At 31.6% G+C, this 144179-nt stretch overlaps 6 protein-coding genes across 12 annotated transcripts in view; 3 read left to right on the top strand and 3 right to left on the bottom strand.

Annotated features, from left to right (window-relative positions):
* The window catches only part of LOC148618894 (uncharacterized), a 21323-nt gene extending 5808 nt beyond the window's left edge, over window positions 1-15515 (top strand). The window contains exons 2-4 of the mRNA XM_088576904.1: window positions 12724-12828; window positions 13947-14084; window positions 15064-15515. Of these exons, the coding sequence (XP_088433030.1) occupies window positions 12724-12828; window positions 13947-14084; window positions 15064-15374 (554 nt within the window). The 3' untranslated portion in view covers window positions 15375-15515. The remainder of the gene's footprint in view (window positions 1-12723; window positions 12829-13946; window positions 14085-15063) is intronic.
* A 3757-nt stretch (window positions 15516-19272) lies between these two features.
* LOC148618893 (A disintegrin and metalloproteinase with thrombospondin motifs 2-like) lies at window positions 19273-41580 on the bottom strand. Of its 2 annotated transcripts, none has more exons than XM_088578243.1 (23): window positions 41330-41580; window positions 40773-40800; window positions 39107-39426; window positions 37012-37114; window positions 35511-35668; window positions 35201-35284; window positions 33965-34106; window positions 32726-32831; window positions 32198-32341; window positions 31381-31513; window positions 29956-30066; window positions 29506-29651; window positions 29076-29139; window positions 26524-26632; window positions 26030-26166; window positions 25653-25779; window positions 25274-25363; window positions 24218-24381; window positions 23637-23775; window positions 22928-23063; window positions 21260-22454; window positions 20520-20658; window positions 19273-19498 (listed from the first exon to the last, which is right to left on the bottom strand). In XM_088578243.1, the coding sequence occupies exons 1-23, from the start codon at window positions 41345-41347 to the stop codon at window positions 19386-19388; spliced, it is 3906 nt and encodes a 1301-aa protein (XP_088434369.1). In that variant the 5' UTR covers window positions 41348-41580; the 3' UTR covers window positions 19273-19385. The 2 variants fall into 2 exon arrangements, with proteins under 2 accessions (XP_088434369.1, XP_088434370.1); XM_088578244.1 differs by having other exon boundaries at window positions 22928-23060.
* Window positions 41581-50633: 9053 nt separating this feature from the next.
* LOC148618892 (guanine nucleotide-binding protein subunit gamma-e-like) lies at window positions 50634-57929 on the top strand. Its single transcript, XM_088576903.1, has 2 exons — window positions 50634-51081; window positions 57719-57929. The coding sequence occupies exons 1-2, from the start codon at window positions 50993-50995 to the stop codon at window positions 57822-57824; spliced, it is 195 nt and encodes a 64-aa protein (XP_088433029.1). The 5' UTR covers window positions 50634-50992; the 3' UTR covers window positions 57825-57929.
* Window positions 57930-61652: 3723 nt separating this feature from the next.
* LOC148618891 (intraflagellar transport protein 70A-like) lies at window positions 61653-96684 on the bottom strand. 2 transcript variants are annotated; one of them, XM_088578235.1, is made up of 17 exons: window positions 96527-96684; window positions 93852-93917; window positions 92214-92423; window positions 91936-91968; window positions 89858-89914; window positions 86531-86599; window positions 86061-86232; window positions 84131-84259; window positions 83498-83700; window positions 82571-82636; window positions 80854-80973; window positions 78254-78330; window positions 73578-73788; window positions 72747-72818; window positions 70985-71088; window positions 63862-64070; window positions 61653-61885 (listed from the first exon to the last, which is right to left on the bottom strand). In XM_088578235.1, exons 1-17 carry the CDS (start codon window positions 96578-96580, stop codon window positions 61761-61763), a joined length of 1977 nt encoding a protein of 658 aa, XP_088434361.1. In that variant the 5' UTR covers window positions 96581-96684; the 3' UTR covers window positions 61653-61760. The 2 variants fall into 2 exon arrangements, with proteins under 2 accessions (XP_088434361.1, XP_088434363.1); XM_088578237.1 differs by lacking the exon at window positions 91936-91968.
* A 38-nt stretch (window positions 96685-96722) lies between these two features.
* Window positions 96723-113434, top strand: LOC148618890 (zinc finger CCHC domain-containing protein 7-like). Of its 5 annotated transcripts, XM_088578238.1 has the most exons (11): window positions 96723-96841; window positions 97656-98063; window positions 99223-99321; window positions 103642-104245; window positions 105171-105304; window positions 105693-105866; window positions 106678-106713; window positions 107165-107254; window positions 108446-108545; window positions 110865-111293; window positions 113249-113434. In XM_088578238.1, the coding sequence occupies exons 4-11, from the start codon at window positions 103645-103647 to the stop codon at window positions 113353-113355; spliced, it is 1671 nt and encodes a 556-aa protein (XP_088434364.1). In that variant the 5' UTR covers window positions 96723-96841; window positions 97656-98063; window positions 99223-99321; window positions 103642-103644; the 3' UTR covers window positions 113356-113434. The 5 variants fall into 5 exon arrangements, with proteins under 5 accessions (XP_088434364.1, XP_088434365.1, XP_088434366.1 ...); XM_088578239.1 differs by lacking the exon at window positions 99223-99321; XM_088578240.1 differs by lacking the exon at window positions 99223-99321 and having other exon boundaries at window positions 96746-96841; window positions 97656-97700.
* A 502-nt stretch (window positions 113435-113936) lies between these two features.
* LOC148618889 (inactive rhomboid protein 1-like) lies at window positions 113937-139573 on the bottom strand. The gene is made up of 15 exons (XM_088578234.1): window positions 139502-139573; window positions 136406-136525; window positions 130738-131080; window positions 130310-130420; window positions 129379-129476; window positions 128511-128750; window positions 127738-127849; window positions 127205-127279; window positions 126390-126551; window positions 124981-125072; window positions 124565-124631; window positions 120995-121183; window positions 119177-119277; window positions 118367-118520; window positions 113937-117729 (listed from the first exon to the last, which is right to left on the bottom strand). Exons 2-15 carry the CDS (start codon window positions 136498-136500, stop codon window positions 117286-117288), a joined length of 2283 nt encoding a protein of 760 aa, XP_088434360.1. The 5' UTR covers window positions 136501-136525; window positions 139502-139573; the 3' UTR covers window positions 113937-117285.
* Window positions 139574-144179: the final 4606 nt, after the last annotated feature.

Raw genomic sequence — 144179 nt, 5'->3', positions numbered from 1 at the left:
AAAAGAGATTAATGTCTCCAAATAAACGACAATAACATGATAAAAGATTTGATAGAGAAGTTCAGAGGAGAGAGCCAGTCTCAAAGCAAAAGTAAAAGAGTACAGTGACGAGAATAAAAGAACAAAATTAAGATAGTTCCACAATGGTTAAACTCAAAAAGAAAAGCGAAAGATATTAATCCTCTGAGAAGGGAGCCATTTTTGTGCTTGTAAACACTAATTACCACCTTTTCCTTGACTAATATATATATAAAAAAACTTTGATAGAGTCAAAAAATGACTTTGACCAAGAAAACTTGGTCCAAGTTTTCTTTGACCAAAATTTTGAAGGAAAACTGATTAAACAGGACTTAAATTTCAAAACGAAAATACACTTTTCGTTTCTATACGAAGTTCTCCCGCCACATTTATCTCGGCATATTAGTGAGATAAGTGTAAACCAATTTATTACATCGTCTTTGTTTCCTGTTTTCAAGTTTTGACCATTTCATTTTGACGTGTTTATATTGTCCAACTGTTCACGCTTCGGTATTATCTGTCGACACTTAAATTAAAGAGGTGCGATTTAGTAATTACATGGACATGGATATTTGCCTAAAACTGTTTCTTAGATAAATTAATAACTAAATAATATTCAAGAAAAAAACTGTTGTATTTTAACAAACAGAACAAAATGTTACGACAATAATTGACATTAGCACTTTTTTTTTGTACAACACTTCAAGTATTTAAACTATCATTCATGATTTTCTTGTGGTTTTGTAAAACTGCCAATGTATATTTTTTGCATTGAAAGACATCATTTTCAATGCTCTCTTTATCATTGACGAATCTAAACGTAAAATTTTCTATTCAGTCAAATATTAACTACAATCGAATGATTTTATTACAGTTGTCAAACAATATCGCTTAACTTTGATTTAAAGTGCATGAACTAAAATGATTGTCTGAGCATCCAAGGTTCTATTACGGAAGCAATTTCCATCAATGAATGGGGCTAGAAAAATCAGATAATGTTATATCAAGTGACAACTTGCATCTAATGCTATCAGATAAAACAGCACTTGTGTCTCCGCTAGTTGTTGAATTAGGACTCAAATATTCGTCTCAGATTCAATCACTTTCAATAAAATACAGAGAAGATGATCATGATTTTTCGATAACAAGTGCTGGTCAAACGAGTTTTTAAATTAGCTTTTGTATCTATGATTGTATAGAAGGTCTGTTTGATTGGTAAAATATAGATATAAGATTTCATCTGGACGATTTAATTGTTTTTTTTTCTATGAAACGAGATGAAATTATCATGGTTGAAGGAACAGAGAGAAGAGAGAAAATTGAAAATGACTGACTGAATACCGAGGCAATAAATTCATTTGACAGCCGAAGCTCTGCAGTGTATTGGCATGACAATTACAATTTTGTACAATATCTTAAAATCACTTATCTGTAGGAATGCTGTAAGACAACAGTATCGGGTTGTTGTTTTCATATGTTAGGTACTAATATTATATTACATATAATTTGCCCTTTTTAAATTATTTGTGTTGTCGTACCGTACTTATAGAAATTCTTACTGAAAATGTGACTTTTTCCCAAAAAATGCAAAACATAAAAAAAAATTATTATGGCTAAGTTTAACGAAAATAATCAGTAGAAATAAGATCAGCTTATTCTTGTGTAGAATTTCCCATCGGACAGCTGAAATAATTTAACTGATGCGAATGTCCTCTTTATTACATTATGGTTGTAACATTGGAACTATGGCATTTATCAAAGAAAGGTTTAATCAGACATTCAATCACTCCATTTTTGGTTAGAAGTCAAATGTCGCCAGAGTTCAAAGGAAACTTGAATATTTAAAAGCCAATCAATATGTTGATGTCATCACGCCAAATTTTTCGACCATCATTATGAATTTGTCGACCGTCATAATATGACCAAGCCCAACGGTCCGGAAAGTTTTTTTTATGTTACAATAATCGTCTATCGTTTTCTGTTTTATAATAGAATACGGAATGTATTTTGATGAATACTATTTTCTATGAGTACAATGTGTTTGATGTCAGTTTCCGAATGATATTTATTGACTTTGTCTCCATATCCTTTGCTTCGTCTTTGTTTTGGAAAATTCGAGTTTCGGAAAGATGTTCGAATAAGAGTATTTTTAACGACTTAAATGCATTTTCCGCAATATTAACCCTTGTCCCACCCTGTCAGTCGCTTGCTTCATTGTCTTTTATGTCTCTAGTTTATAAATAATGTAAGGCTTACTCCATTTTCTTGTATAAAAGATTTTAGGCATAAATAAAGGATAATATAGAACACTAAATTTTATTGGTATTTACGTTTCAATTGCAAATATGTAATGTCTAAACTTCTCTTTGTTCTCGAGCTTTGCTGTATTAATGGATTATCGGATTGATATCACCCGAGGACGAAATGATCCTTTCTCCTAATTGTTTTATTTCATATGTCAAATACCATGTACCTTCTAAGATTCTTACTAAATAAAATGGAAGAGATAAATTAGAAACAAATATTCAGTGAAGTATTTATTTACTTGCAACTTTTGAAGAGTCTTTACATAGTGAAAATAGAATGACCTCCTTACCAATAATAAGAAATATTAAGCTACTGCAACACAATGATTTTGATTAACTATTATTTCCATTTAATAACAAGCAGAAACTATACTTTATATGATTCGGATGATAGAACAACTGGGTCAGTGAGATTTCAGGAAATGTGTTTAACTGAAGAATTTCGCATCTCTTTTGTAAACAAAATGTCTTAATGACAACCTTTCAAAGTGTTGAATAAAATACAAAATAGAATAACGGATTTAGATAGATAATAACTCTGTATAGAATAATAGTTACTTTCGATTTTTGATTATTGAGGGCGTTTACCAAGGGAAATTTATTATCGGTAATCTAATTGTTTAGTTTAGTATGCATTTGTTTTTGTGACTATTTTTGTCGCGCAAGGTGACCGATCGTCACAAGCACTCCCAATGTTAATTGCAATAAGTCCCTACCGACAGACAAACTTTGTTTTGATCATGAAACTTACCATACATTTTACATTTGCCGTCAACTATACACTCCTTGGAAGAGACATTTAAGAATAAATGTTTGCTATGCATTTAAAAGAGTAATCAAGGGAACTAAGGTTGTAGCGGTAATCAATATGAAAATTAACATAGAATAATTTAAAAATGATATTTTTACATCAAATCTAAGACTTATGTTGATTTTTATACTTCTCAAAAAAGATGCCCAGAGTAATTGGTATGATCTCCCTTATATGACTGATATAAATCTTACTCCTGGGAGTTAGTATACTTTGTATCAATGGTTTTGTCTGGGTTTGTGAAACAACCACAACATTCTTCCATTCATTCCTATAAAATGATAGCTTAAAAGATTCAAAGAAATCGCTATTTTCCTGTAACCTTTTCTGTAACCCCAAAATTGGCTACATTGCAAGATATTATATATAAAGAAATGGAAACATGCTTTAAAACCTGTTTCAATCTCCTTTTCAAAATTTTAATGTTGTATTTAAAAAAATCAATAGTTTGTTTTTCATCGAATGTTGAGGCAAAAACCTTTGGTGGATCAATGATAAGGTTTTCTCGATCACATATCTGTATATTATAAGTGTTGATATATCAAAATTAGATGTGTTATCTTTGGTAATTCTCCCATCACTTCATCATTGAGCGAATTGATATATGATGGTATAATTCTCTATCCATTACCATTCCTTGTAAAACTAATGATTAGCGCCTAAAGGTAAGTAGGAAAAGTATCTATGGGTGTTTTCTCAGTCCTATTTACAGGTTGTCGATTATTCTCATCATATTTAACTTTGCAAAAGAAAATTCTAATGACTTGAAAAAAAAACAACAAAACAACAAAAAAGCAAGTTTTTTTTTCAATAAAAGGCTTTTACCTAAGTAAATAAAGAACACACATTATAGAAGTAAGAATAAAATAACGATTCTTTTATTAATTATTTTGATCCATAGTGAAAATGTTAAATGCTTCGTCATTTAAGTAAACACAAATGACATGAACAGTATCAAAAGACTACTAGTATTATATGGTACAAAAGTTGACCAAACATATTGTAATTACTACAACAGGAAACCATTGGGTAGTTCCTTCCTTTAAAGACACTATTATGGCCCTTCTTTACGAATGCAGGTATCCTACAGTATTCCAATGTCTGTCTTTTCCAAGTAATTAATGGTAAAACTGTGAAACAATACAAAGTTGTGAGCTAACATTTTGTAAAGTTGTTCATTACAATGCACAGAAGAACATATTGAATTCTAAGTTATAACTAATATAATTAACCAGACATTATCACTGAGACTTCAATATATTCTCCATAAGGAGTATACTATATACCTGAATGTTTTTCCAGTTTTGTTTTTGCGATCAATTTCCTTTTGCGCCGTTGTAAATTCGCGATATCCGTCTTTCATTCGTATTACAATGCTCTTCACAGAAATATTCCTTACAAATCTGACACCACAATTTGCAAATTACAATGATATGACTAAGAAAGTACTGCAATTGTTTTGTTTTTTAAACCTACTGCTAGAAATAATGATACATGTTTTTTTTTTACTTTTACCATTGGCTTAAACCATTTCAACAATTCATACCTTTGTACGGGTGTTTCTAGAAAAGCAGAGGACGCTTACCTTACCGGTGCACCTGGTCCATGCTCCCAGTTTTTAGTGGAGTCCGAGTTGCTCATTTACTTTTGTTACTTTGTATGTATGATTTTAGTAACTTTATGTTCTTTGTTGTGTATGTCTGTTTTCTATCTCGGTCTTTGTCCCTGGATTACATTCTTTTGATTACCGCTATAATCTTGGTTTCCTTTGTTACTTTTATATTGTAAATCCTTAATTCCATTTAAATTGAATATTTTATGGTTCTTTTTTACTTTATTTTGTTTCTAATATCACTTTAATTAAATTTCAACTAAATCTTTTTTCTTTATTTTATTTCTAAAAATTTACATACATTTTTTTCTTTGGTATTTCTTTTCTCCTCTTTCACTTTCCTGGCAAAATGTTTTCAGGCCTTATTCAAACAATCACTTTTGAATTATTTACGTCATTTCCGACAAACCAATTTATGCCATTCACATTTCACACCTGCTGTGTTTCTAAGCCCTCACTAATGGTATCAGTCTTGTTTTACATATTCCTGAGCGGGTTTACGTCAAAACATGGAGGCTAAAAGTATACCAGTAGGGCGCTTTCTTTTTGCCTTTTCCTGTTTTTGTTTTTGTTTTTGTTTGTTTGTTTGTTTGTTTTTTGTTTGTTTTTTTTTTTGGGGGGGGGGGGGGGCAAATGATTATCTTTTTTCATCAAAAGTGCAAGGTAAATATCAAGCTGTGACACAAATAGACCTATTTTTATGAAAATAATGCTGCAGAAAAATAGGTCTATTTTATGAACTCAAAATAAATGTGAAAATCTATTTTTAGTTCGACCTATCGTGCCTTTTTTCTAAAATGGACATAAAAATTATTTTTTGTCATTTCCATAAAAAACATGGTGAAAAGTTAGATTGAAACTCCTTGTCTATTTTTTTTAAAACAATCATGAAAATTTAAGGTTTACTACAGAAACCTATGGGGCAAAGAACACAAGACTGAGACGTAATAATAGAATTTCGAAATTAGTTTTGATTTTAATAACATGAATGGAGGCAAGGCTCCTTGTATTGTAGGTATCTGGTAAAGATTTACAAAATTTAAAGTTGTTTGTGAAGATACATTGAACTTTGCCGCATTATATTCTTGTTATTGGAAGTGTAAATCCGGTTCTCAATACGCAAAATAGGACTTAGGATGCCCAATTCATAAAGTGTTTTGTCTTGTAATCAGAACATTATCATAACAACATTGCTCTATTAGTCCTTTAAGGTACAAAACACAGATGTCACTGATGTTAGATGACATTGATCGAGAACGAGGCATGTGAATTATGTATAGTGTGTTATTCGTGACAAGTTCTCCTCGAGGATGATCACTTACAACTCAATGAGTTCAGAAAATTTAACACTTCACAATGTTTTTGACGTGGTTGTCGGCCTTTATTAGTGGACAAGTGGATAATACTTTATTGCAGAAGCACATTAATACTATAGCAGTTATACCACAAATCATTTATAAACAACCTGACATTTTAAGACAAATCAGAGTTCAATCACAGTATTATGCCAATTATCTGATGTAATAAAATCTCTAAGTTTCCAAGCATCTTTAAAAAAACATTAACAATATTATAAACAATGGACTTTCGTGTATATTTTAACAATGACATGAATTTATTCATATTTGGTCATGAACAATAGTACCTTGGTAAATATTTCAGTCTAAGTTGTCTGTAAGCTGGACAAAAATGACATTCATTCTCTAAACACAACATATTACAACAAGTCGTTCATCACGAGGCAAGTTAATCAAACGACCCTACTCAACGTTCAGTTTTAAAACACCGAATCGAAGGCATGATATGAATTTTTCATTAAAATTGTTCAACAAATATGATTCTAACTCAAAGTCTGTATATATACTCTTGTATAATACTAGCTTCTCACATTTGTCTACAGACGTATGCCAATTTTGATAAAGAAGACGTTTATTTACAACATCAAAGTTTATAACTGCAGCATCTTGTTCATACCAAAACTTATTGAAACCGAGGTCAAAAAGTAAATTACGAACATGTGTAGCCTAGTTTACTTTACCATTATAACAATCAGAAAGAAGAATCTTATAAATATCATACACAATGCCTGGTCTATCAGCAACAATATTTACCCAGTATTTCAAAATTTGTTGCTTTCTTACAATATACATAGGTAAATGACCTAGGTCACCAATCAAACAACATATTGGTGTTTGTTTCGGAACTTTAAGAACAAATCAGCAGAATGTATTAGGAATGAATTCTATATCGCATGCGCGGTGGAAGCCCCACACTTCCGCAGAATAATTCAAAATGGAGGATACAAACTGTCAAACATAGCACATTGTTCCTTTGGTGAAATGTAAGTAGATTTTAGAATATTCAATAGCGAAGCCAGTGCTCTACCACCTTGTTCAGAAAGGCGTTTTTGAGTTTGTAGAAATTTGCCGTTGTGATGCAGAAGAACTCCAAGATAGACGTATGATTTGACGACATTTAGCTCAGTATTGTCATAGTACCACGTGAAATTTATGTTCTGCCACCCTTTACGAAGAACAACTATCTAAGTTTTATTTTTTTTCACTTTTATTTTCCACTTAGAGCAGTATACGTAAAGTTTATCCGATAACAACTGTAAAGCTTCGGGTGTTTTTCCAAAAAGCCGTATCATCCGCAAATAGTAAGAGATATATAAGAAATCCATTCAAGTTTATATAATCGTTCATTTCGTCGTTTGTCATACGCAGTCTTCAGCAATGTTATTGGTAAAGAACGTCAAAAGTAGAGGAGATAGTGGTTATCCTTGCTTTACATCAATATTATTTGAAAAGGCTTCTGATAGACATCCGTCACATTTAACTCTCAAGATTACAGTTTCATACACAGATTGTACAACCGATGCAAATTTAATACTTATTCCGCTTTTGAACAGTTTATACCATCAAATCTTTCTGTCTACTCGATCGAACGCCTTGGTAAAGTCTACGAAAGCCGTGTACAGTTTTTCATTTCTATTAAGAGTTGATTATAATATACCATGTAGAATAAACACCGTGTCTACGGTTGACATGTTTGCTCGAAAACCAAATTGATTCATAAGGAGAATTTCACTATCTTCTGCCCAATCTAGAAGACGACGGTTTAAGATTGATGTATAAATCTTCGAGAATACACTTACTAAAGTAATTGATCTGTAGTAATTCGGATTTGTTAGATCGCCTTTTTTTCGGTACCGGTGCTACTATTCCTTCTGTCCAATTTTCTGGATTAATGCACAAATCGAATAGTTTATTAAATAAAACTGCTAATACTGAGCTAAAAATTAGTTAATGTCCGCAAGAAACATTTCACCACTTAATCCATCCGTGCCTGTGCTTTTTCTCTTTTCAGTTTTCGAATAGCATTTTTCACCTCTTTTCCAGTGAATTCCCGATCTAATTCCTTGATATGTAAGCCATTTAAATCAATGGAGTCTATCAAAGTTTTAACCTCATCTGACAAATCCGTAGGTTCTGTACCAAGAACGTTCTTATTTATTCGCTTGATCCATCTTTCGAATATAAGAAGTGTAATTGCTTTTAAATTGTACTTTCAATCTTGTTTTCTTTTGCTCTCACATGTCACTAGTTCTTCCTAAAACTTTTCTCCCTAAAATGTATAGGTTGTTAACTGGATTTATACAATATTATTGAATCACTTGATTTGTTTTTATATATTTCATTATTGGGTGGTATATCATTTTTATTCGAAGACCAACTTCCTGTTTCCACAACTTACCAACAATTATCAACAAACTACAAACTGTTGTACAAATATTCTGAAACTCTGACGGCCATATAAATAAGACGCTATATAAGAGATGCTTATTGATAAATTGCAAATAAAAATACAAAGAATGATGTAAAAGTAAACAGAAAACTTTGAGTATGGGAATGAAACTATCACAAGATTTATGTTCATTGCATAAATTCCTAGACAACCTACTGAAGACATTTGTGTTATGAAACCAGGCAAGAATACTTCTTTTGTTCCTGGAGGTGCAAAAAACAGTTTTGTGACAGCGATCGTATTTACTTTGTTGCTATAGTCTCAAGTTAAAATAAGGTTTTTCGTTAAAATTCCTTGTATTTAATGTAAATATCGACAAAAGATACCGAAGCGCCAGCATTGGGATGATTATGATAAGTCAAAATCCCAAAACATGCCTAAACGTGAACACATAAAGCACAGACAATCTACACACAATGTAGCGATCCGAAGGAAATGGATTATATAAATTAAAAAAAAAAACACTAGCCAATATGAACTCCCACAACATCATGAATTGACATCTAAATGTTTTTTGTCATTTTTAACAATAAAAGAAAATGTAGACTGACATTTATATTTAATGTTCAGGAGATCCAGAGACATGCAGTTCTGTCCAAAAAATGTCATTATCAGAAAAAAAAAACAGAGAAGCTCATGTATAATCATCTATTTTGGTAGAATACATGGATGTAATACCAAACGATCCTGCACCAGACTCGCCATGACGTGAGCAGAGTTTGATTTATTCATTTTAATACCATAGGGAGAAAGTGATGCAAGCTTCCTGCAATTATATTTTATAAATGTACCATCTTTAGTATATTACATTGATCACTTGTAAATCGGACATGTAAACATCCAAATAGGAGTAGTAAAAGTTTTAATAAGGATTCGCTGACTTCAGTATGACCTTGAAATGGAGAAACGACACTGTTGTTTTATTTTGGGGGGAATACTCTGACATTATTATCATTATTTAATATCGAAGGACAAAAAAACTGAAGCGTAAACAATGAAACAATTTAAATGCGTCAAAATTTTCATATGACACGAAAAGGTGTATACGTACTGATTCCCCAGTGTCATAATGTACTATCGATGGGATGTTTGATAAAATTTGCATTCGATATTCTGTAAGTATTTAAATATTGATAACTATGTTTTACTGGAGGTTCTACAGAAAAGAGACAAGCCCATCCCGTAACTTTCTGCTATATTTATGATGCATTTCTTTGAATACTCCTAATTTCAGAGATCTACCCAAATGATCTAGAAATTGAAGAGACAACGTATACAGTTTCTGCTTTATACCTATACCATCTCTTGTATATAAATGACACATGCAATCTTATATGAAATCTGATGAAAAACAAGGTGATTTTGAATTTCCAACTATAAGCTTACATACAAACAACTACCTTGAAATAATAGTAAATTTATCTGATGATCTGTTATTTTCGTACAAATGATTTGTGAGACGACTTTCTTAGTCAAACAAGGATACTGTCAGATAACCTCCTAAGCATGGATTTGTTCAGCATTTGTTGATTTCACCACAACAGAATTTGTTTAACGTTTTCACAGTTTAATTGACAGATATGAAGTTTTTATCTTGCAGTAGATATGGTCAGTTAGATTTCACGTTAAACCAGATTGACAATTGACGAAACTTGATCTGTCAGTCCCTTAGAATAAGACGAGTGTGGTTGACGAAGCAGGACATGCTTACCCTTCTATACTTGTGCACATGATGTCCCTTTCCAGTTTTATGTGTGAGCTATGTTGCTAGAGCTTTTGGGTTTTTTGTCTATGTCTAGTTTTTTTTTCAAACTTTCAGTTTTGATATGTAATTTAATCAACTCTCGGTAATCAACCATGTGATTATTTTTTATGATTACGTATAGACGAATTTGCGTTTTGATATCAAATACATTATCAATGTGTTTAGAACCCGATCTTCATTGAACTTCTACGTTTCCTCGTACGTTATGCCAGACCTTGCCGAATCTACGCAGACTTTTTGTATCGCGCTAGACTTCTAAGAAATGGGCTTCTAGAACAGGGTTATGTTGCTACAAGATTAAAGTCATCACTACTGAAGTTTTATGGTCGTCATCCTGAACTCGTGGATCGGTACGGTGTATCCATCTGTTGTGCCATGAAAACTGATTTGTTTAACGTGTCATAGTTTTCCTTTCCTCTTTCGTCTACCACGGACTTGACATTTTATGAACAACTCGGCGGGTGTTTCTAGAAAAGCATAGGACGCTTACCCTACCGGTGCACCAGGTCCATGCTCCCAGTTCATAGTGGAGTCCGAGTTGCTAATTTGCTTTTGTTACTTTGTATGTATGATTTTAGTTACTTTATGTTCTTTGTTGTGTATGTCTGTTTTCCATGTCTGGTCTTTGTCCGTGGATTATATTCTTTTGATACTGCTATAACCTTGGTTCCCTTGATATTTCTTCCTAATTTATGAAAGATTACTAACTTTCACAGTGTGTGGAAAATTGCTTTTTTGGGGGGTTCATTAGCTAATGAGGCTCTCGTGCCATATGTTTACTCTTAACACTAGGGAGATAACAAATTACAACTTCTTTTGGAATGTCTGCTGTAACATGTTGCTGTCACGCCGTTAATGATGATTTAAAGACGCATCCTAGTACGCTCTTCTTATGGCAATATACACGACGTACGAGTTTACTGTATCTTAAAGACTAATTGTATAGGAATGGTGAATTAGGGTTAGCTCAGATATATTCTTCCAGTCCACTAATTTAAAGCGCTCCTCGTGACTTGACAGGGTACGATTTAATTAAAATTATGAGGGAACTCATCGAAGCACTACGTGGTCACTCGCTAAATTAAAGCATTTGAGGATGACTTTTTTGGAGCATATACATTTTACTTCCTTGACGCGCCGTTAAAGTAAGAACACCAACTGCAGCTGCATGACTTGTTGTTAAAATCTAGATTAAAATTTCATGAATTAAATATTTTGAAACTCTAAATTAAATGCTGAAAAAATACTTTAAGTAATTAATTGATACAAGCAAATCGATGACGGAATAGAATCCATGATCAGGACAACATTAAACCGTCACTTAAAATTCAAGGAAAATAAATTAAAAAACGGAAATATGATAAACAACAAAAAAAAAAAAAAACAACTGAAAGTAAAACAATCTGAGAAAAAAATCAAAGAAAACAAAGATAACATGAGGAATTCAGATTGAACAATATTTTTTCATGCTAAAGCATAGACATTCATTGGTACAGTTACATGTATAGGAAACACACAGTAGAGCAAATTGTACAATATTCATTAAACAATTCTAATCTCTAAGAAAAATATGGTCATAATAAAAGAACGAGGAATGCTTTTAATTCATAGTTTGCTGTAAATGAAGAATTGCAATATGCCGGTTATGTCATGTGACCCCAAAATAGTATTTGTCCTATCTAATATCATTTTTTTTTATTTTATATTGTACTCTGTTGTTGAGTTATGCAACTTATCCCACGCGTGGCTTTTAAACGATTACTGAGTTTATTTCACAAGGCATACGCATTTATCTAACTCTTCTTCAATGCAAAGATTGTAAAAAGTTTCTATAGGATTAGAAACCATAAATTTCAAGTGTTTAATGTTTTATTTTGAAAATTCCTAATAGTTACTTTGCACAAAACGGTTAAGCAACTGTAAATTAATCGAAGTTGACATATTACGCCTGTGCTGTCTCTGTAGTAATCAAGAAGAGATAATTAGTGCGGTGGCTCTTATCAATAATTCAAACATGGCAGTAGTTTATATGTGTAATATAGTATGTTTTTTAATGATATAACGGTTAATATAACGGTTCTGTCTCACTGAGGGAGAAAACTAATATGCAATTATTATCAAAATATTTCAAAGGAAAAGTTTATGTATAAATATCAAAGTTAGAATTGATATGAAAAAATACAGTCATGCTACTGAAATATTCGCCATTAGTTTATATTTTTTTTTCGTTTTTTCCCTTTCTTTTTTTAGGGGGGGGGTAGTACCACAACGATAAATATCTATACAAAGGTGTGACAGACTGTCTAAGTACCATTTTCGACATGACACATTATCAAGGTTATGATATCTATACTATTTTTTGTAGTGCAGACCATGACAGTTATAATATTTTTTTTTCATTCAGAGGGAGTGCGCCTTCGTCTTTCAATTGCAACCATGAGAACCAGTCAGTGTGAATACTTCAGCGGAAAAGACGAGTCTTTTACCAAACATTCCAAAAACGTCGATCGTAAGTAATAAAACATACTAGAACCCATCCACGAGGTGCTTTATTCACTTTCAAAAACATACATAATTTCCTTAATGAGAATACCCGAATAAAAGATGGACGAAGCCAGGTAACAAAGACGTATAATTCGATATGAAATACCGTTTATCATCTTCATTTCGAGGCTCACTTTTTGATCTAACTTTAGTCACGAAAAAAGAACAGAATTTTTTATTTAACTCTCTGAAATTATTAACTGTTTTGTATTTAGGTTATACGTTAGTACATTCGTTACTTTTCAACACATCCGTTCTTTTTTTACCGTCATTTTCACTTAAAGAATTAAGTTTTTTTATTTGAAAGGGAGACTACCTTTATCTATCTCATTCTACACTTAGAGATCGATGGTAAAGAAAAACTATTGACCAAATTTTACGACAAACGTGATGACTTTTCCTTCAGAATTGTCAACTTTCCTTTCACCTGTGACAATATCCATGTCAGCACCTGCGTATGGAGTTTTCATATCACAACATTATGCCAGAGCTTGCCGTAACTACGCAGACTTTTGTATCGCGCTAGACGTCTTACAATTAGGCTACTGGAACAAGGTTATATTGCTACAAGATTGAAATCATCACTAAGAAGTTTTATGGTCGTCATCATCAATTCTTGGATCGTTACGTTGTATCCATCTGAAAATTGCTTTGTTCAATGTGTTATTGTTTTCTTTTCCTCTTTCGCCTACCACGGACTTTACTTTTTATGAAGAACTCGGCGATTGTGTCTAAAAAAGCAGATGACGCTCACCCTTACGGTGCACTTGATCCGTGCTCCCAGTTTTTAGTGGAGTCCGAGTCGCTCATTTACTTTTGTTACTTTGTATGTATTATTTTAGTTACTTTATGTTATTTATTTATTTTGTCTGTTTTCCATGTCTGGTCTTTGTCCTTGGATTACATTCATTTGATTTCCGTAAGAATCTTTGGTCCCTTGATTATTCTTTAGTCTGCCTTATACAATCGAACGGACTTCTTTATCTTTTTTATTTCGAAAGTGCAAGTAAATAAATATTCGCATCGTTACTTTTTTTTCAATTACTTCAAAGTTGATGGTTTAATTGTTCACTTATGTTTCAGATCTTGAGCGTGCAGCATGTGCCTTTGCCCTTTTATGTATGATATCAATGGTTCTCGGATTGATACTTGGAGCTTACGGTCTTTTAGGAAAGAACCTTAAAATGTTTGTGTGGGCTTCTATTTGTTCATTATCTGCAGGTAACATCTCAAAACTTTTTCTCAAAAGTACACAATAATTGTAAAGTATGAATAATATACTTAAAACAATATTTACTTATACCATATTTTAAAATATATTGTTTGCTAATGTACCTACATCTTTCACAAAAAATCAGGGATGAAGTCAAGATTGGCTGAAAAAATAAGTGTCTAATCGAAGACAAAAAATTACAATCGACCATGAATTCGGAGTAGGACGCACTAAACAACAAATTGTAATTGAATCCGATGCAGAAGATTTTATTCCAACTCTGGTCCAATTCATCCTGTTCCGTCCAACAACACGCTTCCCTGTTCGAAAATCCACTTAATCTCCCTCCAAAAAAAATCCAAGCATATTATACTTGAGAAAATATTGCTTCAAAGGAGCGATCTTTATTTAAAGAAATTCGTACTCTGGAGAACTTACACTGGAACTTGCAAAGTTTCACAAAATATTTTTTTCAGTTAAGAAATAGATTAACGCCTATAAGGGTAAAAATGTATAATGGTGTGGATATTTTCAAACCTTTTTATTGCTTTCTAGGTTTGCCAGACAACAACAGACAAAAATCTAATAATTGACACAATTTTCGTACTTTATGTTCTCATTACGAAACAACCAGACCTCATTTAGACCTTTCTGACAAATTTGCTGTGTCATTTTGACAATTAAATGTATCCGTGTATGGAATGAATGATGCAGTGTAGCCTTTGTCTAGGGAGATATATATATATATGGACTTCTTTCTGTATGCTGATTTTGAACAAGACGAAATCAAAATCCACTTTCTTGTTATAACATGAAACTGTACACTTAAGGTTTTTGGTAATGACTGTTGATCAATGATTAGCTCACTTGTACATAAAATGATATTAATGAGTCTCAAGAATGGCACAAACCTAGAGTTAGTAATTATAATGGGTAAAGGCATATATGTTGCTTTTATACTTATTTTCTTTCCTAATATCTTTTCAGGTATGCTTTTAACACTCTCAATTGCCTTATTTCATGGAAAATGTCACATACTACGCAAATCGGAACTTCTTGGAGGTTATCTCATTCCATACAAGAAAGTCATCAATGAGTCCAGGACGTACAGTTTTGGATGGTCATTTGTTCTTGCATGGATATGTGTATTTTTGTGTTTTACATCATCGTTTGTGTGGCTGTACAAAGCTCAGGATCCACAAAATTCACGGAAACCTGGAACTCAGTATTACGTGAAACATCGAACTCATCGAGGCATCGAATATATGTCATATCTACAAAACGATGATGACACATAACATGCATCTTTTTAACTATTTTTTTCTTTCGCACTCTTTATTGTTATACATCACATATCTTTTCAAATTACTATTGCAATAAAATTTATTTATTTAAAAATTCTTTTGGTCTTATCTGATTTAGATTATTCCACAGCGTTATGTCTGGAACATTTACGCTACCAATAAGAAAAATAGGAAAAAATGCGCAAATTTATTTGTTTGTTTGTTTGTTTTTTTTTTGTGTGTTTTTTTTTATTTTGGTTTTTTGGGTTTATTTTTATTTATTTTTAAGTTTTTATTTTATCATAATGTTAAGGTGAAAACCTGTTTTAACTACCAGTGTCAATTTGTATTTTACATTTTGGTCATAACTTGAATGCTGTGAAGAGTATGAAGAAAATTAGATGACGGAACAAGACAATGAATAGACATTAAACAAACAAACAACTACAAAACCTGCTGAATATTGACTGTACGTCATGATGACGTATGCTCAAAATACTTATTGGATTACGGTTGTTGTCTTGGTTATATTTAGTCATTTGAAAAGTTTTAGAAGGCCTTGAACTTTTGATATATAAAAGTGACAGGATCAAAGAAACATATCATTTGTTAGCTTCCAACAATGTCCGTTTTTGACATATTTAAAAGTGAAATAATCTAACACGATAAAACTGCCAAGATGTTTCCTACTAAATTTATATTTAATGTCTTACCCAGCTCTCTATTCGCAATTTAAAATACTTTTATCTAGTTTGTCTCACGTTTTACATTTTGTTTAGCCTAAATTATTTTGAATGATTGACAGTCAACGATTTAATGAAAAACGGATATTGGCAAATCTTCTTTCTAATGCAAAACATGTACATGTCTATTATTTGTATGCCTTTTGGGTGAACTGATATGCAAGTATAATCTTTAAAAAAGTGTTATAAACGAATTAAGAAGTTTCAAATGTATTGAAAACTATGTTTTTTTTATATTTGAGAAATGATGGTTTACTTTCACTTATACCAATCGGTGGCATTCTACGATGTGAATGAATTCAAATAATTTTAGGAATAGATAAAATGTATTGAAACAACACGCTTAGGTATTTCCCTGCTTAAATTTGTTGGAAATTTAATCATACTTCCTGTCGATCCATCAGGAATAACAATCGTATTCAATTATCATTGATACTGACAATTCTGTAACATTCATAAATCAACCTTTATTTAATAATTCTTGATTTTCTATATCATACACATGTAACAATAAGAGTTGTAGGGGCATTAGTCTATGGCTATTACATTAAAATATCAACTTCGTTGCAATTTCATAAAAATATGTTTACAACACAGTAAAATACATGAAAATAAGAAAAAATATTTTATGGCATTATATTATTGTAATGACGTCATAATGATGCCAAAACAAAAACTGCTGAGAATTGTAAATCTATTGATTTTTTTTCAGATATATTAACATCCACAAAACTTTGTCAACCCCAAGTAACAACTTAATATTTTCACATATATGTAATTATAGATGTATTTACTTATCATAAAGTTTTGTTTTTTAGAATGACCAGAGAGTAACCAAAAAGTACAAAATTGACAATACATGTTGTATATGAATTTTGTTAAATCTCAGCCAATTATTTTTGTGTTTTTAATGCAAGAATTATTAAAAGTCTATGTGTTTTCTCATTTTTGAGGGATTCAAGCATAGAAAATCACAATTTTATCTTTCAACAATTTTATGATTATTTTCAGTCGTATTTTTGGCCAAAGAGAGCCTTTATAGCCGCCTCTCCTTTATAAATCCCATGCACCATTTGTTTCGGTTGTTGAGCAAAGGCATTTTAAAATTTAATCTAGCGTGCCTCGTCTCGTGTATACAGGGTCTGTTGAATATAACAAATCTCCTTGTCTTAAAATACATGAAAAAACTGCAAATGAATGTTTAACAACAATCAATCAATCCATTCACTGTGTAATCAATCCAACTAGTTTCTACATTACTATACGATGAGGAATCTAGTCGTTAGATAATAAGGACCGGTATTGATTGCTAAATGCTGAATATCGATCGTTCCTTAGTGGGAAGTATAAAACTTTTTCTTGAAGGTCATTAATTTTCGTTCATTTTTCTCAAAACCTCCTCTTTATAGAAAGTTTATAATGTGTATACGGTATCAATCAAATTGTTTTTCAATGCTTTTTGAATGAACTTAATCATAATATATTTACCGTCTATACTTCTAAATATATTTTTCTCATTCAAACGAGAATATAAACGAAACATAAATCCATGATGATGAAGACGACTAATGGTAACCCATATAATGTGATTAGAAAGAGATAGACGATGTATAAACCATTAAGCAGTCTCTATTTTATATTTACCAGAAAAGTCAATTAAAATCAAAGGTGATAGTACTTGTATGGGGTAAACGTCATATTCCATGGCATGTGGGTAAGGGAAATATGGAAATGATGATGAAAAACAAGGGTTTTATGTGGTGGAATGGGGGTTTTGGATGGAGAGAATATGGAAATGTGGTTTAAAGTAAAGATCTATTCTTAAATAATATTTTTTTTTAGACTTTTCGTATCGTGCTAGGACTATTACAGTTAGGCTTCTGGAACAGGGTTACGCTGCTACAACATTGAAGTCATCAGAAGTTTTATGATCGCCCTCATGAACTCTAGGATCGTTGTGGTGTATCCATCTGCACCATGAAAACTGATTTGTTCATCGTGTCATAGTTTTCCATTCCTCTTTCTTCTACCCCGGATTTGACTTTCTATGAGCAAGTCGGCGGGTGTTTCTAGAAAAGCAGAGGACGCTTACCCTACCGGTGCACCTGGTGAATGCTCCCAGTTTTTAGTGGAGTTCGAGTTGCTTACTTGCTTTTGTCACATTGCATGTATTATTTTAGTTACTTAATGGTCTTTGTTGTGTATGTCTGTTTTCCATGTTTGGTCTTTGTCCCTGATTTACTTTCTTTTGATTTCCGATAGAACCTTGATTCCCTTGATTACTCTTTCAATTGATTTCTAAGGAGAATAGGGAATTTTCTATGGGGAATTTAACCGGGGAAATATAGAAATGAGAATGGGAATGGTATATGATGTGAATAAGAAGTTTTTTTTCCATTAAAAAGCTGTAAATGACTTCTAATTTAAAAAAAAAAAAGACAATGCGCAGCATAAAGGAAGATACTATGCAATTTTGTCCACTTCAAATAAGACTTGTTAAAATGTCCATTTTGCAATGAAGCAACCGTAATGTTATAAAAGCATTGCTTATATATGGAAAAAAGAATACCTATTGGAGGCAAATACAAGGTAAACTAATATGACAATTGCTTTATACGATTTTAGACAGCATTAACTACCACTTTATTTCTTCATAATTTTTTGTTGTTTTTCTTTGTATTAAAAACAAAATGAAATGTGTTAAAGCATGGTGGGAACTACGTTATTGTTATGACTGTCGTTCTTGTCGCTTGATGGATAAAGTGTCCTTAAATATATCCAGAAACATTGCTTCCCCCGATTTCCAGTGTTAATTCAATCTGTTAAAACCAAACATATAGTTATGTTCGATAAGTCATTGAAAATAGATTATTTGGAATAATCTACAATGAAAAAAAGCGAGACGGAAAGGCAAAATCAATACATATAACTCAACATTGTCTATGTAGACCATTGTTTTAGTTAAATACATCCTAATTGTGTTGAGAAAAATCATCTTAAGAGACCTGCAAAAACATCTCTTCTCGAAAAATATCAAAAAGAGACTTTATTTTACTGGTTGTATGAGTGAAAAAACTAATATCTACACAATACAGAGAAAGTTACTGACAAAACTCATTAAAAAAGCCATAAATAATTCAAAACTGTGTTGCTAAAAATGACTGAATAAATTCGTACAAAATGATTTTAATTATAAAAATATATCTGAAACATCGTACAATAAATAATAATGATTTTCAATCTAATTAGTACAATAGTATGTATAGAAGTTTAAACGAGTAATTCAGTATTTAGAGCAGGAATTGCAGCATCTGTTCCTGAAACTGCGGTATCTACATCTCCTTTTAGATGCCAACCTTCTACAATAGGTACGTTTGTCAATACAGGCAGCATCCTCTGAAAGAACAACGAGAAGGAAAAATACAAAAAAAGTGCTATATTTAAAAAAGCTAGCCGACGCAGTAAATTATTCTTCTTCTTAGTTCTAAGTTTCTACATTTCTTTTAAGAAAATAATTCATGGCACGCAATTACAAATTTGCGACACATTTATTTTCGAACGCCAATACGTTATCAGTATTGGCCAATCGGGAAACAGAATTGCGATCAGGTGACTTGCGTTTCCGTAGAAGTGCGTCCTTAAGGTCAAATGGTGGAAAGCGAAATTTTACCGACTGTGTCGAAAAAACATTTTAAATATCGATAGGAAAAGTCAAGAAAAAGGCAAAGAAATTATAAACATCCGAAAAGATAGGATGCCAACATAAACTATATGTCAAATATTTAAATAGAAATTGCAAGTTTCTCCAAGATACTTGATAGCTCAACCTTTATTATAATAGTCTTGTAGTAATATCTTTTCTCTGTCAAAGTTATGTGATTTAATGCAATTCTTAATAATAATGGTTTTATAATTGAATATTTTTAATGGTTTTATATATATATGTGTGTGTGTGTGTGTGTGTGTGTGTGTGTGTGTGTGTGTGTTACAATTTATATGACGATATTTCAAAGGGGTAACATAAAGAAAATATTTAAAGTTTGAATGTTAGAATGATGTTTTGTGCAAAGTAAACCAGGACAAATGAATAAGATAAAAAGGAACAGCGAGAAAATACAAACACTGAAAGCTTAGAATGAACCCTACTGCATACGAGAAATTGGGAATTAGTGGATAACTATCAAACTGTTCAGGTTACGTCAAGTGTTACGCTGACTGGCTGCAGAATAATGGCTTGACGTTACGTATACAGACATACCTATTTACCATCTTCTAATTTGAATATTTTTATATTAGGTGATACCGATTTACCTACATTCTGTCTACTTGTTTAAATAGTTGATATTACGTGATACTGATTTGTCTATTAGCCAGTGTAATATTTTACAAGGGAAAACAAACCGTAAAAATGACTTACCTACTAGACAGTCCTCTAGTTTACATGGTTGTACATTTTTCGGTTTATAGCCAAAACATAAATAATCATCACCAATGGTAGTAGGGTCAGCACATGTAACATCACGTTTCTGTTTACCAGTCCCACACGTGACAGAACACTGCAAAACGAAGACAAAATATTTCCTTTTTGCTTCATATATATATATATATATATATATATATATATACACACACACACACAAACGTCTCAGAATGTGACGACTCTATTCTTCGCTACACTGCTCCATCGGATCAAATTGATTCAGGGAAGATTATGTAAACTTATAGAAGGGTCTAAAAATTCTGTAAAAACTGTCAAATTTGCTATGCCGTACCGCTGTGACATCTATGGCAACATCGCCTGCACAAAGTCCAGCCTTCTAGACCGCTCGGCCAATACGAGGAGGAATGAACCGACCGGCGAAAGCTATATTTGTATATAACCTAAATATATATATATGTATGTATATGTATGTATGTATGTATGTATTTTTCTATCAAAATCGTTCTGAACTGTCATTAGGTTGTCTGGTCTTAAAACATCAATTGTATATCTTAAATTGAGAAAAACCGAGATTTAGTTTTAGAAATATATGTTTGATTGTTTAAGTTTCAACTTGCTTTTTAATATAGTTTTTTTTTAAACACACCATGATGTGTTAATTTACAAATACATATTAATATAAGACACTTGGTATTCTGTATTTTAACAAAAAATACCTCTGACCATCCACCAGCTATCCATTCCTGTATGCATGGTTGTCTGTTGCACTCTTTGATGACAAACGGCATTGGTATTTCTGAACAAAATTCATATCTAACAAACTCAGTTGACCCATCTCCTGAAACTTTATCGCAATAATGCATCTGATACATAATTCCACTATCTCCGCACTTTGCAGTGCAGTTAGTCCAAAATGGCGCCGCCGTCCATTTATACGACACGCATGGCACTCTATTACATGGTCGTGTCTCACCAACTGCGACAAGATCGTCACACATATGAATATTAACGTCTTCTATTGTTCCATTTGGCATTACCTCTTGACAAATTGACTTTTGTGCCTGTATACCTATTTTTCCACATGTCGCAGTGCACTCTTCCCATTCAGTGGTATAGCTTAGACGAAATATGCTATATTCACAGGGAGGTCCACTACAATCTCTTCTACTAACAGGCGGTTGCAAGTCATCACACATCAATAATTTATCTTCTCGTACAGTTCCATTTGAGTATATCCTAGCACAATAATGCTCTCTAGTCTGGAAACCAAAATCCCCACAAATAACGCTACAGTCCCCCCAGTCTTTATACATCCATTCGAACGATTCAGTAACACAGCTTTCCTGATTACACGGTTTCGGTATATTTTCTGGACGCAGCTCCATATCACATTTACTTACGTCAACTATATCCGAAAACCCATGGGAATCTTTTTGTTCGCAGAAAAATGCAGGAAACTGCACACCATCGTTTCCGCATGTTTTTGTGCAAGGCGTCCATTCGTTATTAAATGCCCATTGATACCACTTTTGGTAACAGGGTTCAAGTCGACATGGTCTTGTGATATTAGGTTTCTTGTTTCTATCACAGAACGACTCAGCAGCAGACTCACCGTGCTCTCCATCCGTTATGTAGGTACAGTTAAAAAGTTCAAACTGATAACCTTCAATACCACAGGTAATGGGACATTCCGTCCATTCATCTGTAGATTCCCATTTGTAAATCCCGCATTTACGTTCATTACAGGGCCTTGTATAGTTTGGTTCTGCAGTTTTATCACATAATAAAGACTCAACAACTTCATATTCGGTCTCCGATATTTCTTTTTGACATGTATACTCCTGTTTTTGTATTCCTTGTCCACATGTAACTGAACATTCCGTCCAGGTTAATTCCATAGCCCATACGAATCTGAAAATAAAAAAAAAAAAAATTGTTGAAGAGAGTACCTATTAACAAAAAGAAATATAAACCATCTTTTTCTTCTCGGTTTGAACACTGAATGATGCATATCTAAATTCAAATGAATGTTGATTCATTTATCCAAACCCTTTTTTTTGCCCATTGATTTCTTTTCCCTTATATCACCATCTTTTGTTTTGGCATTACAGTATTTTCGCTTTTCTTTTTTTTTTGTTTTGAAACATGTAAATCGTCATCGTAAAATGGAGTTTTCTGAACATGCTATCATATTATTTGTGATATTGATTCAATGGCAAGCTCTTTTACTTCCCAACATCGCCTCGGTATAAGTGTATGGTGCTGATTTTGACCACCTATTGTATAGTTACATTCAAAGAAGCATGATATCATTTTTTTTTATGGAAACTCCATTTTGGGGGTCATGTGAAGTTATTTCAACTTCGAATTAGCTATTTCCTCACCCTTCTGTAGCACAAGGCTTCCTCTTACATTCAACTGGGTTACCAGTTCCATTACCGACAAAGCGACAATTTCTATCTTCGACGACTTCGTCTAGATCTTTATCTTTACATTTGTTAACGATGTGTTGTGTTCCTACTCAATAATAGAAAACAGTGTCGGTAAAGTATCGTGATAAGTCTTAATTATGAAAAATGCACGATCTGAAATCAAGACCTCACATTAAACGCTTCATATGTTTAGTAGTAAAATCACCAACACGGTTGAAAATTCGAAGACACTGTATGAAGGAACAATTACAATTGTCTTAAATATCGTTGAATAAGTCTTTAAATGATAGAAACCATTCAAGAAAACGAATTAGGCATATGGTAATTAGGAGGATTGCATAAGAATTTGATAAAAACTAACGATGGTTCTATGAACTGAGAAATCGATTTGGCACTAGCTAAAGAAGGTTTCATTATTTTTAAAGACCAAACCATTGAAACGCTTGTGTGATTTTTTTTTCACTACAAAAGATGTAGCTGCGATAAACTGATTTTAAAAAAATCCGTCTGGAAAAATCATGTTCATTTTTCATTTAGATTTCTGACACATATTGTTACATCATTGTCAGATTTATTAGGAATAGTAAAAGTCTTTATCAGAATAGGAATAAACCCATCAGGAAAAACACCCAACCAAACAGTGAAAAACCTTTGTAGTTACCTTTCCCACAGGTAACTGAACAGTCTGTCCAGTGATCGAAGACCCATTCATATTTGTTCTTCTCAAAAGTAAAGTCGTCATTCTTCACGTTATACTCATAGTTAATTATGAGTTCTTGGTATTTATTCTGGGGCATTATCTGAAAATGAAAGAAACAATTCTTTTTTTTTTTTGGACGAAATACAAACGCATGTATTATACATCCTCGTAATTGCTAATAATAACTGATGTATTAATTTTAGTTCTGATATGTTGTGCTCAAAGCTCTTTAGACACACGACCAACATTTCGTGGAACATATAGGCTGCATTTATTCAAATATGTGGATAATAATCCGGCTAGAATCGAAATAAATCATGGAAACCCCATTTTATCGTTGTTTTTCCATCGCTATCGCTCGAGTGAAATAATGTAACATAAATGGCCAGCCCATGGTAAAACAATGATAAAATGAAGCTTCTGTAATTTATTTCTTAATTCAAGAAAACAACTTTGGTGTTAACGACTTAATTTAGTTGACTCTTTTATAACACTAAACTGACGATGTTATAACTTGTAAATTCAACATATGTAACAGTTACCATGATTTCAATTGGTCTCCTTAACGGACCTTTTGACTTGAGTGTTTCACGATTCCAGTTGCCATCGTATTCAAACCATGCACCATTGATAACCATTTTCTTAGAACGACCTTTACGTCTGCCTCCATTTAAATAATATGTTCCATAGGATGGATCTCTTATTGCTGTAATACAAAATATTTCACTTTTTCTGTTTATTTGGTATAATTTTTTTAGAACTGGAGAGGCATCACAAATTCAACTCTAGTTTATCGACAAATACTTTTGTAACACTAATGTTGCGATACATATTAAGGCATTCTAAATTATTACACTTGTTTGATACCATTATATTCCCATCTCTCTTTCTCCGCATTGAGACTTTAATAAGATTAACGTTTTGAATAAATATTCTATCTTTATCGTTTATTTCTAAATACTACTCATAAAGTAAGCAATACTCTTTCGTAAATAAATTGTTATGTACGTCATTACCTTTCGATAAATATGGCCTCAACTTCAAATCAATTTCCTTCTGACTACATACAAACCTGTGTATCTAGAAAAATTTCAAGACATATATATATAGTCTTTATATGAAAAAGTTACATCAAGTTTATGTAAAATTATATCAAAAACTGACCTGACTTTTGCAGGTTTATTTTTTTTCAATTCTGTAGAGTGTAAAAATAAAAAAAAAACATCTGAGATTCACTTGATATGGTACACTCATTTACCCAGTTTAAATCACCTATTGATCAGCATGTTAATGTGAATAGAGTGTGCCTTTAATAAAAAGGGAACATCTCGAAACATTATCCAAACTTAGTTCATTTCCGCCCTCCTTGCAAAATCAATATAATTAAAACAATTGCCAGGCCAGTTTTTTTATATAATTTTACAGTTATGCATATCTAGAGGATGCTATGCCTCCAGATATACAGGTTTGTCTGTAGTCAGAGAAAAATTAGTTGTTAAATTGACGCCATATTTGTGGAAAGGTAATGATGAACCTTAAACCAAACATTGCTTTAAATATTTTCTAAACTTTCGTTTGAAATAGTAGCACATACTTACCTAGGTAATGTGTTGTCGACTGACTCTCAATAATTTCAATTCCTCTGGATTCAGCAGGAAGGACTAAAATTCGTTCATATGGCGGTGGCCCTAAAATTGTACAAATGTCCGTTTTAATTTTCAACTATTGTTACCCGTGCCTCGCATTGGCATCTTAAAAATGAATTAATTCATTGGTGCTTTAAGTGTAACTACCTATGGTAAAATGATCTACGGTCCTAATGATAGTATAAAATAAATACAAGTTATACTCTTAAAAACTATCTATTTTGTGTGAGTAGGAAAGGAATGTCAATATATGATGTACAGATGTATTTTACCAGTAAAGTTGTGCGAAATAATAAATTTAAAGACAAAGGACAAAGTATTTATCACGTACACTTTTTGTAATTGAATTTACGCTTGTAGTTTCCGTTCACAAGTTTACAATCCGATCCATTACCACCACAAACACCACATTTATCAAGCTCAATTGATGAGTCTCTAATGCCGTCACATCCTACTTTCTGAAACAAAAGCAACATATTTCAGCTTTCCTCGTCTGAAAATTTGCGACAAATATTTTTATGCAAAATAACAGTATGAACTTATCTTTTATCAATTAAAATAACTTTTGTTGGTGAGTGTATACCTTTGTATAACCCTATACCTTTGTCGTTTAGTAAAAGAAAAATAATAAGTTTGGTGATAAGAATGTTTGGTTAAAGGCAGAAGTTTTCAAACTGCAAGCTCTAAATTTCAGTTTTAAACCCTCACCCAACATTGGCCTTTAACACATATATTGTTTGGTTCATCATAGGTACATGAAGTTCCATCTTCAAGTGGCATGTCATCAAATGTCATAACTTTACCTGTGTCATTTGACACGCAATTCAGTTTGCATTGGTCTGATTCTTGTAGAAAAAAGATTTACATGCAACATGTTAATACATTTTATAAATAAAATTGCATGAGCATTTAATTGTTGTTTAAAATATAATCGTTTAACATATATTTGAAAATTTAAGTTAAAATCAAATGTTTGCTGTCGTATTACAATCAAAGTACCCATCTTCATTTATTACTGTACCAATTTTGTTTAAAATGAAGTATTTTACTTTGTCGTAAATCTTATAAAATATATAGTAAATTTAGAAATCCTATGTTTTTTTTAATCAGTTACAAGCTCATCAGTAAATTCAATTGTTTGTCAGTGTGTTTCTAATACATATATTTTTTTGTGTAAAAAATAATTTTTAATTTTGGTCTACCCTCTTCTTTCTGATATGGAAGCCATGTGTGAGATCTTCCTCTGATAGGAATACCATTTAAGACAGCACATTGAAGAAATCGTAAATCAGTATATTCTGTGCAATTCTTCTGTAAGGAAAAAAAACAAACACTGGTTTTAGGGGAAAAAAGAACAAAGTAACCATACAAAGCCTAGCGAAACGAGCATACCTTTAGACCAAAATTAACTGCTGTGAAAGTACTATTGTTCATGTTGTACCAATTTTCATTGTTTTCGTTGGTAGGCCAAACGAAATTTGGTTCTCAACGAAAAGGAGAATCTTATTGATGTGTATTCTGAAAACCTAAAAAATTCAAGAATCCACAAACTTCCATTTCTACCCTAATCCATGAATATTGGTATCTACAAATTAAAGTACTTTCTCAGTAACAATTTCCCATGTCCTACACTATACATTTTAAATGCCAATGCTTTACATGGTTGCTTTTACTCTTCCTTTTACTGCTTTCAGTCCTTAACCTAAGGCACGCCTGCTTCTGCATGACACTAGTGTAAGATGCTTCTGATTCATCGTTATAGCTAGTGTTAGATAATACCGACGCATCGTTATCACCAGTGTAAGATGATTCTTATACATTCTATGTCATTCCTAGTGAAAGATGATTCTGGCACGTGGTTATTATCAGTGTAAGATGATTCTCATACATACTTTAACATCACTGGCGATATATTATTATAATTCGTCGACATCAACAGTGTAAGATTATACCGGTACAATATCATCACTAATATAAGAGGATTTTCATACGTCGGTATCACTCTTGTTAGAGAATTCTAGGCCATCTTTATCACTTATTTAAGGTGATTTTGATACATCGCTATCAAGCATAATAAAGGGAACCAAGATTCCAGCGGAAATAAAAAAAAATGTAATCCAGGGACAGAGACCAGACATCGAAAACAAACACGACAAAATACATAAAGAGTATTTCTAGGGAACAGTAACAAAGTAAAAGAGCAACTCGGGCTCCACTTATAACTAGGAGCATGGACTCGGTGCACCGGATGGTAAGCGTCTTCTGTTTTTTCTAGAAACACCCGCCGTGTTGCTCACAAAAAGTCAAGTCCGGGGTAGACGAAAGAGGAAAGGAAAACCATGACGCGTTGAACAAATCAGTTTTCATGGTGCAGATGGATACACCATGACGATCCACGAGTTCATAGTGACGACCATAAAACTTCTGTAGTGATGACTTCAATCTTGTAGCAACCTAACCCTGTTCCAGAAGCCCAATTGTAAGAAGTCTAGCGCGATACAAAAAGTCTGCGTAGTTCGGCAGGCTCTGGCATAACGTATGAGTTGTGATATGAAAACGCTATACGCAGGTGCTGAAGGGATGTTGCCACAGATGAAAGGAAAGTTGACAATTCACAATGAAAATTCATCATGTTTGTCGTAAAGTTTGGTCAGTAGTTTTCCTTTCATCGATCTCGAAGTGTAGATCAAGATATGAAGCTGACTTCGTACTGTCTGGAGCATCCTTTATCTCAACTTCTTTGGGGGTAGATGCGACATTTCAAATCCCTGGAACTAGGATTGCTTAATGATAGTACGTCATCTATATAGCGGAAACTGAGATTAAAATATTTAGCTAAATGATGTTCCTTCTTTCGGATCAGATCAGCGATAAAGTCAGCCTCATAAGACCGAAGGAATAGGTCAGCAAGTAGAGGAGCAAAATTTGTTCCCATTGGAATGCCGACCGTTTGTTGAAAATCGCGTTCACCACACTGGACAAATATGTTGTCGATTAAAATTTCCAGCATTTTGAGAATATCTTCTGTATATTTGGAAGATGATTTGGAATTATTTTTTACAAAGTATGAGGAATCTCCACTAAGAACTATATATTTGTATCTAGGTGTACCATCTTTTTGGAGAAACAACGATGCATAATGCTTTTGAATCGGGATTGTAACTGGGTATGGGGAATAGAAGTATACAGTGTTGACAAATCATAGGTTTTAATGCTATTATATACTGATAATAATCATGAATTGAGGGTCTTCAAAAGATCTTTCGAATTTTTCAGGATCCAATTTAAATTAATACCACTACGGGTGTAACAAGTGTTATGGTAAGACTGTTAGTAAATTCGGATACATTGTTATTGATAATATACAATTCTGATAGTTCATCGCTATCATTAGTGTGAGAGGATTCGGGTACGTCGTTATCACTAGTGTAAGAGTATTCAGACACATCATTATCACTAGTGTAGAGGATTATGATACATTGTTATCACTAGTGCAGAGGATTATGGTACATTGTTATCACTAGTGCAGAGAATTATGGTACATTGTTGTCATTAGTGCAGAGGATTCGGGTACGTCACTATCACTAGTGTACGATGATTCTGACACTTCGTAGTCTTTTGTGTAGATGATAATGGTATATTATTAGCACTAGTGTATGATTTTTCTGATTCATTCATGGTTATACAATGCTGCTTGAATATGACCAAAAAAAATAACAGTTACTGTTTTAATAGTAATTATAAACAAACGTACCCCAGTCGTACATGTATAAATATCACTGTCTTCTCCAACACAAGTTTTACCACCATAAGCAGGTCTGAAAACAGTTTCAATAATAATCTATAAAAACATAAGATTTTACATTAGAAGTTTATAGTATATTCAAAAATAGCTCACAATTCAAATGTTAAATGACCTCAGATATAAATGTATTCTTTTAAAGTTGCCATCATAAAAAAAATATGTTCTTTGGCTGGTTCCAATTCTTTTATGATTATATGCTAAACATATATGAAGAAGAAAACAATAACTTATTATTCATAGTTGGATATAAAAATTATTGAAAAAATACCTTTACATTTTCATTTTAGACTTTCTTTTGTGAACTTTATTCCAATTTGAGTAATGATCTGTTCTTTTATTTTATAATGTTTCATTGTGATAATTATTCAAAGCGTAATACTTTGGATTTTCACATTTCCTGATCCTCGTCTTAATTCCAACATTACATTCTGTAGAACACGACGACCAAGGACCCCATTCACCCCAACTTCCATCTACGGCTTTATGGTGACCATGATATACACACCTCCCGTCAAAACACCAATACTAGGATAAGGAATGATTACTTTTATTTACATATGTAAGCAAACAAAAACATATATATTTTTTTTCTAAGATATTGATGTAGTTTTTAACAATAAAAAATTTTCTGTAATTCAAAAATACTATGAATATGATTTTACTTTTGTAAAATGAAGTATTATAAAACAGTTTTATCCTTATCTTTCTTTATATTGATGATAGAAATGTACAACATTGATAAACTCTATGTTTCACTTATGTTGAATTCTTCCACAATTTATGTAGTAGAGTAGTCTTTCTTCGACTATACAAAAAAAACTGAACTTACGCGCCCTGATCTACATGGTGTACCATTCAATGGTCTTCCTCGTTTAGTTTTGCATAGTCTTTGATTGTATCTCTCAGCACACCATAATGATGAGCATAAATCTCCAGTATACTGCAATGTCAATAATTCATTTTGTTTAACTGACTTGAAATGTATTTTTTTTGTCGTTTTGGAGTAGAATATATTACCAATGAACTGGCACTATTGACCAAAGCGTATATACAGTAACTAAAATCATACATACCAAGTACAAAAGCAAATAAGCAACTCGGACTCCACTAAAAACTGGGAGCATGGATCAGGTGCACCGGTAGAATAAGCGTCCTCTGCTTTTCTAGAAACACCCGCCGAGTTGCCCATAAAAATTCAAGTCCGCGGTAGACAAAAGAGGAAAATAAAACCATGATCCGTTGAATAAATCAGTTTTCATGCTGCAGATGGATACACCATAACGATCCACGAGTTCATGGTGACGACCATAGAACTTCTGTAGTGATGACTTCAATCTTGTAGCAACATAACCCTGTTCCAGAAGCCTATTTGTTATAGAGTTCTAGTGCAATACAAAAAGTCTGCGTAGTTTCGGCAAGCTCTGGCATAACGTATGAGTTGTGACATGAACACTCCATACGGAGGTGCTGAAGGGATGTTGCCACAGATGAAAGGAAAGTTGACAATTATGAATGAAAAGTCATCACGTTTGTCGTAAAGTTTGGTCAATAGTTATCCTTTACCATCGATTTCTAAGTGTAGGTCAAGATATGAGGCTGACTTCACAGTGTCTGTAGTATCCTTTATCTCAAGTTCTTTGGGGTAGATGCGATGTATCAAATCCCCGAAATTAGGATTGTTTAAAGATAGTACGTCATCTATATAGCGGAAACTGAGATTGAAAGATCTAGCCAAACGATATTCTTTATTTCTGATCAGATCAGCTATAAAGTCAGCCTCATAAGAGTGAAGGAATAGGTCAGCAAGTAAAGGAGCACAATTTGTTCCCATTGGAATGCCGACCGTTTGTTGAAAAACACGTCCACCACACTGTACAAATATGTTGTCGATTAAAATTCCAGCATTTTGTAAACATCTTCCTCTGTATATTTGGAAGATGATTTTGAATTATTTCTTATGAAGGAATCTCTACCAAGAACTATAATAAATCAGAAATTGAAATATCGACGACTTTGCTAACTAGGGTAGTCCTTTGTTTCAAGAAATCAATTGACCAAACATAATCAAACACTTTAAAAAAATATTTAAATAGTTTATAGCTACTGATTGTTTAAAATAATAAAAAAAAATAATGACACCAAACCAACAATGAACTTGATAGTATGTCCAAAGCACATATCATCTTATGAACGATATTTAATTTAAATTGGAATGTATAACAACTCATAAAAACTACTATCCTAATTAACTTACAGATCTGCAAGAAATGTGATTTTCTCCGAACTCATATCGGCATTGCTCATCCATTGTAAACGGCTTACCTAAGGGATCCGAAACCCCTTTCGTTGGATCTTTCAAAGGATTGTTATTTAGACAGGTTAAATACCTAAAAAATAAGTGTAGTACATCATATGTATAAACCTGAGTATAGACTGTCGAAATCATGGTTAATGCCCTTGAATCCATGTGATATGTATTTTTGTAGTATTTTATGAACAGTCTATAATGAGATAAACAACAGTCTTAAAAATAACGTGACTTCATGTCAACATTGTGTTTGATAAGTCTGAATTCGAATTTGGTCGTTTGTTTTAATATTTGTTTTTCTTTGTTATTGTTTTGTTTTTGTTTTCGTGTTTTTTTGTTTTTTGTTTTGTTTTTTGTTTTTGTTTCTTTTGTTTTTTGTTTGTTTGTTTGTTTGTTTACTTTGTTTTTGTTTTATTTGTTTTAATTGTTTTTCTTTATTTGGGATTTTTTGGTATACACAGTTTTGATATATGTAAACAAAAATCCTTGTTACCTGATTCAGATGTATCAATAACACATTGTAAATGTTTAATATTCTTAAATGTTGTTTAAAATCTTACAAGAGACCAACTATAGCTTTAAAGGAAGTTCATTTACTTACAGGTAATTGACGTCCAAACATTTCTTCATTATATTAGGTAAATAAGTTTTCACAGAAATTCGAAAGCTTGTAAAATCGAATAGAAATGAAAACTACAAAGAAGATCAAAGAATAATTTAAATGTTCTTTTCAACTTAAGAAAAACAATCATTCGATACTTACGGTAGAACCTTCTTGATTCTAGTATTAGTACAATGAGACCACCAATGATTTTGAAGTGTAGATTGGACCATTGAAGCCATCATACTATACTGGTATTCTCTTCCATAACACTCGTTCCCGTGACCGTCATGGTATACACCTAGTCTAAATATACATTAAATAGTAGTATATAGCTTTTAATAGCCAATTTTCATGTAATGAAATTAGGCATTAAAATTAGAAACTAGCATCCTATTATACTGACTGTTCACATTAACAATCAATTCATTTGTATTCATGTTGGCCAATATTCTTTCGATTGTTGGATCTCCAATGTCTCAATTTGATCAAGTTATATACGTTAATCACTTATTGTATGTTATTTGTTATTTCTGATTGTTTTCATGATCATGATTTCGTTTCCACTACAATAGGATAACCAGTATTGTTTTAGTGGATGACATAACAGCAAAATAATGGCAATTTTAATGTTCTTCTTTAAAGATATTACATTATGTATCTAGGCTAAAAAGAAATGTTAAAACATACACATGTGCTATTTCATGAGCAATGATAAACGCTGAAGTAAATCCTTCATCCTTTATGACGGCACAACTTCTTGCTGGATTGCACATTCCTGTTATTGGAGCATAACCTGTAAACATAGTCTTTTTGAAATTAGACAACTAATTAGAAGCCTTAATCATAGGAATATTTACTACTCCCGTATAAACTTCACAAATTTTTATGTCAAGAGCAACTCATTGAACTTCCTTCGCATAGTATAATATTGTGCGTGTTAGGACCTTTTTCAAAGCATAATAAATAACCTTGCATTTGAAGAAACTTTGTGAGGTTTTACCTGACATATACATGAACATCTCGTCAAGTAATTAGATTTATTGTGACCAAGCAGAATTATATTGGCGCTTACAAAAATATATAAACTAACAATTATTATTTACGAGACAATTATCTTGTTTAGACATATTATAGATTATATTAAGGCACTTAACTCTAGATATGTACATCTACAGGGTATTGGGATATTGTTAAGCTTACGTTACATGCGAGTATATTTTCCAGACATAAAAGAATGAGTTCCCTACTGGTGTTTCAGTTATTTTAAGGCCTTTATGGTTTGTGATATAAAGTTACTTTTACTCTATTCACTTTTTCTTGTGAGTGCAATAAATCCTGTTCCTGGAATAGTGTCATAAATACACATAAAATAACATAGGCCTTATTTGGCAAAGGTATATTTATATTGATGAACTATTTCATCAGTTATCACCGTTAACTACTCAAGGAACTCATTCATGTCCATTGACTAAGGGCTACATTTTGGTCGTATAGTTACCTCGAATTGACCTTCTCCGAATTACTGTTGTGGGAAAGAATACATATTTTTCTTCTTTATATTAGTAATATTTGATAGTTATCGAAGTGAAACCCAAAACAATGTGGCAACAATACCATTATTATTACTTCTTCGAGAAATTTAGTTCGATTTAATATTTCAAATTTCTCCACTTTTATTACGTGAAAAGGAACAAAACAGGCACTCGAACAATTTGATCACTGAAAAAATCAGGCAGAAAAAAAGGCATCCATTTGTATTAAATATATTAAATATATTAAGTCTTTCGTGAAGGTGAAAAGTTTTCTAAAACTATAAGCCATAAACATAAATAATTTGCAAAAATCTCTACAAACGAAAGCAATTCTATACATTACACTCGGGTATACTATTCATTTAGTTATATAATATTTTGTAGTTAATCATACCTGCTGGACCAATGAGGTTCCTTGTCAACATAACAGCAACATCATGTTTGGACCCTCTAGCATACTGGGGATTTCTGAGTACCCACTGACAGAACCTGTCTACGGTAGATCTGGCTTCGTTTTTAACTATAATAGATTTCTCCTAGCAAATAGAAAAAGGATAAAAAAAAACGTTTATTCTTTAAGTGTGATATATCAACTGTTTGAATAACTATAGTATATAACGCTTTAGTTTTAACATATTTACTTTGTCAAGCTACCTGCACGTCTGATCTATGTTCTATCTAAAAGAGAGGTAGTGCGCGTACACATCTTCTTTTTGCATTTAAAGATACTTAAGGTTACACCAATTTACAGGATTAAAAAGAAGGAAAATACGATTTGCACTTTTATTTTGTTTGTCGGTGGGTTTGTGGTGTATAACCTTTTTTGCACGCATCGTAGTTATATATAATACATCATAGCAAATTATATAATCAACATTTGTCTATATTTTTTTCTTTAAAAAATAAGTGCTTTCGTGGTTTAATCAAAGAGAGAATTCGGTTGAAACATAAATTAAGTGCTTTACAAGGCACTGACTTGTTTCATTAAAATGTAATTGAGTATACAGTGTGTTGTCGTCATAATTTCTGTGTACAAATTCAGTATTGCCTTTTAACTCATACGTTAATTTAAAAATCCTACTCTGCGATAATGGCATAATACCCGGATGAACAATTTCTTTCCCCATTTCCATTGTGACTTACTTGAAAGATTTTTACAAAAAGCAAATATTAAACTCGGAGTCAATATTACGGTTAGAACTTTTATAGAATTATATCCATTTACAATGCAGCAAATTCATTTTCCTCATTAGAACTCAGACAAAATATTCAAAACATAAAATGCCTTACTATTGAAGTCGAGCAATATTTCGAAAGCAGTGTGTTGCATCACCTATAAGTATGTAGAGTACCCGAGCGTACGAAAAATATCATCAATAGCCGATGCTAATCTGATTTAAACAATAATAAAACTTTGACATCCTTCTTTTTTATACCTTAATGTAGGTCAAGTTAAGAGTCGACTTTCCTAGGTCTGGGTTCTGATACATACCTTCCAAGCTTATATAAAAACTGTAAATTCGATATTACTCTGTAAATAATTAAATTGGTGGCTAATGATATCAACCATAAAATAAAGTATATGATTTATAATTAAGCACGATCTACGTAAAAACAATTGGGAACTTACGTCAGAACTGTCCATCATAATAATATTACTGGTCAGCACTTCTATATCAGAATCTAAAGTGTCATGTTTATATATCTTGTTAACCTATAAATTCAAAATAAAAATTATTCCAAGGGTCTAAAAAAGTTGGGCAATTCCTCCGTTATAGCATAAACGTTTTCGTGAATGTACTTTCTTTTTTTTATTTATGTCATTGTTTATTCTGGAGTTTTGTTTTTGACTTTGAACATTGTACAATTTAGACAATTTTAACATTCATTTCACCCTTGTTTGAGTTACAATATATTAAGTTCGCTGGAATTCTACTTACTATATTCATAACTGTCATCACGTATGTTTCTATTTTTGATTTTCCAATGAAATTAGCAGCCGATTTATCAATAGCAATTAGGACCTCAATGTACTTCGTCTGGCCGGATATGTCTCTTTTACGTCTCGTTCTGTTTTTAGTCGAATGCTTGTATTCCCCTGAAAATTTATAAACTACTACTTAATTTGAATCCATACATAATCATGTTTTTATTCTGCTTGTGATTATTACGGCAGATAAAAGAAATAAACTATTAGGTATTTATTTGCATAAAAGTATTATATACTGTATATTTTCTATAATTTGTGAAACAAAAACACATATAGCTGAAGTACAGAAATGAATTTTACCATTGATTTTAGAGAAGGCGGTTCTTGGCAAAAACAATCCTTTTGTACGGACACCTACCTTTGTAGAGGACAACGTTTTTATCTTATTTTTCGAAATAAATGCCAATTATTTTGTTACTCATCTCATAACGATTCTTCTCTATATAAGATACTTTCTTACAGGGAAATCATTTTTTTCATAATGATGATAATTTATATTTGCTTTCAGTTAAAATGTATTGGTCGTTGTTTTCTTAGCTTGTGTTTTTTTATCGTTGAGTTCCAGAAGACGAAAAGTGGTTATCATCCTTTCTTACATTTTCGATGGCTGTGTTCTGTTATATTTCTGCGTTTTATTGACGAATTTCAGTGTTCATTTGAATATTTAAATCGTGGTTTTCATAGATTCGTGTTAAAAAGATTAGGTAATGTATCAATAAGATTTCATAAATATGGCATATGTATGGAATATATTTTTATGAGTATTTGAAACTCGAAAATTAGTTTTCAAATTATTCGTTGTTTGACCATGTTAAGCAGGTAGATTCGATTATAATGAAAAAAGGTTGTGTAGAAACACATGTTGGGTAAATTTGTCATATCAATTACAACGTTGCAAATTTCAGATAAATCACAAAAAGAGACACTTCTATGTCATGAAAAATTCATGTGTTCAAGATATAAATTATTTCTGAATACTTCTGACCTCGTACATCATTGTGTTTACCCTTTGTTAATATGTGGTTCTGTGGGATTTGTTATTATCAGTATTATGAGTAACAAAAGCACATATAATGATGATTTATTTTTCATTTAGATTCGAGGACAACGACCTGATCTCAACCGTCTGCAACTCACAGTTTAGGATGTTATTCTCTTCCTACCACGGTAAAATTGTTTAAAAGGTTTACGTACGAGCATGAAAGTAATGCTTAATCAATGAAATTGTCGATGTATTAGTCACTTTTTATTTGGGAACTAATTGCGTTGACAAATTAGAATGTGCTCATTAACTCATTGTTTTCAAGTTTTCTTTCTTCGTTCTCTATAGCGTCACAAAACAATTCTCTCATTAACTCGTTATATTACCCTTCACATTTATACTATACAAAAATACATTACAATGGGCTTATTAACTCTTTTTGTATCGTTTCATGCCACGTTGTGCATACCTGTTTTTCTACAAGATGTCAATCTATGTAAACCTGTTCTGGAATATTCATCGTTTAGACTCTCAACTACGAATTCGTAATTACTTGTAGAAACATATCCATTCTGAAGAAAGAGCAGAAAGAGCGAGATTTATTATGTAACAAGTTGTCAAACACCTAAAAAATGTATACCCTGTGAAACCAATAAATTTCCCATTGAGAATTGTTTCGCTAACGTTATTAAGTGCTTCATCATTCTATTTCTATTACTAAAAATAACAAATTTTAATCAAGTCTATGGGTCTTTATGTATTATATATTTTGGGGTTTTTTTTTTTGCATTTCCTTCTATATAATATCAATGCTTCATATCACAACTCATACGTTATGCCAGAGCTTGCCGAAACTACGCAGACTTTTTGTATCACGCTAGAATTCTAACAAATAGGCTTCTGGAACAAGATTGAAGTCATCACTACAAAAGTTTTATGGCCGTTATCATGAACTCGTGGATAGTTACGGTGTATCCATCTGCGCCATGAAAACTGATTTGTTCAACGTGTCTTAGTTTTCCTTTCCTCTTTCGTCTACCTCGGACTTGACACTTTTTATGAGCAACTTGGCGGGTCCATGCTCCCAGTTGTTAATGGAGTCCGAGTTGCTCATGTTCTTTGTTGTGTGTGTCTGTTTCCCATGTCTGGTCTTTGTCCCTGGATCACATTCTTTTGATTACCGCTATAACCTTGGTTCCCCTTATTACTCTTTCGATATCATACAGTTTCAGTTTCAGAAAAAACATCCAAATTAATGCTGATTTATTCATAAAATATTATATTGTAAATTTTTATAGAAATATTAGTAATTTGATTTTCCATAACGTCTTTGAAATGTATGGTTAGTTGTGCAGGTTAATGATTAATTTCTATGGAATAATCAAAGACTGAAGTCCTCAAAGTCGCTAATTGTCAAATATTCACTGCCTCTGATTTTGGCTTAATTTGAACATCCGAAATGGCACGAATGCGATATGTTCTAAAATCGGGTGACTTCCGCTAGAATCTTGGTTCCCTCGATATGATTACTCTTTCGTAACCGTGATGACCCGAATGATTTCGATCAATACAACTGGTTACCACGAATCAGATTAAACAGCTGGCAATGGCTATGTATAAATATCGGGGCCCTGATAATGTATATGACCTATATAGGGAACCTCGATATAATTACATAACTTCAATGCTAACCGATCATTTCATCCTTTAATGTAAACTTCCCGTTCTCATACGAGCAGAAAACACAAATAAACATGTGTATGATATTTTTAAAAGAGGTAAATTTTAGCGATATTTGGGTCGCTAATGATATTGACCAGGGAACCAGATTAGGAACCTATATAGTCTTATAACAAACCCTGTGCCTGAATCGGAAACTGGGTAATGTTTAATGCTAACCGACCATTTCATGTAAACTTCCCATTCTCATACAAGCAAGAGATACACGTAGAACACACATGTATGAAGCAAGAACTATGATGCTATGACGGTAAATATCTGCATCATAACGTGGAGTAGTACTATGTATTTATGCAAAACATATGCGAATATAAAAAGTACTGAAATTACGAATGCAAGAGGTTGCTTCCAATATTAGCGACTTAAAAATGGTTTCAATACATTTTGTATAAAATAAAATGGTCAGCATGCAAAATACAAGAAGATATTTTACTCACATAATTTTTGAAATTGTAATGTGGAGACGGTTGAATTAATCAAAGTTTAAACAAATCTCTTTCTTCAATTAACAAACTTAGTGCCCTAAGTTGAATCACAATAATTTAAGGAACCTAAATGTGAAATATTTTTTCTATGATCACATTAGCGTATGAGTTTAATTATGGAGCCTGGACTAGGTCGTCGTTATGAGGTTACTCCATTCAAAATAGGGCTTTCCTATAGTTGCTATAGTATGTATCAAGCAAAGACTGGTCTTATATTTATAACAGCTGTTCCCCTTCAAATAGAGTACAGTACACATAATACATGTATATTACAAGTACATGTATATAATACTTTTGACCTACATTAATTCCATTAATGTACCTATAATTTATTCTTACCAGTCCATCAGAAATAGAAAGTGCGACTAAACTTTCTTTGTCACCAAGTACCGTACCCTGGTAGGATTGTGTATTGTACAATTGAGATGCTATGGTTACATTGTCCTCATTCCATTCTAAACTAGCGGTCTGTGGGCTTAGGACCGATCTTTGCAAGTCTAATATATGTATACCATCCTTCCATTTAAAGGAAATGTACATTTCAGAAAGAAACAATTCTGAATCCTGATTAAAGTCTCTTTTGAATTGTCCCTCTCTATCTGATATGTATGGAATTATCACAGAGTTTTGTTCGACTAAACATTTGGATCGTACATATCCTGTAAAAACAAATATGAAACATTAGTCGGAACTATAATCAAATAGCTTATAACATGCATCCAATCAAAACCTTTTATTATAAAAATGCTACTGTTGTTAATTTATTCTAACTTTACTTAAATGGTCGCAAAATGGCATAATTATTGATGTTTAAAAGCTGAAGGAAAGTAAAGTACAAAAAAAAACAATTAAATATTCATATTACAGCATTACAGTTATATCGTCCATTTTGTCAGGATACCCATTTCTTCCGTTTTTGCCGTTTTTCTATGACAGACAGCCGCCACTTACAGACGGGTGAACGTCATGGGTAAAATAGCCAATCGGAATACTCAAAGTAAAAGTAGTCAATTAAAGTTCGGATGGTTAATGAATAAATTAATCAAACTCCACATCTTTGTCTGACAATGTATGTTAATATGTTCGAATTATACAAAAACATAGCATTACTTACTATAGGATATAACAGAATTTTTCGGGGTGATTACTCTAAATCGCACGTGGTTATTTGGCGCCCACTAATACAATACATATTTTATGCAAATTACTCATTGTCCTTTATTGTCCGTTATTCCCCAGTTTTTGAATGTAAAACGGAAGAAATACGTTCTTACACTCGTCATCTGTTGAATTTCTGGGATTTCTTCCACTCATGTGAGAAAAATCTTTTTGTCTTTTCATTCGTCCCGCTACACTCCGCTCGTCAAAAGATGGAATTTCTCACACTGGTGGAATAAATCCCAGATGTTCAAGAGAGACTCGTGTAAGAACCTTGTATCGTAACGTATAAATAATACCTATACATATGTACAAATGGAAAAATAATGTTCAAAAAAGTGTAAAATGATTGAATTAAACATTCAGTAGCGATATTTACTCAATGCTTCTTTATTTTCATTAAAAAGTGATACTGCAAATTTAATGAAGTTGTTAGAGATGATTTGTTTGGTAAATATAATAAAAGTAGATAAAGAGACATTTAGTTTTTATGGAATTCAGTTATCGCCTTGAAATTTATTCGGTGCCATGAAAATATTTTAAAACTTCAGCTGTCAACATATATCTTAAAATTTGGTAATCCTAGTTCAGTGTTTAATTTTTAATCTTTATTTGTTACATGAACTAACTTTTACGACGTTCATTTTTCAGTCTAGACGTGTAATAAATATCCAAAAGACAGGTTTACTCAAGGCTTATTTTATACTGGCACAGAAACCTTGTTTCTAGATAACTTTATAACACCCCACAGTTACACTGGTTTGATCTGACATGCTTTTATAATTAGCAGGGAGTAATTCATTCTTAAAGGTTAAAGGTTAGAAATGAAATCAGTGCTTAAGCTTACCATAACACGTGGAAAATATAGCCAGACTCTGAAATGAAAAAAAATAAATTTAAAAAAATGATTTCGAGATATCTAAAATGTTTTAAAAGGGATAATTTAGAAACAAAATGTTGATAATCGTATTCAGCTGAAACAAAGACCAAACGACATAAGAACTCACGCACTATAAATGTGATATAAAACAAAATATAGGTAAGGACCACCAAACATACAAGTTAATTTTTTTATTAATCTCTTATTGGGAAGGAAATAGAGTGTATTACCAGGAATTCATTCAATAAAGATTTATATTAAAGATGCATCTTTTATTGAATCGAAAACAAAGGATTGAGACTGTGTAATTTTCTATTGCCGTTGAGAAGTTGGTCTGTCGAAAAGAACTACAGACACACACAGTCCTATATTATTCTAAAACCACACAGCTTTCCTTTGCAAGCTACAATTTTTAATTGACATTTCGTCATATATAGTCTAATGTTTAATTCGTATATAAACAAAACAGTAATAAAACATAATGTTTTTTTTAAATCAGCAAAATTCTGTATCTACTAACTTACCTGGATCAAAATAAACATCGTTTCTCCTGTCTTTGGCAGTCAAGATTTTGTTATACTAGGTAGGCATCCAAGATACAATTTTTTACAGCTCTTTTATTCGTTTCGTTCATTACATTTTATCAAAATAATAGAGGTCAATTAAGCACATCAGCCTCGTCTCGGCGCGAACAGTTCAAAATCTGCTGATTGCAGTAGATTTGAAACGCATGCACACGTAGACAATGTTTACGATGAAATGTTTGTTCCCTGTCAAAAATCATGGGTGAACTTCACAGACTTATATTACGTCTGCAAAAAGTGCAGTGCTTGACTCAGAGGTAAGAAAAATACGAGTTTGTTGTTATCGTCAACAATCTAGATATTTGTGGCTTACCAAAACATATTGATACAGATGTTCTTAGCTTAATATGATTACTGTAATAAATATTAATTAAACAGACATTCTTTAAGCAATTATATAATTTTGCATCACAAGATTCTGCTATTCAGATGTTCTTTGAAACATAAAATGTGATGGTTCAAAGGTATTAAACTAGTTCTGGAGTAAAAATTAATTATCGGTCGCTGACGTCAAGCTCTGAAATGAACTCAATGAATTTTAGACAATACAAAAGCACTGATGGTCTTTTTATGTGCTGTTATTTAGTGCTGTTGGTAGAATACAGTCACGTGTATTCACGTAATGGTGCAGTAAGAAAAACAAACAGTTTTGTCAAGAACATTATTTTGTCCTTACGTTGGTCTGTTATTTGGCATAAAGCTTTAAAGTCTTTATTAAACCTATCGCAGTATCATTTTTCAAGTTTTCGTCATAGGTGATAGCAAGTTTAGTATTTCAGAACTACCTTAAAGCTAGTTTACAATTTAAAAAAAAACTAAGTTTAAAACTAAAAAATAAATAGAAAAATGCATTTCAATTCATAAACTCTGAAAACGGATACATAATATATTATTTGGCATAATTAACGAAACGTAATAAATTAACTCGGATAACTTACATAACTAAGAAATGGTTGTATTCGACATTTTGCTCGTTTGTTGGCATTTTCTGATGGAAGAAAAACTACGACTTTTAAAATTACTCAACTGTTTCTCAAAAATCCCAGTGAAATGATCAAAGAAGGACCAGTTAGCACCTGTCCGACATACATACCCCCGTGCCACATGATATTCTAGTTTGTTATTTTTCATATCTGATTCATGTAAGAGTAATCAAGGGAACCAAGGTTATAGCGGTAATCAAAAGAATATAATCCAGGGACAAAGACCAGACATGGAAAACAGACATACACAACAAAGAACAAAAAGTAACTAAAATAATACATACAAAGTAAAAAGAGTAAATGAGCAACTCGGACTCCACTAAAAACTGGGAGCATGGACCAGGTGCACCGGTAGGGTAAGCGTCCTTTGTTTTTCTAGAAACACCCGCCGAGTTGCTCATAAAAAGTGTCAAGTGCGTGGTAGACGAAAGAGGAAAGGGAAACTTTGACACAAATCATTTTTCATGGTGCAAATGGATACACCATTACGATCCACGAATTCATGATGACCACAAAACTTCTATAATGATGACTTCAATCTTGTAGCTACATAACCCTGTTCCAGAAGCCTATTTGTTAGAGTTATAGCGCGATACAAAAAGTCTGCGTAGTTTCGGCAAGCTCTGGCATAACGTATGAGTTGTGATATGAACACTCCATACGGAGGTGCTGAAGGGATGTTGCCACAGATGAAAGGAAAATTGAAAATTCTGAATGAAATGTCATCATATTTGTCGTAAGGTTTGGTCAATAGTTTTCTTTACCATCGATTTCTAAGTGTAGGTCAAGATATGAGGCTGACTTCACAGTGTCTGTAGTATCCTTTATCTCCAGTTCTTTGGGGTAGATGCGATGTATCAAATCCCCGAAATTAGGATTGTTTAAAGATAATTCGTCATCTATGTAGCGGAAACTGAGATTAAAGGATCTAGCCAAACAATATTCTTTATTTCGGATCAGATCAGCTATAAAGTCAGCCTCATAAGAGTGAAGGAATAGGTCAGCAAGTAAAGGAGCGCAAGTTGTTCCAATTGGAATGCCGACCGTTTGTTGAAAAATACGTCCACCACACTGGACAAATATGTTGTCGATTAAAAATTCCAGCATTTTGTGGAAACCAATATCCATCATTTTGGATATTGGTTTCCACAGACTCTTTAAAGCAGTTTGTGTGAAAAGTCAAGATGAAGAAAAACGATCATTTCTTCCACTACCGTTTTTCAACAAAGGTATAGATGCAATTAATTTGGCTAACATCCTCCATCACAAAAACGTTACCAACAAATTCCCCCATATTTCAAAGATAAATCCATAACAATTATTTCATATTCCTATACTTCACCCATCGCATCCAAAATTTTCAATTATAAAAGGCTATTGCTGTCGAGGACTATGCAAGAAAATGGATAAAACGAGAACAAGAAGACATTGATTCTCTGTCAGAGTGGTTAAAGGCCGTGAGGTCTTTAATTTTGAAACGAATGAAAGTTTTAAGTAGGTCAATGAGTGCCAAGGCTACATCAGTTTTCAAAGACCCCGATGTAGCAAAAACATTGTCTACTATACATGACAAATATGATGTCGTACCAGCAGACAAAGCCCAAAACAACATTGTTTTTGTCTGCAAAACGTTAATATCCAATGTTTATTATCAGAGGTAGACGTAGAATAAAATAGCAGTGTTAAGACCTACACTGCTACCACTCTCTCCAAAGAAGAGATTGTGGAAAACCATAAATCTGTGCTATCCTCTTTTGGTATCTCTACCAAGGACGATGATTGTGATTTACCGTCTATGTACTGGATTCCTAAATTTCCCAAGAATCCATACAAACAACGTTTCATAGCTGGATCTGCAAAATGTACCACCAAACCTCTTTCAAAACTTTTAACTTCTATGCTCATAGGTTTTAATGCTATTATATTCAGATAATAGTCTTGAACTGATTGTCTCCAAAAGATCTTTCGAATTTTTCAGGATCCACATTGAATTAATACCACTACGGGAGTAACAAGTGTTGTGGTAGGACTGCAGACCCTCTTTGACAGTTGTGAGTATAGACGTTAAAAGTAAGTAAAAAAAGTTAAAAATAAGTTGTAAGTATCACTAATCTTTCGGGGACAAGAAATAAACTTATTGACAAAAAAGTAGTTGGTTCATCATACTTGTAAACTTAACATGTATACCTATATATCGCAAACATGGGACGTGGCATATTTATTTAATACGGCGAATATACAGGAAGTAAAGTTTTATAAACCAGATGCTATTACACAAATAAAAAATTAAAATTTACAGGGGTTTAATTTATCATAATAACCAAATCAATATTAGTTAACCGATGTCAATATTCTTTTTCCGACAAATTTGAGGTGATGTGGTCGGATATGAGCAGTTATGAAAATAGCACATTAAAAATACCTGAAAGCATTTCAGCCAAGTGATTAACCACAGTATTTTTCTCTATTAGTAACTAAAACCTATATGTTAAATTGTGTTATGTTGTACCCAGTAGCCCCACTTACCATGTCAATGACTTGAATGTTTTCAAACATTGCTATCGTACCTTAACCTTTATTGTGTCTGCTTTTTTTATTTTTTTATTTTATTTATTTATTTATTTATTTATTTTTTGATTAAGCTGTACTTTTTGCTTTCTGTACATATATCTTGTTTTGGGAAAGTGTTTATCGAGATGTTTGGCCAAAACAAAGCAAATAACAAAGGTCGGACGTGTTTTTTTTTCTGGTTGGCTTAAAACAGGAAAGTGGCACCGTGTGACTCTACAATGCAACTTAGGTGTATATATGATTGTTCCCGAGTTATATACACTGTAGTCAGACTAGTCATAATGCAATTAACAGCAATGCTGTTATTAATTGAATTACCGAGGATTGCATTACTTGTGTGTTTTTGTTAAAACTTTTCGTCATACTATTTTAATTTAAGGAATGAAAAACTTTTATCAAAGGGAGATAATTCAATAAATTGTCAAAAACTCAATATCAACATCAAAGTAGGCCTTTCCTGATGAGACAATCAATGATTATCTTAATACGATCCTGTTGCTTGCCCTTCTACTAGAGAAACACGTGTAACCTTAAATGGAGTAGTGATTTCTTTATCATTATATTAGATTTATATAATTTTAATTTTCCTTTTTTATGTCTAAAAGATTCATATCTAAATACTAAACGTTTTGTTATTGTTTTTTGTTTTTGTTTTGTTATTGTTTTTGTTTTACTGCGGACGTCACAGTACCAAACCATATTATACAAAATAACTGGGTTTAACAGATACTCCCGACCAAAAAACTTGTTTCAGATCAAATAAATTATACTGAAAATGTGTTAAGAACATTCATGATGTTTGCAGTATACATATATTACAGAAAACATAAAAAGTGCGATGTAAAATCGAAGTAAAATCGAAGGCAACAAACAAGTTATTTTTATATATAAGGGTATTTTCAAAACCAGGAAAACAGATATATATATGATTTTTATTCACTTCTTAAAACTATGAAACACGTATAAAACCAAAATAAATACAAATAACTTAACCGCAGAGAGTAAACAGAAGAAGTGAAGGTTTCTATTTGGAATATCAATAGCATTAAAGCTAATTGATTGCATACCCATGAATGGTTACTTTCAACATTGATTTTGCTCTTTTATAGAGATTAAGAATAGTTTCACAAAACGAAGATTATAAATAATGATAATGTTACATCTTTGATGTAAAAACATTTATGGATTTTGAGTTTGCTTTGATGTTTTACTCGATACCTTTTCTTCTTTGATTTATGAAAATTATTAAAACGAACGCGGAGCACCAATGTTTTATTTTCATTTATTTCATACCAAAAAAAAAAGAATGGTTAAAATAGGCTCAAGTGGTAATCATAAATGTTTGTGAAAATGTCACCACATACTACACTCCAGGTTTTTTGTTTGTTTCTTTCTCTCTTTGTTTTCATTGTTTACTTTTCTTGTTATTCAGATTGTTAGAAAACGATTTCGATGGTACCTTCGCACCTATTTTTACTGTTTTTTCTCATTTATTTTATATATACTTTTTATTAAAGCTTGTTAAGACATTGGCATATATACTTAAAAAAAACAGAACTATAAATTGATATTTCTTTACACGAGTCATTACCAATGCTATCTATATTACACTACTATAAGACTCATTGCTGGTTAGTACGTTAAATTGCGTATTTTATAACTCTTTGATACAATTTAGTACTTTTGAATTTGCGTGAATTTAATGCTATGTCAATAATATTACAGAAGGGGTAATCAAGGGATCCAAGATTCTGGCGGAAATCATAAGAATGTAACCCAGGGAAAAAACAAAGACTAGACATAAAAAGAGACATACACAACAAAGATAAAAAAATAATCAAAATAATACATACAAAGTACCAAAAGTGATTGAGCAACTCGGACTCCAAAACTGAGAGCATGGACCAGGTGTACCGGTAGAGTAAGCATCCTCTGCCTTTCTAGAAACACCCACCCGGTTACTCATAAAAAATCAAGTCCGGGGTAGACGAAAAAGGAAAGGATAACTATGGCACGTTGAACAAAATATGTTCATGATGCAGATTGATCCACGAGTAAATGATGACGACCATAAAATTTCTGTTGTGATGACCTCAATCTTGTAGCAACCTAACCCAGTTCCAGTAGCCTAATTGTAAGAAGTCTAGCGCGATACACGATACAAAAAGTCTGCGTCGTTACGGCAAGCTCTGGCATAACGTATGAATTGTGATAAGAAAACTCCATCCACAGGTACTGAAGGAGTGTTGCCACAGACGAAAGGAAATGAATGATAAAGCATCCCTTTGTCGTTTATTTTTTTATAAAGAGTTAGTGGAGTCCGAGTTGCTCATTTACTTTTGTTACTTTGTATGTATGATTTTAGTTACTTTATGTTCTTTATGTATGTCTGTTTTCCATGTCTGGTCTTTGTCCCTGGATTACATTCTTTTGATTACCGATATAACTTTGATTCCCTTGATTACTCTTTTGTAAACATCTTCCTCTCTATATTTGGAAGATGATCTGGAATTATTTCTTACAAAGTATGAGGAATCTCCATCAAGAACTATATATTTGTATCTAGGTGTACTATCTTTTTTTTGAAAAACAACGATGCATAATGTTTTAAGTCGGGATTTTAACTGAGTATGGGGAATAGAAGTATAAAGTGTTGAAAAATCATAGGTTTTAATGCTACTGTATTCTGATAATAATCTTGAATTGAGAAAAAAAATCCATCATTATAACACTTTAAAATAAGCTGCCACGCAGGTTATTTAGTGTACACCACGTGATTGAGGTTAATATTCATACCTCAAATAACAAAAACAAACAAGGTCAGACTTAATTTATACACCTTAGCAAATTATGACTATGAAATAAAAAAAATATACTGTGATATTTTTTTTAATGTAGCGGAGTGTGCCAAATCTTTGCTTAATATTAAAAATTCATCATTTCATTGGGTTTTTTTATTTTGTTGTTTTTTTGGGTTTTTTTGTTTTTCTTTTCTTTTTCTCTTTTTTCGGTTATTTTTTTCGGTAGCATTTATATTGAAATCACTGTTAAATGAGGTATTTGCTAAGGGAGCTGCGATTTGTTACAGTACCGCTTGTTATTTATAGATTTGTCACAGATTAAGGTGCAGTAAAGTCAACAAGTGCCAGAAGCGATAAATTTACATGATCACGATTGTCGGAGAACGCATAGATTTAACGAGTGTACAGAACTTGTTCCGCGCACGAGTTTAAACTTAATTCGTTCTTGACATAAGTGATCATATTTTGGTTGTTCACGACAACCAATTGATTATCTAATTCATGATATAGATTCCCTCCATTATTCGTTGCTATTTTCAATATAAATTTTAAATTTTGTGAACGACGGATTGATTTTCGTGTTATGAAGTTTTGGCGAGAGAAAGTGCGAGAATGAAATTTTTCACATCATGAATTATCGAAAATTTGTTCGCGAGGAATATTCTGTAAATCATTGCTTTCTATATAATAACAATGTAACACTCCAATACATTCAATGCAGTGAGAATTCGCACAAGGCATTATCACTACTCATTACAAATCAACAAAACTAGAAATTTCGTGGTACAAATATATAGAACTGAGTGTTGCAGATAGGTAAAAGCATATATTCTCAGGTTAAGCGTTTTCTGTTTGCCCACAATAAATATCAAGTCATACTAAATATTTTTTGGGAAAAAGTAACAACAGATTTTAACTTGAGTTCAATGTAATTTAAAGGTCATGAATGTACCTGACATATTTTTTATGATTCACCCACACACCCAAGATGGAAAACCTACATCAGAAGACAAAATGGTGTTCCCAGAAACGAAACCATGTCGAACATCTGTTATTTTGACCTTGAGGTCAAGGATCAAGGTCATAAAAAGGTCATGACTGTACGCGACATATCGTCTTATGGCGATAAACCCATGTACTATATATTGTATGCCTATGTCGAAGAACAGTTATTGTCAGGACACGAATCTGCACAGACAGGCAGAGTGATTCCTTTGTTCACGGGGTGTAAAATATCATTTCTGAAAGATATCGAGGTTGAAATTCAATAACAGAGAGTTGTGAGGTAGTATACAGTTAATTGCTGTTTGGTTTGAAATACACTCACGAGACTAAACATTAATTTTAGACTCTGAAAGATATATCTGTTGAACCTGCTAGTTTTACTCTGTCTTGTCATTAACTTGAATCCTAGACTAACTATTTCTAACCTTGCGATTCTGGTACCAGACAAATTCAATTAGTATAAAATATACATCACATACAACCTGCAAATCAAAATTAGACTATATTTGACAATAGCGCAAAAGGTGCTGACGATTGAAATATGAGTACCCTGGTACAGACCTGTACAATGTTATATTTCTATGCATTTTGAGAAAGTACATTTCCAAATGAGAAATGTATCTATAAATCAAATTAATGATTCCAAGTCAGACATAAGAACATAAAATGATCGTAGAGTTCTGGTGAATACATCGTCATGAATATAAACCATAATATGTGTATTAGGACATATAGGAGAAGAAGATAATGATAAAGAATCATGCTTTCTTTACAGTCGAAGTATGTTACTACTTTAATTTGGGAAAACTAATTTTGTAGGATCTTTGTATGATAAAATAGATATTCATAGTTCACATATTGCAGTTCAAAATTCCCGGAATAATGAGTTTGTTCTATAAACTATTTGTATAAAATCTTTAATTTCAGTGTAAGTACATGTAGATAGTTTCAGAGTATAAGAATATAAGAAATGATTGATGATTGTAATTTTTTTAACATGTGGTAATTCTTATTTTTCCTATACAAAAAATACCTAATACAAGGTCAAGATTGTAAGATTGAAGAGTGTTTTGTTAAAGAACAGCTAGGGGTCAAACTTCTTATCTTTAAAAAAAATCTATATCGTTCAAAAATACGATGAACCGGTCATAACTCACACTTCCGTTAATAGAAATTCTGCTTCCAATCGACAAAATGTGAAGTTGAAATCTGTATTGCAATAAACCAAAAACAGTTAACACTAATTGACGCGGGAGGTTTAACCCACCTTTCCATCAGAAATACATAAACCAAGTCAGAACCATTGGGTTGTTTCCAACTAAACCAAGTCAGAACATTCGATTGTTTCAAACTAAACCAAGTCAGAACCATTCGATTGCTAGGTTGTTTCAAACTAAACCAAGTCAGAACCATTCGATTGCTAGGTTGTTTCAAACTAAACCAAGTCAGAACCATTGGATTGTTTCCAACTTTACGGCTTTTGCCTTGGTATTGCAATTTGTGATATAAATTTCCTTTCTTTTGAAGTTTTTTTTTCTGTCAGTTCGGTGGTATTGTTGTTATCTTTATTTGGACGAGCTAAGTACGTCAATGCTTGTAGCTTTTATCCCAGTATAATGACAAATATATTATTCCTTATACTGCCGTCTTTATATATTTATGTCATATAGAAGAATGATACGATCTTCAACCCATCAACTGAATACCTGTCTTAGTCTCCATTCATCTGTTCTTGCTATAGAAGTATGCGTTTTGTAAAGCTGTTTAATTTAAAAGAATTTTGTCAGATTTCTATAGATTTTTTTCTGTCTCCGTTAACTGTATCTGTATCGTGTTTAGTAGAAAGTTCCCATATTATCGATTATCCGTTGCCTTGTTAGGAAATGTCCATTTTCATCAACGCTACTTGATTGCCAGATAGTTCTACACATTTCACAGACTGATGGACTGACCTTTTCAATTGTGTTTATTGAGTGTTGACAAAAAAATCTAGGCTTTGTTTGATTTTATATTGCCGCTAGCATTCACCAGTTTCATTTAATTGGAAAACGCTACTTTGGAATAATTTCATGAGTGTATTGTTTTACTAGAACGGGAAGGTGATATATGGACTTGTATACCGATAACTAATTCAGAAAATGATCCTTCATTGATCAAAGAGATCACACATATTTTGATGAACTAGTTTTTGCACGATTAGATTTCTTGGTTAATCCAAAAAAGTCCACTTAATATTCTTACCAATGGATCGAGACGAGCTGAAACGGCAAGTGGAAACTCTAAGATTCCATAAAGAAATCAAGCGAATGAGTATGTCAGATGCCATCAAAGAGTAAGTACTTCTTCATTTATTCTGTATTTAAACTCTGAAAAAAAAGCCTAGTGACTTTTTTTCATGCGTGTTTTTGGTTTACGCCTTGTGACACTTTGTTATATGCGTGTTTTAGGTTTGCGCCTTGTGACTCTTCTTTCATGCGTGTTTTAGGTTTGCGCCCTGTGACTCTTCTTTCATGCGTGTTTTAGGTTTACACCTAGTGACTCTGTTTATTGCGTATTTTAGGTTTACCAAGTAGCTTATTTTCATTCAAATCACTTTTGAGTGGTCAGTGAGAAATTATATTTTAGTAAAGTACAGAGGTCTGGTTTAAAAATTCTTAAGCCGAATAGTATTTTATGGTTTATGCATATTTTTGATTTGAGTGCTTTACCAAGTAATTGTCATCACTTATTATCCTGAGTGACCTGAAAGAGCTTATATTACAATATCGTCGATTGTATCTCTTCTTAAGATTGCTTTATCACGATTAATTTTGCTTGCAATCCGATCACGTTTCTTAGAAGTATACAGTGCTCCCTTTATTGAACAGAGACCATGTTCCGCGCTCTCTGTGGAGGATTAAGGGCCCCTATCCAATTGGATTAGCGGATGTAACCACTGAAATGCTCTGAATGACATGCTATCTAAATTGTATTGTAAGCAGTTGATTATCTTGGTTTCTAAAATGCTAAACGTCTCAAAGAAAGAGTAAACCCCTTTCCACTTATATTTCAGTAACTGTTACACTTTAACCAAACACAAGCATCAGACCTATAAATATTCGCATTTATAATGAATAACGCAATTGATTGAGATAATTTCCATATCAGAAATGTGATCTATTTTCCGTATTTCTTGAATTTTACTCTCCTGACGTCATAATCCTGAAAGGCATTTTCTATTAAATCTCGTTAATCTAACATTAAAAACTGCAGAATTTTGATAGAACATTTAATAGGAATTTGTTACCCGAAATAACTCACCTTTTTTAAATTGAATCCATTCGTTATTGACGTAATACAGGAAAGGGAACAAATAGATAGAAATATGTTAGTATCCTAAAATAGATGAGTAAGCATGCCCAAGATGGCATGAAGTTAATACAATACATACTAAAGGCCATCAAGAAAGAAGCTCAAACAATTATTAGCAACAGTTCAGAATATTGATTTAAAAGATATTGAAGGTACCTGCGTGTTAGATGATGTAAAGTCTCCAGTTTCCTTAAAAAAATAAAACAAAAACGAAAACGGCTTAGTTGTCTACAATATTTTGAATAAGTACACTACAAATAATGAACTGACAGTTTCCTACAGTTCCTACATTATTGTTTTTCATACTGAACATACGTCTAAACATTCTTTGTATGACGTATGATGTACCGTATGATAATATTTTTTCCACAGTGGTCAAACCCGGCAGCATTTTTTTGCGCCTGTCCCAAGTCAGGAATTTCTGGCCTCTGTATATCTTGTTTAGTTTTCACTTGTAGTTTACTTGTTATGTTACTTTAGGGACAACTCCTATGCTGTCTGTGCCCGTGTGCACTTTGTTTTGGGGACAGCTGTAGCCTTCCAGGTGGTATGAGGGTTTCCTTGTCGTTCATTGAAGACCAATGGGTGGCTTTGTGCTTACAATTTTCATCCCGGTGAGGTCATCTTTTTAATATACTCACAATATCGATTCTCTTGATATCTAAAGAATTAGCATGTTCTGTGGGATCTTATCTTCTCAGAACCACAAACCTGTCACAAAAGTTTTCTTCTAAATCACCAAGCTGGCTTAAGATGTAGAAAATTGTAGGTTAATTATCTTCCACTTTTTGTTTGGTTAGTTATATATACATTGGTGTATTTGTTAATTTGTGTCTTTTTTGTTGTTGTTTTTGTTAGTTTTGTTTTTTGGTTTTGTTTTTTTGTTTTTTTGTTTGTTTTTGTCTTGTTTTTGTTTTGTATTGTTTTTTTTTAGTGATCAGACCAAAACAGGTTCGAGCCTTGCTTTTTATATTTACACTGCCCTTTAGTTGTAATATATGTAGAGTATTTAATCTTTGTTGTGGTTGTTGTAATGGTGTTTTCTTTGGGGTACTATGAAACCATTTTACATGTATCGAGCTTGAAAAGTATTGTTTTATAATACGTTTTTATTTTTACTTCAAGCTCAAAACAAAGCAAACCTGACTTCCGTCCTCACAGATGGTAAGACATTGTTCAGTACAATGTATATCATTGTCCCAGTAACTAGGGATAAGCTCCCTAAGGATCTAACAATTATTGTGAATATCAGATATCATTGACCAATGTTTTCATTTCAATTACAAGAATTCCGATTGGGTTATGATTTTCTTACAATTTATTTCTTAGAATTGTGAAAGCTTTTCTTGTTATTGCTATTATTCTTTGTCGGTCATTTCAATAAAAATAAGTGAAGACGACCAATATTGCATGCAAAAAGTAATTGAAACTGGGAGAGCTATAGTCAAAATAATTTGTTTTAATTATCAGCTATGGCACTTAATGTCTTTACTTCAGGAATGATTCATTACTATCATCATTTCAAGCAGAGAAATGGATTTCCTGGTCATCTACACTTTTTGTTTTGTCTTTACAAAGCCCATATTTGATCACATGACTTCTCCCGATCCTCGAAAAGAAAAAAAATCAACAAGTTTTTTGTTCAATTTTAGAGATATGCATGATATCATAAATGACTGGGACAATAATTGGGCCTGTAACAAAAAAATCAAGGGAACTTTAGATATAGCTACATGTATTTGCAAAATATTGAAGTCATACACGGCAATGGAAAAAAATAATGATTGATTGATTGAATAATTGATTTATTGATTATTTTTATTTGGGCATAGTTGACGATTTGATATCTAAGAAACAAAATTAGCTATAATACAGACAAAGCTACGTAAATATTATATACATAAATTAAATTGTCATTACAGGCACCAAATTAATAAAATATAGTCTATGCAGTTGATTTGCTATGGTAATATATATCACCTAAGTAGGTGCATGGTCAAAAAAAATCTTACGAAAGAGTCGAGTACATTTTTGTGATATATTCTGCTAAATGCCACATGAGGCGACCCCATTTATCGGACGATAATGCGTCCATGGCAGTCGTGACTCCATCCAACATTGACACGACCAGGTCATCATCATGCTGATCAAAAAAATAAAAAAGGACAGGAAGTATGTCAACGATCTTATAAAACATATCTGATCGAAAATCTATAATTTGTTCGCAACTAAGTACATAATTTCTAACTATATCTGCTGAAAAAGACTTGCAAAAAGAACACATGCCTTGTCTGATTTTGGTCGAATCTAATTTGACAAGTGTGATCAATTTTGAGTTCATAAATGGTAAAGAAACGGTAAACCGTCGAAGCCTGTGTTCGGTCAAACTGGTATGAATACGAGCGTATCGATTCGCTGCAGATCAGGTCGTTGTTCAAAGCTACGCTTCCTCTTGTTTCCTTCATAAATGTCTATAAAGTGGATGACTATTTTTCTCCAAAGGGCTTTTGGTTGGAAAAAATGTCTGAGATAGTTTTCGAAAAACAAGAGCAATTAATGTTTGCTCAAAAGTTCAACAAACTCATATGTGACTGACGATTTGCTACAGTCTCCAGTCAGCACTTGTGCAACACGTAGATGAAATAACTGCTTGATTAAATATCCACTGTAAGCACGGCAAAGTCTACCAATATTTAGCAATTGGACCCCAAATTTCACACCTGTAAAGAGCTGTTATTAAAATGATGCGTTTCCAAATCGAACAATTTGTTAGAGCACACATTTCTCGAGGATTAAGTCCGATATTGTATAGAGCATGAAGTTTCTGTTTCATAGAACGAGGTGCTGATTCTGTCCGTTTATTGGTTTTATGGCTGGTATTAATGATTGATCCAGCGTATTTAATCGTATCCTTTCTTTCAATAAGCGTATTTTTAAAACTCCATATGCAGAAGAGAATCTGATGCTGTCACAGTTAACAGAAAATTGACGATCCGAAAGGAATCTTTTTTTTAATAAGTCTCGATATTTTTATTCCGTCGATATACTTAGAGTGTATTGTGTCCATGAACATTGGTGTATATAACCACCCCGGCTCTCTGGTAACCAAATCTACATCAAGTAGGTCTATTCTGTTTTGGCCACTCCTATATGTCAGTCACAGGTTTGTAAGAAAGGACCTGGGCCATTTTTTTCAGGATTCTGACCATAATTAGAACCAATTTCAAAAAGTGTCCACAAGTCCGGAATTGTCATTGAAATCTTTTAGATTGAATAGATGAAAAATACAAAAAATTGCAACAAAAATCGTTGAAAATACAGAAGATGGTTGGTAATGTGCTTTTAGGTGAAAAAGGAACTTTTTGCTAAAAATATAAAACACTAAAACAGTTAATATTATGTAGCTCATTATGACCATTTTTTGTAGTGTTCGTAGCTGGTTTGACAGTCGTACTCTGCATTAATATACATGAGGTTTTTGATTCGAGCAAGACCCGGTCGGGAATATTTTTTTTTTGTTATGCCATTTCTTTCTTTCGATAATCGACTAGTCATATTTTACCAATTAACCAAATATATCATCGACTCCTGACGTGTTTAAATGCCTAATTATTTCATTTAATCAATGAACAAAATACCGGTAATGTTTGCCCAAGCCATTTGTTTTACACGTATTTTTTAATATTACTGTAATGAGTGGCCATGAGTTTAGTACGCGTATATTTGTCTTGAAAGCATACTATTATGTAAAGTTACACATATTGTCTTCCATTAGAATAAAAACTGTAAAAAAAAATGTTATTACATGTATATTGCATTTTATCTCCAGTGACCGACGCTTTTGTTTTTCACAATTCTTGTTGATCGTTTTCACGAATTTTGGTTTTATAAATATTCGAAAGCTGTTCGTACATTTCATATGAAAAAAAAAACATCGACCACGTTCAAATGCGTGAAAATGTTATAACGACTTCTGTATTCGGTTCGCATTTCCTATTTTAGTGATAACGTGAGCAATATCATTATTTCTGACAACTTTTATTCAATTTTGGCAGTGGATTCAAAGCAATTTCTACGGAGACATGTGAAATTATATTTTTAAAAAGTGACAGGTTTCTCGATTATCTTTTTTTTATATTTTAGTATAGTTTGTATCGTATCTCAAGAATGGTCGATTATTTTCGTACTGTAAAGCACGTTAATAAATCTATTTTGTCGCTGAATTTTAACTAACCAGTCTGTCCAGGCCTAGAATAAAATATCAGATTGTTGTTGCTTCTTTTGGGATTTGAACAATATAGATTTACAGCGAGTCTATTTTCAAAGAAAATTGATACAAATTGATACATGCTCATTGTATTGGCCAGAGTTTGTCTTTCCAAACCTATAAATTTGTTACGGACATTTACATAATTACTTTTTGTGTTAACAGCTACGCCATCATTGGTTTTTGCATTAGTTTTTCTTATCATCAATTTCACCAAACTTTTATCAATGTCAAAGTAAATTAATAGAAATGGTCCTAAGGGAAATCACGTTCATTTAACTGGTCAAAAAATACAAATACTCGGCTTAAATGAATGAATTCATCACTGCTGACTTTCAGAATTGGAAAATCAGTTGGTGACAGAATATACCAGCCAATGCGTAACTTTATAATTTCTTTCTTAATTATGAAAATAATCTCATGTCAATATGGTGTGTCTGTCAAGTCGCGTTTGTTTAATCTCATTTCCTTCATGACAACGAGATCACACTCGGATTAAAAGACCATTTTAGTCCAAGTAAGCTATCAGCATTAATCACATCTGCGACAGGGATTTTGACCGAACAGAAAATAATGTCTCATGTTGATTACCCTGTTGGAAGATGTGCATAATAATTTCAATTTTAACAGTTGAAAGGGTTTCAAAATACTTGAATTTTGATCATTTCAACAGATACATAGAAAGCCTTTCATCTGCAAATACGCTTTAGAAAAATACATATCGAGAATTATAATTGCTTTATACATCTTTCATCGATAGTTGGCCAGTGAAAAAATAAATAAAGGTCTTACAGTTTCTCACTAAATGCATGTCGGAATGACGTTAACATTATAAAAATGTAGCGGTACTACACGTAACTTAAGACTTCTATTTGTGCCGATCCTTTGCCAGGGCTTGTGTGTCCTCTTTCAATACCCTGACATTGTGGAAATCACTTGGGCTTTACATTTTTTTTAAAGGACATTATAATTCAATAGCTGTATATATCTTAACTTTCCGTGGACGAAATATTTTGACTTCATTCACTATCACAAGCATCATTGCAAGAACACAGATCAATTGTAACGCTATTGTAGTTTCATTTGATATTTCAGTAAATCTTGTGTAAGCTTTTAATCCAAATTTTTAACTGTCTCGAGAAATATCGAGAAATCTCGAGACAAAGATTTTTTTCGATGTCCTACTTCCATCAGTCTAGTCCTTTCTCGGGAAATGATTTTACATGTACATGTATCTGACAGTGTTGCTTATAGATTTCTATACAGCTAAAACTGCAATTTACAATTTTAGATTATGTTACTTGCCAATAGTATTTTTTCCTTGTAAAAAATGTCTGGTTATTATTTTCAGGTTGGTTTCGTATATTGAAGATAAGACCCCGGACGATGGTTTGGTAGTTACTCCTGATAAAAAGAAGAATCCTTGGAACGAGAGTAGGAAGTGTACAATATTATGAATACAATGAACAGAAAGACGATATATGCAGCACAGTGTCATGTATAATTTGTATATAAAAACTCCCTATTATCATTGCTTTCATGTGAGTCATTAAATATTTCTATGTTCCGTACTTAGTCTTATTTAATAAGCATTTATTGCAAGTTATAACAAGTATAAATGTAAGGAGTGAGCTTAACTACGCAACAGCGGCGAAGAACTTGTTTTACTCACTGTAGGGTCACTCGAATTCTACATCGTGTCACAATCTGAAAAAAAAATTCATTGGCTATCGTGTACACTGGCAAATTTTATTCATGTGTAGCTCATTCGTGTGAATCAAATTATTGGCCAATGGCAATGTCTATGCAGGCACCGCTTATTTACAGAAACGCAATGCGTAGTAAACAATAATTATTAGAAACAAACTAGTTAGTGCACATCTTTCTCGCGCAAAGCCCAATCATGTTGTATTTCATTGAAATCCATCAAGCGGTTTGGGAGAGGTTGAGGATACAAAATGTAACTGACGAACGGAAAGAAGAGGAGATATGCTTAATCACTTTTTACCACCCGCTTTAAATCTTAGGGTTTAATCAATTGTCAACATGTTAATGTTTAAATTTCGTACCTTTCATTTTTTGTGGTAATAGTCAGATTTGATGATACTATTTTAATTGTTATAATCAGGCCTAAACGGAAATCGTCTCCTCTATCAAGGCCACAATGTGACCCTATTTAGGCTGAAATTTTCCTACTGTAATGAAAACACGGTTCTAAATGGTTAAATTTAACTTAAAGATCTTTAATCTGAAGGTAATGCAAAGAAAGATTTAGCTCTATTGAATAAGATTGTTGTAAAAGCACCAGATCCCAAGTTAAACAGCTCTAAAAAAAAAAAGGTGGACCAGAAAAGGGAAAAACGACAAACACACACACAAGAAAAGAAACGCCACCAAGCAACTTGACTTATCTTATACCTCCGCTTTGCTACTTGACTTGTTGTATACCTCCGCTTTGCTACAAACGCCACCAAGTAACTTGACTTGTCGTATACCTCCGCTTTGCTACAAACGCCACCCAGCAACTTGACTTGTCGTATACCTCCGCTTTGCTACAAACGCCACCCAGCAACTTGACTTGTCGTATACCTCCGCTTTGCTACAAACGCCACCAAGCAACTTGACTTGTTGTATACCTCCGCTTTGCAACAAACGCTACCCGAGTCGCCATAGACGTAAAAACCTCTCCCTTCTTTTGTAAACAGATCTGCATTAGACAAAATTAACATGAGATATCGATATAAAATCCTTCGCATTAATTAAAGACCTGGAAGACGATTAGCATGTTTAATTCAGCTGAATCAGCATTGACCAGGTCCTTAATTTCGTGAGCACTATCGGTGAATAAATAATTGGAACTATTTACAGTAAAATAAGGTTTCATTTTGGTGTATAGTTGCATAAGTAACCTCTTCTTGGTTACAAATGCCAACCGAGTTGCCATATAGACGTAGAAAAACATCTTCAGAAAAACATTAAATATTGATTCTTCTGTTAAAAAATACTAATTTCACCCAATGTACACGTTCTCATCAATTATAAACCAGATAGGCGAGTTCTATCCACCAAAGACACAATTCACATGAACTTTAATTTTGTGAATAATATCGGTGGATTCAGTATTGCAAATGTTGTTTGATCGAAAAATTTATACGGTCCAAAGGAAAATAAAGTTTTGGTTAAGACAGGTTTAACTGTAATAGTTTTAGTTGCGTGCAATAAATCACCGAACATTTTTTCACCTAATGACTTTTAGTAAATCGTTCAATAAGAGTTTAATAGTAATAGAACTATTTAATTATTCTCTTCTCGCGGTTTGGATACTAATAATTTACTCTTTCCAAGATATCTTAATTATTACATAATGCAAGTATTTTTTTAAAATTGTTTCAATTTTCTTCACTAAAGGTTCTTAACACAAGAACATCAATCATTTCTGAACAAAAGATGATTATAGAAAATGAAAAATGAATTTTTCCTCTTATATTTGATAAATGACAGTCGATCCATCCATCATGACACCTCTAGAGAGAAGAAGATAAAGCACCTAGGAATCCAAAAAAGTTAATACGACCGAAATGTACTTTGACATTTCCGAAGATGTTTGCAGTGGGCTTAGCACTTGCAGAACTTTTGGCGAATTAAACTGATGCTGTGCAATACAGTGATAAAAGTAATTAGTTTTAGCTAAGTAATCATGGCATTTGGAGAATCGGACATGCACCGCATTTAATGGGTACATTAATTAAATTAATGTTCTCAACGAGACAAATTCAATGGCTGGATCTACATCGCGTGCAAATATCAGATAATTAATTTAACATATTACTCCAAACTCTCCTCAAAAAGTCAACTTTGGTGTGTATAATAGAGATGTGCTAAGATTTAGATGAGTGGAGTTATAGAAGATTGCAGAATTTATATACTACAACGCATGTATTGCAAAACAGACTAACTTTAAGAGAAATGTGAAGAGCTGCAAATTATGCAAATTTATGTGACCCAACTATAAGAACATCTTTAATAGCAGGTAGAAGTTGCCATATATAATGCTTATGATAAGAAATATAATGATACTTATTTTTCCACCTAAAAAGGTAAGAAGCAAAACTACATTTACTCCTACTTTGAAAATTATCTATTAATCATATCACTATAAGGACAATTCCATCCACAGTAGTTTTCTTCTCATCTTCTCAAGTTTTTTTTTTATAATGCATAAAAGAATAATAAAAACTGCCTATTAATCAGCAAAACCAAATAAGTTGTTTGATGTATATAATAAGGGAATTTGACCAACCCATCCTTATATTATTGTACACTCATCAGTATTCTGATGTATGTAATAAGGCAACTTGACCGTCCCACCCTTATATTGTTGTACACTTGGCCATAATCTGATGTATGTAATAAGGGAACTTGACCATACCACCCTTATATTATTGTACACTCATCAGTATTCTGATGTATGTAATAAGGCAACTTGACCGTCCCACCCTTATATTGTTGTACACTTGGCCATAATCTGATGTATGTAATAAGGGAACTTGACCATACCACCCTTATATTGTTGAACACTTGTTAGTAATCTGATGTATGTAATAAGGGAACTTGACTGTCCACCCTTATATTGTTGTACACTCGTCAGTTATCTGATGTACATAATAAGGGAACTCGACTACCCTACCCTTTTATTGTTGTACACTCATCAGTCATCTGATTTATTCATACAGTTGTCCATAATTAATTGAAATAAAGGTCACATAGAACTAGAACAAGAACTTGGTGACCTAATACTGGATACATATTGTTGTCCTGATGGGACATGAAGGTTTTAACTTGAATATCTGATACAGTTTATGTATTCTGTCTGGTTCGTCTGTGCCTATCTGAATCATTATATATGTCCTGTCTGGTTCCTCTACAGCATAAATTTATAACCAAGACTCAATGTACATTTAAAGAGTTGTGAAGCTGTCTTGCTACAAAATCAAGGATACACTTCTTATATAAATTGACACTTTCATACATCCTCGGTTTTATACTTTTACTGTTCTTCATCTATAAAGTCCAACAATTTTTCTCTTGGGACAATTTCTAGAACTAAGGTTTGTCAGGCTACAGAAATTTTGCTGTTGTATAACACATTTTGTGACCTTTAACCCTTGACACTATTCTGTGGCAAGGAAACAGTTGTGTTATAGTTTTTTTCCTTTTAAAAATGGCTTTGAAGTTTTTCGTACAGTAGTACTTTCGAAGTGATTATAAAATATGTAACCATGATACAACAAATAGAAATGGTCTTTATTTTTCCAATCTAGTTAATAAATAAACAATAAATATTTGAAACATATCACATATCAGTTAATTATAGAAACAAGTCCAAAGTAAAGTTATTGTAGTTGAAGGAGAAGATTCTTCAAAAGTCTGGCTTCAAATGTCACAGTATTCTTCCCAGGATGCATTGGCTCAGCTTCTAATGGTTGCTCAATAACTGCCTTTACGTCTTTTCCATACACTAAAATATCAAAAATGATACAACTGTGATATAGGTCTTAAGTATACAACTTGACATTTTTTGTAGATTGGATTGAAATGTTGATTAGGTTTAGGTTCAACTAAAATATTTGTTGCAGGATTCAGGCAAACAGTCTAATTTATGGTTATGAACATGTATATTTAACCAATAATATGAAAAGGCTCTCCAACCATAACCACCAAATAATGTTTCACTGATAAATCTGATGAGCTTAACTATATTAAAATAAATTATTCAAATTTCATATTGCAATATTTGCTTTTAAGTCATTATACAAAAATATAAATCAAAAAAATTATCAAGGCAAAAATGTGACTGAATTTATATCACTTTAATTAAAACTTGTATTTTCCAGTTTTTATAAGCACTAATGTGTGATCTATCTAAAAATAGCAAAACATCAAAATCATATTTTATTTAGTAACCAATGCATAAATAATACCAATCACAAATGCATAAATAATTTTGAAATTTACAGTAACCAAAAATGATTTATGCAGCCACTGAAGAAGGCTGACAGATTGCCAAAATAGATATGTCCACACAACACCTTGCACTTTAGCTAGAACAAGATCAAATTCATAATTCATAACTACTTTCTTATTTCATTCCCAAATAATATCAAAAAGACACGGTAAATCTATAATTTTAACACACAAGAGAATTGTAATGAATAGAAATTTCCATTAATCAGCTGTCTTTCTTTTTTTTATCTTTATCTCATTTTTCAAATGGGCAAGCCTGCTTAGTTAAATGGGCCAAATTGAACTAGAGTGAAAATTAATCACACATTTGTATAAACAGGATGTATTATTCATAACTTTTGTTTTTTAAGAATGTTTAATATAACATATTACAGCAGACAATGTGAAGAATAAATAATTGAATAAATATCAAAGCCATAATTAAATGCAATAAAATTTCATTTAGCATTTTCAGAAGTATCATGCCTATAGAAATAAAATTTATACAATTTTGCAAGAAATTTGTGCAATCTAATACAGCTAAAGCCGTACTCTTTATTTCTAAACTATCATATGATTACTCTTATTGATTAAAACAAAGTATCTTCTATCTACTTTAGACATCTGAATGATTCTCATGTGAAATAGTATTTCAAACATAATTTAATGGTATTTTCTTTATGAGATGACTGTCTCAACAGCAGCTACTATTCGCCAATGTGTTTTTAAATACTGAAAATGACTTACAACATTCCAGGAACCCTATGCAATACATTATATCCTGAAAGTGATATTCTAGGAATCCTGTATATATAATCCTAATTAAGACTTATTTTCAAAATGACCCATTTATGACTTGCTTTCAAACCATCTTATACATTTCTGTATGACCTAATCATGACTTTCTTTCATAACATTCTAGGAATCCTATATATTCCTGTTTGACCTAATAAAAACTTACTTTCACATCATTCCAGGAACTCTACATGACCTGGTGACTGACTTGCACAACATTTCAAGAATCATTTACAATCCTGTATGACTTACTTTCACAACATTCTTGTAATTTTATAAATTCCTATATCACCTGATTAAGACTTACTATCAAAACATTCCAGGAATCCTTTACGTTCCTGTAGGCACGGTTCAACACTAACAATAGTCCGCTAGCATTGTGCCACCCTAATTTGAGAGAGGACTACCTAGAAGTTTTAATGGGTAGTCCTTTGGGCTACCTAAATTTATTCTTAGAATCTTACTATACCTAAAGACAGGGCTGCAAGATAATTTGGATGACTACCCAATTTATTGATCAGAAAGTCCTTTGGGCTACCTAGCTATAAACTTGGTGTCAACCTGGTATGACCTGATTAAGACTTACTTTCAGAACGTTCCAGGAATTCTTTACGTTCCTGTATGACCTGATTAAGACTTACTTTCACAGCGTTCCAGGAATCTTTTACGTTCCTGTATGCCCTAATTAAGACTTACTTTCACAACATTCCAGGAATCCTATACATTCCTGTATGACCTGGTCTTTCATCATGATCATGTGTTTAGCCATGTTCTCTATGAGAGATAGGAAACATCTCTTGGCATAGTACCAGGTATCAGTTCCTAGCTTCTTGTTATATGGTTCTAGACTCTTTATAACTCTAGATATACCAAACTCGTAGTTTCCTTTGGCACAATACAGTGTTCTGGAAAAAAAAAGAAAATTGTATTACAACTAAGATTACTTAATTACTGTTTTTAATTTATCTGAAATTATAGATAATATTGCTAATTATACCTTTAACATTTATAGCCATTATCATTTTGAATACTCTTTACAAATTTCTTATTATTTGAAATTGTTGTTTTTGTTTGTTTGTTTGTCTGTTTTTTTTTCGTTTTTTGTTTGTAAAAGCAACAAGTCTGATCTTTTAAATTTTGGCATAAAATCAACAACCCTTTTATCAAGACTAGAAGCACAATTTTTAAAATATTTAAAATAAATAGAATCATTTTCTGAGAATTTAATGCAGATTTTAATGCTTTTAGTGTTAGATATATGACCAAAATAAGGGGGATTCCTGTAAGCTTCATCAATTTGCATGAACCACTTTATTTTAATAAAAATAAATTTAAACTACATGTTCAAATAATTGTAACCAAAATGTAGTTTTTGAAATATATGGTTTCAACAACTATGGTTAATGATAAGAAATTAAAACTGAGGTGATTGCATATGTTCACACAGACCTGCTGTTCAGGTGAACTCATTAAAAAAGACCATTCAGATTTTTTCTATTATACTGTCATATCTTCTATTATCACCAAGTGATTTATAAAGAGTCACCAATGAATCTTCAATTCCTAAACTGATTCATAATAAATTGCAACCATAAGTAATACATAAATTTTGATGATTAAAGACAGATTCGAGCCAATGCAATAGCTGCAAACATTTTTGTAAAATAATAGCCATTCTCAAGAGCTTTCAATAATTCAGAACAATGTGACTGAGAAACATTAATCTCTGTCTAAAATTTCAAGACAATTTAAATAGCTCGAAGTTTTGTGGAGTTGGTAGTAGCAAGGGATTAGAACTCATTTAACTGAATTTCAATAATTGTTCTTTGTCAGAACTGCTCAGCTCATCTAACGCCCCTAATGAATCGTAAAGCAGCACAGTCATGTGTTCAATCAGTCTCACTTTATACCATCGCAGCATCATTTTAATCAGTTGATTAAATCAGTATACAGTCAAGGTCTTAGAAAGTAAATAAGATTTTATTGGGAGTTGCTATAAACTGTTAGCTTTACAGATACCTAATCTATTACTACTTAGTATGACATAATCTTTTAAATGACACAACAGAGATGTTGTCAATATTTGTTTGTAGTGATAAAACTCTCACTGTACAATCTTCTAACTAGGCACAAAAAAAATGTCACAATTTCTAAAAATAATGTATTACCAATGCACTTTTGTATTCAAAGTAATCAGCAATTTTAAAACTTCTGCAAACCCATGATAAATCATTTAATTGCATAAAATGACTAAAGTACACTGATGAAATATTCACATGATACTAGCTTAAAGCATTTCTCAAATATCTCCAATGACAAGAAAATAAAACCGTACAAACAATACCAGGTTGTCACTTCATACTAGTAGTGGTAGTAAACTGGGTTTAAACAATCTTTACTTATATACTGTTGTTTGGTTTGATCTATAAACAGGTAAAAGCCTAAAGTTGAAAAATCAACCTCTGTAAGCACCAAACCTAAAAATATTGTTCCATCATTCACACCTCTCCATACATGTATGATGCACATATCATTTAAACCCGATAAGTGATTTAAAGGAGTTACACTTACAAGAGATGTGTACAGACAGTCAGACAAACAATATGGGCAAATAGAATTGATCTGTGATTTTCTACATCAATGAAGACATGACAATGAAATTTCTTTCAATGATTAGAAATATAAACCAAAAACAAAACCAAAAAGTATCAACATAAACATAAGGAATCTATTGTTCTCTTTACCCAGCTTCAAGGACATTAAAGCAGAGCTATGTGTTAAAGTACATTTACTCACTAATGATGGTATAAAACAAGGTAAAAAGAAATTTACTAGACCAAATGATGGTATAATATGCAAATTATATGCAAATGACTAAACTATGGAAATGAGGCAGGAAAAGGTCTTCAATTTATGAGTATCAACAGCATCTGATATGGCTGGTGATATTGAGGATGATTTCATGTCACATATGACAAATGATATTTGTAGAGAAATGTCAGAGAAAATGTGATCTAGACCATTAATTGATTAAATATTTGTCCTAAATGACTAGGATTCTGTCTGATACTAATCAAAAACTAATGTGCACATTAATATCTGGTCTATAAAGACCATCAAATACAATAAAGAACAACCAGAAACAAGACAAAAGTGACATTAATATTCTATTTGTCAATAACCTTGGATAATAGATATTACACAGACATCACCCACTGTTTGACCTTACAGTACAAAATCATTTGCATAATAAAACTAAGAAACAAACTTCTTTCAGGAGGCAAAGACAACATTTAATGTATATAGTTAATAAAATGTTCTTATTATCAGATATCTTCCCTGAGAGACTGGCATAACTATAAATGAAATAAAAAATTATTCATTTGTATGAACACACAAAAAAAAAGAAATATATCAGAATAATTTATGATGTTGATAAGTTTGGTTTGTTTTTTCATCATTGTAGATTCCCACCATTGTGACAGACACATGACAGACCATTCATCATTGTGGTAATACCTAATTCCTTTCTTTATCCTTGAGATGCTATCTTGAACATTCCTGTATATTTTCAGGATTGAAGATGTTTTAAAGGGCATTTGAAATTGAAACAAGAAATTTTAAAATAATAAAGTTATTTTTAAACAGTACCAAGATCTGAAAGAATGACCATTTACATATGAATGTGCATCACTGCATGGATTTCTACCTGATGGAGAAAAATCTAAAAAACTGATGTATAAAAAAATGCTCTAAAATCCTTCAACTGGTATTTATAAATTTACCTAAATATCAAGATCCTAAACTGTAATTGACAAAAATACTTTAAATCCTGTAACTAGAATTCACATGTACGCCAGAACATCCATAAACTGGTATTTATTTACTTCAAAAATCTTTGATGGGAAGCTGCATTATTGTTGCTAGACTATTTCTGGATTAAACTCCTTTGCAATATGATGTGTTATTGGTCTACATGTATTCTACCAGTATTTCAGTTCATTACAGTGTGTTTGTAGATTATCTTTGCTTTCTGTTTTCATGATCCACTTGGGATTTAAGCATTTGACATTATTGATGCTTCAGTATTTTGCAGATATACAACTGGTATCTACACATACAAACTGATATTTATATGTATGTCTAAAAATCCATAAACTGGTATTTACAAAGACAGCTTAAAATGCATTATCTACCATGACTTTACCTTCAATATACCATCAACAAATACTCATATCCTAAACAGCATGAATCTTTTACATCATCATATGATATGCAACTTAGTTCAAGGTTACAAGTCTGTTGAATGACAAAAGAAATTAAATTTGACAATCTATTTGTTCCGAATTTCATGCTGTCAAAAGTGGGAGGCATTGCTTCAGTTCCAATATTATTTATCATTTTAATGAAAAACATGTGGGTGACAGGAGAAAAAAAATACTATAACTATAGTTCATTGTCTCATTTAGTATATAAAGAACTTTCTGGAGTGAAGCATGTTGAACTCTGTTTGCTTGGGTCAAGTCTGGACACAATATTGGTTTGTTTTACACTTAAACATAAGGACTTACAGTTCATTATGGACATAACAACTGGTTTAGACACAATTTAGCACAAAATTTGAAATTCAGTTAAAGAGTGACAAAAGTTGCGCTTTAGGGGTGCTAATCTAAGACCTTTACCTTCAATCCCCATAACTAAAAAAAAACGTGAGAGATGTAAATTTGATAGAAAAATACAGGCAGGGATTTTCATAAGGAAACCAATTAGAAGAATTCAACATAAGATCTCCCCAAAAAACGCTGATTTTTTTACTTTTGCCATTCTAACTTGAAACCATAAGAGATATCTGGATCTAATTGATAAATCCAGGCAGGAATTTTTATGAATATTGTAAATTATTCTGTTTTTAATGCAGGCAAGGATAAAGAATCCAATAATTAAAAAAAAAATCAGAACAAAAAGAAAAAGGTTGATTTTTTTGGGTGTAGTCCCCTTTGGCCCCTAATAAAATAACCTATTTCTATCCATTCTAAAGATAACACCTATTTTCTCCCTTTCAGCCTCTTATTTCCAAAGGATAACACCTATTCTCTCCCTTTAAGCCTCTTATTTCCAAAGGATAACACCTATTCTCTTTCTTTAAGCCTCTTATTTCCAAAAGGATAACACCTATTTTCACCCTTTTAGCCTCTTATTTCGAAAGGGTAACACATATTCTCTTCCTGTTAGCCTCTTATTTCCAAAGAGTAACACCTATTCTCTCCTTTTAGCCTCTTTTTTCCAAAGGGTAACACATATTTTCACCCCCTTCTTGCCTCTTATTTTTAAAGGAGATGGGCAAAAACTTCCAAAAACGTTAGGGCCCTCTGTTATATTCCAAGTAACCATGTGTTAAAACTTAAAAAAGACCAGAAAAGTTTTATGCAAATATACGAAAGATAAAGGATGCTTATGAAATCAACAGGATGATACCATTATACAACAGAAAAAAAATATGCTGAGAATAGTTGATGGGGCTAAATTGGGACTGTGTATTTCAATGAAATTAAAACAAAAAATAAAAACAAAAGGAAAAAAAATTGTTGTCCACAATATAATGAAAATATTTAAAAGAACAGAATTCCAATAGCTTCCATTGCATAATATACAAAATATGAAGGCATTGCTAAGAATGTTGTAAGGGTGAAATAAGCAAGGTTTTCTAAGTTCGAAGGGCAATAACTCTTACAAAATGACCAGTCAGCACCCCATTTCAAACTTGTTTGGAGCTATTGGTGGAAGTTTCTTTAGTATAAAATTTATGAAAATTAACACAGGCCAGAGCGTAATAAAATCAGTAAGCTACAAATAATCATGCTTTTAAAGTAAATAATCTTTAATGTTATATTTGAAGGTTAAAATTTCACAATTTCAGTCATAAAATACACTTACACATGTAAATATTTTTGTTGTTCTTTATCTTTGATTTTTCACAAATGTTCCAATTTTTTAGCAGAATTTCTTATCACAATTTTTTTTATTATCTAATTTAAATCACGGCTTTACCTAATAATCATGCTAAAAAGTGATAGTGGAATTTTTGTCAACCTAAAAGCTTTTAGTAAGTCACATTTATGATTTACTAATAAGAGTTGTATTAATGGTTAAGAAATTAATTACCTAAGTCACATCGTTAATCTAAATTCTGCTAAGCTAAAGAGTAGTTCCTTTTCAAGTCCTTTTCACTATAAATCATGATATATATTGCATATCAACACTAATGACACATACCAAATGTACAGACACTTTAAAGAAAGTTGACAAAACACTTATCACCCTCTTCAAAAATCCTACGTAATCCTTTACTTCATGTGCTGAAGTCTGCAGCAAATTAACATTTATAACCTTGTACTGAGACAATGAAAAAAGAGGTGAAGATAAAGCTACAAAAAACATTAGTTAAACTCAAAGATGGAGATTTGATGAAATTCTAATTTATAAAAAAAAAAACAGTGTTCCAATGTCCCCGCATAAAAAAAAAAATGCGGAAAACTTAAATTCACTGAAATTTTCTAAGTCCAAGGGCTGTAAATTCCGTAAAAATCATTCAACTATAACAATAGTTGAACTTAATCTGTACCTTCTCATAGTAAGACTACATACAAAATAGAAAATCAATTGGTAAAAGCATTACAAAAAAAAAGTGTGGAAAAAATTTAAATTCACTGAAATTTTCTTAGTCCAAGGGCTGTAACTTCCATAAAAATCATTCAACCATAACCACAGTTGATCTTAATCTGTAACTTCTCATAGTAAGACTACATGCACAATATAAAAAATTAATTGGAAAAAGCATTACAAAAAAAAAAGTGCAAAAAACTGTAAATTCATTGAAAATTGAAAAGTCCAAGGGCAATAACTTCCATAAAAATCATTCAACCCTAACCAAAGTCTAACTTAATCTGCAAATCTTCATAATAAGACCACATACCAAAAAAAAACTTATCTGGTAAAAGCATTACAAAACTTACTCAATGGCAAGATTAACTAAACAGAGATGTTTAACTTATACAATGACAACGATTAACTAAACAGTGATGGTAAAACTTACCCAATGAACAAGATTAACTAGACAGAGATGGTAAAACTTACCCAAAGACCAGATTAACTATACATAGATGGTAAAACTTACACAATGAAAAGATTAACTAAACACAGATGGTAAAAGTTACTCAATGACAAAGATTAACTAAACAGAGATGGTACAACTTACTCAATGACAAAGATTAACTAAACAGAGATGGTAAAACTTACCCAATGAACAAGATAAACTAGACAGAGATGGTAAAACTTACCCAATGACAAGATTAACTAGACAGAGATGGTAAAGCTTACCCAATGACAAGATTAACTATACATATATGGTAAAACTTACCTAATTGCAAGATCACAACCAGACAGAGATGGTAAAACTTACCTAATGACAAAATTAACCGGACAGAGATGGTAAAACTTACCCAATGACAAGATTAACTAGACAGAGATGGTAAAGCTTACCCAATGACAAGATTAACTAGACAGAGATGGTAAAGCTTACCCAAAGACCAGATTAACTAGACAGAGATGGTAAAGCTTACCCAATGACAAGATTAACTAGACAGAGATGGTAAAGCTTACCCAATGACAAGATTAACTAGACAGAGATGGTAAAGCTTACCCAATGACAAGATTAACTAGACAGAGATGGTAAAACTTACCCAATGACAAGATTAACCGGACAGAGATGGTAAAACTTACCCAATGACAAGATTAACTACACATAGATGGTAAAGCTTACCCAATGACAAGATTAACTATACATAGATGGTAAATCTTTTTATCAGGGTCATCATAAGCCACTTGCTCTTCCTCTTTCTCTATTTTCCTCATCAGATCTTCAGCCTGTAAAGGGAAAACATGTGGAATGAAGACATGAGCACTGTAAATCAGAAATTAATATGACCATTCATCATTGTAATTTTGTTAAGTGTTGATCAAAATGTAGTTTAATTTTTGCAAATACAAACCAAGGCATACCTTTTTTTTGTAACAATAAAGGTATAACAATACTTTCTGATTTTACAGTGGTATTTTATAAAAAATTTGATGCCACACATCAATGTTAATGTTTTCTGTTAATGATTAATTTATAAACTGCTTTCTTGGTCATTTATATTCACACAATATTAAAAGCTCATCTTATGAAAAAAAAACAGTTAAAAAACATTTCCTTATTACAAACACCCTTTACAGAATAATAAACAAAGATTACAACCTGAAAACTTATTACATGGTGGTGATTAAAATAAAACAAAAAAGGAACTTCTAAAATCTTAAAATTAAAAAAAAAAATTGTTTAAATCTCCATAGTTAAAGTATGATTTCATTGGTTTTCTGCCAACATATAAGAGGTATAAAAAATGATCAAAGTATTTACACTTTTTTACAATATGTGATCCAATCTTGCTTGTTATCATGAAAATAATTATATTCTATCATTTAAAATCAATTAGTGCTGCTGTGAGGGAAACTGCAGAACCAATTATATGCAATAAACAACCCAATTACTGCCTAATGCTTCCAATGCACTTCCTTACAAGAAAAAATGGATTTCTTTAATGACACTACACAAATAAAAATGCCACTATTCTTGCCAAGAACTTAAAAGTACATTTCTTATGTTGTTAGATCATCACATGTTTTGCTTCTTGTTATATGAAGTAATCAGCAAAAAATTACAATGTTGAAGTTTAAATAGATATATTATACAGCTAGGATACTGTAGGTCAGTCTGTTATACAGCTAGGTTACTGTAGGTCAGTCTGTTATACAGCGAGGATACTGTAGGTCAGTCTGTTATACAGCTAGGATACTGCAGGTCAGTCTGTTATACAGCTAGGATACTGTAGGTCAGTCTGTTATACAGCTATGATACCGTAGGTCAGTCTGTCAGTCTGTTATCAGACAAAAACCGTTCTATCTACCCAGTATCAGTTTTCTTAAAATACTATTTACCTTTAGAAATGTGTACACTGTCAATAGTAGTGGTAGTTTTTACCAGATAGAGAAAATATCTACATTCATCATGTAATTAAATCTATTATGTGAGTTTTAATAACAACATCAATAAAAAAAAAGTTTAAATAATTTTGGAATCAAGTATTGCCTAATATTCAGAGTTTTAGAATAAAACCCTGAACTCCCACAACTTCCAAATCATTTTCATATGACAAATGTAATTAACAAGATCCAATAAGTACAACACGAAAAAATTATTGTTCTCTTGAACTCATAAGAATATTCCGAGACCCACCATACCCTTGACATAGGCAGATTAAAGGGGCCTGAGTTTCCTCTAATGAAACTAAATGTTCTATAATTGTTTTAAATTTGTATGATTTGACATGAAGATCACTAAGTAAGGATTGTAATCTATTAAATAATCAAGCAAATTCGATACATAATATGAACAAAATTTGGGTCTTCCACCACCTTTTGAATAATCTCTGGATCCACCACTATTTGACATTTGACATTTGATCTTATTTAAGTCAACATACCTCTTCATTCTGGCTAGTCATGATGTAGGAAACACACAGGTTGGCAAGTACAATAGCACTGACATTCAGTATCTGAAAATACAATACAAATAATGGATATATACAACCAAACCTGGCTTAGCAACCACCTACGTTCTGTAATTAATTCTATTATAAGATTAAACTATCCCTATGTAGTGATAACCCTGTAAATGAAGACCACCTGTTTTATGTGACATGATGATGTGACTCTCCTTTTGCAGATCACTTATCACAGGTATTACAGTAAATTGAAACTTTTTTTAACGATGCATAGAAGTGAGTGAAGTAGGTGTAAATTCAATAACACTAGTTTCTGGCCTACTATTTTGCCGAGGTTTCAACTTACTATTTGCAATTTTCTATTTGCATATTTTAAAGCTAAAATACTATCTGCACACTAATATACAGAAAATACAAACTGTTGTGTAACAATTTGGTCACAAGGAGGGCACTAAAATCTACTTTCTACAAAGTTTTCGAAAAATTTTGACAAAAATGAGACGATTTATAGGGAGTTTTTTTAATAAAAAAATATATAGAACACGTTATGAACAACAAAATCTTTTGTCAGGAGTAGTAATGGTACAGAAAGCTATTTTTGTATTAATATCAAAGAGTTTGGCAAATGCGCTCTATATTTTCTACATAAAAATGTCTCATGAAATAAGCTATTTTAACACAATTTTGGCTAAATTTTCTAATCATGCATTATTTTCACAAAAAATTCTTGTGCAACACACACATAATTAACTGGCTGTGTGGTCTTCTAAATTTATTATTGAACTGAGAAAAGTAAATAAAAAAACTTACATTGTCATAATTCTTTTTAACAATAGGTTCATAGAATCCAGCAGCTTCTTTATATTTGTTTTCTTGCATGAACAGAACATGAGCTACATTTAGCTTCCATACATCGTGTTCATTACAGAACTCAACAGATTTACGGAAAATCTTCTCTAAATGTGGATAATTCTCCATATCCCAGTAAATCTTGGCCTGCTGCATCAGAACAGGAATGTATCTGAAATTGAAATTAATATTTCAGAAATCTGCAGTACAATTCTCACAATTTTTAGACATTTACATTTGTCAGCACTGAGGCTGTTACAGTGTTTCATATGAACATAGATTCCATGTTTTATTCACATCTAGTTTACTGTACTGCATCTCCTCAAACAAAAAACCTGAAATATGAGCCTGTTAGCAAAATGTCAATCCAATTTCTAAGAATGAACTATGGAAGACCAGTATCAAAGTTAGTTATCATTATGTAGGTCAATTCTTCTTTTTTTTGCATGAACACAGTATTCCTTGTTTTTACACCATAATAATGACACAAGAGGATTTGATAAGTCACAGAAGAATTACTAATAAGTGTAAGTGCTAAAATAGAAAATATCAGAAACATGCATGTCAAAAACAAACCAATCTGACAATATAATTTCACTTAAGGATGCTTTCTTTATTTGAAAAGACCATTATTTGATATCTGCATCACTGGAAAATTTTTAATAGAATGTCAGAGAAATGTGGTTTTTGACAGAGTTATCTGCTCTTGCAATGTTCATTTTCAGTGCACAGAAGCAATTATAACTCAATTTAATAAAGAGTAATCAAGGGAACCAAGGTTATAGCAGTAATCAAAAGAATGTAATCCAAGGACAAAGACCAGACATGGAAAACAGACATTCACAACAAAGAACACAAAGTAACTAAAATCATACATACAAAGTAACAAAAGTAAATGAGCAACTCGGACTCCACTAAAAACTGGGAGCATGGTGATATGGAAAAGCTTGTCATTTTTCCTTGATTTTTATGGTGCAAATAGTCAAATTAAAATTTCAAAATGGTGGTTTTTTGCATACCATATTTCACCCATTTTGCCTGATTCTTATAGAGACTGACACTATAAATAACTTATATATAGTCAAAGAAACTATGGAGGTTAATCAATATGCTGAGTATACAGACAGACATAAAACTACATGTAAAAATAAAAAAAAAATACATCTGTAAGCTGAATATTTCCTGAAATGCTTAGTTTTTCATTCCATCAATAACCAATATTAAATGACAATATATATAACACAAGTTCAAACTTAGATGTTCAGTCAATTATTGTATGTACTCTTCACTGCAATTTTGACCAAAATGTGATTTTATCTTCTGCAACATCAACAGGCTGAGACCAGATGAATTTACTAGGGTAGTATGACCTATTTAATGCTAGAACACAATTCTAAATTTCAATGAGTATAATTTAACCAATGCAACCAAAAAGTACAAAAACAATAACAAAACATGCCGATTCTACAGTTAACACCATTAGTTACAACTGTTAGAACCTTACATGTGACTAAAAGCATTATGATACAATCATTATTTCAAGGCTTGAAAATATTTGCAGAATTAAAATTACCCTTATAGCTTGTATCAGTAACAATAAAGCCTACTGCATTTACTGCAGCGAAAAGATACATAGATTAGCATTGCAAAAATCAATACCAAAACACATCACAAAAATATCATTGCATTAAACTGACATTAAGTCACAGAAAATCATATTTGTAAAGCCATTATAGAATTTATCTGAGACTTTTCCGATGTTCTTCCTGCTATAATCTATGGTCTATTTGACATTTTGGATTTCCCTTCAAGCAAATATAGGGCTTATTTGTATATGAAAAAATTAAAAATGGTAATAAGGGATTTCTTTTCCTAATGACGATTTACTAAATGCCAACAAAACACTGCAGAAATTAAACGCTCAGAGGCATTTGATAAGAAACTTTCTGACAGTAACATTGAAGATGGATGGATAATCAATAGTCAAAGTTAATTAAGAAAAGGGTAAGCTGGAATTCTCATATTTAACTGATACAATTAGCCTTTCTCACAATGTAAATGAAAACATAAATTAAAGATAGATTTCAATTATCTCTGGTCATAAAATTGGCCTACAGTTTCATCCTGTCAAAATGTGCTGTATGCAGTTAAAAAGTAATAAAACTCACACTGTGGTTCAAACATATCAAGTTCTTATCAATTAAAAAAATACTTGGTTTACAAGAGACTTTTCTCTAAATATCCATTGAATTGCATCCAATCATTCCTATATACCACAAAATTATCATTTATTTATTTAAATAGATTCATTTTCTTATATACTGCAACTGTGATTTCTTATTTTGAGCTTTGTCCACAATTTTTTTATGTCTCCTTTTCTGCTTTCATATATATGTATTTTACAAATCCTCTTGATGATACCACTGTTTTCTTCTTTGTAGAATATAAAACTAAGGATATTTAACCTTTTTCTTCATTTAACATAATTACCAGTACAAGAGACAGTTTTCAATATGTTTTCTAGTGAACTGACAGCTGTTCTATTATATCAAGTAATTTTTTGCTTTCAATTGGTATGAAAACAATTTTCAAATGACAGAAAAACATTCTGCCAAACTTATAAATATAGCTTTCTTAAGATAAATTTTAGTTTTATGGGCAGTGTAATTGCTTTCAATTGGTATGAAAACAATTTTCAAATGACAGAAAAACATTCTGCCAAACTTATAAATATAGCTTTCTTAAGATAAATTTTAGTTTTATGGGCAGTGTAATTGCTTTCAATTGGTATGAAAACAATTTTCAAATGACAGAAAAACATTCTGCCAAACTTATAAATATAGCTTTCTTAAGATAAATTTTAGTTTTATGGGCAGTGTAATTGCTTTCAATTGGTATGAAAACAATTTTCAAATGACAGAAAAACATTCTGCCAAACTTATAAATATAGCTTTCTTAAGATAAATTTTAGTTTTATGGGCAGTGTAATTGCTTTCAATTGGTATGAAAACAATTTTCAAATGACAGAAAAACATTCTGCCAAACTTATAAATATAGCTTTCTTAAGATAAATTTTAGTTTTATGGGCAGTGTAATTGCTTTCAATTGGTATGAAAACAATTTTCAAATGACAGAAAAACATTCTGCCAAACTTATAAATATAGCTTTCTTAAGATAAATTTTAGTTTCATGGGCAGTGTAACAGCTAGTCTTAAAGACAATACATGTTTCCAATGGATGGATGGATATATAGAGGTAAAACAGTATGTAATCCCTCCCCAATAGAGTGGATGTGGAGTGCAGTCCTTCTTCATTTTCATGTGCCCTAGGCCCATCTGACATTGAAAAGAATATTCAAAATAACTTCTGACATATTAACTGCTTTTTTTTATTATTTTAAAACCTCTGTTTTAGTTTAAATTATATTGAAATTCTCAATTAAATGAAGAAATAGTCAATTGAATGGCAATAGTATTTAATGGTAATCAACATTTTACAAAAAATGTATAAACTGAAACAATATGATTTTGTTTTTGTATATTTAAGTGTCCTCTCTCCAAGATTATGCTCTATATCATAGTTTTTTTAGTAGGAATTCAAGAAAATTGATGGATATAGAAGCCAAAAACTGAAAGAATGATTATCAAGATTTGTTTCATCAAGAGCACATAGGGAGCTGGTACAATATTTTTAAATGTCAAAATAAATAGAAGTGGCAATTAAAAAAATCCCAAATGACATCTGTTAAATCTGTCCTGTAATAGTAGACACTTCACTTTATACTAGTTGTCCACTGAGACTGAGAGATCAGAGATAACAAAGTCAACCTATCACAATAATGTTTTAAAAGGTAAATAATTCTTCATGTTGTTTGGAATAATTTCTGGACAGAGAAACAAGATAAAAAATATTTCTTAATTGACAAACTGGCTGAATATCATGATACTACAAACATGACAGAATATGTTCAAATCATTCATCAGGGAGTCATTTTTTTTTCTCACTCCATTGTGTAATGAATCAATTTCTTTTATTGACATCCATAAAAGGAAATAAGGGACATAAATCTTCAAATTAGAGCATAAAATCTAGGTTAACAAGTTTAAATACAAGACATTATAATGTAGTATGCTGGGTGATCTATGAAAGTTTCAAGAAGTAAGAGCAACAGTGGTTTTCATTAATGGGCACTTGATATTTTGTTATTTCCCTGCTTAAATATTTTACAACTGGCAGGACCAGTTGAAAGTTGTGTGAAAATTAATCATAATATGATAATTATCTGAAGTGTCCCCTTGCCATGGGGTGAATATCACTTTTATTTCACTCTCAAGAGCCTCATCAAAAGCGAGAGGGTATCTTTCACTTTTATACTCTCTCATCTCACTTCTAAAGAGGTCTCTGCCTCATAAAAAGGAATTGAATATCTAAAATATAAAATTTATAACCACTCAGCACACCTCTCAAGAAGAGTGTGTATTAGTTACTTCTATAACCATAAAGTTCACCTCTCAAGAGCCCATCTAAAGGAGAGTGATTATGACTTGTTATTATAACCTTGTAAATACAAAGCTCACTTCCCAAGAACCTCATCAAAATAGAAGAGTATCATTTACTTTTAAAACTGTAATGCTCACCTCTCAAGAGCCTCATCATATTCATTAACTGCTTTCTTCACTGATTCATCGTCATGGTTCTGACGTGCTTCTTGTACCTAAAGTAACAAGTACAAGTCAATTACACTAGCTGCAGATACACTTTTAATTCCAAATTTTATTAATACCTTATTTTTAATAGTCTTTTACTAACAGAAAACTTGTTCTAATGAAGAAGATACTTCATGTCTGAAAGTCAAAGTCACACTACATAGAGGAAACAGGCAGCTATAACTCCAAAATGAAATAATACAGAAAACCTAGAACAAGACTGAAAGACTGGAACAGAGATTAACACATAGAAAAGGTGGACAAATGAGACCTGTCAATAATGAGACAGATGCATTGAGTATGTATTGAATATGTTAATAACTTTGGATCCTTTCAAATTGGAATTTACAAATTAATTAATAATATCACTTACTGTCAATAAGTTAATGTCTACTTGAAAGAATGAACTTTCAATTTTTTGTTGGTTTTTTTTTTGCTGGAAAGAGGGGTGGAATCATAAAGAGTGTGAAAAAAATTCTGATATACCAGGCATTACTACCGAGTATGTAGCTTCATACACATATTTTTGTACCATGATGAACCACATTGGATGTAACCCCAATACCATACAAAAAGTGTTCACTGCAAATCTTAATTCAAGGCATTATTGACAAACCAAGTGACATTTGGACAGATTGACAAAAAAATGTGTCACTTACTGCATTGGCAGGGCATGAGAAGAAACCAAACACAACTTCATTTCTACCAAACAATAATATTTTGTTTTGAAGCAAAGTCTATGATGAAAAAGCTTTGATAAATTCATTATACATTGACAAAGGGTAATCACAAGTAAGAAGCCTCTATTCACAAGTTTTGCATTAAGGATAGAACATCAGTAGATCTCGATAAAAGATATGAAAGTATCATCTTTTCTACAAAGAACATACATATACATATAAAAATCCCCAATCATTTAAATTAGATTCCATCAATGTGGTTAATGTAAAAAATGTCATTAAAAATATGACATAAAAAACACACTATTGCCCAAGAAAAGAAAATTAATGTATTACAAAGTATACCAATACAATAGTACCTAATGAAAACATCTTTTTTTTTTCACTACAATTTTTTTTTAAATCTTTGGAAAGTAAAACATTTTTAACACAAATCTCAACCAACTTCACACATTAAAGAAAGAAATATAATATACAAATTTAATTGAATAGGGAACAAAGGTTTCAACAGCATGTCATGTATCATGTGGATCCACTTCAATTTGAACAAGTAACAGGTTTTATACATTTTTAAGTGAAGAAAAATAAACTTGAGTGAACAACATATGAAAACACTTTTACCTGGAACAGAACACATAGAGAATCATATAGTTTTAATCAAAAGAATAACTGAATGCATATGTCAAGGAATATGGATAAGGATTAATGGAAATACAAATCTGTTTCCAATCATAGCTGCATTTATCAAGAAGGAAATTAAAGCTTGGATAAACAGTCAACTTATTATCCATTACAAGTTTAATGTAAAACTAATATTAATTAAACAGATTACAAGAAAATTAAAATGGAATGTACTGTTATCTTCAAGTTTACAAGGTGCATGGAAGACATTAAGATTCAAGTTTTTCACACATTAATAGTAACAATTAATAATTTGGGAAAAATGGTTAATCAACATGTATCAAAGATGTTTCCAAGCATGTTTAGAGCAAAGGTGCTAATGTTAAAGTATATCTCTCAAACCACTTAACCTGTCTTATGTGACTACCTGTCTAACATGGTCACTTCAAATACAAATTAAAACTCAGTGACCATGAACAACAGGTAATTTGCATATGGTTTCCACATATAGCTCTCTACACTGAAAGCCTACATGTGTCAATTACATCCTTTGTCACATTCGACAGTTTAAATGTAATATAATGTGTCCTGTTCACCAGATAGTAGTACAAAACCATGAAAAACAAAAATCAATTCTGCACATCAATTTCAAAATCACAACAAAATAACTTCAATGTAATTTGCAAATACATACAGCTTCTATCTATAAAACAAAATTTCAAGATTGCTAAAATTTTAATATTTCTTGTCAATACTGGCTAAAAACATGGAAAAGCTAGGCTTTAAGATCTACCGATGAACATCCTTAATGCAAAGACAAATCCAGTGTGCAACATTAATTACCTCCTCCATACGTTTGCCAACGTGATAATGTACCTATCAATTTCAATACTTCATTTACACCAGTTAAAATTCATAAAGATCAGGGGGAAAGAATACTTAAGCTTTTAACAATAATTGTTTTCTAATTAATTACACTTAAATCAACCAGTTGAAAGTAGTTAAGAGCTTTTACTGAAACTTTTATGTTTTTTGATGAAAAATTAAGTGAATTCTCTGATGCAAATGACATCATACACAGGTGGCCATTGAAAGTAAAGTTATGCAACCAACAGAGATAAGGATAGCTGAAATTTATCAATTTTTAACCAACTTGCAATCCCTGACCACAATAAAACACACATCTTTATAATCCCTTTTTCTATAAATATTTGTTGACTGATTTGTTACCTGTTTGGTGAGTTTACTAAGAGTTTCTGTCTGTTGTTTAGCCATTTCTTCAAGTTTCCTGTATGCCTCCTCTGGAGAAGTTTGTCTCGTAATCACAGCCTCAAGAAAGTCATACAAATACTAAAATATACAAAATATTAAACTTTAATTCTGAGTTACCAATTCTCCTGTTTTGTCAGAATATCAAAGTTCATGGACTTCCCACATAAACCATGAAAGTTTTACTTCACAAAGAATAAGTCTTCTGATATATTCTGAATGTCTGAACAATTATTGTTATACACTGTTGATAATACTGTATCCTTTTCTATCATTCTTGGTAAAGGATTTTTTATTGTGATATGAAAAAATCACAATTGCATATAACTAAGATGTATTCATTACAGTGTCTCAGGTAGCCAAAAAGGAGGCTTCACTACTCCCTCCTTTTGATATGCCCTTAATAAGAACATTACAAGAACATAAGAAACCATTTTAGTCATTTAAGTCAATACTGTCCTTCTTATTAAAAAATCTCGGTATTAAGTTCTTTCTAATAAAAATGCTTACTTAAACCAATAAATAGTTAAATCATGACAGCATTTATCGTTACTTTTGCCAAAAAATGTGCCTTTATAATATGTTAAACATGCTATTTATCTAACTGAATCAGAAACATGTGGTTCTACTTCTAAATTTGTGAGAGAATAGAAACTGAATATGGAGTAATGCACCTATAGCTACCAGCCTTAGACTTTTATAAATAAGTAAAATTTAAATAGGTCAAATTGTAAACATGTGATTTGACTAGTTGTGGTAAGACATTTGGCATTAGTGTTTCTGTATAATGTGACTGATGGAACATCCTTCAAACTATTGATAAATAAGTAAAATCCTATTTCCAATAACATACCAAGGTCTATACAATTTGTAAAGGCAAACATTCATGAAATTCAATTATATTATTTTATTGCTATCCAAGAAGAGGTAAATAGTATCATTTTCATTTTCAAACATAGTACAATTTCCAATAATTAAATTTCTAAGCATATAGAAATAGCAAAGCTATTCTTTTAGTAAATATTAAACATTGTAGTAATTGAATTTTTAATTGCTAATTCTACTAATTGAACAAATGTGTAAACAATGGTAGTTGATGTTTAAAATATAGTATAAAGTAAAACTAAACAGTATTGACAGCTGACAGAAAAGTGCTATTTTTTTTAAATAAATGTTTTCCTCTTTTATCATGTACATCAACATAAATCATAAAAATACAGGATAAGGAAAACACTTGCCCATCAAGTAGTAAGAGGAGTTTGGCTATCAATTCATTTATTACCAATCAATAACATGAACACAGACTGTGGAAAATTAAAAGTACTTTCAAGTGATATTCCATAAACAAAAACAAATTTGCCATTAAACAAAATGAAACCTGACTGCCGATCATAACAAGATGGAAATGAAAGTATACATGGCCCATTTCAGTATAGTTAACAGACATAAATAAGTATTATACATCTATCATTTAATAAAAAGTATAAAGATATTGTTGAGAAAAACACTGGTTAAGTGCAACACTTTATCATGAGTTGAATACTTCTTGAGATTAAAACCATAAAGATTTCCAAACCACCCATTGACTTCAGACAAAATAATCTACCAAGATAATATAGATGGTAATCAGAGGTTTCTATTACCATCTGAATATAAACCAGGTGTAGAGATTACTTACAGGTGTAAGATACTTGTAGGTCAGGTGTGCATTCTCTGCCAGTACATCAGCTGCTAAGTCATAATACTGAAAGATAACAGATTACAATCATTGCAAGTCAGCAAGATTTGGTAAGCAGGTAGAAAAAAATCCTGAGTAAAGAGAGATAACTTAATCATCCTACATATCATTTCATATGATTTACAATGTTGAATGTTCAGAATGCTTTAGTGAACCATAGAAGGCAGACACCACCAAGGAATGTAGACAGGAATGACCTCAATACAACATTTGTCATGATATGTAGTTCAAAATTCTTCACTTCCTTAGCAAAAAAATGCAAGTATTTCAATTCTTACATCATTCAAACATTTTGCTACATATACAATGAGCAGAAGGTATCAAACATAGTAGAATTTAGTTCATGACATTTTATGTATTGAGATATACACAGGCAGAATTATTTCACATGATTTTCACACGAATTTCACATGATTTTCACCTGAATTGAGCAAATAAACTAAGTGAAAGAGTTCACATGAAATTCAGGTGAATGGATCCTTCACATGAAATTCACACAAAATGTTCACATGAAATTCATGTCTAGTGAATTTCACATGAAAAATGTTAATTTCATGTGAATTTCACATGAATTTCATGTGAAGCTCGATTAACATAAATTTCACGTGAAAAATATTTGCCTGTGTAGCAGAAATATTGATGACCATTCATCTTTATTAAATATTCATCGATAAGCCTTGGAAACACCATAGTCAAACCAGCATAATGATGCCCATATGAGTTGAGTTATCAGTTAACTAAGAATTATTAAAATATTACAACCAGCATCTTAAAGTTTAAAATCACACTGCTTGATATTGAAATAATTAAATAGAAATACCATAATCTTTTTATAAATAAGATTAATGACTATTCAAGGACAATTACCTCATATTTTACATAAAGAAGCAAGAGATTTCCAAATGTTTCTGGAGGAAAAGGATTCTGTTGTAACAAGAACTGCATTTTCTGGAATCCTCCAGTAGCATTGATCTCCATGTTCATCAAGGCCTGGTTATGTAGGGATACAGCATCTAGTTCCTCCTCCGCCCTTGGTGGCATGTCTGTCAGGGCTTCACATGCTGCCTCATCTAAAAGCAATCACACAGACAACTAATGTCAAAACATAAAGTATTGGTTTTGTATCATTTGTTTTATTGAAGAGATATCAAAGTTGTTCATAATACAAAAGTAATTCAATCCCTAACCACCCTTCAGATGAGTAAGTTTTTTTTAATTTAATGAAGCACCTAACTAGGATAACTTGGCTCCAATTCTATATTGCATAAGCAAAAATTTAATAATTAGATAATATGATTGTTCTAAAGTTTTAACTAGTTTTGCTTGCTTAATAACCTTTGAGTCACTTTACACTTGTTTGTAAACTGCTTTCCTTTTCATAAAACATGATATTTTGTATACTGGTAACTTAGTCTTAAAAAGAATATGTTTTATCTTTTAACTGATTTATATAATTTTGAAGAAAAAAAATTACAGAATTATTCAAATATTGTAACTTACAGTTCTTGAGTTGGTACTCTATGGCAGCCTTTAGATTGAAGGCCTCTATCAAAGCAGTCTCATGAAGAGTCAGTGTATTCCCTACACTTCTAACATCTATTCCTTCAGTAGTCATACCAACACTAAGCTCTGAAAGTGATCAATTCTTATGGTTTAATGTATGCCAAAAAATAATTTCAGATTCAAAACGTATTGTTGTATCAATTTTCTCATAGATGTTTTCATTAGCTCTAGTTTACAGTCATTTTCAATGTTTCTTTTTCTCAATTGCCATTTATTACATGATCAGTCACCATTGGTTACAAAAAGATTTATTTCAACAAGTATATTCTGTTTTATTATACGTTTTAAGACCTAGGCATATTTTGATGTCAATTCTATGACATCAAACATTTGGGGTGTGTTATGGGCTCTTATATATCAGCCCATAAGGTGTTATGAATGAGTAATCAAGAGAACCAAGGTTACAGCGGTACATGTGAAGTTAAGACTGTTGCAGATATGCAGAAAACCCACATTTTTTTTATTAAACATGTGATAAATAGCATAATGCTTAAATAACTTAGTCTTATACTGGTCATGGTGATGTTTATATTTTTCAAGATATTGATGTTGCAGGGATATTGAGTCATGAAATTATATCTTTATCTTACTACCACTTTAGCTTATTCAAAGACTTTAACAATACAACAGTTTTAGGATATTATCCTTGTTGTGGGAAACATAAGGGTAGTCAAAAATTTAAGTTATTTACCATTCACATAAAAAACTGTCTATTCAACATGCAAAAGCTATTCTTAGTAAAATATCTAAATAGGAGATGCACATCTTTAATATACATCGACACTTTGCATAAGTTTAAAAAATATCTGCTCAATTCAGTCTGAGTTATAGATTTGCATATACTAAAGAAAAATGGCTCTGTTCAACGTGAACAAATTCATAATAAAAATTTGTCAATTTTGCCCCTAAATTCAATATGTTTATTAACACTAGGCAAAGTTTGAAAATTAGTCAAATACAATCTTTTTAGGAATAGTTATTCTATTTTATTTTCTCTTATCATTTATTAACAACTTTTTTTTATTCAAAATGAAAATTAAAGCTTTCCTTGTCCTTTTATGTATTTAATACATAACTTAACCTAAATGCCCTTAAGATTTTTGATACATGTAATAGCAATTTCCAGGTTATCATATTATAAAGTAATGCATTTGTAAATGTTAGGAGAAAAGTCAATACAGAGTTATCTCCTCCTTACCCTAACCTGTTAACATGCAATACCCTTTTAGTATCATAAATATCTAATAAGATCTCCAGACAAAATATGCACTTAATAAAAGAAAATCAATAATGTCTTTTTTGAGAAATTACTCCAAAAAATTCCACAAATTAAAGGAAAAGTGCAAATTTTGAAGTCCTTGCATACCATTAGGTTTAACTGTTTAAGAATTGCCAGATATATATACAAATTGATTATACCTGTTTGTGGGGTCTGCTACCATTGGAATTTAGACACTTACTGAACTGATTAAATGGAAAACTTTATGTTGACTTACTCTCCAATGGTGACCTTTGACTCCTTTTGCATTTTTTACTACTTAAATTCAATACAAAGGCTACTACATTACTTTCTATATTAATATTCTATACTAGAACTTCGCAAGGAGATACAATTATTAATTTGCATGGTACAGATATTCAGTCATACACAGTAATCATTTCTATCCATACACAACATAAGTTGTTTCTACATTCCATATAACATTAAGGTAATATAAATAGTTAGGATAATTAACAATACTTTTTTAATAGAAGCTTTACACTTGTATTGACAAGACAATACTGCAATGTTGTCTTCAATGTATTAAAAGGGAGAATTATAAGAAACATATTATCGATCAGAAATACAGAGTATAAAATTTCTCACCAGGATGTTCTCTTATACCCCTCTCTATGATATCAGCAATGTGTTTAAGTGCAGGAGCATACTGTTTCAGCATGTAGTGACACAGAGCTATATTGTAAGATAGATCAGGTTTATAGCCAAGGATCTGCATGGCAGTAGTAAACTTGTGACAAGCTTCCTCATATCTACCATCCTGTTAAAGGGAGATAATTCAACTACAGTAAATGTCAAAAGATGATGTAGTTATATAATAATATGGATTCTTTCAAAAATGAGGGAAAGAATAAAAAAATGCTCTGCTACATGTATATTCTTTATGCATTTCTTTTCATTTTCTATCAAAATTCACCTGAAACACTCAAAGTTCTCAGTCAATGGAATTTCTGAACAAATCTGAATTATAAATAAATTGAATACCATACAACTGACACCTGTTGAGTCATGTTTGTGCTTTAACATGGGAAGTTTTGATCAACAGTGAATGATTTTACCTTGAACAATAAGCAACCTAGGTTAATTTCAGTGTCTGGATCATCTGCTGGACACTGCTCTACAAGACTCTGAAAGGAAAGAAGACAATTTAAATGAAAATCATAAATAAACAATAAAACTTAAATAGTAAGATACATATAGATACAACATTAAATAATTTAGAAGGTATGAAGTGTCAATTCTGAGCTTGTTGCTTCTCTTAATTTCCAACCATGGGATTGTGTAAATATGAGCCATATTTATTTTCAATGTGTGTCTATGATGGTAGAAATTGATATCAAGGACAATAACTTCTTGATAAATGGTAGAAGAGATTTTCTGGAATGTACCTGGTAAAATTGTGAAAAATCGCTTATTGGACAATTTCAATAGCTATCTAAAACAATGAAGGAGAAAAAACTAAAAACTCAGAAAAAATGCAACCTGGAAGAGCAATAATTATTAACACTTCACTATGAGAACATTTCTACCAGACTATTTTGCTCTAATTACCCAATAGGATGAGTCCTGAGAACTTAATTTCAATATGGATTTATTGGAATAAAGCATATTTATAGTTTTCCACCCAAAATCTGTCAATTGACTTCTACAATCATGGACTCTTTAAACATAAATAAGTACATCTGCATATTAAAGATATACAAGATATGCTGTAGACAAAATCAAATTAATCTTAATCTTAACTAACAGTCTAGGTTGATACCACAAGGTACTACATGTACCAACTTGTTATATGAATTGAAAACTTCTGTTCCCTGAAATTCTATTGTCTAGTTTAAATTTTTTATGGTTATATAAGAAAAATGTGTAAGTTAAAAAAAACAAAAATGTAAAAATATTAAGTAGAAAAAAATAAACAACTCCTAGTTATAATTTCAGTTCCCAATAAAATAGTAATCTACCATTCACTCTTTAGACAGATTCATATTTGTCACATGTTGTAAACACCCCAATAAAAGAAAGCAGAAAAGTTTCTGTCAAAGGTTAAAGTAAAAGAAATTTATTACAATAAATGCAGAAATCTTTACTTAATTGATATGATTTCGTCAACAATTTTAATTTTACTTTAAACTTATGATTATGCATTAAATCCTCCTACCATATTTATTTGAAAAATTTAATAATTAAAAATAGAATTAATTTTTCACATTAAGATAGAGAAAAAATAAGGATTCACACTAACCATAATAAGAGCTAGCTCAAAGATGATCATAAGTTACTTCCCATTGATGTATTTTCAAAACATTTTAATAGGAATTATGTACAAGTTTAATTAATTATCTGAAAACAATTTAAATTTTAAAAATCATCTTAAGAGTAATGATTGACAAAAATGAATGTGATATATTGATTTCCATGATTATTTGCCAAAATAAATTCATCACTACACCTCACATAACTATTTTGTAACATCTGGCTGTTATATAAAGCATTCATTTATGCTATATGATTGAGGTCTGCAACCATTGGATTGAAGAAAAATGACATAGCTAAATAATGACTCAGAAAAAAGGAATACATAGTACTAATATAAAACTATAAATGAACCTCAAATGCATTCAATGGTGACCTTTGACCTCATTTTTACACTTGAATTTGAGAGAAATATTAGAATTAAGAAGGTTCAAAACATTCTTCATCCAAACTGTTGTTTGAAAAAGAATGAAATGACAATCATGTCTTATAAAAACAAGGAATTTAACAGAAAAAAAAACATATACTTTTTTAGTTGAATAATAAAGGAGAATCAAATGTTTAAACTTCATGTGCAATGTACTCAGTACACATACTTTTCAAATGGAACAGCATTCAGCACTTTTTTTCAAATTCACTGAACTAGAATTTCAAGTCATCAAGTTTGAAATGATAGTCAGCTGTGTTCTACTAAACTATGTTACTTATTAGTAAATACTAAACAAGTCAACCATGAAAAATTTACTCTTCTTATTTTCATTTTGATTCCAATATTTATGTTTTTTGTCTTTGTCAATTAAACTATATGTCATGTACAAAAATTACATTTTTTTTTTATCACATAGAATACTGATATCACATAAAAAAAGTTAACTTATGTTCAGAACTCAATTTCTCCCAATACAATGCACAGAGAACACATACATAGAATCTTAGAAAATGACAAAAAGTAATCAAGGGAACCAAGGTTATAGCGGTAATCAAAAGAATGTAATCCAGGGACAAAGACCAGACATGGAAAACAGACACACACAACAAAGAACATAAAGTAACTAAAATCATACATACAAAGTAAGAAAAGTAAATGAGCAAGTCGGACTCCACTAAAAACTGATAATGATATGATATATATTTTGTTTATTAGCTGTTTAAGCTTGAACAGAAAAACACAAACTTCAGCATGGTCATTTTTCTTGCAATATGATTCACCCTGAACCCTGATTTGGTGGGGTTTTTTTTATCCCGGGGACACATGTTTGACCCTGGTTTCAGGGTTTACTCCTAAAAATGGGACTGGTTCCCAAATTGATTAGCTAAATTAATCAGTGGTCATCACTTCCTCTCCTGTCAAAATTAAGACTTTTTCCTTTTTTCAAACAAGAAAGGTAAATTATATGTGGTCATATTGTCAAATATAACCAAACAATTTTTTTTAACAAACTCAGCGACAACTAATTTTATCCATTCTTTAATTTGCCGTGCATTCGCATCATCTTCAACATCCACATATAAATCATAATTAATAGAGATTAATACACTCCTTATGAATCAATGGGACAAGTGAAAACATCTTGTAACTATAAAAATAAGTTGTAAAAATGTAGTCAACATATATATAATACACATGTATACATATATACCTCAAGGCAAATAGCTTTGGATACACTTAGTCTGAGTTATCTGCCCATAGAAAAACAGATGGATAATAATGTGCAGTTTGATGCATTGCAAAACACATGACTAGTTATTTCACCAATCATCGATTTCTATTTTGATCAAAATTGAAAAAAACTTGTTGTTCATCAGGTTACTTAACACAGACAAAATGATTTGCAAGGTAAATCTGATCAAGCCACCTTAGTTTTCTAGGGCTACTTTGTAAGTGCATATATATACAAATGAAAGGCCAGCTATAATGAGGTCTGCTGTCATTGGAATTTAAAAACAAACCTTACTTACTGAACTATTAATAAATATGAAACTTAATAAATACCCAATAATAATACTTATTCCAATGGTGACCATTGACCTTATTTTAGCAAAGAAAATCATGACTTGCAGTTCAATTCTATGGATACCCATACAATTCACATTTCATTTTTAGCCAATTATACAAAAATGTACAGAAATACCTTTGCACCAGGTAAATCCTCTTCTCCATATTTGATGGCAGCCTGGAGTTTGGTAATCTGTAAGAAAATAAAATGAAACTACAAAGTATCCAATAAGTGAATATCAGGTGGAAATCTGATTTGGTTGAAGCATAATAATGATGTAAAATAAACCTTATGAAAATTCTAATATATGACTCTAAAAAAAACAAAAAAAAAACCTCAGACATGTACAATGATTAAAGACCAACCAGACTCTGATAAACAAGGTAAAATAACATGTAATCATTCTAATTTTACAAGACCAAATGTTTTTTTCTAGTACTTAATTCCTTGTCCATACCAAAGCCCTAATAGAAACTTTGATCCAATATAATAACAATAAGAGTAACACACAATATTCCATCAGAATTTAAAGTCATCAGTTAACTAAATCAAAGTCTGTCACAGTGAAACAATATGAAGCTGAAGTCCGCAATCATTTCTGTTACAAAACTGGTCAAACAGAAAATTCCTTACACAAGCACATCTTTATATTGTGATAAAAAATGGACTGGAAATTCAGTGAGTTTGGTCATTGAAAATACATGTAACACATGACAGACAGACAGTGTACATTGGCGAAGTATTTTTTTATAAAAACAACAGGTCTGCAAGTCCAATCAAGTATATTGTCCATGTTTGCCACTAAAGGTAAATACTGAACAATTCTACAAACTCAATACCTCATCAAAATTTAGATAAGTTTTCCTAAAATAGATATATTCACTGTACACACCATAAGACTATAAACATTCACTGCTTATGCCATAAGACTATAAAAATAACTCCATATTAGCCATATGTTTCACATAACTTGTTCAAACCAAACTTACTGATAAAATGAACATCTAATTACTGACTAACATTCAAATATTTGCCAAAGTATTGTAAAAATTGCCAGTACAATACAATATACAAAAGTAGGTTAATACGGGATTAAGCTGTCCAAATGGCTTTAACCAGTCCAATACATCACATTGGCTTGGTTGAAATCCATATCAGCCTTGGCCAATATGACGTTAATTTAGTCAATAAAGGTTTGATTTTGTAAAGTTTTCCATATTGGCTGAGTTATTGGTACGCCTCGGTCCATTATGGCTAGCCTCTGACCAATAACTCAGCCAATATGGAAAACTTAACTTTACGCAATAATACTACAATTATTGTGGTCTAACTCTCCATACGGTTTGATGTAAATCAAGTGACCGATAAAGAAGGTGTCATAGACAACATTATATCTGAAAGACTAAAACATTTACACCCAATGTGTAGGTAGTGGGATGCTTTGTATTTTTAAATATATGGATAGGTAGTAACATACAAAACATTGTATTCATAAATTTAAACAACAAAATATTTTTTAAAACATGCTTTAAGTATCAAACAACTTCCAAAAACTAGACAAACAACAAGACTGCAAAAAAGTTGAACCAATTCAGAAAAAAAGTTTTCTTTCAACATCTTCAAAAGTGATGTATGTAAAACAATTATTCATATAGACAAAGTTGATTTACCATACATGTTAAGTTACGAACTCTTAATAATAAGGAACTCGTAAAAACAAATCTAGGGAGGTCAATATACAAAAAATAGCTGTGATAAAGGACATGATATGCCCGTTCTCTACCCCTTTGTCAGGGTTATCTTTAAAATCAATAACCAGAAAGAATGAAAAAGTTAAAAGAGCTTCTTTCTCTGATGACAAAAAATAGTAATTGGAAGATATAAAGACAGATGTGTTGATAGTCAGATGAAAAGACAGTGATGTACCACCAAATGTCTGCACTAATGAATGGCATATAAAAATAGGAACACATAGATTATCTTCCACACTAGCTTTTTACACATACATTTATTTCACAAAAGACCTAAAATTCTGAAATCTTAATTATTCTAGTGTCCCTCCTTATCACAGCTTTACACTTACAGCAATATAGTGTTTTCTTTTTTAAGTTTTTAAACAGTTTGAGCTGATGAAATGAACACAAAAATTCTTCCACCAAAATTTTTACATGTGTGGATGAAAATCTACTAATATAAAACAGAATATGTAATACCATAAGTCTTCTTTCTAGTGCTGATTTTGCATTCTAGTCAATAAAATAGAACATTAATTGTATATTTTTATTTAAAGTAATATTTTTGTATTATGTATTATACAATCTGCTGATTTCTGGTTACTGTATGTTTTAGATTCTTATAACCACACATTTACTTCCTTTCTTCATTCAAAAATATAGAAATTATACACATAAATCTATCCATAAATGAATGTAGCAGTTCCTGATATTGTACATGGAAAGGGAGATAATTCAACACATAAATATAAACCTACCTTGCCCTGGTATTCGGGATTGTCAATCTGGCAGGCAACTTTCATGGCCTCTTGATAAAGGCAAGCCTTATGAAGGGACTGTGCATAGTACAGTTTATAGTCCTCCACCTCTGGATGCATCATACTGAGTTGTTCATAACAATCAGAAGCATTGACATAGTCCTGCATTTGGAAATAACAATATCCCAACAAAGACAATGCTGCTCGAGACTAAAATAAAATAAAAATACTATAGCAATAACAAGAGTATAAATAACATTCTGACAGTTTACATATAGCCTTAAACGTAAAAATAATTCATTTCATAAAAACCAGAAACTTAATTTTGATCAGCAGTAAATATCTCTAACTTTCAAATGGCTTGAATCACAGGGTTAATTTGACAATTATAATCTATTGAATACCAATATGACATGAGAACTACAAAAAGGGGTTAAAAGAAAGAAGAAAATTTAAACAGATGAAGTCAAATCGGTACATATAAATGCATTTTCAAGTGGATAGGAACTAGAAAAATTAAATGAACCTGGATAATTCACATGAGCTGTACACAGGCAAATATTTTTCATGTGAAATTCATGTGAAATTCACATGAAATTAACATGATTTTCATGTGAAATTCACTAAACACAAATTTCATGTGAACATTTCGCATGAATTTCATGTGAAGGCTCCATTCATCCAAATATCATGTGAACTCTGTCACATACTTTATTTGCTCAATTCAGGTGAAAATCATGTGAAATTCATGTGAAAACCATGTGAAATAATTTTGCCTGTATATATTAAAATTTCAATAGAAAAAAACAAGCTTTAAAAAATTCATATTTGTTTTCCCATAAGGTTTCAAAAATAACTTTGAGATGCCAAAGTTACAAAAGGTTCACTTGACTGTAGCATGAAAAGTGGATTAGTAGGGCTAATTACTGTCCATATTCCACAATCCTATCAAGTTTCAAAACAAGTTTCATTTGAGTATCAAGCTTCAGACTTGACCTTTGAAAATTAGTTATTTAAAAGTTTCTAAAGCTTCTACATCTCTATTCAATCCAGGTCAACCAAAGTTGGGCTACATGTACAGGCATGTCCATAAACTATTCCTGTAATTAGTTTAGATGTTTTAAAGTTGTTGAGCATAATGTGAAACTTAAAAGTTTATGGACAATCAATCACATTAAACACAAATGATGGCATTGCAACAAAGTTCTCTGAAAGATGAATCTTTGGTCCAGGTGAGCTGAAAACAGAGACTAAGCAGCCTTCTTTTTCACTCTTTTCTTTCATTCACAAAGTAGTAGTAGATGGTTAAAAATGTTAATTTAAGTATATCAGTTTTTTCCATTTAAGTTGTCTTCCAACTGGGAAAATAACAACTTATTTTTTTTTACAAATATGACCCTCTTCCTGATTATACATTAACTGCTTTTACTGCATGTGCATAAACTGAGGAATGGATTTTTAAAAAAGGTACTTAATCTTTTTCAGCAACTGAAATGATAAATGTACATTGGGTTTAATCCAATTATATGGACATATAAAAAATTAACATTTTATAACCAGTCATAAATATAAAATTATGGTAAGACAAGGAGGAAGTGAAAAGGCATTATATGTCAAGTAGTTTGATGAATTACCAACCTTTTGGTGACTCTGTAATTGGTTGTTGAGAATCTGTATGGCTTCATTGTAACGTTGGTCTTTAATCTATGAAAACAAGAAAGTGTAAAGTAATACTACTCAATAAGGTATCATTTTAATGCAGAACTCTTTAGATTTTAGCCACATACAAATATATATGTCATGCATGCAGAGAGTTATATTGAAAAATAATTAAATTAGTTATTGATGAAAAACCACTTCTTCAGTGAAATCCATAAATAAGACAAATTAAAACAAAGTAAAGAAAATGTGAATAGAAATGACAAGAAACATTCAGAATGAAAGTCACATACAAAACTAAAAGTAAACAAGCATTCTGAGAATATTCTGGGGCAATACAAAGTCCCCTACCAAAATATATTTCTGTTGAAGAAAACAGAAAGCAAACTTCATGCAAAATTTGTAAACAAAAACAAGTTTTCTAAGTCCAATGCCCATAACTCAGCAAAAAATTAAAGGACCAGAACAAAATTCAATTTTGAACTGCAACTTGCCATGGTTAAGTGATGTACCAAATATAAAATGAATATCTGCAAGCATGACAGAAAAAAAAATGAGGAAAACTGAGTTACTGCATGAATTTTCTAAGTCCAAGGACCGAACCACATCTAACTTGATCTGTAACTTGTCATTTATAAGCAATGCAAAATTATTAAATGTATTTATATAAGCAATGTAAAATTATTAAATGCACATTTTGTATATCTGCAAGCATGACGAAAAAAGGACAGAAAACTTATTTGCCAGACTTACAGACGACTGACTGACAGTTGGATAGAGTGCAAACCAACAGAAAGCTGCCTATAGGGGATAAATAGGTATCCCAGACTCAACAAAAAACTGGGTGCACATGTAGTAATCATAATCTAATTTTTGGAAATATAAACATCTATTGGGCTATGTCCGGTATAAAAATGATTGATATGGATTATCTTATAATTGTTATCAATATCAATTAATTGAGACCTTTGAATCACTGAGATTTTTTTCAGTCAGACAGAAAGTACATGTAATAATCACTCTCTTGTGCTCATGCAAAAATGAGTGACCCATATAACATACATTGCTACCAGCAGAGTCATGGTGAAAGTGTCTGACCCAAGGCAGTCAAACAAATTTTTTCTTATTTTCTTGTTGAATGTATAGAGCCTCTATACGCCATTCAGTAAGACAGATAAAAAATCTATTTTGCCAAGTCTGCTGCCATAGTAATCAAGAAAAATCAAGAAAAATGATTCCACACCTGTTAGTCAGGTTCTAAAGCTCATTAAAGTTGTTTCACATCTCCATAAATTAGAAAAATAATTTGAAAGAAATGGTCTTCACAAACAAAATCAACTACCCTTTTTTTCAGATTAATTTGAATTTCCATTGTTGGCCAGCTATTTATCTAACAGCATTCTCCTCTTTCACATTACATCTGACTTATATTAAACAAAAAAGATGTAGTTGATTGTTAGGTTTGATGAAGGGGTAGTATACTGCTTTAGACACATTCAGATGATCAAAGTGTTAAGCCTTCTATAAATTATAAAAAACAGACTTGTTTTGTTTCTATGCACTAAATCTGGATATTCTTAAATGTACATAGAAATTCATCTAAAAATTCATCATACTGACACTTGACAAACTTTTGTCCAGGTAAAACTGCATCAGGGCACATTGAAGTTTTAGAAATATTAAAAATGCAGGCTACACAAAATGTTAAAAAGAGGTCTGTTATTTTTCAAAAAAGCTACTTCGAGTTCGAAAGATCTTGATAAAACCCTGCAATCTACGCCAAACCCTGAACAGTTCTTTCGGTAAATTTACGAATATTTGGAATTCCCTTTGCTGTTTCTCACTTATTACAATATACTGATGAAAAATTCCTAAACAATCTGGGTGAAATGATAAATGGCATAAAATCTAATTTGTTGAAAAGGGAACCTATTACTTCTGCTTTGGACTTCGCTCAAACATAAAGCCATTGCCTACCTCATTAATTTAAGCAAACAAAGGACACTCTAAAATGTATAGAATAGAAACTTGTCTAATAATTCATCATACTGATACTTCAGAAACTTTCGTCAAGGCAAAACACTACATCACAATCTATTGAGCTTAGGTCTAGAAATTATCAAAAATAGCGCCTAAACAAAACGTTTCAAGGATGTCAATGTCACATGTTTCATCAGAACTACATGTACTTGTACAGTTTCAAAAAAACTATTTCCAGTGGAAGAGATCAAGGTAGGACCCTGCTTTCTATGCCCAACCTGGAACTGTTTGACCGATTATTTAACATATATCTGGAATATCGGTGGTCAGCTCTAACTGATGAAAAAATCCCTATGAGACTCAGCAAAAATGATATAAATGGTGGCATGATCTACTTCTTTTGATTACCGCTAGAACCTTGGTTCCCTTGATTACTCTATAAATTGTCCTTTTTTGTTTCACTTGCTTTAAGGCCAATGACTTCCTCATATTACACAATATATGGAAAGTTGAACTGATTTACTGACACATCAAAGAGGTGAAAGAAGTGTAATTACACTTGCACAGCAGAAATGAAAAGTTCATTTTGACATGAAATTACTCAATAATTGAATTAACATGAAAGTATTCAACTGTAAACTTAAAGTAAGATGATTTCTTTTTCTTAATCTTACCAATCCATATATGGTTGATGTGTATTCTCCTTCTTTCAACTGCAAGTGTGCCATGACTGTCTGTAACTAATGTAAACCGATGTCAAGCATTAGAGGAATGTCGATCTGTATCAGAATAGCGCTTCCTACACGTAAAAAATTACTTCAGTTAACTCGCAAAGGTGATTCAGAAGTATTCTTATGTCTGCGTCGCTTCTCTGTTTGAATGTAGATGAAAAATGCGATGATTTCAAGCTTTCTCCATACACAGAAGAAAAAAAAAAAGTTGCATTCAGGGATATGCAACCCAGGATACTAAGATGACGGATCCATCAAGTAGGTGTAGAATTCCGAGATAAAAGTGTGATTTCTCTTAACTCCGTGCATATATCAGGCTGGTTTTGGGAATGGAAACTTAAATGTGCCTACAGATATTGACTATTTATTTTTTTATAGCTTTACAATGAATATATTACCGAAATCAACAGTTTAAATTTTGATTATAATGGGGAGTAACGGAGAGTTCCAACGACAAATTTTGTCGGAAAAGAAATTTCGGAATAACATTGAATATCTTCGTATAATTTCACTTTCGTGACAATATCTATGGCTTCTTATTTGTATAGAAATGTGTTACTACTAAATTCGGTCGTTTAAAACCATCAATAAAGATCAATATATTTTGTGTTTGTTTACAAATTGTCCCCCTTTGTTTATGTGGCAATTAATGCCTTCAGCTCAGACAGAGTTGTCTGTCTTAGTGGTCGTTCGTGAATTACTTTGAACAATTAATGTAAAAATCATGATGTTATAATTATATTATTTACATTTATATGGATAATATATTTTTTTTGATTTTCAGTAAAATGTTATAAGTGTCAAATCATGTAGTACTACTGATAATTTTGCATATCAAAATATATTGCATAATACCATTTGATGTGTTCACATTGAATTATAGGTATTGTGAATAAATCCAATTGGTTGAACAAATTGAATTCAGAATGAATATTGTAAAAATCAGTAATTTATTTGGACTGATATACATGATGCAAATTGGTGCTTCATACGTGTTTGGTCGTTATATTATTTCCTTACATTATAATGTTTTTTGAATCACTATAGATTAAACTTATTTTTTGTGTTTCAGGTCATACGTGGAGGAAGATAAAGTTTGGAGTTAATTCGCCATCCTGTGAACATATTTGTGATAAAGTTTTAGATCTGAATAGATATAGAAATTAAATATATTTTTTTATGAATTAATTTTAGCCCAGTCAATGACTATATTAGACATGACAGACCCTGTGAGATGAATCTTTATGTAATCATGAGACTTATTTTAAAGTAAACCTAAAAAAAAACTTTTAAAAACTACAAAAGTTTATTTTAAAAGGAAAATAAAAAGGCCGACTTCAAGTTTTATTTTTAAAATCTTCAGGTACTTTTAGGAAAACCATTGACATCAATCGAAGTCAATACATACTAACAATTTACTCCTGAGTTCCGGGGCAAACGCTAATTGCAGAAGACACCTAATTAAACCTAGATATACTAGGTATACGCATGCATATGTGTGTGTGTGTGTGTGTGTGTGTGTGTGTGTGTATATATATATATATATATATATATATATATATATATAGTATTTAAAGGTACAAGCACGCACAGCGTACATGATTCAGCTTCTGAATCTGTTTTGATCTTGAACTATGTGAGTTTTATGCTCATAAAGTTTTATAAGTATTATGCTGAAGAAGGATATCAGTTATCCGAAATATTCAATGTAAATTTTACCATCTTCTGGTGATGTTAGACATATTTAGACGTTTATATATATATATACAACGTCTCAGAATGTGACGACTCTATTCGCTACACTGCTCCATCGGATCAAATTGATACAGGGAAGATATGTAAACGTATAGCAAGGTCTGAAAAATTCCCAACGATGTTAGAACTCAATTTTGCGATGCAAATTTTTGGTTCTCTCCACGGAACTCGAACTCGTATCGCTGTGACATCTATGGCAACACCGCCTGCGCGAAGTCCAGCGCCCTAGATCACTCGGCCAGCTAGGCTATATAAAAATATAGCTTTTGCTGGCCGGGTCATTCCTCCTCGTAGGATTAATCTAGGGCTGTAACTTATATTCGGGACAGTTCATCGAGATGTTATTATGTAGGATAGAGGATCAAATTAATGATGCATGTCACAACAAATCAATATTATACAAACGTCTCAGAATGTAACAACTATTCGAACGAACGAACAACAAAGGAAAAGAGCCAGTTATACTACATAAACAAAAACAAAAACAAAATGTGCTCGCACAAAAATGTCTCATTGAGTGAAACAAGTTGCAAAATAAGTGTAAAAGTTACATGATCAAATTAATTTAATTTAAGAAAAAAAAACCTGAATCTGAATTAATTTGATGTTTATATGCACAAAATAAATGAATGAAATGTGTTGTGATGCTGGGGCGTTTCAGTACACCTGCATCCCAATACATTCCATTAATTTAGTTTACGCATATAAACATCCAATTTTTAATTCAATACCAGGCTGTAACAACTGAAAGAACAAAACCACTTTGCAAAGTAAATGAAAAAAAAAATCAAATATTTGAACAACCAGGCATGAAAAATTGGAATATTGACACTGCTATCTTTTAGAAACATTTGTCATATGTATTGATTAAAATCTTGATTCAGGTAAAGAAGCATGAATTCTATATTTATAACGAGTCTCTGTCACGGGCTGTTAGAAAGGCGAAGTTTGTGTATACTACCCCATCAGATAGTAATGATAAAGTACGTAAGTCAGTCAATTGAAAGGTCCGTTTCAGAAATGGTATAACTAAATACCGAAAATAAATCTTTCTCACCTTTTGTATTGGGTTTCTCTCCCCTATACTATAATACCCCTGTTGCATTCAGTTGCATTGTTTTTTTTACACGTGTGAGTTTAGATATCGCTTAATCTTAGACACCTATAGTTTTCCCACCTTTTACAACAAACATTTCCATAGAAAATTAACGTTCAAAGTAAGGTATTAAATACAATGGAATACAAGAATTTTATAAAGGACCCCGAAGTGCTTACAAATAATTTTACAATTATTAAAATTGTTGAATGATAAAACGTAAAGAGCAGTAATATGAAGAAGGCAATGGCCTTAAGTACGAGCGAAGTCCAAAGCAAAAGTATCTTGTTCCCTTTTCAACAAATTAGACTTAATGCCATTTTTTATTTTGCCCCGTTAGATTAGGATTTTTTATCAGTAATAAGTAGGAGTCTGCAAAGGGATTTCCAAATATTCATAAAATTACTAGAAGAAGTGTTCTGTGTTCAGCATAGATTAAAGGATTTTATCAATATCCATCCAACCAGAAGTAGCCTATTTGAAAAATAACAGACATATTTTAAATGTTATGTGTAGCTTACATTTATAATATTTCTAAAGCTTCAGTGTACCCTGTTGTAGTGTTTTGCCTTGACAAAAGTTTCTCAAGTGTCAGTATGATGAATATTTAGATGAATTTTTATGCATTTAAGAGCGAGCTTCGCTTGCCTTTAATGTGGGAGATAGAACGTAATAGTATATGACATATATTATTTGAGTATTTTGTAGTAAAAAATTCAGCAATCTGTAGTGTACTATATTTTTGCTTACCATATAGTTATCAACCACACCATTTTAACTAAATTTTTTAAGTTATTGAAAGATACTTAAAAATATTATGACGCATGTATGAAACCACATGGGCTCATTTACAGTGATTTGACAGGTTTTACTATCAGTAGGCAGTATTATCCTACACAGCATGATTTGGTTATACTATCAGTGTAACAGACTCCTTAATCAGGGATATTAGGAAATGCATCTCAAAAGGTCATTTACCAAATTCATTTTCAGATATCAGTTCTTGGTTGAAAAATACTCAGATTTTTCTAAAACAATGAGTAATGATTGCTTTTTGTAATTTATTCTTTGTATTGACATGACCACTGATTTACCAATTGTGAAATCATAGCATGCAAATGATTTTTATTCACCACTGTTATATTTTGCGCCACAATTGATGAGGAAGGTTTGATGTGCTGTAAACCCACCATTTAGTTTGAAATCACTGTCCCAGGTAATGACCATTGTGGTACAAACTACTCTAGTGATGTAATATCTGTTTTTGTCAGATATATTTTGGACTTAACTTGATTATTGGATAAGTGTTCATTATTATATAGATAGCAGTGATTTACTGAATGTTCCCAGTGTAATTTTTTTGATAATTCACACTGTGAAGTACATTTGGTAATTTCACTCTTGCGCTTTCTCCCACGAAAATGTCACAACACGAATATCAACCCCCCATTCACAAAATTTAATATTAATGTTGAAAATAACAATGAATAATGCCGGAAATTTATATAATAAATAGGATAATCAATTGGTTATCGTGAATAACTAAAATATTATCACTCGTGCCAAGAACGCATTAAGATTTAAAAAGTTCCGCACACTCGTTAAATCTAGGCGTTCTTTGGCACACTTGATTATATTTTGGTTATTCACTCTTTCCAATTAATTATCCTATTAGTAATTTTGTTTTAATCCTTATTCGGTTGTGTTGGATGGTATAATACATTGTACAACCTCTTACTTCCAAGCACCATCTTCCTACTGTAACTAAGCTTCCATTGGCATTTGGCCCTTTGCCTTAGCCTTTCCCAATCTCTGCCTCCTGTCAAAACTAAACGTACTTAATTATTAACCATTGATTTACCATTATCATCACCTACGTAGCTACAGTTCATGTGGATAAAGATTAATATGTACGTGCAAACAAATCAGCAAAAGTTTAGGGCCACATGTAGGTCCAGGGCAACACCCATGTCAGGGTTTGGGTAATCATAATCGATTGTAATCCATTACAAAGAGTAATCGAGGGAACCAAGATTCTAGCAGAAAGAATGTAATCCAGGGACAAACACCAGACATGGAAAACAGACTAACAAAACAAAGAACATAAAATAACTAAATTAATTCATACAAAGTAACAAAAGTAAATGAGTAACTCGGACTCCACTAAAAACTGGGAACCTAGTAAGTAATCGAAAGTAATCTGTAATCAACATTGATTTCAATTACTTGTAATCGTAATTTAATGATTTACAGCTTCTCAAAGCTCTGTAATCATCGATTACTTTTCAATTGCATTTGATTACATTTTGGAATATATGGTTTTAAAGGGAGTGCATTTGTGCAATTTCCAACAGAAAAAAGTACATTCACTTACCCCGCTATGATATTTAAGTAGCTGTCTTCGTAAGAATCATCCAAAATCTCAAAAATGTGATGTACCTTAAAAAAGGCTACATATTTTTATTTTTGTAATTAAGTTGTTTTATGGGTCTGTACTATGAAATGTGTAATTATTCATTCAAATCTGCCTGCTCTTAGGAGATAATCAACATAGAAAATCCAGTAGATTCTATTGTATTTGAGCATCATTTACAGAGTTATCTCCCTTAATTTTGAAATCTACAGTGCATTCTATACAATTTTTATCTCCTAAGAGCATGGGTTGTATGAAAAACCACATGTTAATTTCTGTTTACTATGACATTTCAAACAAAATATCAAAAATAAAAATATGTAGGCTTTTTACCCATGAATAACATTTTGCATGATCCTTAGCTGGAGTGCTACTTAAATAGAAAATATGTTAATGAATCAATCATGCTATCATGTATTTTAATGCATCATGAGTATTATTATAATTTTGTTAATTATCATCACAGACAAATCTTAACTTGTCATGTTTCACTACACATAAATGTGTTAACAGTGTAACAATAAAATTTATTCTGACACAGTCGGTATAGTTTTGCACTTTACCCTTTGAACTTAAGGACGGTCTTCTATGGAAAAGCAAATCATCTGATTGCAATTCTATTTCCCGATTTACCAAATACTGATAACTTAGTGGCATTGGAAAAAATTGTATTGAAAATGTAAAATTGTGTGTTCAAAAATAAAAATATGTAGGCTTTCCAACCATGAATCACATGATTCTTAGGTGGAGTACTACTTAAGAACTAACATTATCGTGTATCAGTCAGGCCAGAATAAAGGTAATCAGAGAACTTAACACTTTATTTCATTCTAAGTAGTTAAATGTTATTCTTCTTTGCTTTAGAAAATTTACATTTGGTAAATTTTGTTGAATAACTGTCTCATTGGCAATCATATACTTCTCATATACCTCTGTCAATATTAATTTTAACTTCTCTACTTTTCACAGTGGAGACTTTGTGAATGGAGTTACCATTTCAAAATATGCTTGTAATTTAATTCTTTTGTTTACGTGACAATATATATTTAATGACTCATAAAATTTAAAATCATTTGAGCTATAAACAGAAAAAAAAGATAAGTATTGGAATGTTTTCTCAGTTTTTAATTTAGTGGAGTCACAGTGGAAGAAAATGGTGACTCCACTGTGAAGATTGGAGAAATTAAAATTTGGGTTGGTGCTAGTGTACCACATCTCCTATTTTTATATTCTGATTGATTGATTGATTGTTTGGGTTTAACATCCGAGCAGCAATATTTCAGCTATATTCAGACAGTGAACATGAAATGGATGATAAAATGAACATGAAATGATGATGAAATGAAAAATGGGATATGAAACAAGGATAATAGGGTCGACAAATTTTGATTGCCACTAGAAAAAGGGAGGGATGGGTAAGGTTGGGCAATTTAGACTCCTGTGGTGGAGCGCAAAGGTTCCTACTCCTAACGAATACCACAGCAGGGTTCTTAAACATGCAAGGAACATGGCATCTTTCCTAACACAGTGCACTAGTATGGTTTGTGGTCAGGTTTTCCATATTATAGCCTGACAACCCCATTCCACCATCTGGGGCACACAACCCAGTTGCTCTGTGGGCAGAGCGCCTAGCCCCCGGCTAGGTTTCTGAGCACTATTTACATGTAGTTGCCTTTTTCGACAAGCTTAGCACTGCTGCAGGCCTATTCTTTTGACACCCAGACCTGCACAGGGCTTTTATATTCTGTATATGGTTATTTATTGTAATTATGTTTACTATTAAATCATTAACAGATAATGTATCCCGGGTTATTTACAAGTGTTAATGGAGAATCAGATGACAGTGAACCTGATGGAGATAATTCATCTACCTTTTCTGAGAGAGAAGAAATTGAACAAGCATTATATGCTCAAATACATTACTGTCAGATTGAACAAGAAGATGAAAAACACATTGGATTAGATAGTTCAACTACTAGACAAGATATTTATAGTGAATGTGCTACTCAAGTAGAAGAAAAACAACAAGAAAAAATTCCAGGTGAAAAATCTTCACATGATGATACATGCATTGTACTTTCATCAAGTGTAGAAGACTCACCAATGAAGGATAACAGAAAATCATTTAAATCACATTCGAAGAAAATTAAGTCTAAATTCAATCAAAATGAGGTGATTACAATTGATACACTCTCTGATGCTATAAGTATAAGTTCTGAAGGACATGATGAGGAGACTGGTTATAGTTCAGACTGTTCCTTTAATCTATCAAGTGACTGTATGGCCCTGGATGAATCATGTGATGACATGGGGGATATTGTTGTCAATGTAGATAAAAGCCAGAGACAAATGCTTAATCATCTAACAGTCAGAGATATAAAAGAAAAGGATGAAGCAGGTAACATAATAATCAGTTTAGTAACTCTGTTCATAAAGCTGAAGATTTAGATATCTTCAAAAACTTCATGGTAAGCATAAGTGCTTTTCATAGCCTTGTATACATTTCACACAAAACTATGCAGTGCTTTATTTTAGCACTGAGCTATCAGAAATTTTTTTTTTTTTTGGGGGGGGGGGCGGTTTGAATGCACTACAGGCACTATGCTGTACTTAATTTTTTTAGGGACATTCTGAATCAAAAAGAACTGCTCTAAGCAAGTGAGCGTATTTATGTTTGTCAAGCATTCTAGTGTTATTAATCTGTATAATCAGAAGATTAGTTTGAATACAAAGTTAAAATCAAGTAATTGAAGTTCTTTAAAAAAGAAGTAGTAAAAGAGTCCAAAGTTAAGTTGATTATTTTAATTTATGCAAGTATTTCATTGACTTACAACTAAATCTTATGATATCTCTAAAGTTCCCTTTAGTGTTATAAATAAATAATATAACTTATCAAGCTTTTGTCTTTATAATGTATCTGATTTTCATATTTTGTTTGTAATGAAAAATATCTGCAAATGTAATTTTATAGGCAACCCATGAAATTTGAGTGATTTCCCATTCTGATATGTTGTCATCTGCATGCATATAGGTACATTGTAGGTGCAATGATTGCTCAATCCAAGCATTTGTATAAAAACTGGAAAAAAGATTTCAGTTTTAGTTTGTTTTTTTCTGCATGGTAACAGTCCATCTATTTTTAAATGGTGCTTGTTAAATATTCTAAGTTCTAATCCTTTTAAAGAACTCAATATATTTTAATATCAGTTGAAATGCAATATGTTATATTTTTTCCTTTTGAATAGACAATACATAAATACTATTCTTTGTCACACATATATTGTTGAATTGAATTATTGATAGTAACAGTCTTATCATTTTAGGTAAATGGGTAATCATTGATGAAGATAGATTCCAGGGTAATCCATTACTAGGGCGCTATTACAGGTCATCATCTGTCAGGTGTCACAACTGTAATGAAGTTGGTCATTTATCAAAAGTTTGTCCTAAGCCCAGGGTAAGAAAATCTCAAAAGTTGTGAATTAATTTTAGCGATTTTAGTAAATTAGAAATGTAATCAAACATTTATTGCTGTCATTTTATGGTTTGCATATGTATGAAATGAAACATTTTAGATTTTGATTTGATTGCTTTTCCTACAAGTTTTTTTTTTCCAAAGGAAGACTTTAGAAATCTATGATATATGTACAATTTAAATAAGAACACATCCTCAATATGTGATTCAATATATGGGGTACAACAGTGATAGGACTGAGGGCAGTCAAATAGCACACATGCAGAATTACTACACTGATTCCACAATAAATAAATAGTAAATTATTGATATATGAGTAATATCTAAGAAAAAATGATAAATGTATTGGCATTGATATATATATTTACAGAAAGAAATAGTATGTTATCTTTGTGGAGAAGAAGGACACCATGGGAAAGCCTGCACTAAACCTGTATGTTTTAATTGTAATACTCCAGGACATATGTTTGCCAGCTGTAAAGAGCCAAAAAGATCTAAACACATGGACTGTTACCGATGTGAAATGTATGGACATGCTTCATATGTAAGTATTCATTTGGTCTGACAAGAACAGTATGTCAAGAAATGTTAAAAACAGAAGTCCTATAGTAATAGATCAAATTTTACTGTAGTGAAATTTAGTTAAAAGTTATTGTCTGTGTTATTGAAATTAATTTTTTTTATGATTTTTCTTTTCATAGTTAAGTAATATTGATTTTCAGATTTCCCATAGATATTTGCAAGTTTTATTTCAAAAGATTATTCCTTGAAAATTTATGTGTTCCTTTTGCTATGCAATGTCATCACTAGGTAAGGTGGAAAGGATTCACCATATGTACCAAAATTAACGTGTCTTTGCTGCTTACAATACTAATGATGGCTAAAATTATTTTAATGACGCAGAGAAAAAAATATCTTTTAGTTAAATGTTTTATTTTAAAAAAAAATGATGGGTCAAATCCTAACTATTTATGTCCTCTCTTGCATAAGTATTGTCAGGCATATCCAATGTCATGATATGTATCGTTTGAGAAAAGGATGTATCGTTACACCCCTCCACTAGGGTACTAGTGAATATGAATTATAAAACACTGGCATGACTGGGTAATGAAATATTATATTTTATGTTTCATGAGTATCTGATTTTCATATTTTGTTTATAATTGATTTGGTTTATTTCATAAATTAATAATACTAGACTGTAAGCAAAACTTATCTGCATTCAGCTCAACAGTGTATGTTACAAGTACTAATAGTAAATGTCAAATTGATTATTTGCATTACAAAGTTTTTTGTACAACCTCAAAAAAATTATTGAGGTTGCAGGCTGTTATAGTTATTCCCCTTTTTTGTAGGAGTGTCCAGAAATATGGAGACAGTTTCATCTGACAGTAAGTTAAAGATACCTTTGTTGCACATATTAAGCCAAAAAAGAAAAATCAAAAATGTGCAACTTCATGGTAAGGTATTGTAGTTCTGCATCTGTTATTTTAAAATTAAGATACATTTGTATGAAGAATAATAGTGTAGAAAAGTTATGCATGAAGAATTTGTTGTTGTGTAAGATTGCTATGTAAGTAAGTATGTTTATCTTTTATTCATGGGTTTTAATTTTCTGTGTTTCTCATAATTTTGTAAAATTGTAGGTCACCAAAATTAGTACCCCATGATTAATAGTACTTTAATATTGTAGTATTTGATTCAGTACTTTATTGAAAGTCAATTTATAACATAAATCTAGTGTTAGAATAGAATCCATTCATACAAATCAACACATTAAGAAACTACCCACTAATTTAAACTGTTGTACATTTCAAGACAATCAGAATAATTTATTTTCAGACAATCTCGGGTCAACTAATCAGGGGAAATCAGAAGGAGAATAAAAAACGACACTGTCCAAACTGTGCAGGGGATGATCATTTTGATTTTGTAAGTAGTTTCATGCTAACACCTGAATATTTTATGGTACTATCTCATCTTACACTTTGATTAGTTCTGAATTAACGAAGCCCTAGATTATTATTCAGTTTGCTCATAAGACATGCATTTTCTGACAAAATTTTCTGCGCAGTTTCCACAGCCTGAAAAATACTTCTAAGAGCAAGAATATGTTATATTGTAAGCAGAAATTGAACACTGAAAAAATTAGGAGTTCAAAATACAATGTGTTTGATGGCAGCTGTTTATAGACAACAGTGCACTGACTTGATATATAACTGATCAGGGGTTTTTCTACCTTTGATTTACTGCTGAATATCGGCCCTATTCCCAATGACAAAAGTGTCTTTTTTTCCAAAATTTATCATGAAGCAAGCGATATGAAAGTTGTCAATTAATTCATCTGTCGGTAGAATGAAAGTCATATTTTATTGATGAGTCGGCAAATCGTTATTGTCACAGTTTCTAGAGAGCAATTTTAAGACTCGGGAAAGAAACTTATCTATTCTTCAATTTATGACTTTTTACAACAGCCGATTTACAATAATTTTTTTCGGAACTTCTTTTACCATTATCGGCCATCGGTTGTAAAATAAAAAGTATCCAAAATGAAAACAGCATTGTTGGTTATGTGTCATAATAGTAAATGATTTTATTTGTTAGTTTTTTTCCAATTGATGAAAAAATTCCTAATCTCAGGGGCAGGGGCCTTATTTGAAAAAAAAAAATTTCAAAAATAGCCTTGCTTATAGATGAGGCCTAGAACTGTGCAGCCTGTCATTTTCACTGGTTTGAGCCGAATCGGTAAATCAAAGAGTTTTTCACGTCTGTGCACTGTTATTTTCTTTTTGTATTTCAATTGAAATGTTAAAGAAAAAGGATTTTTAAAGCAAGAAAAACACAGCTTTCATTCAGAATAGGGACATTAATTTAAAACAATGTCACATTTGTGACATCACAACTGAAAGTTATGTTCAGTTAGTGACAGTACATCACTTGTAAATACATGGTTAATGCATTTTGACTGCTCAAATTGAACAGTTGTAGTATGAATTCTTTTTGTGAACCTTTTCCAGTTGATAACTTTGCTTGGTCAAACTTATTGTATTTCACCTTAAAAAGGAGGGTTTTACTTGGTGTTAGGAAATAAGATTGTCATTAACAATGTTTTACTTGTATAAGGAATGTGAAGAAGAGAGAATGGATCGTCATGGTCTACCTATCTGTCCATTGATTAAACAATATAGGAAAGCCGACCTTAAATCACAGAAGAGAAATAGAGGTAGTTAAAATGTAAATAAGAAAGTTACGTTGTACAGGTAGATAATTTCTGTTCATAAAGCTTTAGCAAGTTTTGTCTTCTTCAATATATACATTAAATTTATATTAAAGTTTTGAAGCTTAATAATCTTAAATTGAGACAACAAAGACTGAGCTGTAACAGATACCAATGGACCAATTTAACAAATCTGTTATCAAGACCGATTACCAAACAACCATAAAAAATAATGAATTTAACAAAACTACAAAAGAATATGATGGAGAGACCATTTATTTTAATATGATAAACTTCTTACGCTATTAATACCCTCCCACAGGAAGTGGCAAGATATATGTGATACCCTCAGAATAGTGGCTTGTCCTTCCATCTCTCTGTCCACTGATGGTTTCCAGACAATTACTTGAGAATAGATCAATGATTTTTTTTTAAAACTTTGTACTGTTGTTTAGTTCCAAAAAAATGTGTAGTTTTCAAAGCTATTGTCCCACCATAACTTGAGAACAACTTCTTTAATCAAAATTTCTTGAAACTTAATATAGTTGTTTCTTATGATAGTCAAACAGTCTGTGAACTTTTTGGTGAAAATTTTATTGAAACTTTTAGAGTTACAGGACTTTGTAACTAAAATAGGGGAGGTTTTTATCACATGTCAAGCTGTATCTCAAGAACTATTTATGATTATTGCTTAAAACTTTACACACTTGTTATTTATATTAATCTGAAGATCTTTATACTTTTTATTGAATATTCTTTTATTCTATTTTAGAGTTATCATGTTTTTTTTGTAAAAAAGTTGGTTTTTTTTTCACATGTTGCAGTGTATCTCAGAAACTTAATCTTAAAGCTGCGTTAGCTGTCATTTGCATAAATTTTCGTCTCTGCTGAAATATGCATTAACTTCAAATTATTTCTACTAAATTGTACTTTTCCTGTATGATTTCATTTGATATCCACAAATGAAATGCATTAAATACATGAAATAGGTGTCTATATATTTATTGTTGTAAGACAAAAAAATCAACCAAGATAAATTCACATGCATGTGACTTCTGGTGACCTTAATCCCCGCAAGTGCAGTAATGGTCGCTTCTTTAAAAAAAACAATTGCAAAGTGAAAGTGGTTAATCAACGGCAAAGAAGACAGACAGACTCAAGTTGTAAAAGGAAAAAGTTTGAATATAACACAAGGATGCTATTGAAATTTACATATTGTGATATAATGTGGCACAAATATGGTCAGTAATAATCATTATATATTTGAAAACTAATCAAGAAATAGCTGAAATGAAATGTAAAGAAGACATGTGCACACCTGTGTATCTGTTATTGTTATTTTATTTTACCAAGGTTAAATTTTTTTTAACCCTGTCGGCAATCTTCGAAAGTAATGGCAGAAAATAATTAGATCAGATCTATCGATCTTCTTTGATTAAAAAATGTTATTTTTGCAATATTCTGTAGGTATTATCGACATTTATTGCTTCAATTGCATTACTACAAACTTATTTCATTGAATCAGTAAAAATCGGTAGAATCAGAACTGAAAAAAATTGGCAGCTAATGCAGATTTAAGATCTGTATACTTCTTTGTGATGATTCTTTATTTATTTTTGAGTTATTAAGGGTTTTTTTGTAAAAAAGGTGAGAGGCTTTTTTTCTCTTCGTGTCGTATGAGAAGAATTCAGGAGGTGTATTAATCCTTAAAAAATATGTATGTATGGTTGGGTCACAAAAAACTCCCTTCCAACCCTCCCATACATTTATTGATGGAATAACCCTTAGAAAGAACCTATAGGGCAATTCATCTTAGAGAAACTTCATTCCAAGAACACTGAAACATTGTAACAATTTTTGTTTCTCTCTTTTATCAACTTTCTGTTTTATGAAAAATTTTGAAATTTTCAGTTCATATATTGGCATGCAAAATTTTTGTTGCAAAAATTTTTGCTCCCTTAATCAGAATTAATGCTTCAATTTGGTATAATATTAAATATATTGTTAGCAACTTTTGTCTGTCTCTAATATAAACTTCCTACTGAGCAGGAATGAGGAATGAGTCAAGATAAACTTAGCATGACATTCTGTATAACCCTGTGTTTTTCCAAAAACAATTTAAACATTTATTATATTCATTTCATGTGAATTCAAAAAATCAGTGCTCCACATGTTACAATGTACATGTGTGATGAAACCACAGTATATTATTTGACCTTTGGTCACAAGCTTAAAACGATAGTGGAATTTTTTTTAGATTAAGCTTAGTGTCTCTTATTTTTTGTTGCTGAAAGAAATAAAGATGTTTTTTATTTTCTGTTGTAGAAAGAAATCAAGATGAATCAGAAGTTCCTAAAAAAAAACAAAAAACAGAGAGTGTACATTATGAGACATCAAAAAGTAATTCAAAATATAGTGAGGACTTTGACAGGGCTAGCCTTGATTTCAGTAGTGTTAAACTAGTCAAAAGAAAGGATTCTACAAACAAGTCATTTAAAGAAAAAATTAAAGAATATAAATTAGAAAATGCTAGTCTAAAGAAGAAAAAGAAGAAAGATGATTCTAAAAGGAAAGGAAAACACCACAACATAAAAGAAGACTTTGATTATGGAAATGACTCAAACAAAAAATTCAAAAATAAAAACAAAAGTGAAAAGTATAAACTGAAACAAAAGAATACAAAGAAAAAAGACAAGAAAAAGTCATCAAAGAAGATGCATAGTGAACAGTCAGTGCTGGAAATAAAAAAGAAAAGTATGAATTATATATTTATAGTCAAAAATGAGTTTTGAAAAATGTAAATTTTTGATTAAAAGTGATCATATTTTTGACAAACTTTACCATTAAATATACATATTACAAGGGTTGTCTAATAGTTTTTAAGTTTGGAATGAATACTGATTCTTACTGAAAGAATTGTAATTAGGTATGGTATTTTTAACCTTATTGTTGACATGGACTGGATTATGTTAACCTTTGACAGATTACGACATCCTTATGTTGAAGATACAATTATGTACATTTCACAAGTTTGGAATTATTGCTATTCATTTTATAAGGTTGATCTTGAAATCGATACAAGTTTTAAAATGAAATTCATGATAAAGAGTAATAATCCTTTCAAACAAAAACCAACATATCAAAATGATACATTGCATTTTAAAGCTTACAATTGGCATGGTACATGTATATGATTGTAGTTAATTATATCATTATACTAAACCATAAAAAAGGAAGGATTATGATTGATGTGCATAATCTTTCAATCAATTCAGTTGAGGTCTAGAGTTTACATGTCAGTAACTGTCAGTTTATGGTCCTGTGTTAATTGTTAATGAATATACTCTGTTACATTCCCTATGTTTTACATTTTGCTATGATGTCTTGTTAGTTGACTTTCATCGTGTGCTATTGTGTATCTTGTTTATTGCTTGGGAGAGTTGGGGCTCCATGAAAATTAATGAGATATTGGGGAACAATGGGTGTCATGCACAAAAAACAACTTTTTTTGCCTCACCTGGCCAAAGCCTTGTGAGCTATTGTCATCACTTGGTGTCTGTTGTCGTCTTTCTCCGTTGTCGTCGTTAATAATTATAATTATGCAAAACTCTTCTTCTCTGAAACTACTTGACTAATTAGAACCAAACTTTGTATGATAGTTTCTTGGGTTATCCTGCATAGAACTGATGTGGGAATTTTTGATTCGTCAAAAAACATGGCCGCTGTAACTAAAAATAGAACGTAGGGGTTAGACAGTAGTTTTTTGCATATATCTCTAAAACCATTAGATTAAGCTAAAATCTGATGGGGTAAAAGTGTTAAGCATGATAAGATCTATCTCTGGTCAAATTTTGGTTTTAATCCATTGAGCCTGGTTGGAGTTATTGCCCTTTTTCAACGATTTTTTGCTATTTTTAATGTTATTTCTTTCAAAATCTTCTCCTCTGACACTACTTTACCAATTTGAAATAAACTTGGTATGAATGTTCCTAAGGGTATCATCCATAGAACTGATGTGGGGATTTTTGATCCGTCAAAAAACATGGCCGCTGTTACTAAAAATAGAACATAGTGGTCAGACAGTAGTTTTCACATATATCTCCAAAACCATTAGGTTTAGCCAAATTTTCAATAACTGAAATGATCCTTATTAGTCTTCAGGCATAAAAGTTGTCAGACAACTCCTTGTATTAGGTATTGTCCTTGAAAGGGGGAAAATAACAGGGTTTTTTTTAACAGTTTTCAGCCAATATCTTGAAAACTATGTTAGATAGAAAGAAACTTTTAGTTGCTGAAATGATCATTATGATATGTCCTACCGAAGTCATCTTTATTGGATACCTTTTAAAAAAAATCTATTTTGGTTTTTGAGCTATAAGGTGTCAAATGGGCCACATCCCAAAAAATCAACATTTTGGATTCCTGATGTCTGATTGCAATCAAATTTTGAGCTGTTTGAAGTTAATATTAAATCATGTGGCCATACTTGCTTCAACTGTTCAGGGTTCAACCTCTGTTGTATCATGCTGCACCCTGCAAGGTACCAGTTAATAGCAGACTCTGAGTGTGAGAAAGTTCCCTACATTCATTGAAATCCCCTAGTCTGCCTTTTGTTGTTTTTTTTTGTTTTGTTTTTTATTTTGTTTGGTAGGGTTATTGACTCTAGTATGTATATCAATTAATAATACCATGTGAATATTTGCTTTCAGAGAAGTCAAAGAAAGATAAGAAGACCAAAAAGAAAAGTAATTTTGTCAAGGAGAGAGGATTCAAGATGAGAGATGGATTATTTCAAATCAGCTTCAAGAATAGTTAATGATAAATGTAATTAATTTGGCTGTGATAAATATTTTAAATGTTATTTATTTTTAAAACAATTAAATAATCTGTTATGATCTGTCATTTCTCATTTCAGTGTGCATGGGTATGTGTTTGGTAAAAATGCTTCAGGTAATATCAAATGGTCTTGGATTTTTTCAAGCATTTTTGTAGATCTTTGAACCAAAAGAAAAGGAATCATTAGAGTTTAAGTCATCATTGAGCACTGATCAAAACCAATTCACTGTTCATACATTAATTTTCAAGGATTCTGTCAAGTAAACACATTACAGTGTTCACTTTTTCTCACCTTTTCCGAGTTTCGATTTCCAGACGTAAGAAATCTTTAATGAGTTTGATTTTTAGGTGTTTTCTTTACTTTACTACCATAAAAAGTAGGAAAAATACTACTTTACTGTATTTTTTCTACCAAGTGCAAAAGATTTTGCACCCCTCTTTTTACTGAAGGTAAAACACTTTTTCAACAAGATAAAAGACAAAACTGTTCCATTTTTTTAGAATTTTATTAAAAATGGTGAAACTTTATACCATTTCTAAATGTAATAGAAACAACTCTACTTCCTTAAATAATCATTTATTATTAATTAGTAGTACACAACTATGATAATGAACTATCACATTGAGCTTAAGTTTAATTTGAAAGACTATTAATAGAAAATTTCTATTACAAGATACCAAACAGGAAGTAAATTCCTACCAACCACAAAGTTTTCTCATTTTAATTGAAGTACTAGGTGCTTCCATATGACATATTTTTGGACTACCCATATGTCCAACATTAAAAAAGAAAAATGTCATTCACTAAAAATTGTAAAATATAAAAAATAATCTCTGTTTTAATGACAACTTGGTTCTAACACCACAACTGGAAATTTACTGAGAGTTCTTAACTGTTAGCATGGAAGTTAAGGATATTGTCAGACCAGTATTTAAAAAAAATTGGCACCCAAGCCTGATATTAATTAATAAAAAACGACCAAAACACTTTGTATTTAAATGTGAAAACTTGGATACAATTATTAACTCAGACAATGAAATATTGAACCAATGCCTCTTCATAGTAACTCAAAGCATGTTATGAAGAGATGGGTTAAATGCTTCTTTCATTAACCTTCTTTCAGTGGAGACAGTATAAAAATGCAGAACTATTCTCACATGTCCCACTTAAAATGCTGTAGAATTTGAAAAGTAAGTGATGATACATTATACACTTAATTACATAAAGAAAAAACGTATCAGGAATGATTGAAAAAGGCACAATATTATAGAAACAGTCAATAAATTGATAGAAAAGCAATACAACCTGAGTATTAAGTAAACAAGTGAGTCATCAAAAATATTATGCACATTCACCACTTCCTTACATGTAGTAGTAAAAATCTCATATAGTTACAGTAAATTATGTCATAGATATGAACATTATGTATGAAAGTCACTGGAATGTAAAAGCTGTACATTGCATGGCCTGATATGAGTATTTCAAAACAATTACAACAAAAATAACATATTTTACTTTTGTTCTATTTTTTCTTCTTCATTGGGATGATTTAATATTTACACCAGAATATAAACTGAAGTTGCATCTGTTTGGTAAAACTAAAGATGGTCACTGGTAAATGACAAATGTAAAGCTGATGCATTAGAAATATACTTTAGTTAATTTTAATTAGGTTGGTCTTCCATTATTCAACAATTTGTGACCAAAGTGACGTACAGTATGTTCTCCTCAAACAGCTTGTGTAAGCACTTCATCAACGAAGTCCTCATCTTATTTGAAAACTCATGATCAAAATAGATTTGCAATAATGAATATTCTCCAACTGACCTATAACAATACCATGAAAGATATTAACAATTCTGTCTGACAATACAGTATCTCGTGGACTACAAATAAAATACTAAAAAAATCTGAAATTAATGCAGTAATTAATGAATTAGCAAAAGATAATCTTTTATTATAATTTTTACCCAAATGAGTAAAAGAAGAAAAGTTTTGATTTCTTGCTCTAATAACTAATCATGATGAAACTGGGATTACATACAAGATAAAAGATAGCAATACAAATACAGCTATAACATGTCTAACATGTTCCTTGCTAAAGTCATCAACACTCAATGATAACAGTCATGTTAAAATTAATATGGTTGTGTTGCTGCTATTATGTTCTGATGCTAAAACTTATAAAAGTTATTAAATAGCTGTCTGTCATAGAGCCAGGAAAAATTAGAAATCTGTAATTCATACCAAAAAAGTCATATTTTTTTATTTGAGTAAGCCAGAGGCATTTTATTCATAGAATAGACAATGATTTTTTTATATGCAGCCTTATAGTAAAATGAAATATATTTGAGTTGAAGGGTAAAATAGAATGCCCTAGTAAAATAACAGACATCTCTCCTCAATAGAAAATGCCCAACTTTTCCCTATAATTAGAAATCTACCATGAATTTCAGTACTCTGAACAACATATTACAATTAACATAAGACAAACAGCTACATAATTAAACAGTATGTATGGCATAAATGCAAGTATTGAAACATGTCAACAAAATATAATACACCTACATCTAATATCTTAAATATATTTGTAGCAGTAAGTAAAAACAATATACAAACATATAAATGAAGAATCTATGAAGTACATACACTACAGACATATAAATGAAGAATCTATATCTATAAAGTACATAAACTACAAACATAGAAACAATAAAGCATAAAGCTGACTAGTTAAGCCCTCACAACTTATTGGCCACACAAATAAATATAAAGATGATTTCCTGCATCAACCAGATCCAAAGTTGAAATGTGTCATGGCAAATTAACTGCATACATAAAATAGTGACAGTTCCATAATTCCATTTGATTTTTTTTTTTAAAAATCCATTACTTTCTTGCCTCCTTAAGCAAATATTAAATATATCAAACAATCTAAGCACACAAGAATTTAATACTACAATGTATTAACAGTATAGCAATTTCATAACAAAGATAAACAATATGATCGATTGTAAATTTATGTTTTAACATATGGTTTCTATGTAACTGTAGCATATTTTGTTGGAAATAGAATGGACAAGGGTACAATTATATTTACAGTAAAAAAGGTAAATAATTCAATATCAATAGGTAGCAGTAACAAGCTGCCAAAGACACAATTATTGTTTGTAACTTGTACAAATGTATAAAACTAAGTGGTCCCATATACAATATAACAGGAAGTAAATTTGAAATACAACTATGAATTACATATATAAATATATCACAGACATAAAACTGGACAAGAAGTGTACTTCTATGAATATAGCAACACAAAAATATCTTCTTCAAAGAATAGATTTGTTACACTAAGAAGGATAGGAAGGCACTATTAACAAGGAGGGCACTAACAACTTGCAAGTACAAGTATAGATATTCTCTACTTTCCAATATGAAAATCAACCACTAATACTTACAATATTGTGAGTGAAACAGGATTAGTATTACTTAGTACTATAAAAACTCAATAAATTTATTGCCTTCACCGAAACAGATGATGAATTTAATGTGAAAGAATAATTATAATCATAATACATAAATTTAAACATGATTTTGTTGTAGTTTACCCCTTCAGAATCATATTTAACTTACTTCAATCTGCACCAAATTATAATTCATGAAAAGCATAGTATTGCTAACACTAAATAGGTGGTTGATACAATAAGCTTTCCTGTACTGAATTTTGTAGTAAATAATAAAGATGGCGTTTTTCAAATATCTCAGTACTTGTCAAGTATGAAATAACAACTGTTACCACAGCATCAATAACATAATAATTTTGGCTTGACCTTGACACTAGTTTTGGATACATGACAAACATCTACAGCCATAGATAAAACCAAAATTGTTTAATGTAATATCAACAGTTTATAAATATGTAGAGTATGTTGAATCTCTGTTGATCTCAACCTCCATGTTCTTACAGAAATCATCTGTAAATGGAATACAGTTGAAATATTGACAACCTGGACAGTTATAAATAGGAGACACATAAAACAATATAACTAACATAACAAACAATATTGTGGCGCCACCTAGACCAAACAAAATCATAACACATTTTCTTGTTTTGTCAAATTTGCCAAAGGTAATGTAAGGTAAAATGGCAAAGGCCAACAGGAAACCAAAGATGAATCCTGTTAAATGTGCCCAGTTGTCAATCCATGGTAATAACCCTAAGATGAAGAGGAAAAGAATAAATCCAAGAACTTTCAGCACCTCTAAGCATGGTCGTTTTAACATCTGCATACTCTGTAGAGCTTCTACTAACAGGCATGCCAGTATACCAAACTGTGCACCAGCTGGACCAACCTGTAGAAAGTAAAAAATAATCATTACTCTTTTGAAAACAAGCTATGGTGTTACACCAATACAACATTAAGTTGTTATGCTGCAAGGAAGACTTATCTTTATTTTTGAAAAAAAAAACATGTCTCTTCTATATCTCCCCACAAAAAAAATCACAACTAATTGCAAGCCTGAAAGTTAAAGAAGTGTAAAGAAATATTCTTTTTCTAATCCTTGCAAGTCTGATGAAGTTGTGCACAATGCAAAGACACTATAATATGATTATGACTGAAGCGTGGCTTTTCTCAATATAAAGTCAAACCAGTCTCAAGTGACATTCCTAGGAAGAGTATAATCATGGTTATATTTGACAGGTGAATTTTATTCACAGGTTCATTAAATATAAAGTTGCACTCCAATAGTATATTTTAATCATAGTCTTACAACAGGTTATTGCTTAATACAGTGGTCGTTTAGACTAGTTTAACTCTCGCTCTAAAAGAAGACATTATCTTTGGAATTGACAGTCTGATTTTTTTTTAAATAAATAAATTTTACATGAAGAAAAGATAAGTCAGACAAACATTTATTAGGTTGTACCACTATGGGAAAAAGTTAATTGTAATTTCAAGTGACTTAATTAGTTCATAAGTACACAAACCTCTACATGGTAGGGCAGAAATGTAGAACTAGCCAGATTTCCTGCTATACCAGCTCCTACATATATTATGGTCATACGTATACACCCTGTCAGCTTCTCTACATCTCTCATAATCAACATCTGGAATCCTATGGTTATCAACAGATGGAACAATCTAAAAAAACATTTATTTCTATCAGGGTATGGCATAATAAGAAATGTAAGTTTGCTATAAGGTGTCTTATTTGCTTGCAGAAAAATAATATTGTAGTCATAGACAATAGGTCAAACCAAATTGGGAGGGGTCATGGGCAATATGTCTAAACAGATTGGGAGGTGTTGAGGACAATAGATCTAGACAGATTGGGGGAGTGGACAACATATCTAGACAGATTTGGAGGGGTCATAGATAATAGGTAAAGACAGAGTGGGAAGAGTCACAAACAATATGTCTAGACAAAAATGGAGGAGTCATAGGGGATGTGATCAAAGTGATAAGTCAGACTTACATTGTTTATACCATAGTGGGTTGTGTCAAATTTTCATATTAAGTAATAATATGTAATTATTGTAAACTGAATTGATTTTGTGAGCAACTAATTTTCCCTTAATTTTACAAGCAAGGCAAAAACATGAAAATAAATTGCCACTTGTGTGTCTCTTTATAATAAAATACATCCAAAAGATTGTGTTAAATGTGAAATCAAACAGTGACTAAATGGAATTAAAGTCTTAAACTGCAGAAATAGATAACTGTGAAAGTAAATTGGGTTACATTAAATAAGACTTCTTTTTATGTATCATAATTTGCTTATAATACAGAAAGTTTACCCTCCATGAAGAAATATAGAAGTCCACAATCTGTAGAACTGATCAGGTACATCATCATCAGTAAAAGGTATCATACCACATATCTGCTTCAAACATTTCACCTGTAAAATATATTAAACATCTGATAATAGTCATGAATATAACGTCTGAATTCTTGCCTTGTTTTATTGAAGTTCATCAGGAAAAAGAACACAATACAAGTGCACTAAAAGTGATTTTTTAAAATCCACTCAGACTCTACAGATGAAAATGTTCATCCAACATTAACTTATTCATGCATATTTAAACAAACTATAATTACAAAATGATAGAATATAAAGAATCAAGGAATACAAATAAAACACAATCTTTAATTATTTCCTCTTCAATAAATTCAATGAAACTTATCGTGTGTCATGCAACGCAACATATAATGCAATAAATACAAACAGAATGTCGTAAAATAGGCAAAGTTGCATCCATATTATACAAGAGTAAATGAACAAACAGGCCTTCACAAGATTCTTCCATGCTACATAGCATTCTTTCAATTTTTGGTCCGATAAAAATAACAGGGAAGCATAAGGAAAGAGATCCTAGTACCTAACATTCGGATCATTAAGGGGAAAAATATACAACTTTCATTATTCCCTAAAAACAAAACTTAAACCCTCAACATATGAATACATATTGTAAACTTACTGCACATGCAGTAAATTGTAACAACAAATTAGTTTCTAGAAAAGCATTACGACAGAGGTTCAATCAAAAGTTATACTAGATGTTCTATTCACATAGACAAAGTTTGAATGTTTTGTAAATTTTACAAAATATTGACTTTTTTGTTATCAAATGCCCAAAAGTATGATTAAATAGATTACAAAATAAAAGTTACTTTATCTGATACATTATCGCCATGAAAGTATATATTACTGCATGTATGAATCTTTTAACAATTTTTTTTATATCGTTAAGGGGAGATAATAAACTCGAGTCAAAAAAATATCTAATAAACTTTTAAACTTTGATGCTTTGATTAAAATTATATCTTATATGCATATGATTGAACATAGGTAATACCTAAAATTATCTTAACCTAACTATTCATTTAATATATCTCTTTTCAAAATAAAAATGTGCTCATATATCTGCTTGTATGAAATGCAACTTGCAAGTGATTTATGTATGTATCCTAGTAATACAAATAAAGTCCCTTAACTCAAAAACAAAACAATCTAAAATCAATAAAAGTTAAAAGGGAACTTACATTAAAACACATGACAAAATCAACAATTTTTCATGAAAACTGTTTTTTATTTTGCAAATATGGGATATCCCCCCTTTTTCATGAATAAATTGAGAGAAACAAAATTTTATAATAACAATTAACAGGGAGTTCCTTACATCAATACAAATAAAGTATTTTACAAAGTTTAATATATATGGATACAATTAATATTGCGTAATAGTTAGAAAAAAAAACATGAAAATCCCACCTTTTTATGAATAAAGTTCTATTACTCGTACTCACAAAAACAGAAATTTCATTGACACTACTTCAAAGGTTTTTGTGTTAAACTGTAAAAATAGAAAATGAACTCATTTTTCAATGAATGAAGTCCCATAATTCAAAAACCCAAAATTGAAAATTTATAAAAATAAAAAATGAGCTCACATCAATAGAAAGAAACAATTCACCAAAGTTTCACAAAAACTGGTGTTAGCATTTTTAAGCTATTGTACAAAATGTGGACAACAGACAGACAGATGGACACAGGCATATCATAAATTATGTTCTGTACAAATAGATGGGTGTATAATAATAATCAATTTCATTACCTGAGAGCACAGAAATTTATCTTCATGATAGTATCCCTTCATGAAGTTGCAATGTTCTCTAGTAGTAATCATACATTCTCCCTGTATTCCATGGCAACATGGACGTCCTGAGATGTCACAAGTCATATGAGGGTCAATAGATGACCTTGAACTAAGATTACTAGCAGGTGTACTAGTGTCTTCACAATACTGAAAATTGAAGGATAAAAATTTTTACATTACAATGATTTCAACCTATCACTTTTTAAATTGTTAACATGTTCAAGTTTATACATGTATCTAAATTCAGCTTTTAAAATCAATTATAAGGCACTATCATGAAGTGAGCAGTATTTTTTAAAAATATTTATTCACGTGGAAACAAAATTTGAACCTCCAGTTTTTGGTTGTTCATAAAATACTGATGTGGATTTCAGAGAGTTGCATTGTTTTCACTTTCATCACCAAAATAAGGCAGGATTTCCCAAGGCCTAAAAATACCTGACACAATCACATCCTATTCATTCTTTGTGAATGAATTGTCCAATGATGTAATCTTTGGACATTTTCCTATAGAATGACACCGTAATATCACCATCATTCAATACCCTTGTTATAAAAATAGACATCATTTGTTTTGACCCTAGTCCAGGATGCCATTACCAGCTGATGATTGGGCAGAAAAGATACTGTGTAGTTTAGTTGAATGAATTTTTCATTTACAAAATAATTTATTATACATTCTTTTCATTCGTTTCCAATATATTCCAAATCTGCTAGAGCCAAACTTTAGAAATTTCGAAGGATTCATAGACTTACCAAGCTGTCAGAGGCTTTCAGTGTTAACTAGTACTGAAGAACAGATGATGGCCATGCATGATGATGTCATTTTAAGTTAAAGTCTCAAAAATGTTCATTTTGTGTTAGCATAGACCTGTATATAAGCCAAGAGGGATCAAGGAAAGGAGTGCAAACCCCCCCCCCAAAAAAAAAAAAAAAATTGTTGGGTTTTTTTTTGCATGAAATATTAATTATTCACAAGTCCTACCGCCAAAAAATTCTTGCCTCAATATGCTTGGGCTTAAATTATTGATCCCTAACTAAGTACCTGAAATTCTGGATTGAACCCCCAAAGGTGTTGGGATTTTTTAAAAGTTTATGAGTCCACAATGTAATTTGAACTTACCCCACACAAATTATGAGAAAGTTTTTTTTTAAAAATATGTAAAATAAATTAGAATGTATATTTATGCATACAAAAAAGCCCCTGGATAAATTCAAAATAATAAAAACAGCAAAGCTGATGGAAGCACAAGTATGATTTTCTCACCCACACACGCAAACACATATCAACCAATTTCCTTCCCCTGCAGAAATATTACATCTTACCCATCTAGTAAGCAGAATGTAAGGTAGATAAACTACCCTATCAAAAATAAATATAAAAAAAAAATAACAGGTACAACCTTTTCTCGGTTTTTATCTGTTACTGCATTTAACCTCCCATTTGAAAATTCTATATATTATATTTTTAAATTACCATTTGCTTCGAAATTTTAGAGAGCAAACCACAGCATTTTTCCTCATCCAAGGAAAAAATACTATATTCAATATGTTATAAGTATCTGGCAGAGATAATACAGATCTATCACTCCCATGCACTCATGTGTCTTACATTTATGTGTAAGCACAATAGTTAATACACAGGGTTACATGTGACTCATGTGTCTTACATTAATGTGTAGGTACTATAGTTAATACACAGGGTTACATGTCACTCAATCTGGTTTATGGAAAAATCGCTGAATTTTTTACTTTAATAGATTTTTACAACTCTTTATGTACATATTGTGCTTTCATTTTTTCTAGCTCATTAAGCAGTCCAGGCTATACATAGTAGAAATGAAAGGAAAAAAAACAGGGTCCAGTTTACTTATCAGCGTAACATATATAATAATTAAATACTATTAAGACCTATAACAGTTTGAATTTTCAACTTAAATTAAATAAAACTTTCCCTAATTATTTAAAATATCAAAAAATAATACAACCATATTCATATTTGTTTAAGCACCATCTGAAAAATGTATGTTTTTTTATTTAAATATTTTCATAATTACACTGAATATATTTATATAGTATATGCAAGTGTAAGAGTGTTAAACAAGGCATACATACTGAGCATGGAATTCAAAGTGCAGACAGAAGTTTGTACAATGTAATGTTTATTTGGTACATATAATTTTATTTATAGGTAGAAACCATGATTTACATGTATTTTTGTTTGAAGTAGTATCAAACCTGTTTATCTAGATTTACCAGTATATATTTCTGTATTCTCCTTAACACAAATAAAATATAAAATAAATGTTGGAGATATAAAGATAATTGTGTGCTAATTATTTATTACATACAATGCAAAAACTGTTGCATAATTTATAAAAGTAACAATATGGAATTTTCCTACTTTATTAAGTTTTTCTTTTCTTTTGTCTACAATCAATATAGAGAAATCGTACAACTAGTAAAATGATTTTATTGTATTTCTTCTGTGGATAATTTATTTTTTTTAGGAAAGGTGAAAATTATGAAAACATTATCTAGGCCTCCAACTATAAGGGCGTTAAACCCCAACAAAAAAACAAACAATCTAACTATAACACATTCCATTTTGTTATTGAAAATTCCCTACTCTCCATTCATTAATATATAGTCTGCTTCAAGCTTGATAATTGTGAAAAAATATAAATTTCTAAAGCTGTTAAATGAGGAATCAAAAATTAGTTTTCCATTTTTAGAAACATTTCTCTAGAAATAGCTATTTTTTCATTCCATAAGTGCAAAGCATTCCAAATGTTTCTAAGTTATAACGTCTATGGATAAATCACTGACGTGACGGTTGGTCAGGAAAGCCTGACACAATTGCATCCCATAGACTTTCGTCTTTTATCATGTGGATATTTAATGATTTATATGAATTTTTCATCACCTTACACACATAAATGCCTGTCACTCAATTTGTGAAGGACAATAACACATAACACCTCTCAGCTCTCCACATGATGTTTGAATTCTTCAAAATAATATAAGAAATAAGTTTGTGTTAGAAATGTATTAAGAGTAAGTAAAATATGAATTATTCAGGAAACTACAGATACCATTGTTTTTGAAACTTGATAAGTAAGTGAAATTATGGTTCTTTATCGAGTCATTGAATGGGTAAAAATGTTGATTTTGGACTTGAAATCAGATGACTTTGGACTTTAGAAAGAACTCTCCTGTGTCACTGGTTTCCTGGCTGTATCAAAAGGCTTTTACATTTATAAAAAGAAAGTTCAACTCAATTCTGAATAACAAACCATTTGTAAAAATTTGCATGGAAATATTATTTAAAATATGACATAATTATGATAGCACAAAAACAATTGAAAGTCTTGACATGATATCTTAAAACTGATCATTTTCCATCAATTTTAAAATTCTGGTTAATAGCATAGGAAGTCCTTTCCATTGATTATTCATTGGTTCATATCAGAGGTTTAAGGTCTAATGCACATTTTCCCCTAAATCTCCGTTTTGTAAGATACTTACAGGCCACTTAGTTATGTCTGTTTTATCCCATTCAAATGGTGCCACAGATGCAGGGTTTCTACAATACCTTTGAAGAAAATTTCATTAATGAATTAAATACTGAAATTCATTTTAAGAAATAACTAAAAAGTAACAACAAGTCAGTTTTTTTTTATTATTTTATTCCTTATTAATTATTTCTCTAATCAACTGTTTTAACTGCTCCATTCTATCTTACCATTAACATTAAATAAAAACTACAATACATTTAAGGTTTAGGGTAACTTGACTAAGAATTTTTTGTTTCGTAAATTTTTGTGTAAGAAATTTCATGTGACATTTTATTGAAGTTTGTAATCTGAAAGGAATACTATACTGGATCTGATATCACGATAGCAACAATTTTATCTACTTCTGAGAAACTTAAAGAGACTTACGCTGGATCTTGTCCACACACTGCACCTGTCAGAAATCCATTTTTGGTATCAGGGTTGGTAGCATTATATTTCTTAAACTCTGATATTGTTGTCTACAAATATGAGAGAAGTGAAGCAATTATGAATTGTGCATCATTTGGTCTAGAACAAAGGAAAACACAGACAGAAACTGAACACAACATAGTATGGTAAATTTGGCAATAGAAATCCCTCCACAAACCACAGTTCAACATGTAAATATTTATCTTCACCAAATTAAGACAACCAAACTTATCAAAAGCTGAATACCTTATGCTTTATTTTGAGTTACATGTAGCAACTATATGCAATACACCCACTCATCTTCTGAACTATTTTCAAGTTAAACATTTGTGCAACTTTTCTTCTAATAAATCACTAAAACTGCATAGCATTTCCCCATCTTTTTTCGACGCAGTCGGTATAGTTACGCTTTTTACCCTTTGACCATAAGGACACTCTTCTATGGAAATGCAAGTCACCTGATCGCGATTATTTCCCGATTGGCTAAATACTGATAACTTAGTGGTGTTAAAAAAAATGGTATTGAAAACTTGAAATGGCGTTCAAAAACTGCATTGAAAATTTGAATTGCGTGCCACGTGTCATTTTTTGAAAATGTAGAAACTTAGAAAGTAAAATTATACTGCATCGGCTACCTTTTTTAAAGATAGTACTTGTTTTAAATCACTACTAGAATTTTTTTTTTTCAATTACCCTGACAGTGAAAAAAGATTAATGATTCCATTAGTTGGGAGTTGAATTTGTAAAGAAGGGCATTTAAATCACCAATGAACTTTTTTCATATTCCCGACTTTTACTTCGTTTTTTTTTAATTTTGAGCAAAGGGAAATAATCTTCCAACCCGACAGACTGGTTTACAGTCTGATTGGAGCAATGGCCAGCAGTAAACTTCAAATTCAAATAGCTGCAGTAAGTACTTGCTTACTTTTGAATAATTATATTCAAACAATTTAGCTGAGTGGGAGTAGTTTAAATTTCAGATAAAAAAATGTTTACTGCTCTTCCTTTCTCCAGTGAGACCACCAACCAGGTTGTCAGGTGTTGGTGGGTTATGTCCTTTTGATAAACTTGCTAAAATGACTTGCATTCCGTAAATATGAAAAACAACTATCACTACCACTGAAAGGACAATGTACTAAGTATTGGTAGCAATATATGCAAAAGACTGGTTTAACCCTTTAAAAAAAAAATATTATCAATGTATCAATTGTCCTTTGCAGCAAAATAATTACATATTATAAAGTAAAATACCTATATTCATGCAAACCTGTTGTTATAATTAAACAAATATAGGAACTTATCTTAACCATCCAAAACAATTAAAACCTTTTTTCTGCTTCACAAGTTTTTCCCTCAGGTGTACTTACACTACATTTTGATCTGACTGACTGCACACATCCTGATCCATCATTCCTAATACAACATCCTGTAGTACTTTCTTCAGCTAAATCTTTATCTATACCCTCATATATATTTGCATCTTTTCTCATGCATGGAGAATATTTAGCACCAAGATGTATCAGATCACGCTGCAAAAATTTAATCAAAAGGTTATTCTTATCAACTATTTGCTCCGTGTTCTAGGATTAAAAAAAAATTAAAAATTGGATTTCCACTTGAAACTCTGAATTAAAGATTATCTTTCCCACAATTCAATTCTGCTTTCTAAACTTGAAACATCCTTTAGGTTTTTTACCTGCCAAAGGGAAAGTTGAAAATAATAAAAACTTTCCCACACACTTAATTGCACCTGCCTTAGGTGACAGGAAAGCAGAAATTTAGAACACTGTAATACTCATTATGTACATCAATAGAAAGTTCAATAGAATTTTTAAAATGTTTCTTGGAGCACCAAAAAGGTTGATCCCATGTTCCCTAACAGTGAGAGCCATATCTCCAAAAATTAATCCAAGCCTTTTGTGGTATGAAATGTAGTGTTACATATTCATACAGACCTATTCACCCATGAACAAACTATATTTCCGGGAAACCATTCGTCTACCAAAGACAACAACAATGCCACAGAAGTCTATAATTGCAATCTTTTTTTGCTCAAATAAAGAATGACAAACTATAATCATGTATAATGAATATGTCTTAGCTATTACTAAATAGAAGCAAATAAAATATGACGTAAAGCACCCAAATGCCAAAACAAGCTAAGTAATACATAAAACTATACCTGTTTTGGTCCTATCCACAAATTCTCATTCTCAATAAATCGAACTTTTTCAAATGCAAGGTTTGGCATCATCACCTGTAATATAATTTCTGTATATAACCTTTATTGATATACATTTGTAAATATTTTTTTACAATTGTGACAATCAGAGCTGAATCGGAAGGAATTTTTTTTGCTTTTTAATGGTTTCAAGGATATTTCCTTCCAACTCCATTATACATACAAGAATTTTTTTGAACTGACTGAATAAACACTAAAACAAAAATTCACTCCATATTAATTACAAGGAAAACAAGAAGTTTATGACTTTAAAATATCCCTAAGCATTTAACTGCTTTATCATATTTCATTGGCACATTTATATGCAAAAGATGCTTAGGATTTCAATGACTGTAAGCTGCACAACTTGCTGTAACTATAGATGAATATAATGTTTGACTTTTACACTACACTAAACCCTTCATTCCACTTCTGATTCCATATTATTCAATTAACATAAGACTATGAATTCACCTTTTATTGGGACTACTTACTGATTCCTCATATACTGTTTCTGAGACACCAATAGGAGCTATACCATATACAGCAACAGAAACAATAAAGACCAATATCTGTACAAATGTCACCCAGAATGTAAAGTATGGTCTGAAATATAAGAAATATATCTGTCATAACCTAAGAAATATTGCATTAAACAATATAATCACTAATTTACTGCAATATTGACATCTATTTTTACTGGAATTTATCATCTATCAACACAGTTCCATTCACTCAAAAACTAATTTCACATCAATACAGGGTTTGTTATTGAACCAGGGAAAAGTTAAGTGGCGTATTTACACTTGTGGACGCTATTGACAAAAATAATGTATTTTCGGGTGGCTTTCTTATTGATTTCTCCTTCAACTTAAAGACTAATTACTTCACAATGTAAATTTAAATTGTTTCATTGACGTCAAAAGGTTATTTGGAGACAAATCTGAGGTCATTCAAGGCAAAATGTGTGAATTCATCCACAAGTTGATTAATTCACCAACAGTTGTGTTCAATACTTTCAAATTCAGTTTGTAACTGAGGGATTTTAAAACTCAAGTATAAGTCGATCGTCCTATAAGTCAGATCCCCCTTTTCAGTCCAAAAAAAGTAAATATAAATTCTAAATGTTCATTATTTTTATTTCAAGTCAGAAACAAATATTCCTAACATGTATGTATGTTTTTCTCTTTCTTTTCTTTTGTTAGTGGTTACAGAAAAAAACAAATGAGAGTTTTTGTTTCAGACTAAATTAACTACAACCTAATACCTATGATCGTCTACATTAGCAATCTGGTTCCTAACAGTAGAGTTCATTCTATCGCTCCTAAAGCTCCTGTTAAACAATCGACCAACAAAACCCATTCCTACTTGTCTCTTATCTGGGCCAACTTCACTGTTCATAATGTTCTGATTAATTCTTCTCATACTAAACTCAGGAAGATCGAGGTCATCATAGTGTGATGATGGCAAACCTCTTGGTGGTGGTCTCCTCCATCCACCAGCTGGGCTGAAATATTATCAAAATATTTAATGCATCAGCTACCAAATTTATAGTTCTTGTTTATGGAATTATATTTTAGACATATCACAGCTAATGTGAAGTTTAAAGTTTCACAGCATGGTTTCTTGCTGGTCTGAATACTTTGGACACTTTGGCATAAAACCTTCTATTGGCACACTGTGATTTACTGCACACTTTCTCCACTTCTAAAAGGTAAACACCACATCCCATCATGCTGACCTGAGATCTGTTTTTGCATTGACTAATATTGCACATAAAATGTTCAGTTAATGCAACTTAAGATAATGAAGATAATGTAATTATGCTCTTTCTTAATATATTGTTAACTATGAGAAAGTGCATCATAATTTCTTTGAAGGCTGGCTGACTGTAATTTAATTCATTGTTGTACATAATGTTAAATCAAGTTGTACTGTAATAACAAACATATATATGGAGAAAATAAAAAAATAAAAAAAAGAAATTGAAGAAAAAACTTGATATAATACATTAAGTCAAAGTAAAAGGTGTTGACACTTATTGTCTTAAAAAAATTAAAGCTCTTTAGAACTGAAGCAGCCTTTGCTTCATCTAAACTACAAAAATATCAAACTTGAAAGTCATCAATTCTTACAGATCAAAATCATCTCTGAAGTGGGACTTGGTGGTAGGTGGAGCTATGGGTTCATCATAGAAAACATCATCAACTAAGCTAACAGCATCATCATGTGGCTACAAAAATAAAAACAATTACATAAAGCTTTCACATAATCAAGGGGTTTCAAAGTTTAACATTATACATTTGTTATTATTTTAAAAGTTAATCTATATACGTTATCTAAAAAGTTGATTTCAGTGGTAAGAGAGACAACTCTAGTATATTTTATTGAACAATTTTAATTTTGTAATTTATGTCAATAAATGGTTATTTTTACCTTAACCAAAAATCAAATGCCCTCTGATAAGACAACAGGAAAAATCTCCTTTTAGTGGAATAAGAACTATCTCATTACAAACTATCTTTTCAGATTTTTGTAAATGACTATATAAAGTAAATAAGTATACAATATGCACATATAATGTTTAAACAATACATTCTAATATGATGTGCTTCAAAGCTCTTAAGACGAAAGCTGTGATAAAAAAGTGATAATCATATGACCAACATCACAGAAGTATGACCGTCTTTTTCGCAATGTCATAGTTAAATTTTTAAAAATTTTATGGCAAAATTGAATTTTACTCTAAAAAAATCACGATTTCATTCAACACATAGGCTGTGTCTACTCAAAAATATGAAGAAACTAGTCCAATTAGAATCGAAATAAATTACGGAAATTACATTTTATATTTGTTTTACCATGGGCTGGCCATTTATGTCATCAATTAAAACAAAGCAACATAATGGGCAGTCTGTGTTAAAATAATGATAAAATGGAGTTTCCATGATTTATTTCTCAAGTTTACTTAAATGTTGAGTATTACACAGAATACCTGGAAATTGTTGTCATCTTTTAAAAGAATGAAATTGAATATTTATTGCAAATCCATCATTACACACTTACAGTATAGCCATAACTTGCTGATAAATCATCACCAAACTCCTCCCCAAACCTAGCAGGATCAAAACTAGCACTGTGTTTAAGTGATTTCCCACGTAACTTTTTCCTAGATGCCTGAAAAGAGATATTCATTCAATAACAAGATTGTCACCTTAATGCTTTTCATAATGTGATCAATGGAACATGTGTCTCAATCAGACTTAAAGTTGATTGGTGTTACTTCTTAAATCAACCTCTAAAGAATATAATGTGAGGATATCAATTTTTATTAATGTAACTGATCTCTTTGCGTATTTTCTTGTTTTAATTGTAAATAACTAAATATAGTTCAGAAAAAATGAATTATAAGTAATGGTAAGTCTTAAACCCCAATATAATACACAGCATCAAATGCAATTTAATAAAAATGGAGAACAAAATATCTGACATACTGTAATGGTTCGAATGCCTTTCCATGTCATTTGGAGGACAGAATCTTTACGTAATCTTTTTACACCACTTCTACTCCTGGCATAAGTACTGGTACTAGACAAAGGAGTTGTCCTCCTTGACGTGGGGATCTCACTGTGTCTCCCTGCTTTTCTCAATGGATCATGGATGTATTTGACTTGTGATGTCTCAAGAACATCATCTGATTCAGCCTTTATTAGATATTCATCCTTTACCCTTCCTTTATGTAGTCTCATTCGTCTATTATTCCATCTATCCTTCTTCTCTTCATGCTCCTCATCCAAATCAAGACCAAAGAATCCGGTTATACTCTTCTTCATTTTTCTGAAAAAAAAGGAGAAATACTGGTAATATTTTTTTTAATCTTGAGTAAATTTGTGAGATTCTTAATATAAGTGTAAAATCTGAGGCATATACACATTATGATTTATACTAGTCACAGTTGTCTCCCTTGATACCACACCTATAGCTTTCTTATAACAAAATTTAACATGTTTTTGGTTTAGCTTGATAACCTATTAGAGATATAATATCATACTACTGTTTACTAAAGATTTAAAAGGAGCAAAGTTCCAGAATTACATGTACATTCAAATTCAGCACAGCTTTTAAATAAAAGAAGCTGATTCTGTAATTAATGTTTTATATGATACATGAGATACAATGTAATTGTGTGATTTTTTTTCTTTTTATGCTACTTTCAAAAATAAATCACTCTTAAAATTTGATACATGTATCAACTAAACTCTTAAAACAAAAGTTATTCACTTTAGAAATATACATTTAAAGCATGCATAACAGTTTCAATAACTACAACAGTTATATAGGGCAGTCTGAACTTGAAGATCATTCAATGACTACAGACCACACATGAAAAGTGGATTCATTTTGCCCAGTAGAAGCTGATAAACAGCTGCCAATTCTTTCTCAGAACATTATTCTGGTTTACTAATTTTCATTATTTATAGAGGTTAGGTCAACAAATTTAAATTCCCAACAACATGTAAAACTATTGTTGAAAGCTTTCAAGGCTCTACATGAATCTTTTAACTAGATTCTACTGAAATTTTATACACACCACAAAAAAATGATACCCACAAATAATAGCAACTTTACAGTAAGCATAAAAGTGATTATGGTACTGCTAAAATATAAACTTATTGAACCAAACTAAAGGAGGACTGTAAACATAACCACCTCCAATCTTCCTGATCATGTTAAATTATTGTATAATAGCTTTTAAAATTTTTAATTACTGGAAACTGCACTAGAAGTAGTAAGCCATGACAAGTCTTTTCAGCATTGTAGATTTAAACTTGAAAAGTAAACAATTTTTTACTGAAACTATAAAGACAACATGAATTTTATTTGATCAATAAATTAAAAATTCCATGTATAGGGATATCAAACTAAGCATTATAGGGTTTTTAAATTATGTAGACACAATATTTTAAAACTCTACATACAAAAACCAGTATTATAAACGTATGCAGTCTTTAATAATCATTTCATCAAAAACCATTAACTATTCTAAAATTTCTTTGACAAAATCCCTTTGCATCGCTTCGTTTGTGTTAAATATTACATGAATTTAGAAAATAATTTTGTATGAGAGTCACACTTCCCTTTCCATTTAAATGTTCATGGAGTAGAAAAAAAAGAACCATTGTGGCCATGTTAAGTGATAATTTCAACTAAACAAGGACCTATTAACAAAATAATATATACTGGTACACTGTTGTTTAAAATAACCTGTCAATCAATATTTCTCATGCCTATTCTAAATCTTTTTAAGTTACTGAAGGTTGTCATGGTAATCTTCTCAGGGCTTATGTCCTTAATGATTATACAAGTCCTTATTTTAATTAGGTCACATGACATCATAACTGCATCATCTTTATCACAATAACTGATAGCATAGCAATACAATGTCCTTAAAACTATTGTAGGGTTGGTGGAATGACAACTGACAGGGATCAAATCTTTAGACCACTTCCATGTTGTTTATAAATAAGACTTATAATTCCATGTATAGGAGGTTGATTTATGATTAATATGGAAACAAATCCCACCTTAACCAAATCTGACCGAACGAAACAATGGTACAATGTAGGCCCTAAGAAAAATATGGCAGAAATATTTAATACTGATGACCAGTAGAAAGATGAACAAGGTTGTAGACACATTTCCCCCTCTCCCACCCACAAAAGAGAAAATTAAGTCAAAGTGCAAAAAGATATAGATATGTATTTTAAGTGTGTTATTGAATTTTTCATACATAAGGTGCCTGTAAGGTGTTTCTTTATATTTTCTTAAGCACAAAGGTTTAGAAAGTCCCATAACTCCTGTCATATTTTTCGAATCAAAATGGCAGTGCCACCGGACTAAGTAATTATGTAACAAATTATCCTACAAAATGTGTATGAAATCTGATCAGTTATCTCATGGGAGTTGTGTATACAAGTATTTGTGATGGAAAGATGCACAGAACACAAATACAGAATATTGGTTGTCCCCTTCTTTGATATGTGATAGAGGACAAATTTACTATAACAGAGGGATACAAAAAAATATAAACCTTTCTTTCATATTCAAAGAATTTAAAGGTAAACAAGCACAATTATATTATGTTCTTCAAAAGTATTTATTCAGTAATTGTAAATTCACCTAATTGAGTAAACATTTAAATCGGGAACCTCTACAAATTCTACCTCACATTCATACATCCTGAATCCCAAATTATCACTACTTACCTTTGCTATAGTTGTACAATTAGATTTGCATATAGATCTGCTCATTCTAGCTACTCACCACATGTTAACAAGTTAAACTCAACTGACCAGGTATTCACTCATTTTTTAGATACCTAATCATTTCTAAACAAAACTGATTAACAACTCTACAATTCATACAGCTGAACAAACTACCTGTGGATGTATCATTCAAAGAAAGATAACTCTTACACATACTAATTTCTCAATCAGTTCACCAAATATAATTGAATAGTGTATTACATGTACATGTATAACCATCAAGAACTCTATAAAATACATAAACACTAAAGTTGATACAGATACCAGTCATGAAACATTTACTTTCCAAAGAGACAAAAGAAATAACTGTCAAAAAAGATGGCATGGAAAAAGACAGAAGAAAACAAATAAAGATAACAAAGAGGATTTAACATTAACAGTCCAAATGGCATCCAATCAAATCACAAGGAAAAACTGTAATAAACTGAGACACCTATGTACACTATCACTTTCAAAGTTTGTTAATTAACAGATTTTTTTATGACATAAAACATATAAAATTCTAAAAATCAACACATGATACAACCCATCAAGCTGAAAATTCTCATTAAAGGCTACTGAGATTTTTGTAACAAAAATTATTGGGCAGCGGTAGAACTTAATGCCACTGATACATTTAAGCGAAGGGCACAAAAATATATAGGCCTAAAAAAATTACACAGGATTCTGCTGACTCAGCCAACCCTAATTTTTTGTGCCTACCCTTTAAGTTTTTTGGCATATTTTTAGAACACCTATAAAAGTTTGAATGTGTTTACAACACAAACCAGTCAAAAAATTTTGAAAAATTATTAAGAAATTTTGCCTACCTGCCTATCAATCATGTTAGCAGAATCACAGGTATTTTTTTTCTCTTGGCCATACTTTATGCACCAAATTCTGTGGACTTTGATCGTTACAAAAAAAACCCAACTAATTAAGAATCAGACCTTTGTCAAATATCCAAGTTGTTGAATGGAAATGATAAAAAGTTATTTAAATCAACCAAGGCGAATAACTCAACAAGCTAGACCAATCAATGTCTGGACTCTGGACCTGTGATGCACTGCAGCTGTGGTTTAAAAGTTGCTGAGGAAAATGCGACTAAAAAGGTGTATGGAACTACAGAACATAAATCCCATATAAATCAGAGATTCAAAGTTTCCTGATAATATACACACCAACATATGGTGTTCTAGCTACATACTGAGTTTTATGAAATTCTGTTGGGTACCGGTAGCTTTAGGAGTTGCAATTACAAGCTGATACATGATGATTTTCAGTAAATATCTCAGTTCAAAGGGCATTACTCCCATAAAAGTTACACAATAAAAATTTTTTGATAATATGCATAACGAAATATGGTGTTCTTACTACATGTACAAGTTTAATGAAATTCTGTTCAGTAGTTTCAAAGGAGTAGCAATGACAAGCTGATTTTTTATGGGCGGACAGATGAACATACTGATGGGTGGAGTGACTCAACTCCTAGACTTGCTATTGCCTTTGGTGATGCAGGTAAAAACAGTTTAAGAAAGCAAATAGAATGTGATGACTCTATTTGCTACACTGCTTCATCGGACTAAATTGATACAGGGAAAATAACCTAAACATAGAAGGGTCTGAAAAATTCCCAACAATGTTAGAACTGTACAATTTTTGGTCAATCCCTCTGCAGGACTTGAATTCACACTGCTGAGACATCTATGGTAACACCACCTGCACAAAGCCCAGCACCCTAGACCGCTCAGCCAGCTTGGCTATATAAAATATGGCTTTTGCTGGCTGGGTCATTCCTACTCGTAGGATAAATCATGGGTTGTAACGATATATAACAGTTCTACTGAAGACATTTCTATGAATGTAAACAAGAAATCACGAAACTTATTCCCAATTTGATAGTTGAAAATATTATATACATCAACTTTACTGGATGTTAGTAAAGAAATCAAAACCACACTTATAATGCCTGAATAGTTATTATCGAGCACTAGTCAGATGAGTGCTGTCTGCTTTTTAAGAGTCCCCTTAAAGTTTTGACAAAGTGACTGGTTTAGGCTAGTTTGTTGTACTCATCACTTGATTTGATTTTTTGACTTTTAGAAATCTACATCAAATAGTTAGTAGCAGTTTGCTAACAAGTCAAAACAAAAAGTCTTAGACCCAAGCAGAAGGGTGTACCTCTACTAGCCTTCTCTATAGTCCATAAGCCGCATATGAATAAATTTGGTATGAAAGTTACTATTGCTGACCACATACACTGCCCACTTTATCAAAGTAAAGAGTTCTACACATGTAGTTAAATAAAATGCATTACATTTAACTCTGTTAGAGGAAAGACCACTTCATTTTGCTATTCAAATTTCATACAAAATTAATAATTACTGACATGATTCTGTATGTCCTCTTAAATAAATACATTGACAAAATACTGTGTGAACACAACTGTCCTTAAAAAACATTTCAAATCCAATTTAAAAGTTTTGTGCGGAATCACATTTTTTCCCAAAATGCTAAATATCCATCAATATAAAATTCTGATACTGTCAACATTAGAGGTGATTCAAGAAGCAGAAAAACCTGCTGAACAAACAATAAGCCATAATAATTATACTTAACTACAGTTGTTTCAGCATACAGGTCTGTATTTGTGAGAAAACCATACATGTATCTCTCGATTCAAATCAACCGAATCATGAACAAGTGCTAATTTCATGTACAATCTATAGTATATAACTTTTATATCATATGTGCAACAACCAAATGACAAATTAAGACTGGTTAAATGGTCTGTACCTGTTTCTAAATAAAAAAAATAAAAGTGAATCTAAATTCTTATCTGACATAACTTCCTTACCTCCCAGCTCTATTCAACAGAGGATCATTGTTTGATGTAGATGTTCGTGAAGGCTGAACACTTGTGGTAGTGTTTCTTGAATATTGCCTATCCATACTGGACAATCAGGATCAACTGGCTCTATAAATAAAAACACAAACAGTACATAATAGATAAAGGCCAACTACATTGATGGGTCAATATTATTTTAGCTACTGATATAAAAACAGGCCAAACATGTTCAGGCATAGGACCTATAAGAATATTTTTGGTTAATGTTAATAAACATGTACTTTCTGCTTCAAATATAAATTTGAAGTTTTTACATCAATAATTATAGCACTTTAAAGGAAATAATTGCTGCAGGCTGTGGCTAATGGAACTTTAGTGTTTAAATGAGTAATCAAGGGAACCAAGATTCTAGTGGAAATCAAAAGAATGTAATCCAGGGACAAAGACCAGACATAAAAAAAAGACAAACACGACAAAGAACATGAAGTAACTAAAATAATACATACTAAGCAACAAAATACTTGTATGTTTTCCCTTTATAGTGAATTCTATCCCTTTGAAGACCTGTGAATGTCAGAAGACTTACTTTATTTATTGATTTAACCATATTTTTCTCAAACATTATATTCTTGTGATGGAGTTGTCTTTCTTTTTATTTGCTGAATGGTTTCTCTTTTTACAAAACTTATGGTTCCTACACCATATTGAATAAAAACTGTTCATTGTGAGAAATCTCCATTAAAATCCAACAATCTTGTTTCCAAGCTCCAATTTTTGACTAATATTTACCATTGGACTTATTGAGTTCTATGTTAAAAAAACAAGTAATTTCTCACAAATTTGAAAATAAACAAAGATTAGGTGGGAACAATACAAAAACAAATGGATATGGTGAAATACAACAAATGCACCAGTCTATAACCGAATACAAAATAATACTTTCAGAGACACACCATTAAGTATGCTCTGAAATGCCCTAACAACTAAAGTAATAAATTCATGGTAACAAAACAATGACACTTCTTAAAAATAAACTTAAAAGTAAAAATTGACACTAGAAACATTGATGACCAACATTTCCTCATTGTGGACAGGCAGCACATGTCTGCGGTGGGGTCAAACTAGTTTTATAAGACCTTAACCATCCCCCTTTAATGTATGGTCAAAAATGAACTGAGACAACAAACAGTCTTCACAACAAACTTTCCAGTTCACAGGCCTGAAATACATTTTTCAGAAATTTTTATATAGTGACTGTTGGCCTGTAGTAGTTAATTTTACAGGCCACCTCCATTTTGAAAAGCCTTGGGCTAAGGACTTCTACTTAACTGTGAAGACTGAACAAATAAAAACACCATAACATTCACTCAATAACATATCCAATTCTCTCCTTGGAATTCCTCAATATACACCATATAGACAATGTGAGATATCCACTTGGAGAACATTTGCAGTTACTGAAAGTACAGGGGCGTAGCTAGGCCTGTTTTATTTGTACGCAAAATTACGGCGAGGGATCTTGGGGGGGGGCACTCAAGGCCCCCAGTGAGTCATTGCATAAAACCTTTATTTCATCTTTAAAATGTGTGTTTTTATTTTTGTTACTTTTTACGAAAGTACTCAACTGTGAATTTGCGTATAGGCAGCTACGCCCTTGAAGTACATATATGTACAAAAACATATCAAAGAATTACAACACCGTCAAAACTACCAGCAACAGAAATAACTGGTCACTACAGTTGACTTAGTATTTATGTAGGATGCAATAAAGGGTTGAGTATCTCTATTTGTGGAGAACAGACAGTTTGAAAAAATCCTAACCTTTATGAATAAATCTACATGCATGTATTAAGGGCAGTTGAGAAATCAATTGTTTGAAAGATTGTGCTTTGTAGACTATATTTCAATAAAAAGTAGGTTTGGCAACATCACTTTAAATTAAGAACATGCAAATGTCATTATATTTTGTAAAGGTGAAAAAACTTAGTAAATAAGTGATATCAATACCCCCCCCACCCCCATGCAAAAGATTTTCTGTGAGTAAACTAGTGCATTCATTAAAATATGATTACAAGTACAATATACCAATTAAAAGGTAAAGTTGTGAAATGTAAATACTGTTGGAGGGTACTTCAGGAATATCATCATCCAGGAATGGATACTTAACAAAAGGTAATCAAAATCATCTCATTGATCATAAATTTTTGTATGAAGACTGCCATTTTCTAGTGTAACATCAAAATCAAGAACAGGTGTCTCAACTTAAGTTCATAAGGTTTATATCATGAACATAAGCTTTGAAGTTAGAATTATTTACAGCCAAAATATCTAAAAGTATTGTAAAATTTGTAAAACAGATAGTATTATTTTAAAGAGTTTAGCCATGAACTTTGGTTTGTAACAGTAGAAGAATGTATTGGTTTAAAGAATTTTAGAAAAAATGAAATTGGGCTGTTTTTTATCTTTTTTGACAAATTTCAAACAAATCAAAATCCACTTGGTAACAGAATCATCATGGACAATTCCACACTGTAATTATTGTGATGCTGGATTTAAATGTCATTGGATTTGAACAATTAAAATTTATGGGAGATGTCAGCAATAATCAATCATTCAAAGTTTATATATGTTTATATATTTTTTTAAAAGGAAGACAAATATAAATTAGGATATTTATAGGTTCACTGTTTAGTCTCGGTGTGTTTCTTTCCTGTTTTGAAAAAAATAATCTATTTGCTCTTCAGTCGTTTAACTGTGGCTGTGCATATCAATGTAATCATGGTATCATTTTTAAGAGGCTTTTTTAACTGCCCCTGCAACACCATCATGATTTTATGGACTGCTTCAGTTCTATTCCTGTTCAAACACATTGTAACACAGACTAACCAAAGGTACACCTCATGATATGAAGTAACCAATTAAAAAATATTCATAGATTGTTCAATGATGTACATGTTTTTTCAGATGTTTTCCGCTGAGTCAGTGAGAATTCATACGTGGCGTCAGTTGTTAGTTAGAATGTGCCTGTATGACGTATTTTCGTTGTTTACACTTGCATTCTCAGATTTAAAACATGTAAAAAAGATATGCAGAGTAGTTACATACCTTGTGTTTATGGTTGGTAAGCAGGAAATCAACACACGACATGCGTACATTTGAACCGGAAATGCTTGTACTACTCGTCGACAAGTACCAACGAAGAAAGGGACTTTCGTTGACGTCCGCGCTTAATATCTCCGAAAACTGCTATGACCTAGCTATCTTTTTATGCTATGGGAAGGCGGACACGGTAAAGGGTGGGGCGAGAGAAAGGAGAAAAAGACACAGACGGAAGACTAAGATGTAAATAAAAAATAAGAGTGACTCGCAAAGCAATTTTTTTTGTAGAAGTAAATTGATTAAAAAAGTTTCAAGAGCTATATAGAGTGATATTACATATCATAGTTATGAAAACAACCTCATAAATATTCTGGGCGTTTTCACTTGTCTCAGGAAAACATCCAACCTCATAATGCTAGAGATTTTTGTGTATATAATAAAAACAAAAAACAAGAAAACCAAAAAAAACAAAACATTACCATGATGAACAGAGAACTACATAAGACCATTTACACAAAACATGGGGATAATATCGACAACAACAGAACCTGGTAACCAAAATAAAAAAAAGAATTCGACCGGACAATAGTTTTTAGAAAGGTGTACAGGTGGTGCAAAAATAGTGACTTTTGGTCGTCTATCAACCATTTTTTTTAACGAACTGTCCCGTACTACCATACACCGTGTACTAAGTTACAGCCCTAGATTAATCCTACGAGGAGGAATGACCCGGCCAGCGAAGCTATATATATGTATGTGTGTGTGTGTGTGTTCATTCGCTTAAATGCTCACCAGGGCTTATGTTGTCCATTATTATATGCACCGAATTTAAATAAAGTTTTCGTATTTGTATTCGCATTCGTTTTTTCGTCTGAATATAGCTGAAATATTGCTGCTCGGACGTTAAACCCTAATAAACAAACAAACGCATTCGTTTTTCAACAGACGGCTGGCATCTCAATGGGAACTAACTAGTTGTGCTTCGTTACTCGCTGACCTAATGACCTAATTATTCACTCTTAGGAGATTGACTTCATGGCTGATTTGATCCAAAATAAGGAACAGCCGGATCATTTGATCTTAGTTTCCGCTATATAGACGACTTTTTACAATCCTAGTTTCGGGGACTTTATACATCGCATCTACCCCCAAAGAACCAGAGGTAAAGGATTCTACAGATACTGTGGAATCAGCCCATATCTTGACCTACTCTTAGAGATCAATGGAAAAAGAAAACTAATTACCAAACTATATGACAAATGCGGTAACTTTCATTTCCTTTTGTCAACTTTCTTTCATACGTGCAAATATCCCTTCAGCAATCTGTGTTTTGAGATTTTTTTATATACATTATGCCATAGCTTACTGTTACTACGCATACTTTTTGTACTGCGCTAGACTTCTTATAACTAGGTTTCGGGGACAAGGTTATGTTGCTTTAAGATTGAAGTCAACAGTACAGAAGTTTTATGGTCGTCATTATGATTAGTTTAAACATATTTTATTGCTAAAATTTACAGGCAATTAGATTGGACATAAGTTATACCATTTTACAAATATCCTTTCCACATAATTAATTACAAATATTTTGTGAACATACGTCAGCAATAAAACATAATATACAATGTAAACAACTAATTGTTGCAAAACTGAATGAAGAACAGTATATATGTTATCATATGTGATGAACTTGTCATTTCAAGATATATGGCAATAGTTATCTGAACTAAAAAAAAATTTAAAAGAGAGAAAATATGGGAAATATTAACAGGATGAAGTTAAAATGCTTGCTGTGATCATCCTATGTCAAAACGCTTTGATTGTCTCATAAATAATTGAACTGGTTTAAATATATCTTTGTTTAAATCATCAGATAAGGTTTCATTTCCAAAAAGCAAAGTTTTGATTGTTAATTCTGGTAAAAAGGCAGTATTATTTTTCAATTGTTATCGTGTCTCTAAATATAATGGGCATTCCAAAAGGTAATGTATGGCATCTTCAACCACCCAGCCGCAGATACAACCTGGATCATTCACAAAATTAACACGGAATAGATCTGCATTCAGGGCACTACACCTATGTCTAAGTTTCGTGTGTAGAATATTATATAATCTACAACCTGTGAAAAGGAGGTTTACTATATATTACAAATCGGTTTGCGTTTTGAAAGAGTAATCAAGGGAACCAAGGTTATAGCGGTAATTAAAAGAATGTAATGGACATGGAAAACAGACATACACAACAAAGAACATACAGTAACTAAAATAATACATACAAAGGAACAAAAGCAAATGAGCAACTCGGACTCCACTAAAAACTGGGAGCATGGACCAGGTGCACCGGTAGGGTAAGCGTCCTCTGCTTTTCTAGAAACATCCGCCGAGTTGCTCATAAAAAGTCAAGTCCGGGGTAGACAAACGAGGAAAGGAAAACTATGACCCTTTGAATAAATCAGTTTTCATGGTGCAGATGGATACACCATAACGATCCACGAGTTCATGATGACGACCATAGAACTTCTGTAGTGATGACTTCAATCTTGTAGCAACATAACCCTGTTCCAGAAGCCTATTTGTTAGAGAGGTTTTGCAAGAACAATCAGATAGTTTAGCCTTGAAGTCCTCAATCTCGAGGTTCTGCAGTAGCCTGTTATAATTGAAAATTTTGGATGCAATGGGTGAAGTATAGGAATATGAAATAATTGGTATGGATTTGTCTTTGAAATATGGGGGAATTTTGTTGGTAACGTTTTTATGATGGAGGATGTTAGCCAAATTAATTGCATCTACACCTTTGTTGAGAAACGGTAGTGGAAGAAATGATCGTTTTTCTTCATCTTGACTTTTCACACAAACTGGTTTAAAGAGTCTGTGGAAAGCAATACCCAAAATGATTGCAACAAGTCTGTATAATGATGAGGTGGGCTCAGAAACAGGAGTGTCAAGACCTGTTTTGTAAAGGGAGTGTAGTAGAGTGAGAGGTATAGAATAAAGTTTGGTTCTAATGTGATGAAATCCAAGAGGTTTTTGTATGAAAGGAAGGAGACCATCTGTGGAGACATCATGTAACTTAGGTGACGTATTGAATCTAGAAATGGTTGGAAGATTTTGTATATTTGATTCCAAATTGTTCCAAAGTCTAATTGCGGACGGGAAAAAAAGAGTTGGAAAATAACTGTAATCTTGTAAATGGTTGCCGATAGTCAGAATCAGTTCGGTAGTTTCTTTGCCTTATATCTCGTTGATACGGTGATAAACAGTCATTAAGATAAGATGGACAATCCTGATGGTGAATTTTATAAAACAAACTAAGATACCTTCTTTTCCTTCTAGATTGAAGGGTTTCCCAACCAGTTTCGAAATATAAAGAGTCTATATTTGCATATTTTGGAAGACCAGTGACAATTCTTGCAACCTTATGTTGCACTCGTTCAATTTTGTTCATATCATCTTGTGTACAACCATCCCAAAGTTCACGACATATTCCAACAAGGGTATAATATAGGCAAAGTACATTTTTCCAGGTTCTGTCTACTAAGAATAAATTTAAATTTACGCAGCATGGAAAGTTGATTATAAGCGCTCTTTACTATATTTTGAATATGACAAGTCCATGTACAATTTGTATGAAATATGACACCTAAGTGTTTGTGATTTTTAACACATTCGATCATCTGATCAATGAATCTAATTGTTGGTCTATCCAGTTGCCGATTTGTAGAAAGTAACAAATATTCTGTTTGTTGGGGGATTAAAATTTACTAGCCAGTTTTTTGTCAGTTATTTATGTTTTCTAAATCTGAGTTAATGTTTTCCTCAATTTGATTTATGTTTCTGGAGGCATATGACAGTGATGTATCATTAGCAAATAAGCTGGATAGACTTGTGGTATTGCCAGCAATGTCATCTATATACAGTAAGAAAAAAGGGGTCCTAGCACTGACCCTTGAGGAACACCTCCTTTAATAGTACATTTATCTAATAGACATTTTCCTATTAATACCTTTTGGTTCCTGTTTGCCATACAATTTTCAATCAATTTGAATAAATTTCCAGATATACCATATGCCTTCATACTATAAGACTCAGTATGAACTCGTGGTTCGTTATGGTGTATCCATCTGCACTATTAGGACCGATTTGTTCACCGTGTCTTCGTTTTCCTTTACTCTTTCGTCTATCCCGGGCGTGACATTTTTTAAGCAAGGGTTTTCAAAAAAAAGCACAGGACGCTTACCCTACCGGTGCACCTGCTCCATGCTCCCAGTTTTTAGTGGAGTCCGAGTTGCTCATTTGCTTTTGTTACTTTGTATGTATGATTTTAGTTACTTTAATTATGTTCTTTGTTGTCCCTGGATTACATTCTTTTGATTAACTATATAATCTTGGTTCCCTTGATAACTCTTTGATACCTGCTCGAATCTTGGTTTCCTTAATTACTCTTTCATCGAAATTATTATTTCAAAGTTAACAATACTTAATTATGATTAATGCATAGTTACATACTGACTGAGACCTACGATTACAGGTCTATGATACTGGATATCATAAGGTAACACTAAAAATCTAACTCAAATTATAGGTTACGTTTGATATAAAAGAATGATAAGTCGGGTTCTTGAGTGGATCGGCTACAGATGGTATATTGCAACTGTATAGGTTACAGACCACCAATTCAACCAATG

Source organism: Perna viridis, chromosome 4 (genome assembly GCF_037379345.1).
Source record: "Perna viridis isolate PV_CMFRI_1.1 ecotype Kerala chromosome 4, ASM3737934v1, whole genome shotgun sequence".
Classification (NCBI taxonomy): Eukaryota; Metazoa; Mollusca; class Bivalvia; order Mytilida; family Mytilidae; genus Perna; species Perna viridis.
Note: the sequence above shows the minus strand (reverse complement) of the source record. Positions and strands in the feature narration are given on the sequence as shown.

Coding starts and splice junctions, on each gene's coding strand:
- LOC148618890 (XM_088578239.1), top strand. CDS start 103,645: ATGTATCCCGGGTTATTTACAAGTGTTAATGGAGAATCAGATGACAGT. Junction 104,246..105,170: donor AAAAGAAAAGGATGAAGCAG/GTAACATAATAA, acceptor TTATCATTTTAG/GTAAATGGGTAATCATTGAT. Junction 111,294..113,248: donor GCTGGAAATAAAAAAGAAAA/GTATGAATTATA, acceptor ATTTGCTTTCAG/AGAAGTCAAAGAAAGATAAG.
- LOC148618892 (XM_088576903.1), top strand. CDS start 50,993: ATGGATCGAGACGAGCTGAAACGGCAAGTGGAAACTCTAAGATTCCAT. Junction 51,082..57,718: donor ATGTCAGATGCCATCAAAGA/GTAAGTACTTCT, acceptor TATTATTTTCAG/GTTGGTTTCGTATATTGAAG.
- LOC148618889 (XM_088578234.1), bottom strand. CDS start 136,500: ATGGATAGGCAATATTCAAGAAACACTACCACAAGTGTTCAGCCTTCA. Junction 131,081..136,405: donor CTGTTGAATAGAGCTGGGAG/GTAAGGAAGTTA, acceptor CTTTTTTTTCAG/AAAAATGAAGAAGAGTATAA. Junction 121,184..124,564: donor CAGACATAACTAAGTGGCCT/GTAAGTATCTTA, acceptor TTCAATTTTCAG/TATTGTGAAGACACTAGTAC.
- LOC148618893 (XM_088578243.1), bottom strand. Junction 30,067..31,380: donor ATCACATTTCTTGCAGATCT/GTAAGTTAATTA, acceptor TTGACATTGCAG/TATACTGGAGATTTATGCTC. Junction 25,364..25,652: donor TAAATTCAATTACAAAAAGT/GTACGTGATAAA, acceptor GTACAATTTTAG/GGCCACCGCCATATGAACGA.
- LOC148618891 (XM_088578235.1), bottom strand. CDS start 96,580: ATGGCACACTTGCAGTTGAAAGAAGGAGAATACACATCAACCATATAT. Junction 83,701..84,130: donor AGAGTACCAACTCAAGAACT/GTAAGTTACAAT, acceptor GATTGCTTTTAG/ATGAGGCAGCATGTGAAGCC. Junction 71,089..72,746: donor TGACTAGCCAGAATGAAGAG/GTATGTTGACTT, acceptor TTCCCTTTACAG/GCTGAAGATCTGATGAGGAA.